General features: G+C 36.3%; 1 protein-coding gene and 1 pseudogene across 2 annotated transcripts; both read left to right on the top strand.

The window, feature by feature from the left end:
* Positions 1-16,781: 16,781 nt before the first annotated feature.
* On the top strand, positions 16,782-42,063 carry LOC123848926 (sulfotransferase 1 family member D1-like; annotated as a pseudogene).
* An 18,147-nt stretch (positions 42,064-60,210) lies between these two features.
* Positions 60,211-94,770, top strand: LOC123848527 (sulfotransferase 1B1). Of its 2 annotated transcripts, XM_054508903.2 has the most exons (9): positions 60,211-60,498; positions 60,709-60,762; positions 66,551-66,737; positions 67,022-67,150; positions 77,199-77,296; positions 79,446-79,572; positions 80,469-80,563; positions 84,508-84,688; positions 94,546-94,770. In XM_054508903.2, exons 3-9 carry the CDS (start codon positions 66,590-66,592, stop codon positions 94,656-94,658), a joined length of 891 nt encoding a protein of 296 aa, XP_054364878.1. In that variant the 5' UTR covers positions 60,211-60,498; positions 60,709-60,762; positions 66,551-66,589; the 3' UTR covers positions 94,659-94,770. The 2 variants fall into 2 exon arrangements, with proteins under 2 accessions (XP_054364878.1, XP_045737018.1); XM_045881062.3 differs by lacking the exon at positions 60,709-60,762.
* The last annotated feature ends 20,768 nt before the right edge of the window (positions 94,771-115,538 follow it).

Below are 115,538 nucleotides of genomic sequence, written 5' to 3'. Positions count from 1 at the left end.
TCAAGTAGATTAATGAAACACTGAGGTCAGTTTTACAGGTTTCTGATATTCAATTTGTAAGGTGAGATATAGTTTGAGTGACAGCTTTCACTTTTGTAGGACAGTTGCAGATTCGAGTTTAGTGGCTATTTAAATATTTATAAAATATTTAAAAATCAATAAGAAAAAAACAAAATCCATTAACCCACAACCCCAAAATAACCAATCATTAGTAAAAAAAAAAAATGTGGAGTATGTTTTTGGCTATATATATGAGTGTTGTATATAGTAAATTCCATTGATTTTATAAACTGTTTTTTCCACCTTTTCTTATATCATCATTTTCTCACACTGCCTTAGATTTATAGGTTATATTATAATATTTAACACATTTTAAGCAATTGATCCTGTTCTTCAAAGTTCAAAACCTAAATTAGGTAAATGTGAATTTGTTTGGTTGGAATAGTTCCCCACCTGATGGAATATTCTCCTTTTCTTTCCCAGGAACTCTTTTATTTATTTTATTTTATTTTTTTCAGATTTTACTTATTTGACAGAGAGAGAGAGAGTGAGAGCAGGAACACAAGCAGGGGGAGTGGGAGACGGAGAAGCAGGCTTCCTACCAAGGTGCCCGATGCAGGGCTTGATCCCAGGAGCCTGAGATCATGACCTGAGCCGAAGGCAGAGGCTTAACGACTGAGCCACCCAGGCACCCCTCCCTGGGACTCTTTTACACTCTATAGACCTCAGATAGAAAAACCATAGTTCTATGTAATCTTCTATAATGGCTCCACAGTATTTCATCTTATTGAGACGTTACAATTTATTTAGCTACCCTTAAAGGGGCATTTATATTTTCAGAGTTTAGTTTTTGCTTTCTGCTATGATATGAACATATGGTTGTAACATGCATACCATGTCTACTCATTTGAATTATCTCATATTCTTTGTCCTTCCCTTCAAGAATGCTTTTATATTTTTGTAGATTTTTAATCTACAAAATTTTTCTTTTCGTCATTAATTTTGTGGACATATTTTCACAAATGTAGTTTGCCCTTTCATGTTATGATGGGTTTGATGTTGAGGAGTTTTCAATGTTTAGATAATCAAACAAATCAAAATTTTTTTTTCTGTATTATGTCCCTCTCCCTCTGCTCCTCGCCCCCACTTTCTCTCAAATAAATAAATAAATAAAATATTTAAGGAAAAAATGAGGAAAAGTCATGGAACGCCTGGGTGGCTCAGGTGGTGAAGGGTGCGACTCTTGATTTCGGCTCAGGTCATGATCTCAGGGTTGTGTTAGATTGAGCCCCGCATCCCTCTGCCCCTCCCCTCCTCTTAAAAAAAAAAAAAGAGGAAAATATCTAGTCTATCTTCCTAGAAGATTGAGTAACAGTCCCCCATGGATCTCTTATTTTTCTGAATGTCTTGCAAGTAGAGACACTGGCCGCCTTTGTTCTATCTTATCAAGAATGTTTTTGTAGCAAAAATCCTAGGAAGATAGTCTTCCTTCAGAATAAAGGGCAGGCTTGTTTGCTGTTATAATAAAGATAATGGCTCTCTCCAGAGTAAATATCAGGTAAGCTTACTTGCTCATTATGAAAAAACTGAGATCCTGAAGTTTGTGGGGTTCCTCCCCTGTAACACCACCTGCTGTGTATGCAGGTATCACCTGCCCCTCTTCACGGTAAAAACGGGGAGGAAGAACCAGTGCAGATCTGAGACTCTATGGTGATTGCTGTGTGTAATAAAGTTTTTTGTCTTGTGTTCAGGAGTCTAGTGTCTTCTGCAGTGTCTCTGTGGCAAGCTGTCTCCTTATCTTACAAGGAGGATAAAATCACAGGCCCTTTGAAGTTTCTGAAACTGAAGTTCGGAGACATTTTGAAGTACGCAAGAGTCCACTTGATGGGAATCTTTTGAAGCAAGCTAAGTTTGCAGATCTTGTTTTGGGCTCTTGATTTGGGGAAAGAAGAAACTAAGGAAGGAGACGAATACCAGAAAGACCATCAAAAATGAGGTCAAGCTTTTCTCTGATGGATGACTCTGGAAAAAAAATAATAAAAGGAAAATGATGAGAGAGGTAGCAAAACACAAGACTGAAGGTGCCACCTGAATAGAATGCCAAAACTCTTTGTCATTGACTAAAGTCAAGTTACCTTGCAAAATGATAATTGTCATATAAATAATTTCTCTGTTTTGGAATATTATTGATATGACAGCACCAAATCAATAAACCCAGTAAAGGGGTTTTTCAGTATGACTCAAGAAATTGTCAATCTTTTGGCATCTAGAAAATAATATGGTAAATGTGACAGTTTAACATTTAATAAAATTTTAAATAGGAAATCACTCAAAAAAGTTATCAGAACTATTCAAAAAGTTGTGAATCGAGGCTTCAAGTTTTATTCATAATTTTTAAAAAATTTTTTATTTTTAATGATTTCTTTTTTTTAAAGATTTTATTTATTTATTTGAGAGAGAATGAGAGACAGAGAGCACGAGAGGGAAGAGAGTCAGAGGGAGAAGCAGACCCCCCAGCTGAGCAGGGAGCCCGATGTGGGACTCGATCCTGGGACTCCAGGATCATGACCTGAGCCGAAGGCAGTTGCTTAATCACTTGAGCCACCCAGGCGCCCAGTTTTATTCATAATTTTATCACATTTTGGTCAATTAGAGTTAAGTTTTAGGGACCACATGACTTTGTTTTGTACATTAATATGAACAGAAATGAGAAAGGAAAAGTCTTAAAATGAAAGCTAGAAAGAAGCAATAAAAAAAAAAGGGGTAGAAATACCCAAAGAAGAATTTTTAAAAGGATTAAATGGGCTATGAACTTATATTTGTGAAAAGGCTTTCCTTCTTTTTATCTTCTTTGTTGTGTTTTTTTTCCCTCCTATTCTATCATTGGTTAAGCTATAGTCCTTGCTTTTTTGCATTACTTTCAGTTACTTTCTTTAATTTTATGACTTTACTCTCTTTCATCCAAAATTCTGGATGAAGGGACCTATAAATATAGAAATGTTAGGATTAGTACTGAAAACATACAAAAATACCAAATTTATTAAACAAACAAAAGACATATAATAAATAAGCAAGCCCTATATAGCTATAATAATGTAGTATAATAACGGACTCCCCCCCCTTACAACTTTACCTATTTTAAATTCTGAATTTTGGTAAAGGTAGTATCTTTCAACTAATCACTCCTATTAAGATATAGATTAATTTTCTATATGCAGTAAACTTAGTTTTTTGATCAATGGCTTAGGTAATGGGAAAAAAGACACTTGCATTTTGAAAATATAAAGTGATATTTATATTTAATATTCATAAAACAAATGTGGTTGTTAAATATGGTTGAAATTTCTAATTAGCAACCATACATCATACCTAACCAGTAAATATCAAACCAGTAAATGGCTAGCATGGAACCACAGTAGCTACTGAGGCCCCTGGCAGTCTCAATCAGAAATTAGTTTCACCGAGTTTTTGATTTTGGACTTAGTTCTTCTTTTTTTTCCCTCTTTTATTTATTTATTTGAGAGAAAGAGCTCGAGAGAGAGCACGAGCAGGGCGGAGGGGTAGAGGGAGAGGGAGAGGCAGACTCCCGGCTGAGCAGAGAGACCCATGCAGGGCTCTCTCCCAGGGCCCTGGGACCATGACCGGAGCCAAAGGTAGATGCTTAGCTGACTGAACCATCCAGGCGCCAGTTAGTTCTTCATTCTTAAAATGTATTTTGTCCTGATCGCATTGTTTGGTCCGTGGGGTTCAAACCTATCCTTTCCCCTTACTAACCAGATGAAATTTGTACTATGCTTCATCCCCCCAATTCAACTGATGAGCCCAAGTCTTCCTTGATCCCTTGAGACTTCATCCTCAAATTACCCTTTTGTAACCACCTCTTTGCATCAGGTATTTGATTTTATGAGTGGCTAAATGGTCATAATGATCCTAAATAGGCTTACCTATGCATTTGGGCTCAAATTCAGAAAATATCAAAGATGGGAATAGAAGGGAATTTAATGTTAGAGGATGTGGTAATTTAGAAGAAAAGAACATCAGAAATAGGAGTCATGGGGGGAAAGCAGAAGGAGAGGAAATAGGGAGGATAAATTTTCGAACCTCTGCCTTACTCAGCATACTTTACAGTATCTAATATGGCTATCTAGTATCCCAAAGGCCAAATATTTCCTTTCACCTGAAACATTTAAATGTTTGCAACATCAAAAAACTTTCATACATAATTCAGTAATTGTAGCCCCTCTAGATTACAGCAGATAACTTGACAAAACTGGGTCTACATTCCTACAGGGCTAAACTGACAGAGCTTGGGTTGTGAGTGTGTGCTTTATAGAGGGTATGCACTTTCATTTAACGCACTTACTACTAGACCCTCGTAAGTTATACGCAGCCTGCTTCATTCATTTCCTTTTGTTGTTAACTGCCTAGACCCATAGAAATTTGAGTCTGCACAAAGTCCGACTAAAGTGCTAGTTATTTACTTATGTATTCAAAAATACTTATTAAGGATCTAGACTGCAAATTTTTGTACAAATTATACAAAGATATTTTAAAATATGGACCTTATTTTTGTAGAGACTAGAGTATAGGAAGGGAGATAAATGAGCACAACATCAGCTATAATAAAAGTAGAAGATAAGCATTCCAAGAGATCTTATCACCATATAGAATAGGGATAATGTATTTCCAGTTAGAATATTCAGGAAAGCTTGATGAACAGAATAGAATCAGAACAGAAACTTGATACATAAATGGTAGGTAGATATTATGGAGTTAAGTTGAGAAGGTAAATCTTGTTATGTCTCTATAGGACTGTCAGTATTAGACATTAGATGAAAGTAATTTAGGTTTATTTATATGATATATATATGTATATGCATATGTATGTAATTTATGTGTGTGTGTTATATTTAATGACACATTTGTATGGTCTATGTAGATATAGAGATTATATTGATATTAGTCACTTGTGTTTGTGTGTCTGTATGTGTGTGTATTGTAAATTTTACTGGAAAATCTCCAAAGTTTTAATGATTATATTGTATTCTCTTCCATGCACCTAAAATAAAAAAAAACACCATTAGATTGTTTATTAAAATAATACATGTTTGTTGAATAATTAAAGTTCCAAGTATTTTACATAAATTATGCCTCTTAATCCTTATAACAACCTATGAAATTATGTCTAGTTTGTGGATGTGGAGTCTGAGTCTAAGAGAGGTTGAACAATTTGTCCATGGCAAGATAGAAAGTGGCAAAGCCAGGATTTGAACCTAGATATGCAGCCTCAGAGCTAACAGTACCATGATATATAATGACTATATTTGCAATAGCAACTTCTTTTGTCAGTGGAAAAGAGAAAACATTCAAATACAAGGCCATCACAATTCAACAACTCAAGGACACATACTTTTCTCATCTGGTTTGTTAATATATCTTGAGCCTTCTTCTTAGAAATGAATAGCACCCTCACACTCCCCTGAATTCTCCAGATGAGTGTGATTAAAAAAGAAAAACACCAAAACAAAACAAAACAAAAAACATAAAACATACAAGAGTTTGAAATATTCTGGAACCTATCCTGTTAAACATTAAATTATTCGCTTGAAATAAGAGGAATTACATCTTAATACAACATAATATGACATGTTAAATAAATAGAAATTTAAGGAAGAAAATCATGTATTTTATTAGTCAGCTGGGTTAGTAAAACTGTATCCTTTATGGTACTATTTTTTTTAAATTTTATTTATTTAAAGTAATCTTTACACCCAATGTGGGACTTGAACTTCCCTGAGAGTTCAAGACTCTTGAACCCGAGATCAAGAATCACATGCTCCTCCAACTGAGCCAGCCAGGCACCCTCTTTTGATACTATTCTTAACAATGAATGTCCTCAGGAGGCCAAGGGATCTTTGAATCATCACTTTTCAGTCACCCCTACATTCAGTTAAATACAAATTTATCAGAGCTACCCGGTTAGTCTCTTGCAAATCAGCCTCTTTTCCATTCTCTTCAATGTAATCCCCACCTTCACACAGCCTCCATCTCTCTCCATTTGCTGGAGTAACCTCCTGACTGGACTTGACTTTTTCATCCTGCAGCTTCTGTAATGTATCTAAAGCTTAAATATGAAAATGTCACTCTCCTGCCTAAACTCCCAAACCTTCAATAATCCCTAAAGCTATTTACGTGCCTCTCCTCTGTACTCTTAACCTCTCATGCTTATTCTTATCACAACACGTATCTCACTATATTGTCTATTTACTTATTTTTCCAGGACTGTGAATTTCTTTGGAAGAAACAATAACAACAAAGGTTTCTTTAATCCCATATCCTACTGCTAGGGTTCCAAAAGTTTCTTGGAATAATGTCCTACACTTACACTGCTTATATTCTTCCTCCCATTCCTTATGTACTATAAATTTGCCCTTTGCCTCATTATCCCCAGAAACTGCCTCTTCTGGAGTCACTAATGACCTCCTTCTGGTTGGTTCCCAATGCATACTCCTAGACTCTCCTGCTAAATTTCTGTGCAGTATTTGTGTCACTCATTCTCCTACTTTCAAAGAACACTCTCTTCATATGTCGTCCCTAAGAACACATCCTTCTAATTTTCCTCTTCTCTCCCTAGTTTCCTTAGCTGGCTCTATTTCCTTAACCATCTCTTATATATTGATATTTTCAGGGTTGTTTTCTTTTTTTTTTTTTTTTTATGAGCCATTGTAGGAGATATTTCTTATGTGTGAGTGATACTCAACTTCTTTGGAATGCTATCTATATATTTTGCTAATTTCTCATCTTATGACTCCTCATCTTCTCATGGTGGAAACCTAAAAGTTTACTTTGTGAGCCTCTTTAGCTACTGCAAGGCATGTGACCTAGGTCCTGCCCATCAGATTCACTCTCAAGGTACTACAGGTGGAAATTCAGTGAACACGAAGAAGCAGCTATCTGGGGAATTAACCTCTTAGTGAGGATGATGACTGAGGGCTCTAGCTCTTTGCTGGCTGGGGTGGCAGACCTTCTGGTGTTTATTCTCCAGTATTGCCTAAATGAACTATAAGTCCTCAAGGGGCTGGCATATGCTGTGTGAGCTTCAGTGTTTTCCCTAGAAATGCCATGTTTGAGGTTTTAGCACTGCTCCTGTCTAGTGCTAGACCTGGATCTCTGAACCAAATTCTGTAAACTACTAAAAATCTTTCAATACATTCTTTTCCTTGCTTAAACATGTAATAGGTTTTTATGTCAGCAACAGAGAATAGTGATCAATACAGCCTTGATTTTCTTCCTTCTTCCCTCCCTTCCTATCTTTCTTTCTTTCTTTTCCACTCTGCGTGCATTTCTTGAGTGATCGGATTTACTTCCATGACTGTGATTATTATTTTTATTTTAAAGACACCTGAATCATATGACCCATGCAGACTTGTTTCTTAAGCTTCACATCTGTATATGAAGTATGCTCTGTACCTCGCTGGTTCATTTCTCCATTCAACAAGTAAGAAGTGTGTGTTCACCATCTGCCAACATCAGACTAAGTTCTAGAAACCCAAAGATGAGTTAAAGTCAGATTCAGTCTTGTCCTCATGAAAGCTGACACTTAGTGGGTCAGGAGACATGATCAGCATAAACATATGCAAAAGAGCAATTTTGACCTGTTCAGCAAAGGAGAGGTGCGTGGGGCTCTGGGAGCTGTGAAAGAGGTGCTTGATCTAGACAGGTCAGTAAAAGCGTCTTTCCTGAGGAACTGGCTTTAACAGCTGCAGTCAATAGAATGAGAGAATTGAAATGAGTATTGAAGAGCATTTCTGGCAAAAACAGAGCGTGACCTGCAAAGCCTGTTGAGGGAAGATCAAGAGGCAGCTGATGACTGACAGGACCGGCTGTTTATTGGAGTGGAGGCGAATGGGGGAATGGGAAGCAGAAACGTGATGTATGATATATGAGCTTGGCCATTCAGGGATTTGTAGGCCAATTTAAGGATTTGGCCTTAATTCTGAGAACAACAGGAAGCTACTGAAAGGTTTTAAGTAGGATTATGGCAGGAGGCGACAAGATTTTAGCTCAGTCTGTTACACGCAAACAATGAATCATGGGACACTACATCAAAAACTAATGATGTACTGTATGGTGATTAACATAATAAAATAAATTAAAAAAAAAAAAGCTCACTCTGGCTTCAGAGAGGAGTGAAAACAGGTAGACCAGTTCAGAGCCTTTTGAAGTTATCCAAATAAGAGATGGTAATGCTTAAATAAGAAGGTTGGTGGGGATGGAAAGAACTGGACGGATTAAAGAGACCAAAGAAAGGAATATGTATATTGAACTTTGCAGCAATGTTATGGAGGGTAAGGGAAATAACACACGCATGGATGTTAGAGTCTTTCACTCACATAGCCAACTCTGAGGTAAAGATCAGGGAAGCCTTATAGGCATGTCAAACTCAGGGTCTCAAAGGAACATACCACCTTCTGCCCAAGCCTAACTCTTGTTTCTCTAGATCCTTCCCTCGATTGCTCAGTTCAGACACCTCTATCTCTTTCCCCAACTGCCAATCTATCTCTAAATGGTTTTGGGTCTACCTACCAAATGTCCCAGGTCTCGGTGAGCGTCATGAGCGTGCTATGAAGGTGCACACACAACTTGTGTCTTTCCACAATGTCAGCTTTATTCAGTCATAAAGCAAAGTTAATCACAATTACAAAGCATGTTCAGGATTCCAAGCTCTATAACATTTTACCATGTGCTTAAACTTGGCTTCCTACACAGCACACAGAGCAGGGCATAAGATAAACCACACAACCATCGAGATAACAGGAGGATGCAGGAAGTTAACGAAGTGAAGGTGGACTCAGTCTGTGGGCACACAGTTGAGAGAAGGCCTCTGTCATCTTGGTCCAGGTCAGCTCTCAGCACTTACTGCTTCTTATGTTCAAGCAGTGAAGGATCTCGGTTCTGTTCAGAGAGCAAGGGGGCAGAGCCTGGGGTGGCAGCTGCCTTTTTTAAGTGGTCAGACATAGAGAGGTCACGTCTGACAGTTCGCTGCCAAAATCATCCCTGTTTTAAAGGGATTTAATGGGTTTCAGGCCCCTACAGACCTCCTCTGGTTCTGCCTGGGTGTCAGCTGATGCTGGCCCCAGCAATGTCTTGTAGCTGCAGAACCTTTAACTGCTTGCGTCATTGCTTGACACGGGACCCTACTTGACATGAGAGACTCCATTTTGCTCTCTATAGTAAGCCACCATCAACTCACTGGACCTCTCGTCTCTTCACTCCTCTCACTGTCTCTAATATTGTTCCTATCTGATCTGCGTTCCACGCCTGAGCAACAACGAGTCTCTCAAAATGCAAAGCTGACCATGGTACCTGTTTTTCCACTGTCTCCCCATTGCTTATAGGATAATCGTTCGTCACCTAAACTCACCTATAAATCCCTGCATGATATGAGCTAAAGAAAGCTCCACCTCTCACCAACCAGCACACTCATCTTTTCTGAAGGACACATCCACAACAAACTTCTTTTGGTTTCAAAAATGCATGAAGCTCTTACTCCTCCATCCCTATGCATGTTATTTCCTTCACGTGGAATGTTTCCGTGTTCTATTACTGCACTACATCCCTGCTCTTCCTCGCCTACCCCAGCTTTGTCACCACTTCCCCTCCACTGCGTAAGTGACCCTTCTTTGAGGTCTTTTGGACAGTGTTTAATTTCCACGTGATCAGCATATTCTATCAGCACCATATTTTAATTGCTTACTTACACTTTTGTCTTCCCCTTCTTATTTGTGAAATCTTTGAGAGCAGTGACAGACATCACTGTTTTATCAGCAACTTACAGCACTTGAAATATAAATTGAACTGAAATTGAATTAGCTACTCATCCCTAACCCCATAGCCTTGACATAAACTCAAGGAAACAAATAAGGACATGCATGAAGGTAACAAATTCATTTGTGTATTTTGATGTCTAGTACACCTAATGATTTTAAATATCTAGGACCTGATCCATTGATAATAGAAATATCTAGACAAATTCAAATTAGTAATGCTTATTTTCTAGCAAAGAAAAAATAATTCACATGATTTGTAGAATTTTTAACTGAAGTATTCTGCTATGATCTTTAGTGATTGACAGGTCATATTTCAGGAAATTTTAATAAATCTGTTTAATATTATTTCAATCCAGTCCTGCCTGCCTAATTAAAGATAATTGATTGCAGGACCCGTTCCGCTTTTCTCTGACTTTACATTTATCTGAGTATATTATGTTGCTCTTTGGTGCCACCTAATGATCAAAGGGGGGAATCAAAATAAAAATAAATTCATTGTCCCTTCTCAAATCTGGAGGGTAGAGGGGAGTATGTCTCCTGGGGGTCTGTGTGTGTGTGTGTGTGTGTGTGAGAGAGAGAGAGAGAGAGAGAGAGAGAGAGACTGAGAGAGGGAGAGAGAGAGAAGGTGAGGAGAAGGAAGTGGAAGGGAGGAGAGGTAGTACTTGGTAGTTTCCCTTAGTCCATTCACGTAACATTGCTTTACCACCACACTTCCCCAGACACAAAACTCAAACATCTTCATTTAGAATGGTCAGAAAGCACCTAACCTAGAAAGCAAAACTCGGCACTGCCTCAAGACTTGTATGTTTCACAAAGGTGTGTGGAATTAAATCTTGAAGTCTGGGTTTCCCCTTAGCTTTCAATGTTTCTTCTCTGATGCTTCCATTTAAAATCCTTAGGTTTTACCTCCTCCTACCGGAACTAAAGAGAATATCACTTGCAACACCATCAGAATTTGAAGTATCAACAATTATTTTTTCTTTGAATATTTAATAGACCTCTCCTGTGAAACTGTCAAATCTGATACTTGTTTTCTGTAAAGTACTAAATTGCTTATTAAGTTTCTTTAAAGGCTATAGTACTATTTAATTGCTTATTAAATTATTAAATTTCTTAATGTTGTAATATCGTATTCAATAATCATTAAAGAAATGTGATCAAAACAATGTTTTTGATGTTTTCTTTGTATTTGTTGCTGATTAGAATCATATTTTGTCATCTATTTTTTTTAATTTACTGACAAAAAGATGTTCATAGATGTCTTCATCACTTTCATGTTATAAATCACTTGTTCTCATTTCCAGTATTGCTTATACATGTGATATTTTTATCTTTGTCCATTTTGCTTTGATTTCTTCCATTTTAATCTTTATCTTAAAGAGAAAGATTGTGTGCCTTTGTTTCTCCTCCCTAAGTACTCTTTCATTTTCTACTCTTGTTTGTAATTGGGTTCTGCATATTGAAGTTTTTTCTGATATATTATTCTTTTTTCTGACTTTTAAGTTGAATTATTATCTCATTACTTGTTTATGTTAATAGTCTTTTAATTTTAGAGCAATTTCATATTTATAGAAAAATTGTGAAAATAGTAGATTTCTCACATAACCCAACCCAATTTTCTCTTCTGGTAACATCTTGCATTACTATTGTGCATTTGTTACAGTGAATAAACTAGCATTGATACCTTATTATTAACTGAAGTTCATATTTGATTCAGATTTTCTTAGTTTTTACTCAATATCTTTTTTTCTGTCCAGGATCCAATCTAGGATACCAGATTACATTTAGCTCTTATGTCTCATAGGCTCCTCTTGGCTATAACTGTTTTTCTTGTTTTTGATGACCTTGATAATTTTGAAGAATAATTGTCAGTAGAATGTAGAATGTGGGATTTGTCTGATGTTTTCTCATCGTTAGACTGGAGTCGTGAGTTTTGGGGAGGAGCACCACAGGTTAAGTACTATTTTCATTTCAGCATATCAAGGATATACACTATTAACATGATTTATTACTGTTGATGTTAAGTTTAGCAAATATGACACATGCTTTGTGTTTTGGATCTCATCTCCTCCTGAGTTTCTGATTCAGTAAGACTGGGGTAGACTAACAAGTTTCCAAATGATGCTGACACTGCTAGTCTGGGGACCAAACTTTGAGAACCACTGTTGTAAAGGAAAAGGATGAATTATGGGTAGTGACTGGACCATAAAAGATGGTGAATTTCACTGTCTATACATTATGCCTCACTAAGCCTGATTTAAACAAACAAAACAAACAAAAATGAATTTTAAATCTTATTTAGAAAAACCACTACTATGGATTCTGGAACAATCATCCTGGCTCTCTTACCTTCTAGGTAAAGAATTTTGCATGCATTCCTTATCACTTCTGTGCCTCTATATCCTTATATACAAAATGTAGATGATAATTCTGTTGACTTTATAGAGTTTTCCGAGGATTGAAATAGTACGTGGCACATGATAACACTCAATCTATATTAGATAGTAATATAATACAGTGGTAATGTCTCATTAAAATGAAAGGGAAAACTATTAGGTGAGTATGTTTTCCTAGTAAACCCCAGAAAAAGAATAAATCTGATTTCTTTTTATTTTTCAAAGACAACCAGGGTTAATAAAGTGATAGAGCAGATTACTAACCATGATTTTATTCTTAATAAAATAGATGTGGAAAAATGTAAATAAGATTCTATTTATAACCGAGTTGTATTCATGGAATTGATTATGCCTGAAATTGCAAATGACAAGTTTTACTCATTTGTCCTTACCAGAGCTGTTTGACGTCATATAATTTGACTTAATATATGATATAGACATTCACAAATAACTCCAATTGTGACACTGCTGAAAAAATATTATCATAATGTCTTGAGTGGATTGATACTAGTTCCTGTACTTAATTTACCTGTTAATGTGATCTTTGGAATGAGTTAGACCGGTGGTTTTTAAATTTAACATGCTTTAGAATCATCTTGAGGAATTAATTAACCTCGAGGGCTAATTAAAACACAAATTATGGACCCCACTTTCAGAGTTTATGATTCACTGGGTTTGCGGCTGGGTCCGAGAATTTGCATTTCTCAAATCGGTTGATGATATTGAGGCTGCTGGTCCAGGGATATCACATTTTGAGAACTGTTTGGTTAAAACTCTGTGGGAAGACTATTAGAAATGTGTGGCATCTTACAATCCTGTAACAATTCATGGATGCCTTTTTAGGTATGGGGTCTTTGAATAAAATGTCATATCAGAGAGTTGTAAAGATGTTTCTTATTCACCTACTTCCACAACCCTCAGGGAGAAAAACTGCAAGGTAACCATCCTGACATGTTGTTACTGTAATGGGTGTGTTCTCTGTGTTCTCACTTACTCTTCAAGCTTTGCTCTTGCCATTGCTCCAAGGAAAGCCCTCTATCAAAGGCAGCCAGTGTTCTCAGCCCTCTTTCCCTGAACCCACAGTCACATCACAAATGAGTAAGGGTCAAGCCTTTTGCCTCCTACCTCAAACTTCTCTATTCTATCTAGAAATTGGTCCCAGAGTCACTTAAAATGTCAATCTGAACATTCAACTTCTTGCTTAAAAACCATAAAACCATCCTGAATCTCCTGCCTATAGATATACGCAGACAACTTCACATTTTTGTCTTTGCCCATAAGACTTGCTAGCCTTGTCTTGCATTATATTGATCCAAGTTGTGTGAAGTTCCCTTTATGCCCTGGTCTATTTTCCTCACTGCTCCTTATTCACATTGCTTCATGGCCTGGGATGCTGTTTCTCTCCCATTCTCCATCCGATTGGTGAGGGCCTTGGATGCCGATTCTTGGCTCGGACCTCATCTACTGCATGATTCTCAATTCACCAGGTCGAAGTCACCTGACCTTGTGCGTAGTTTGATCTTAGATCTATAACACTATTTTATTTACGTATGTACATGTCCCGAATATCTCTTCTGAAAGAAACGTGGACACCAGGTAACAGCTGCAAAGAGGACTTCTTTCAGATAATAAACACGTATTTGTCCACATTTACAATTTTGTGAGCCTGGGTATCTTACTAATGGAGCATTTATGTAACTTTGGATATGTTGAATGTTTTTGTTTCTTTTTTCAAATGCCAAAATTTAAGCTGAGCTGGGAGAATCTTTTCTTGTTCTTCCAGTCTGGATCCTTCAGCAGACTGAATTCTAGAATCACTTACCTATCCTGGGCTGTCATTGCAGCTCTGTCAGTCAATCTGCCTGAGGAAGAACTCCAACACCACCATTCCCCAAAGTTTTAGTTAAGTTATCCTAGCACCAAGTCTTACATTACAGTGTTGTGCATGGGGCTTTACCCTTTACTCTGATGCCTACAGGGCTCTCTGCTCTGAATTTTTCTCCTTGATTACCTTCAGATGCCCTACATCTGTATCCATGTTTATAATTCTTCCATATGCATTGCTTTTTTTTTTTTAATTTCACTATGGAAAAAACATTTCTGTCAGTGTGCTAAATGTGCATATGCAGAAAGCACTTAACTTTCTACCTGGCCATTAGAGGTAGTTGAACAGCCCTCTGCCTTTGGATGTCACAGAGTCTACAAAGTGACTTATAATTTGCCCTTCTGATTTCTTTATACCTATGTCTCACGTGGAGAGAAAGGTCAGACTCAACAAAAGATGCTTACTTATCAGCAAAAAGAGAGGTGAAAGTCCTTGTGAACAATCTAATCAGTTTGTTTCTAAATATATTCATGAAAGTTTCTTGCTTAGCAAGATGTAGATAAGTTCTGTTTTGTTCTGCTTGTTTTTTTCATTTTTACTTCTTGTCACTATAATGGTTCGTTCAAAGAAACCTATTTTGTCCTGGTTTATTTTTCTATTTCCTTTGCATTGCATTTTCTCATGTCTAGCTTTCTGGAATACTTATTAAACAGGTTTTTGAATATCTAGATACATATTCAGTTTAATTATTCTCCTACATTTTATGTCCTCTTGACCTTTGCACTAATCCATGCAAAAAAATTTCTCTTTCATCTCCTAGGTGGCTGATTTGATATTTTATTTTAATATATAGAGAATTTATTTCAATAATCATGTGATTAAGTTCTAGAAGTAATAATTTTTCCTTTTTCAAAGCACTTGATTTTAAAATAGGTATAACATCCTACTGAATAATGATGGGCATACCAATTATTCATTTTCTAAAGTTTTTTTGAGTTTTCTGCATAAACCAGTTTCCTCAGGTATTAATGCTTCTTTTTGTAACTTGGGGGCCTCTCCACCATGCTTTTGGTTGTCTGTTTATACTAGAACACGGTTCACTATATTGCGTATCATTAGTCTCTATATTTAACAGTATTCTTGAGGTATATCACACAATTAACAGCTAGAAAGAGTAAGACATGTATTCAGTGTGCTTTTCTTTACAGTGTACATTTAACTTCTGTTTGACAAAGTCAGTTTGTTTTCCTTAGTGGTCTTAAGTTACCAGGGTTGTACTTCTCCATCTATAGTATATGTTCTAGAAATTTCTGTTACCAACTAAAATTTGATTATTGTAAATTCTGTTGTCAATTGAAATTTGTGTTGGAAAATCCCATTTTAGATAGCTTCACTCCCAGCTTCTGTCCGGGAGAAATATCCAGAATCAGAAGCAGAGCATTAGGACAGCTATTTGGCTACCCATAGATTAAATGCACAGCTGTGTCCACAGGCATCTCCTTCTGTGGGCTTCTGCCGTCTCTGATCTTGAGGTTGTCCTCTTCTGCTGAGATAACTCAGTATCTTTGAAGACTCTTTCTTGTCTCCAGGGGGTTGTAATTCTACTGACAATACAATCTCACTTGTTTTATATATTCCAGATAGTTGTCCCTATTTTGGTCATTTGGTGCTTATCAGAGTTTGGGGGGATGTGTGCTTATAGTTTTTCTATGATTTCAATATTCTTTAGGGAAAGTGAATATGTAAAGATATATTTTCAATCAGCCTTCTTGACCCAACGACTGTTCATTCTTTTCCAGATGTTTGAATATTTTAACATTCTGGACATAAGACATACAAAGGCTTACAGGACTGATTTTTTTTCTTTCTGCTTAAATACACTATTCAATGGCTTTGGGACATAATGCATGCCCCTTGCCAACTGGAGCTGCTACAAAGGAATTGGGTTGTAATAGTAATCATCCAATTTTATTTCTAAAAGCATTTGCCTTCCAGGTAATCTCTAGAAAGCTTAATCTAGAAGTTAGTTGTTTCACCATTTAACAAACATCTTTATTACTATCTAGCTAAATACTGTGTTCTTTTTCTCTTTTTAAAATATGAGATCTTTTCCCCCTTACACACCACACCACAAATCATCATAAATATGTTCCTGTCCTTCCTCCTTCCCATTTCAAATCTCATGTTAGTTTAATGCTTTGACTATGCTTTTTTTTGTTCTGATTCTACACTTTGTTCCTCAGTCTCCCCTAAACAAAAAACAAAACAAAACAAAACAACTCATAATATTTTTCTTCTTTTACATTCATACCTGGAAATAAATAAAATTACAAGTGCCTCACATTGAGTATAAAAACAGTCTCAGTATCAATCTTGAGAAACAGTCTCCCATTGGTTGCAAATTCTTTCATTTGGGACTGAATATATAATAGCATATCCTCAAGAGCTTTTCGATACTTGCAGATAATGTATTGTTATTCAGAATGTAAAGGATGTGATCTTTTCTTACCATTATTTCTACTGAAGGGCAAAGAATCCCTGATTCAAGCATCTGAGATGACTTTCTAGACAAACTTAGTACTGGGAAGGGTAAGGCTTACATATCAAGTTGATTTCAGAGTTCTGGGAAAAATGTTTAAGGAGGTTTGGTTACACCTTCTGAATTAATAACTTTGTTAACAGATAACTGTCAGTGCAGTGGACTCCTGAGGCTCCAACACAAGCCTAAACATGACCTATGAAGATGTTCCAGAACATATAAAAATCTCAAACATAAGTATAGAATCAGGTTTGTGTAAAATTAAGAACATACCAGAAAAATGGAGTTTTTGTAAAGTGCATTGGAAGTAAAGCTGAAGCAATGACTAAAACATATTACAGAAAGAAAGAATGTGTTTACACCAAAGATTTTTTAAAGTATTTAATATGAAAAGTTTAAATCATACTCAAAAGTAAAGATACAACAAGATCCATCTACCCATCACCCAGATTCAACATCATTTTTCAAAGCTTGTTTCACCTACCCCATCCTCAGTTTGATTTTTCTTGGAGTATTTTATTCTTTTTAAAGATTTATTTATTTATTTTAGAGAGAGAGAGAGAGAGAGAGAGTGTGTGTGTGTGTGTGTGTGTGCAGGGAGAGGGACAAAGGGAGATGAATCCAAGCAGCTTTCCTGCTGAGCTCGGAACAGGTTGCTGGGCTTGATGTGGGGCGCGATCTCAGGACCCTGAGATCACAACCCTGAGATCATGACCTGAGCTGAAACCAAGAGTCAGACACTTAACTGACTGAACCACCCAGGCGCCCCAGTTTTTCTTTGAGTGTTTTATTTTATTTTATTTTATTTTAGATTTTATTTATTTGCGAGAGAGAATGAGAGACAGAGAGCATGAGAGGAAGGAGGGTCAGAGGGAGAAAGAGACTCCCTGCTGAGCAGGGAGCCCGATGTGGGACTTGATCCCGGGACTCCAGGATCATGACCTGAGCCGAAGGCAGTCGCTTAACCAACTGAGCCACCCAGGCGCCCTCTTTGAGTATTTTAAAGCAAATCTCAGATATCATACCATTTTGCCCCTAAACATTGTAGTGTGAATCTCTAAAAAGTATTTTCAAAAATATAACCACTGCTATAGACTGAATGTTTATATACATCCAAAATTTATATGTTGAAATTTTATTTCCTAACATGATGGTATTTGGGAATACCAAATACCTAACATAATTACCTTTGGGAAGTGATTAGGTCATGAGGGGGAAGCCCTTGTGAATGGGATTAGAGCTTTATAAAAGAGGCCCCAGGAGAGCTTTCTTGCTCCTTCTGCCACAGGAGGACACAGGAGGACACAGCTATCTATGACAAGGAAGAGGGTTCTCGCCAGACATGGAATCTGCCAGCACCTTGATCTCGGACTTCCCAACCTCTAGAACTGTGAGAAATAAATTTCTGTTGTTTATTAGCCACCCAGTCTATGGAAGTTCATTATAGCTGCCAAAATGGACTAAGACAGCCACAGTACCATTTTTATACCCAAGAAAATTAACAATATTTTATTAATGCCATTTAATGTCAAGTACTTACTCAAATGTTTCTGATAACCTTTAAAAAGTCATTTTTTGAATCTATTTTTCAAATCAGGATTCAAATAAGTTCCATTTTTAGTATCTCAGTTTTTTCTTGAGTCCTTTTTTAAATCTAGGACAGTATCAACTATTTTCATCATTGTTATTGAAACATGGAAAAATATTTTTAATTATTCTATGTATTTTATTATATAGAATACAAATTTTTTCTTAAAAAATACTCTTGAGTTCTCTGTCACTGATAACATGATTGAGATACTTATTTTATATATTCAAGTCTTCTTGTGATCTGGTACTATTTTGTTATAATGCATCCCAGAAATGAAAATAAAATAGTTTTAGGAACTCATGTATTTCCATCCACTAGTATATTTAGAAATCATACGAGATACATATCTTCAATGAAATCAGTTCATGACATTTTTACTAAGGTAAAATGGCAAGAAAGATTTTATGGAAAAATAAAAATTGAAGGAGAAAAATTACTTCAACTTAGATTTCTAATGTCTTAAAATAACATCAACTCTACAAATCACATTGTTCCCCTTCCAATCAGTCATGTTAATAATAAGACATAGAAATGGCTCTGAATATGATAAATGGATTTAAACCATTTTCTTAAAATAAAGCATAATTTAAATCCTATTTTACATCTCTACTTAAGTTAATATTGCATTAAAATGATTTACATGAAAGACTAGTTCTATCATGGTGGTAGTATGTCTAAGAAACATTCTTTAGCATTCACATAACTATGTTATGGGTATTTCAAAATTCACTTATGTCTTCTAGCATATACCAAACCTTCCAGTAACAAGGATAAAATTTGACAATGCTAATCTCTATCTTGAAAGCAAAGATATTTAATATTTATTATTACTGCCTTTGGAAAATACACTGACTTCCAAAAACATATGTAAATCACCCATAGTAACTGGTAATAAATTTGAGTAATACTCAAAAATTTATCACTTGTGGTTGAATCTCTACAAAGCTACTTTTTGTTTGTTTAATGGACAATTTTCAAAGAGAATTCCTAGGTGTCCAGAAAAATTGCACAGAAAGTACATAGAGTTCCAATAAGTCCTCATATAGTTGGAATCATACAGGTTGCATCCATTTCAGACTGGTTTCTTTCAATTAGCAAAATGAATTTAAGGTGCCTCCATGTCTTTTCATGGATTGATAGCTCGTTTCTTTTATTGCTGAACAATATTTAATGGTATGGATGTGCCACAGTTTGTTTATCTGGTCACCTATTGAAGGACATCTTGACTGCTGCCAACTTTTACTGATTATTAATAAAGCTGCATAAACATTCATGGGTACATTTTTGTATGCACATGTTTTTTAATTCATTTGAGTAAATACCTAGCATTGTGACTGTTGGCTCAAATGGTAAGATTATGTAGAGTTTTGTAAAAAATTGCCGACCTGTCTTCCAAAATGACCACATTATTTTGCACTCCACTGGCAATGAACAAGAGTCCCTAATGCTCCACATCCTCACCAGCACTTGGTATTGTCATTGTTTTGGATTTTTGCTACTCTAATAGGTGTATAGTAGTATATCTCACCATGGTTGTAATTTGTAATTTCCTAATGTCATGGAATGCTGAACATCTTTTCATATGCTTATTTGCCATCTATATGTCTTGCTTGTGGAGATGTCTGTTCAGATCTGTTATCCATTTTTTTTTATTTTGAGTTTCGAGAGATTTTTGTACATTTTGCATAATAATTATTTATATGGCTACCTTTTATTTTATTTTTTTAAGGATTTTATTTATTTATTTATTTATTTATTTATTTATTTATTTATTTATTTATTTATTTGATAAAGAGAGAGAGCAAGCTCAGGAGCATGAGTAGGGGAAGGAGCAGAAGGGAAAAGAGAGGGAGAGGGAGAGAGAGAATCCCAGGCAGACTCTGCACTGAGCTGTGGGGCTTCCTGGCTGGATCTCGTTACCCTGATCGTGACCCTGAGATCATGACCTGAGCTGAAACCAAGAGCTTGGTGCTCAACCAACTGAGCCACCCAGGCACCCCTATACAGCTACCTTTTTTTTTTCTTAAAGCAATATTTACTTCTGTTAAAAATGTTAAAAATATGTTTTTTAAAAAGGTGTTCTTTTATCTAGTGAAGTACAATTATGAGAACTAAGAACAGTATTTCAATGTTGGTTTCTAAACTATGTTTTACTGAACTTAAAAAATCAGCTCTCACATTTTCTTGTTGATCAGCGCTCATATTTCTGCTGCAACATAACCAAACCTATTTATTTTCATATTAACACACAACATTAGAATGTTTTAAAAATTGTAACTATAATGAAAATCTAAGAATAACATTATTGGCTAACAGCAACATTTTGAAATTCTACTTCCACATAGCACTTTAAAACCTTTTTCTTAAGAAAAAAAAGGACAAAACCCCTAATTATCTGGTATCAGCTTAAGGATTTTTCAATATCCTAAACTGCAATTTATGGAATCAAAAAAAGTTTAGGAAATATGATTTGTGGGGAACAAAGAAAGGAAGAATAATAATGAAAAAGAAGAAAAAGAAAGAACTAAAATAGCAGTGGTTCCTACAGCCTGGTAAATATCCAACTAAATGTTTTATCTAAATAACATCTTATAAAGTAACATCTTATCTCTCTCTCCAACAGTTTATTAACTTATTAACGGGGTGTGGGGGTGGGAGGCAGGATATTGTTTTTAGTCATGGTGAAAAAATCTGCTTCATAAGTTCATATGTTATAAAAGCCAAGCTTACGAGGGAATGCCATGAATGTAATTAAGAGATAAACCAGGATATAATCTTTTTGGAATTCCACTATCTCCACAGACATAGTCCATTTGTTTCTCTCGTGGTAAAACACTTCAGATTCTGCCAAACAGTTCCCAATTGCCTTCGCCCACGTTTACATCAAATGCATAGAACACTGTCTGTGTTATTACTCCAGCAACACCACAGCAAATCGTTCCTATTCTGGGGTGTTCCTCTTCCACTTGGGTTGCTAGGTACCCTGACCGTGGAAAGAAGATAAGTGTCATATCTCAGTGGATCCAGTTACATATCTGTGCCCACAACCAGAAACTCCCAGCTTTGTAGTAGTTAATGTTTTATAATGTTCGGACACCAGAAATTGGATTGAGCTGTGGGGAAAGATTAGAATCATAACGGCTTCCTTCCCTTCATATGATGTCAGGTCCTGCCTTTTGGGGAACAGCTCACAATGCAGAAAATGCCAGGAGTGGCATCATGGGAGGGGGTCAGCCACTGCCTGGGCTGCTGCCCGACAGGGAACTGCAGTGGCCAAGGCACGACCCAAGGCCATGGTTACAGGCTGCCTACTGCCTGAGGCTCTAGACAACCCACTTACCATCCCCAAATCCCATTAGCCCTAGGGTCACTTCTTAGCAAATCCCTCACTTTAATTTTTGTCTAAGTAACTGAACCATGGCCTGGATAATTGCAAAATCTCCAACTATTCTTTCTGCTATTCTCTCATCCCACTTCCAAGCTCATCTTTGTTTTCGACTCTCTTTTAAAACAATTTGGATCTCTTAGTCCTCTACTTAGATTCCTGTGATGAGTTCTCTCAGAGGAGCCGAAGAAGTTGCCCTGGGCTACAAAACTCTGCATCTGTCTTCCCATCTGTCTGACCTCGTGTCCTCCTTTCTCTCCCTTTTTCTCCTGCATCCATAGTAATTGGTTGCTCTTCCCCAAACATACTGACCATGTCCTTGACTTGGCACATCTGTATTAGCTGTGACCTCTTCTCTGGAAATGCTCTTCCCCAAAATATCTGCAGGGCTCACTCAATTTATTCGGATCTCTGTTCGAATTCGACCTCCTCAGAAAGGACCTTATTTAAAATAAATATTTAAAATATTTAAATATTTAAAATAAATTCTTATCCTACTATCCTGCCTTAGTTTAAAAATTAAAGCTATTTGACTTTCTAAATGTTTGCTGGTTTATCTATTGTCTGCCTCATCCCAAAAGATTTAGATTTAGATTTAAGCCTGTTTTTTGGTGCTTACTAAGCCCTTAATAGATACATGTGAAATAAATCAAGTGAAAATAATGTCTTTTCATCTCTGTACTGAAAATGATGAGATTTAAAAAACCAGCTGGGAGACAGCCACCTTCAACCCTGCCACAAAAGTTTCACTCTTCAATGGAATGAATACTAGTGCTGTGGTAAGTTTTTGATCCCTATACTTGTTTGTGTTGTCTGAAAGTAAACATGAAATTCTTGGTGCAGGGATCAGAGGTACTATTACAGTGACAATCTTACCAGTCCCCCATGCCTGTTCTCTCTGCCTTTCTCCTGAAGCAAAGTGACAGACTGCGAGTGCAAAGGCAATTTTAGCACTATAGGAGAGGAACACCAAAAAGGATACATTTGGGAGTTTATATACGTGTCATCCTTCTCTGGTGCTGAGAGATAGAAGGAAGCTTAATCTCCCCAATCTAAACAAATGATAACTGGGACATGAATAAGAGGGTTTCAAGGTACTTATCCTTTGGAATGTAAAGGATTTCTAGGGGGAAAATAGGCCAAGTCCTGCAGTTTTGCAAACCCAGGAAAGTTTTCTGATTTCAGACTTTACTCCCCTTTGAAATGTAAACACCTAAGTCCAAGGGAGAGTGAATCTCAGTTCTCATTCTCTATTTAGCCATTTTTTAACTTCCAAGCCTTGTTTGTTAACTTAGTCCTAGATTTATTTGTTCAGAAAGCCTTAACCACACAAAAATATAAAAGTATTTTCTCTACCATCCTGCCATCCAGTCATCTTTTTATCTATGCTCTTTTCTTCTACTGAGTATGTTTCTTCTTCTCTACAAGTTGTTCTTAATTTCCCAAGGAATACACTAATACATACACACCCACACACATAATTCTATTTTATCACAAAATATAAATTCAAACAATTAGATAAAGCAAAGTCACTATTCGATCCCACCCAATTTCACATCTTTTTTTGGAGGTCCTTGAAGATCAATTTGCAAACCTTTCCTTGTATGTATACATACACTAAGACACAGATACATATATTAAGAAATACGTAGTATTTTGTTTATTTTACCTTAAGGAGAATACACTCTATGAATTGTTTTTCCCCCAGTTTTTGTCACTCAAGAATATCTTGGGGAGAATTTATTTCAATAGATACACATCATTACTTTTAAGTACTAAGTCATTAGATGTTTTGTGTCTGCTCTTCTCCCTCATTGGAATGCTATTTCTCACTTTCCTCTTTGCCCTTTTAAGAGATCTGAGTGTCAGAATCTCTTCTGGTTAATCTGAAGTTCAGCACAGAATACCAGTTCCACTATAAGGATTATGGAAGAAGTAGTTTCTTGTGGATAAACACACTTTTGAGGTTAATGGAAAAGGTTGCAGGAACCGCAGTGAATAAAAAAAAAAAAAACTTTTCTGAGTGTTAAAAAGCAAAGATTTATTAATTGATTAAATTTGATGATGAAATTGGCTTTATTCAACAATTCATGAATCTAGCAGCATCCCATCTAGCAATGAGCTGTAGAAAACTGAGCTGTAGAAAAGGAAAGACTGGGCGCCTGGGTGGCTCAGTCGTTAAGTGTCTGCCTTCCGCTCAGGTCATGATCCCAGGGTCCTGGGATTGAGTCCCGCATCAGGCTCCCTGCTTGGCGGGAAGCCTGCTTCTCCCTCTCCCACTCTCCCTGCTTGTGTTCCTGCTCTCGCTGTCTCTCTCTCTGTCAGATAAATAAATAAAATCTTTAAAAAAATAAATAAATAAATAAATAAATAAGAAAAAAGAAAAGGAGAGACTTTCAAAGGTGGAAAAGGGGCAGAAAAAGGAAATTAGTTGCAAAGAATGCATTGTTTCAGGCAAGGTTGCCTTCCTAAGGAGAATGGAGGGCCTCTGGCATGGGTGACCTTACTAGTACTAATAAGGTAATCCCAGGTTAACTGGTTAAAGTTACATTCCTGCCTGGGTGGGTGGGGGGATTGAAAGTGCAATTAGCGGGCACCTGGGTGGCTCAGTTGGTTAAGCGACTGCCTTCGGCTCAGGTCATGATCCTGGAGTCCCGGGATCGAGTCCCACATCGGGCTCCCTGCTCAGCAGGGAGTCTGCTTCTCCCTCCGACCCTCCCCCCTTTCATGCTCTCTCTCTCTCAGTCTCTCTCTCTCAAATAAATAAATAAAATCTTTAAAAAAAAAAAAAAGAAAGTGCAATTAGCTTCGGTAGTTAAGTCTTAGTTTGCTGAGGTGGCTTTTAGTACAGGCGACTCCATTCTGAACCTGATAACTCCTTTTCAACATGAGAAAGAACCTAAAATGAGAAAAATAATTAAAACCCTCTTTTCCTCTACCAAGCTCTAGCAGATCTGGTTCAAAAACTAGTTTTTTTTATTCAATCTGATAGCCTGTGTCTTTTGATTGGGGCATTTAGCCTATTTACATTCAGGGTAACTATTGAAAGATATGAATTTAGTGCCATGGTATTGCCTGTAAGGAGACTGTTACTGTATATTGTCTGTGTTCCTTTCTGGTCTGTGTTACTTTTAGGCTCTCTCTTTGCTTAGAGGACCCCTTTCAATATTTCTTGTAGGGCTGGTTTGGTGTTGCAAATTCTTTTAGTTTTGTTTGTCCTGGAAGCTTTTTATCGCTCCTTCTATTTTCAATGACAGCCTAGCTGGATACAGTATTCTTGGCTGCTTATTTTTCTCATTCAGTGCTCTGAATATATCCTGCCAGTCCTTTCTGGCCTGCCAGGTCTTTGTGGATAGGTCTGCTACCAATCTAATGTTTCTACCATTGTAGGTTACAGACCTCTAGTCCCAAGCTGCTTTCAGGATTTTCTTTTTGTCTCTGAGAATTGTGAGTTTTACTATTAGATGTCAGGGTGTTGACCTATTTTTATTGATTTTGAGGGGGGTTCTCTGTGCCTCCTGGATTTTGATGCCTGTTTCCTTCCCCAAATTAGGGAAGTTCTCTGCTATAATTTGCTTCAATATACCTTCTGCCCCTCTCTCTCTTTCTTCTTCTGGGATCCCAATTATTCTAATGTTTCACTTTATGGTATCACTTACCTCTCGAATTCTCCCCTCGTGATCCAGTAGTTGTTTATCTCTCTTTTTCTCAGCTTCTTTATTTTCCATCATTTGGTCTTCTATATCACTAATTCTCTTTTCTGCTTCATTTATCCTCACAGTTAGAGCCTCCACTTTTTATTGAACCTCACTAACAGCCTTTTTGATTTCGACTTGGTTAGATTTTAGTTCTTTTATTTCTCCAGAAAGGGATTCTCTAGTATCTTCTATACTTTTTTCAAAAGTATTTTTGTCTGTTATAAGAAATTGCCTCCCAAAATTTTAAAGAAAGAAAAATTATATATATACAAAAATAAGGGTAAATATGATGAAGGTATGGAATATGACTGTAAAGATGAAAATTAAAAAAGATTTTAAAAAAGGAATTGATAAGACGTTGGTTGAAAAAAGAATGAGAAAAATGTAAAGATATCTTCCATGCTTTTTTCAAGCCCAGCTAGTATCTTTATAATCATCATTCTGAACTCTAGTTCTGACATCTTACTAAGGTCTGTATTGATTAGGTCCCTGGCAGTTGGTACTGCCTCTTGTTCTTTTTTTTTTTTTTTTGAGGTGAGTTTTTCCGTCTTGTCATTTTGTCCAGAGGAGAATAGATGAATGAGAGAATAAAATGCTAAAAAACATGCTAAAGGGTAAGAACGACCCCAGAAAAATATACACTAAACAAATCAGAAGAGACCCAAAACCAGGGGGGAAAGGAAGGGAGAAAAAAAAAAAAAGAATATGATCAGGCTGGTGAATACAACAGAGCCACACACTAGATTTTGGGTGTATTTTTGTCTGTTATAAGAAATTAGCTCCCAAAATTTTAAAGAAAGAAAAATTATATATATATACAAAAATAAGGGTAAATATGATGAAGGTATGGAATATGACTGTAAAGATGAAAATTAAAAAAGATTTTAAAAAAGGAATTGATAAGACGTTGGTTGAAAAAAGAATGAGAAAAATGTAAAAATTAAAATTAAAAATTAAAAAAAAAGAAAGTGATCAGGCAGGAGACTAGGACAATGTCATACACTAGATTTAGGGTATATTTTGGTCTGTTAGAAGAAACTGTATCCCAAAATTTTAAAGAAAGAACAACTTATATATATATACAAAAAATAAGGTTAATTACAATGAAGAGATAGAATATGACTGTAAAAATGAAAATTAAAAAAGATTTTAAAAAAGGAATTGTAAGATGTTGGTTGAAAAAGGAAAGAAGAAAAATTCAACTAAAAAAATAGAAAAAGAAAAAATAAAGAAAATTTTAAAAATTAACTTTGAAAGTCTAAAGACTATGTGCTGTTTTCCCCTAGCACTGGGGTTTTGCCATTCTCATTGATTGGTAAACTTGGTCTTGGCTGGCTATTCTTGCTGATCTTCTGGGGGAGGGGCTGTCGCAGTGGTTCTCAAATGTCTTTGCCAGAGGTGGAATTGCCCCGCCCTTGCCAGTCGGGCTAAGTAATCTGCTCAGGTTTGCTCTCAGGAGATTTTGTTCCCTGCAAGCTTTCCGAACAGCTTTGGAGCACGAGTGAAAACAGCGGCCTCCCAATCGGCCCCAGAGGAGCCGAGAGCTTAGGGCCCCACTCCTCAGTGAGCCCTCAGAGAAAAGCAGTCAATAACTCCTGTTTCCCTGGTCTCCGGCCGCACTCCCTACTCACCTGGGTTGTAACCAGCATTTCTATCTCTGGCACATGACCCCGTTTGGAGTCTCCAAACCCAGCAGATCCCTGTGGTGCGCTCCCGTGCTGCTCCTCCCAGAGGAGGAAGGAGAGTCTCCTCGGATCTGCCACTTGTTGGGTCCCTGCTGGAAGAGCAGTGGCCCAACTGTGCTGCAGATCATGGTTTATGGCAACCCACTCCTTGGCTCTGTCCCTGCAGCCAGCTTCCCCACTCTGATATCTGGGATCTCTGCCCCACTCAGGCACCCCTGGCTTTTCTGTGACCCCGAGGGTCCTGAGACCACACTGTCCCAGCGAGGGCCCCCACCCAGCTTAGCCACTGGAGCGACGTCCCTCAGTGGAGCAGACTTCTAAAATTTCCAATTTTGTGCTCCACTGCTCTATCACTTGCTGGTAGCAGCTGATGGAGGCCCCCTCCCCCCACCATCTATCTTCCCAATATGGCCTCGGATTCACTTCTCCACACATCCTACCTTCCAGAAAGTGGTCACTTTTCTGTTCAGAGAGTTGTTGCTATTCTTTTCTTTGATCTCCTGTTGAATTTGTAGGTGTTCAGAATGGTTTGATAACCATCTAGCTGAATTCCTGGGACCAGACGAAATTTAGGTCTTCTACTACTCTGCCATCTTGCTCCTCCTTCCCAGCAATCTTTGTTGTATACAATTCAATATACCAATGGAAAGTGTTGATATTTAACATATAAAGAGCATTTATGAAATAAATCCTGCAAGACCTTATTAGTTTTTATACTTTCTTCTTCCACTGATTCATAATGCACAGGAAGGTGATCTAGTGCTGTTGGATCTATAGTAATGAAATACTAATTTATTTAATAAAATATCAATTTATTTTGATTTTTTTAAGATTTTATTTATTTATTTGAGAGAGAGAGGAGAGAGAGAGAGAGCATGGGCAGGGGAGAGGGGCAGAGGGAAAAGGAGAAGCAGATTCCCCGCTGAACAGGGAGCCCTGATGTGGGCCTGGATCCCAGGACCCTGGGATCATGACCTGAGTGAAGGCAGATGCTTAACTGACTGAGCCACCCAGGCGCCCCTTTCATTGTATTTTAAATATACTATGTAAAACATTAATATTTTATTATTTTCTACACTTTATAAATGCATTTGGAAATATTTTGTTATAAAGTTAAATAGCTGCGGACCTCAGTATATGATCTCAGAAAGGAGTTAAGATGTCTCAATAAGAATCAATAATTTTAATTTCTCCAGATCTTTTTATGACAGAGTCTTCCAATTTACTCAGTGATAGAGGTAAAGGGAGATATCAGAGAATGGGTTTTCTCTTGCCTTTTATCCACTTAATTAGCTTGAGCCCATAATCAATCAACTATTCCAATTGCTAAATTCCCTAAAGTCAACTTTCCTTTATATTTCTGCTTAATTTCTTAAAAGACTTAAGGACAAGAAGTTTTCAATAAGTACTAATCTTTTTATATGATAAATATTGAAATTACTTCATAGGGATATGTAACAAAGCCTAGGAGGAAACATCTGAATTTTTGGAAATTCTAATGTCAAGATTATAACATTGTACGAAAACAAAGAGATCCTCTCAGGAAATAAACAAATGTACAATACAGACCTTTGAAGTAATAGAAAACAAGCTTGGGGGCACCTGGGCGGCTCAGTCGTTAGGTATCTGCCTTCGGTTTGGGTCGTGATCCCAGGGTCCTGGGATGGAGCCCCACATCGGGCTCCCTGCTCCACGGAAAGCCTGCTTCTCCCTTTCCCACTCCCCCTGCTTGTGTTCCCTCTCTCGCTGTTTCTCTGTCAAATAAATAAAAATCTTAAAAAAAAAGAAAAGAAAAGAAAACAAGCTTGTTTTGGCAAAAACTTATTTTTTTCTTTCTTTTCTTACTATATACATTGCTCTATGAGCAATTCACCAATCCCAAATTGTTTGGAACCAAAACTATTCTGCATCTCCTTGTTGAGATACAAGTTTATAAAAGGTAGGGCAGGGGCATCTGGGTGGCTCAGATGGTTAAGCATCTGCCTTAGGCTCAGGTCATGATCCCAGGGTCCTGGGATTGAGCCCTGCATTGGGCTCCCTGCTTGGCGGGGAGCCTGCCTCTCCCTCTCCCTCTACTGTTCCCCCTGCTTGTACTTTCTTGCTCTCTCTGTCAAATAAATAAATAAAATCTTTAAAAGAAAAAAAAAAGTTGGACAGTTACTGAAAATATATATGCTCTTTTTGTTTTTGCTATTTTAAAAAATATGTTTACAAGCAGAAAACCATTAAGATCATCTTTGGAAGGTACAATTTTACAAATAGTTTATTTATGAAAGTGCTCTTTGAAGCTGGATTTCTTCTGATATAGTAAAAGCTAGGTGGCTAGATGGCTACATAAAGTAATTATATACTCTTGGTCATTGTTTTCTTTGATATTTTCTCTTTACAAACTGTTAAGAACATGTCTTGATGTTACTAATAAAGGATCTAAGTCAACTTGCTCCATATATATGGTAAATCATGTGGGGTTTTTTTTCAAAAATTATGGAAAATAAACATTTCCAATTTGAAGCATAGCTAAAATGGTATTTCTTTCCATCAGATTTCAGTGGCCATAACTTCAACCATTCACTGACAGGAAATGAAATATGTTCTGTTGTACCTTGGAATATAGGTCTCTTTTTTCCCCATGAATCACTGCTTAAGCCTAAGCCAGATGAGGCAACAAAATCTTCAAGGATAGTATTAATTTGACTCACCTTTTTCTTAGCACTGTAATTGTCTGTGTTAGAGGGATGAGAGAGACAGTCTCATATTCATGATTTAGGGATGAAAAGGAGGAAGAATTGCCCACAAGAAAGAATTAAAAAGGAGGCCTAAAGTACTCTAATTTATGGAACCAATCCAAAGGTACATCCTTGTGCAGGTCATCGGCCAAAATCTATGCAGTGCATAGATTAATTACTTAATTTAATTTTTTAGTTTCCACCCATGATTATTCAATTTAGACATTATCATTCATTACATGTTTGATAAAGAGGAAGGGGATAGGAATAGTTAAGAAGATATTTTTCTCCTATCATTATAATTGCTTTTTCAGCCCAGCCTCAATAACCTGATCATTGAATACTGTAGACAATTAAATAGGCCATATCCTTATATACAGACTTATGATGATGTTACCTCCCTATAAACTCATCATAAGTTGAAAATGTATTTAATACTGAACATCATAGCTTAGTGTAGCCTACCTTAAATGTGCTCAGCATACTTATACTAGCCTGCAATTGGACAAAATTAATGCAAATCCTATTTTATAATAAGTGCTGAATATTTCATGTAATCTTTGAATACTGTATCGTAAGTGAAAAACAGAATGGTTGTGTGGGTACAGACTGGTTGTAAGTGTATCAGTTGTTTATCTTCATTATTGCCTGGCTGACTGGGAGCTGCCGCTTGCTGCCGCTGCCCAGCATCATGAGAGAAAGCTTCATACTGCTTATCACTAGTCCAGGAGAAGATCAAAATTTAAAATGTGAAGCTCAGTTTCTACTGAATGCCTATGAGTTTCACACAATCATAAAGTTGAAAAATTGTAAGTCAAACCCATTATAAGTAGGGGACCATCTGTACTTTAGTTCCATTTCTCAAGACAAACGAGACACAATCTCATAAAGACCAGAGTGACTCCATCCTCTCTGCTCACTTAGGATCTATGGTTTCTTGTTTGTGAGTAGCACCTACTCACCACAGATGCAATCACCAAGTTCTCTTTGTATCCTTTCTTCAGACCTCCACTGAATGTTTTTGCCTCAAGTACTCTTCAGTCCCAAAGCCTAATCATATTTTTGATATTAATAAAAACTCTACAAATTGCTAGTTAGACTCCTTGAAATTGTCTGCTTCCCTCTGCATTCCATTCAGGAGGGTTTGCTACATGACTTACACACTGTCTCTTAAATTACCCATGTCTTACTTCTCTTTTATGACTTACTTTATGATTACTTTAATCAGATTTACTCCCACTCTCTCACATACAACACATATGTATATGTTCAAGATAGATAAGGATGTTTCCTTAGAAAAGTGGGAAGAGAAAAGGGGGATGGAAAGGAAGAGCACCTTTTTTGTTTTTGGTATTATACAACTTCTCTACCTATATTGACCCTCTTATACCCTTTTTGACAGAAAAGTTTATAGTTGTTCCATTTTTTCCCCCTTAGGAACAACCTGGGTCAGTGAAATATTGGATTTGATCTATAATAATGGGGATGTGGAGAAATGTAAGCAGGACGCAATATACAAACGAGTGCCATTCATGGAATTGATTATTCCTGGACTCCAAAATGGTATTTCCCCTGAATGTTCCTTTTTACCATAAGAATAAATCCCCTTACCATTTTGTGGTGTTTCAAGGAATCATGATGGAATTTCTATAGACAGAACTTGGACAGTTGAATCCTAAGCGTCTATAATAGAAGAGTAAGAATCTGGTTTTACTAATAACCGTATTATACTACTCTTGCATCCAAACATAATAATAATATCTGCATAAGAGGAGATTTTGATGAGTATATATTTTCCTTTTTTTTTTTTAAGATTTTATTTATTTATTTGACAGAAAGAGACACAGCGAGAGAGGGAACACAAGCAGGGGGAGTGGGAGAGGGAGAAGCAGGCTTCCCGCGGAGCAGGGAGCCCGATGTGGGGCTCGATCCCAGGACCCTGGGATCATGACTTGAGCCGAAAGTAGATGCTTAACAACTGAGCCACCCAGGTGCCCGGAGTATGTATTTTTTCTTAATTGCACAGATGGAAGTCTTCAACATTTAAATGTATGATCATTATATGCAAAAAATTCAGAGTTTGATCCAATATAAAATCATGTCTACTCCTTGTTAGCTGATGCTCACAGACTCAAGAAACATAATTATGGATGGTCTTGCATTATTAAAATTTTAAAAATTAATTATGAGCTTCATGGCTTAATTGATCTTATAATTTGAATATAAGAAAGCTGGAAAGGGATTTTGAAATCTTCCAGTTCAACTTCCCCATATAGTAAATGAGAAAAAGAAAGATAAATGAAGGAAAAATTTGGATGTCTTGACATTGGCCTATTCTTGTTTCTGTCTCAGCAAGGTGTTGTATCTGAAGATTTTACAGACAGTTATTGTCTGTTCTACATAGGAAATAAAACAGCATCACTAACAAGAATTTATCATTTTTGATCTCATGGTAGATTTTATATGTATCTGAAGCTATATAGTTATTTCAAGACATATAGTGGGGTTAATGTTTACAAAGCCTTAGAGTTTATTGTAATTGACCTTTATGATTCCACATTTATAATATAGATTAACTTTTGTGCTTGTAGGTGTGGAGGAGTTGAAAAAAATGCAGCCTCCTTGATTAGTGAAAACACACCTACCTGTTCAACTTCTCCCTTCTTCATTTTGGAAAAATAACTGCAAGGTAGCAACATTTAAAGAAAAAAAATCCTTATTTGTGTTGAAATTTCTTTTATTCATCATTCAGAAATTACGATGGGATATTACAACCCCTGGGTAAATCATTGCAAAAATAGTAACGTGGTCCCTATATTCAAGGGTTGAAACAACACCAATGGACACCAGTGCTATAGATATATAGATATAGACTTAGTTCCCAAGCACTGAGAATTTCTCAGGTTTTCTGTTCTCTAAAATGCCTGTCTTTCTGTCTAAATCCCTTTAATCAGGATCCACTTTTAAATATTTCATATCTAAATATTTAAATAATGCTAGAACTGCTTCTTCATGAAATTACAAATATGGATTTATAATTATATATATCTTATATTATATATATGGGTTCATTTTAGGCTTCTTTTTAAAATAACCATTTGAATTCAAGTATAACATATATGGAGAAAAGTACGTAAATCTTAGGCATACAGCTTAATGAATTTTTACAAAATGAGCATTCCCAAGAAACCAGCACCCAGATCAAGAAATTGAACATTACTAGTACCCCAAAAGCTCTGTTTCTTTGCACTCTGGGCAGCAATCCCTATTTTCAAAGATAACCACTATCTTGAATGTTTTTATTATAAATTAGTTTGTCTGCAATAGGAAAGTATATAATCTTGAATATTTAACTTATTTCATTTAACATAATATTTATGAGATCAATTCTTATCATGCTGTCACCTTGTTTTTGTTTTGTTTTCTTTAATGTAGCCTGTGGATCACAAAATGTGGTACCCTGAGCAAAAGTAGCCATGTGAGAGAAGCAAATCTTAGGCTCAATTCAAACCCACTAAATCAAAGATTATGGGGATGAGGTCCAGAAATCTGAGCTTTAATAAAACCTCCAGGTGAATTTGAGTCATGCTACTGTTTGAGAATCACTGATATAAGGAATTCCATTAGGTCTATGTGAATATTTCACAACCAACTTACCCACAGTACTATTAATAGATAGTTGGGTGGTTTCTAGTTGTCAGTAATTAAAATAGTACTTCAATGTACGTTCTATCTACACTGAGGTAACTGGAAATAGTCCTCACTAAAGAACTTAGAGGTGATGATGATAGAGGAAAACAGTTGGCTCATTACCGTAGTCTCTTGGTATTGAAATAAGAAGTTATTAGAAATGTTTATCTCAAGAACTGTCGCAACTCTTAGAACTCTATACTCAGTCTTTCAAAAAACCTCTTTCCACCCACTCCCTTCTTATCCCAGAATATGAGAACTACTATCAGTGACTTGGGAATATAAAACTTCCCATTTCCTTTTCCCATCAATTGGAAGAGAAGAAGAAAGCTGTTTCTAATTAGAGGAAAGGAGATTTCTTCCTGAATGCATTTTCCCTTAGGGATTTATTTACTGCATGGGTGGCTGGGGCCTCAGTATTATTAGATGTACTTCAGGGGAGAAGTAAGCTTAATGGATTTCAGTGGACTTGCCTGAAAACTTAATTACCACTGAGACATACAATGTCATTTCTATTGGAAAATATGCTCAAAATTTCTGTTTCTAAGCAATCTTTAGGGCTCTATACATAAAATAAATTTTAATCTCACACCAAATCTTATAAACAGCAATGATTGTTATGTGATCGTGAACAGAATGAAGAATGCTTAATCCTTATTGATTAAATGTACCTGAATAATAATTTATTTTCAGTTAAAAATAGGACATTTTTTCAGCTTTAAAAATTTTACTTTAGAGGCGTCTGCGTGGCTCAGTTGGTTAAGCGTCCAACTTTTGATTTCAGCTCAGGTCATGATCTCAGGACTGTGAGATAGAGCCCCACATTGGGCTCTTCATTGAGCTTGGAACCTGCTTAAGATTCTCTCTTTCCCTCTCTCTCGGTCCCTCCCCGCACCTCATGCACGTGTGCACTCTCCCTCTAAAAAAAAGTAATAGTGAAAAAATAAAAAAAAATAAAAATGTTTATCTTTTTATGTTTTATAACTTTTATGCTTCTTTTTATATGTTTAATAAGTGACACAGAAAAAATATTTTAAATTTAAGAACAATATTAGCTCATTTTTGTTAATTTAACATTTACTGTAATTCTTATGATACTCATTTTTCTGTGTTTTAAGAGATGTTCTTTTCAAAGGCTAAAGAGAAACAGGGTGTGAAAGTACAAGCCTTTATGTTAAAACGATATATAGTTGTGAATATTTTATGTCAGGATATACACGTAAATGCTGAGATCAGGAAATAGAAAAGAGAAAATAAGCATTCTTGCAAGATAAAAGTTTACAAACTATTAAATAATATAAATGAAATGATGATTTCCCATATCTCCCCACAGATGGTCTATGTGGCATGAAATGCTAAGGATGTGGCTATGTTTTACTATTACTTCTCCCAGATGGCAAAATTACACCCAGAGCCTGGCACCTGGGAGGGGTTCCTGGATAAACTCATGACTGGGAAGGGTGGGTTCAACTCTTATTTTAATCAAGGAGTTCTATAGTGAAAAGTCTTTTTTCAAGGAGATAGAAAGATCAAATATAAATCTGTGTTTATTATAAACCTAATATGTGCCCAGCACTCTACTGTTTTAGGAAGACTATAGAGGAAGCAGAATACATAGTTGTCTCTTCCCTTTCAGAACTTTTGGGGAATAGGTAGCACAGATATTTCAGTTCTTAGTCTTATTATTTCATTAGTGCTTAGTGGCAACTGGTTTCTTCTCTTGCTGTGCATCCATTTTATTGTTTTGATATTAGACATATTTCTTGGACTCTCTTTTCTCTATCATTCCCTTATTTTTATTATATAAACTGAAAATTCTTGCATAAAGATTTTATCCCCAAGGCTCTGTTTCTCTACCTGTGTATTCTCTCTTTCAGGGAAACATATTTATGGCAATAGTAGCTCTACTTAAAGTTCTCATATAAATATTCTTCTATAAAAACTCTCTTTTCAAGGCAAGAACATCTCAATATCTTGCAAATTTTTACTCCTGCTGCTACCTGGACTATTCTCTGCCCATATGTCTACTCATTCTTATCATTATTAAAACCCAGTTATTCTTAGATCCAAATATACTCTTCCTTGGCAGCCCTTCCTTAACTCTCCATCCCTATGATTTTCTCTCCCTTTCTCCTTCTTCTATGATCTCCCCTGCCACTCTTTTCCAAGTAGATTGCAAAGTCAGTGAGAACAGGGGTAATTATCCTACCATCCCTCTTTCTTGAACTAATAAGTGTGTTTGTGTTGATAATGATGACTTGGATTAATATTTAACAATTCTTTATGTAAATAGTTTTAATTTTCCAAAGATTATATCTTTCAATTTAGTGGCTTATGGTTCTTGGTATGACCATGTGAAGGGCTGGTGGGAGAAGAGGAATGATTATCATATCCTTTACCTATTCTATGAAGACATGAAAGAGGTAAGAGGCAATTATAATTTCTTTTTTATTTTTTAAGGAAACCCAAGATTCATCTGTTTTTGTATCACATTTTCCTTTCTTCTTGATCTATAAATATTACTAATCCACTATCCTGCTAACTCTGCCTTGAAAATCAATCTCTTACTTAATTTACTTTTTTCTACCACTACTGACTCCTGCTCTAGTTTAGGCACCTATCTTGACTTACTTGAAGTATCTCATTTTGCTTCTACTGTCCACTCAGAGAAAATGATCTTGAAACCTAAATGAGAGTATGCCCACTGCCTTCTTCAAATATGTCAATGATTTCTGTCTCTACATGAAATACAAAATCATTAAGATAATTTAGAGTTCAACATTATTTAGTTCCTGTCTATCTCTCCAACCTCTTCTGGTGTCACTTTTCCTTTTCTTACTAAGTGAGCCTGCCTGAAATATTTTTTCCCACTATTTTCAAATTAACTTTTTCTCATCCTCCATGTCTTAATTTAAGTGTTAACTCTCCACAGAATTCTGTTCACGTCCACAATGTCAAATAATTCACCTTATTATTATCCATTAAAATCTCTTTTGCTGGGCGCCTGGGTGGCTCAGTTGGTTAAGCGACTGCCTTCGGCTCAGGTCATGATCCTGGAGTCCCTGGATCGAGTCCCGCATCGGGCTCCCTGCTCGGCAGGGAGTCTGCTTCTCCCTCTGACTCTCCTCCCTCTCATGCTGTCTCTCATTCTCTCTGTCTCAAATAAATAAATAAAAAATAAAATCTTAAAAAAAAAATCTCTTTTGCTATTGTTCTTTTCATAGCATCTACCATCACTTCTAATTATTTTATATATGTGTTTCTTACATTTTCTTGGTTCCCTCTAGTATAATGCAAGCTCCTTGGATGTAGGGATTAAAATTATCTCATTTGTGATTGCTTCCCCAAGGGGCCAGCACAGTGGGGAAAACATGTTATTTAATTTATAGAACATCTAGTTTTTATTTTTTCATCTTCTATCTGGTTATTAGCATGAAAAATAATTCACTCTCCAATTTGATCAAAAACTTATCCTGATCTGATTATTTAAATAGTCCATTTAAGAAATGTTTCACATCTCTTAAATTGTATGTGTTTCAGGAAGCTTGTCCACACCCAAATTTCTTTAGATAACTATGACTACCCTTCATCTCTTATTTGGGAAATCTGTTCTATAGCCTCTAGGGAAACCACCTTACCCAGCTAAGATGACTCCCTCTGGCAGATTCATTAGTTAAATTCCCAGCTTCTTCTACATCCTGTTTAAACCACTTTTTACCTGTCACTCTGGATTAAGGGATGACATATTACCCTAATTATGTGTCTAGGAGCAACAAGTAGGGGTTGGGGTGGATCTTGGAGAGGATAGGTGTTACCTGGAAAGAAAACTACCTACCTTAGGTATAATAAGGTCTTTAAGCAAAAGGAGTTTAGTCTCCTCAAATATGGGAGGAGAATCTACATCTGCTGGTAGAAAAGGCTCAAAACTACCCAAGGGTTCTAGAGTCTCTGTGCCATCAAATTCACCCCAAATATTCCCATTCCAAGCCTGAGCAGTGTACCTTTTCCCCATCACTCTTCCATTTAACATTCACAGGATAGACCTGACACAACTGGGACTTCATTGTGATTAAGATGTGTGTCTGATTTCCACCAAGTTCATTACTGTTTCTACAATAAATAGATTCTTTTAGAGCCACTACAAAGACTCTCTGGTTCTGTTTCCATGAATTGAGATGGGTAGCTCAATAAAGCTAAACAGATCACCTTTCTGCCTGATCTCACAATGTCACTAACATTATGGCTCTCAGCCTCAGTTTGGTTTGGACCACCAAGAAGATCACCTCTCCAATGGGTAACAGGGCACAAATTATTTGGCCTGAGTGCTACTCTTTCACTGTTCTTAGATACTCCAAGCTATCCTATGGAGTCTGAAGCATAGAGAAGTGAAATCATAAGAAATACATCAAATATATCTCCTCTTCATCATTGCCTCTTTCTCTTCTCCACCATTCCTTAGGCTGGAAATGGACAGGATTTTATTTACTTTTCTCCTCATATATTCATACTCTCAAAAATTCTACGTAGGGGTGAGAGGTAGAAAGAGTATCTTCTTTCCACTGTAGCTCTAGGTAATAGGTAATCTGTTTTTTTTTTTATTGTGACATAATTGACATATAACACAATATTAACAATATGATTTAATATATGTATATTTTATGAAAGGATCACAGTAAGTCTAGCTGATATCCAACACCACACAGTTATTTTTTTTCTTGTGATGAGAACTTTTAAGATCTACTCTTTTAGCAACTTTCAAATATACAGTGCAGTATTGTTAACTATAGTTATTGTTGACTATAGTTCTTGATCTTAGAGGACAAGCTTTCAGCTTTTCATCATTGAGTATATTAGCTATGGGCTTGTCATATATGGACTACTATTGTGGTATGTTCCCTCCATACCCACTTTAAGAGTTTTTATCATAAATGGATGTTGAATTTTTTCAAATGCTTTTTCTGCATCTTTTGAAATGATTATATGATTTTCATCCTTCATTTTGTTAATGTGGTATATCACATTGGTTGATTTGCTGATATTGAACCACTTTTATATCACTGGAATAAATCCCATTTAATCATGGTATACAAACCTTTTAATGTGCTGTTGAATTTTGTTTGCTAATATTTCATTCAGGATTTTTGCATTGATGTTCATCAGAGATGTTAGCCTGTTACTTTCTTGTGTTGTTCTTATCTGGTTTTGGTATTTGGATGATGCTGGCCTTGTAAAATGGATTTGGAATTGTTACTCCCTCTTCTACTTCTTGAAAGAGTTTGAGAAGAATGGAAATGGGTATTAATTTTTCTTTAAATGTTTGGTAGGTAGGATTGCCTGTGTGGCATCTGCCTTCTGCTCAGGTCATGATCCTGTGGTCCTGGGATTGAGCTCTGCATCTGACTCCCTGCTCAGCAGGGAGCTTGCTTCTCCCTCTCCCTCTGCACCTCTCCCCGCTACATTTGTGTTCTCTCTCTCTCTCTCTCAAATAAATAAATAAAATCTTTAAAACACATTTGGTAGGTAATCTATTCTTTATATTAAGTATGATTTAAAAATGGAGGTCAAGGGGGCACCTGGGTGGCTCAGTCGTTAAGCGTCTGCTTTCGGCTCAGGTCATGATCCCAGGGTCCTGGGATCGAGCCCCACATCGGGCTCCCTGCTCTGTGGGAAGCCTGCTTCTCCCTCTGTCAGTCCCTCTGCTTGTGTTCCTTCTCTCGCTATGTCTCTCTCTGTCAAATAAATAAATAAAATCTTAAAAAAAAAAGGAGGTCAAGGATTTTGAAAATTATACCTTATGATAATAGTAGCTTGCTTTATTACCATTCGTTATTCTACAGGTTAATTCTATTTTTGAGTGTGAAAGGTTGAATATCAACACTTTTTTTTCCATTTTTTTGAAACAAAATTATGGGTCATAAGGAGGGCACTTGCTATGATGAGCACTGGGTATTATATGTAAGAGATGCATTGCTAAATTCTACTCCTGAAACCAATATTACATTATATGTTAACTAACTAGAATTTAAATAAAAATTTGAAAACAAACAAAATTTACTCTTCCTTTTAGCAGATGATTGCCTGGCCAAGAATAGGACATGTACTTTGAAAAGCAAAATGAAAAAAGCACATAAAAATATAAAATCATTTCTTTCACCACATTGACATATGTAGAACCTTATTAAATGCATTGCCTATTTCATGACTAAATCTACCTGAAATAATTCTTTTTCTTTGTAATTTTTTTAGGATCCAAAGCATGAAATTCAGAAGTTGTTAAAAAGATCTAGACAAAGATCTGTCAGAAGAAACTGTGGATAAAATCCTCTCTCATAGCTCTTTCAATGTGATGAAGCAGAATCCAGTACAAATTATATCACTGTACCAGATTTTGATATGGATCATTCTGTATCTCCCTTCATGAGAAAGGGTGAGAAATCATATACTAGTTTCTATACAGTTCACTAATTACAGTCATGGAGAGTATAGGTGGGAAGCAAATAGCAGTATGATAGGAAATGGAAAGAGATTGAGTATGCTGGCAAGAAAAAAAAATAGGAACAACAACAACAACAAAAAAACCTTAGGGGAAATAATTAGTGGCAAATAAACTATAATTTCTGTAAGCCTGACATGTAAGACAAACCTTCTAATGAAAAATGTTTACTCAAGAGTCTATGCCTTGATAAGCATGAGTCTTGGCATCCTTTGCTGTATCAGAAGAATATCTTTCATTTGTCTGAACTCTCTAGATATTCTTCATATTCCTTTAAATTTTTGCTGTAGTGGGTAGCCGGCTTAAATGATGTTAAGCATACCAAATGAATAATGAAAAGTGTCAATTCCTTGAGGTTGTTGTTATGATATGGTAAATCACTGCATCTTCAACGCTGATTTCAATGTAATAGCTAGCATCTTGCAAAAAATAGTCCCTTAATAAAGATGTGTTGAATTGAATCGTGTGTGTGTAAGAAAGAGAGAGAAAAAGAGAGAGAAGGAGAGGTTCTGTTAGTTGTGTATGTATTAGTTTTGCTATGAAACAAACAACTCCAAATGGCACCTGGGTGGCTCAGTCAGTTAAGTGTCTGCCTTCAGCTCATGTCATGATCCCAAGGTCATGGGCTTTCTGCTTGGTGGGGAGTCTGCTTCTCCCTCTGCCTCTGACCCTCCCCATGCTTGTGCTCTCTCACTCAAATAAATAAAGTCTTAAAACAAAAACAAAAACAAAAAAACCCACAACTCCAAGAATCTCAGTGGCTTAAAACCACAAGTTTTATTTTTTCTTTAATGTTGCTGAATGTTGGCCACCAGTGGCTGCTGCAGTTTTACTTACTCTTTTTGATTCTGATCAATTTTACTTTGACTTTCATGGTCTCAGCCTCTTATGTCTTCTCTTTATGAAACATAGGCTGAAAGAGCTACCCACTTGTGGTATCCGATATGCCCAATATCATAGTAGACAGGAAGAGCAAGAGAGGCGCTGGAAACTTACAATGCCTTTAAAGTTTCTGTTTAGATGTTGTATATATTGCCCATATTCAAATTCCATTAGCCAAAGCATATCAAAAATCCAAGCCCTAAGTTAATGAGGCAGAAAGTAAGCCATGGATAAGTCTTTCTAGGACTATCTGGATCTCAGCCAGGAATGATTCTGCCTCCCAAAGAATGTTTGGCAACATCCAAAGACATTTTTGAGAGTCATGACTAAGGGTATGCTATAGGCATCTAATGTGTACAGGCCGAGGATGCTGCTAAACACATGATAATGCACAGGACAATCTCACATCTGCCCAGCCAATGGTCTGGCTTTGAATGTCAACAGTGGAAATATAAACAAATAAAATAACATGCCAAAGTTGGGAAATCCTGGGACAGATTAACAAAGTTATTTTGGCATGTTTTCTTCCCTGCTCTTTTTTTTTCCCCCCTAAACCTTGGCTTGCAAATGACTTCTGGATTATTCTTTGCAAATTAATATATGAATATATCTGTCTTTCCTTCAAGGTCTTAAGATATGGTTAGTCTTTGGAAAATTGAGAAATCCTGTGATAATACATATGTTTAATTACATTTAACCCAGTCATTTCCAAATCTTACTTGATCATAGACATTTTTTTCATAAATTATCACTTGACATTGAAAAATACAGTTTTAAAAGGACTGAAAAATTCTTTACTTTTTGTTAACAAAGCTCTTGAGGCCAAAGAATAAAGATTTTGAGACATTGGATTTTCTCCCAGTGACATTTCTTGAAATATTGAAGGGATTACTTCTTTTTATAAGATACTGGAAAAATCCATGGGATTTTTTGGAAAATTAAGAAGTCTTCTGTTATAGTTTCTATGTTAATGATCTTAAACAGCAACAAGAAAGTAATCAACAAGTTTACTGACTAGGAACTTTTCACGGTTTTCCTACTCAGTAAACTGGCAGTCCACACAAGAGTTTGGGAGTGAGGAATGGAGTTATGGAGCAGGTATGAAAAAGTTAAAGGTTTAAGAATACACGTGTGGAAATTCAAATGAAAATTGATCTAAGAAGGAAATTTTGTAGTAGTCTCAAATGTACCATTTTATCTTTCTTTTCAGGTATTTCAGGAGATTAGAAAAACCAGTTCAATGTAGCCCAGTATGAAAGATTTGAAAAAGATTATGAAAAGAAAATGAAAGGGTCTACACTGCGGTTTTATTCAGAGATTTAAAAAACCTGCTCTTTCTCTGACTCCCTTAGCTGTCACCTAAATTAAAAGAAAAACAATTCCTTCAAACATTTAGTGACAAAAATCCTGTATGTTAATATTTCTGTATTTACTAATATTTGTGCTTTGTAATAGAATATTCAAAGAATTTCAAAGTCCACATATGAAAAACCAATACTGTCTCTATGATTTTAATTACCTTCCACAATGTTCTCACCATTCTTAAAGACAAAATAATAAAATGAAGTTTAAAATCTATAAATATACCTGCTTTATTTTTTTAAATTCAAGGTCTGGGTCATTGGACTTGCAAAGAAGATATTTGCGGGGGGGGGGGGGGTTCTTCAAGATGAGTGGATTAAAACCAAAATATTCCTTTAAAAAGGCTTTATTTAGGGGCGCCTGGGTGGCCCAGTCGTTAAGCATCTGCCTTTGGCTCGGGTCATGATCCCAAGGTCCTGGGATCGAGCCCCCACTCGAGTCCTGCGTCGGGCTCCCGCGGAGCAGGCCTGCTTCTCCCTCTCCCACTCCCCCTGCTTGTGTTCCCTCTCTCACTGTGTCTCTCTCTCTCTGTCAAATAAATAAATAAAATCTTTAAAAAAATAAAGGCTTTAATTTCCTTTGTTATATGCTTAGAATGATACCAGTGTAATATAAGGTTGATGACATTTTTGTACAAGTTCACTGAAAAGTATTGCCCTAGAATGGTTTAGATCACTGAAAATCTTCTCTGATGGGGAAATAACAGATGTTCTCAAGTTCCATGCATTTTGAGACAATAAGAGAAACTGCTTTGTTTCAAAAATCTTCAATAGAACAAATAATAAGTATTCTTGGATTCTGTTTTTACTTTTTCTTGACTATGATATATACACATAGTAGAGATTTAATAATAAAAGAATCTGTATTAAATGCTACAAACTGAGTTTTCAAACTTCTTTTAATCCATATTTATTTCCTATTTTGCCTTACTTTAGATCTTGAAGTGTCCTCACTTTTCTTCACCTTGTAGATATTCTTAATAATTATGACTGAGTGCCTGGGTGGCTCAGTTGGTTAAGCACTCGAGTCTTGATTTCGGCTCAGGTCACAATCTCAGGGTTGTGAGATCGAGCCCCACATTGGGAGCCCCACATCGGGCTTGCTTCTCTCCCTCCCCACCTGCCTCTCCCCTTGCTCTCTCTCTAAAAAAAAAGTAAATAAATCTTTTTAAAAAATAATTAAAAAATAGTATTAATTATGACTATTTTAAATATCGAGAACAATCACAAAGAACTTAAATGATTTTCCCCAAATCATAAATTTAGGAAGTGTTCTCTAATACAAATAACTGACACCGTTAGGAAACAAGGTAGTTATACCTTGAGTACCTTACATTCACCTAAAACAAATGAGACAGTTGCTGTGCTACTACTCTAGACAGAGCCATGTGACACTCTTCAAAGTAAAATGAAAAAGAAAAGATACTCAAGATTAAAACTGTAGGTGGTTGCTTTTATGTTGCAATAAATGATGTGTAGTCACTTTTCTTACAATATTAATTTAGCAAACTAATAACCTACTGATACATAATTATAAATAGACCTAGTTGATTACATAATTTTAAAAAGTGTGAAAAACATTTCATAAATCCATAAATTTCATAAATTCAGTAACTATATAATATTATTATACTATTATAATATGATGTTAATAATTATATTAATTATAAAATTATAATACCATATTATTATATTACATAATGTTATAATATATGTGTACCAATCTAGGTAATATCTTGGAAGGTTTATTGCTTATACAGAGCCCAAAGAAAGAAAGGAAGAAATTGGAGCTGCTCCTAGGGAAGAAGAATATGAATAAAAATATATATGTGATTCAAATTCATGCATATTCTATTCAGAATGGCAACATTTAGAAAAATTAAAACCAAATAAATAGAATTCTTAAGGGATCATTAACAGGGACTCTTCCTCTAAACCACAATTTCCTGTACTTGGTTTTCACTGGTTTCCATCAACCAGTTAATGAACACATGGATCTATGTTTCTCTCACTACACTAGTCAACGTTAGAAACAAACAAATGCAGAGCATGTAGCTTCTTTCTTTGGGGAGCTTCCAAATAAATAAGTCAAAGAGAGATATGGGACTACATATTAAGTGTTAAATTGTCTTGTTCAGACATGAAATGTCTCTGGAATTCTGATATGATATTTCTTTCAGCTGTGAGAGACAGAGTATATAGTGCCTGTCAACATTGTTTTTGTCTCTAGGAGGAAAGAGGGGGGCATTTTTCTTTAGAATTTTATAAATTAGAACTTCCTAAACAATTAAGTATCACTGGTCTATATGCCAAAAGATAGAGACCAGGAAGATGTGGAGAGAATTATTAGAATCGAAATAATAATAGATATGGACCAGAATTTTCATACTAAATGTTAAAGAAAACAAAGGAAGAATTTGTTAAAATAGTTTTAAAGAATTAGTAAGATAGGAAGAGAAGGTGGAGGGAAAAAGGAAAGAGAGAAAGAGAGGAGAGAAGGAGAGAGAGAATTCCATTTTATATATGTGGTCTCTCTCCTATTAGACTACTGCACCCAAAGAGGGAAAGAAACTGACCTTCCATTGCTTCTAATTCTTTACAGAGAGAAAATTTTTCAATATGAAAAGTCCGTATTTCTCTCTAAATCTTTCTAGCAAGTATAGAATTACATGTGATTCTTTGAACAGTTTAAACCAAAAATAAACTAGCTTTATGAATCCTGTCCATTAGTATGCCCTGTATTTTTATTTTTCAAAGTGGAAAAAAACATATAAATACTATGCTGAAGAAAGTGGAAAAATATTAAATTTTTTATCTCAACCAAGGACTTTAAGAAAGTCCTGGTAAAAATATAAGGGTTTATAAATTTAACCAAAAGGTATGGGGGAATCCCTGAAAAATTTTAACCAATATTGTCACAGCCAGATTTATTTTTTAAGATAACTTAAAAAAATGGATTGTATTTTATATATAAACTTGGTATAATATTTACATATAAAATATATGAGACATATATAATTTATGTATATAATTATATGTAAACATGTATTAATGTATCTACCTTTCTCACACAGAATAGTTTTACTGTCCTAAAAGTCCTCTTTTGCCTATTCATCCCCTCTTCCCCACTAACTTCTGCCAAAAACCAATCTTTTTACTGTCTCGATAATTTTGCCATTTTCAGAATGTCATATAATTAGAATCATATAGTAGATAGCCTTTTCCCATTACCTTGCTTCACTTCGTAATAAGCATTTAGTTTTCCTCCATGTCCTTTTGTGGTTTGGTAGTCCATTTCTTTGGAGTGCTGAATAATACTCCATTGTCTGGAGTTTAATTATCCATTCACCTACCATAGGGATATCTTAGCAGTTTCCAACTTTTGGTCATTATGAATAAAGCTGCGATAAACATCCCTGCACACATTTTTGTGTAGACCTAAATATTCAACTGTTTTGGGAAGATGCCACAGAGTGTGATTGTTGGATCATAAGATAAGAGTGTGTTTAGCTTTAGAAGTAACTGCCAAACTGTCTTCTACAGTAGATATGCCATTTTGCATTCTCACCAGCAATGAATGCGAGTTCCTGTTGCCAGGATTTGATGTTGTCAGGATTGCAGATTTTGGTCATTCTAATAGGTTTTTTAGTGGTATCTCACTGATGTTTTAATTTGCATTTCCCTGATGACATATGATGTGGAGCATCTTTTCATATGCTTATTTGCCATCTGTATAATTTCTTTGGTGAGGTGCATGGTCTTTGGCCCCTTTTAAGTGGGTTGTTTGTTTACTTATTTTTAAGAGTTTTTTCATCCATTTTAGAGAATAGTCCTTTATCAGATATGTCTTTTGCAAATATTTTCTTCCACTCTGTGGCTTGTCTTTTCATTCTTTTGACAGTGTGTATCAACGACCAAAACATTTTTTAGTTCTAATGAATCTAGTTTATCAATTCTTTCTTGCATGGATTGTACCTTTGGTGTCATAGCTAAACAGTTGTCACCATGCCAAGGTCATCTAGATTTTCTTCCTATGTTATGTTCGAGGAGTTTATAGCTTTTCCCTTTACATTAATTTTTGTAAATGGTATAAGGTCTGTGTCCAGTAGCTTGCAGTTTTTATTTTATTTTATTTATTTATTTTTTGCAGTTTTAGAACAAAATTTATATCACTTTTCAGTGACTTGCTTTTCTTTAGAATTGGTATGTGTCTTCAAGTCTGTTTTAACTGATCTTAATGTGCCTAATAATTTTTTTCTGATTAGCATTTTGCAGGTATATCTTTAACATCCTTTTATTTTTAGTCTTACTCTTCTTTATGCTTTATGTATTTTCTTGTAAAAGACTTCTGCTGCATCTTTTTTCCTAGTCATCTGTATTGTGTGGTAAATTTAACCCCTTTTTAAAATTACATTGCAGATACATTTGGATTTATTTCTGCCATTTTATTTTATACCTATATTTATTCTCTTTCTCATCTTCCTTCTCTGTCTCCTTTCACCTTTTTTCTTACTTCTTGCTTCTTTTGGATTGATTTTTCCCTATTCATTCTTCCACTTCTACTTGTTTGGAAGTTACATGCTTTATTATAATTATTATTAGTTTAATAACTTCTCTCAAAATTTTTCCTGGGTAATTAACAAGATTTAAAAATAATCAAAATCTTGAACTTTCCCTTCTAATTAATAAAAGGAACTTAGAATCCTATGTAACAACCCATGCATCTCTTCAACCAATATGCTGATTTTGTCTTGTATTTAAGTTTTGCCATATATTATTAATCCTATAATTCCCAGGTTGTTTTAGTTTTACACAATTAAAATTTGTTTATATTTACCATCATGCTTTCTCAGCATTTATTTTTTTTTTAAGATTTTTATTTATTTATTTGTCAGAGAGAGAGAGAGAGCACAAGCAGGGGGAGCAGCAGAGGGAGAGAGAGAAGCTGGCTCCCCGCTGACCAGGGAGCCCCACATGGGGGGCTCGATCCTGGAAACGGGGATCATGACCTGAGCCAAAGGCAGACGCTTAACCAACTGAGCCACCCAGGTGTCCATCAACATTCCTTCCTGAACCTCAGAACTTTCTACCAGGATTGCTTTCTTTCTTCTTGAATTTTATTCTTTAACTTTTCTTGTAGTGAAGTTCCACTGGTGGTAAACTCTTAGCTTTTAGTTAAAGGCATAGAATGTGTTTAATTTAGCCTTGCTTTAAAAAAAATTATTTTGCTACACATAACTCAAATTGCACAGATATTTTTTCATGGCACTTCCGTATGTTATTTTACTGCCCTGGCTCTTATCATTGCTTGTGAATTTGATTGGCAGCCCAATTGTTATTCCTTTATGGTTCATCTTTTTTCCTGTTTTAAAGATATTTTCTTCATTTTGATATTTGCAGCTTCACAACTGGATTTTTTAAAAATATGTATTGTGTTTGCAACGTGTATATCTTGAGCCTAGGAAGCCACATATTTCATAATTTCTGGAAATTCTCATCCATCATTTCTTTAAATAACTTATCTCCCCTATTCTTTCTATTTTCTCCTGCTGGAACTTTGATTACACATATGTTAGGATTCCCCCTCTTATCTTATATTCTACATCTCTGTTCTCTTACTCTTTCCTTTCATATTCTCTCTTGCTGTCATTCTTTTTTAGGACTATTCAGTTTTTTAGTGTTGTTCAGTTGTACTCTTGTATGCCCATCTATTGAATTTTTTATTTCTATGATTTTAATTTTTAAAATTGTGTTCCAGTGTTTTCTTGCAGCTGCATAGTCATTTTAATAGTTTAATTTTTACTGATATCTTATTTCTTAAAATATTTTATCACAGTTAACTTAAACTCTCTATCTGATAAAACTAACACTTCACATATTGAAAGACTTAGATCCATCATCTTTGTTTCCACAATCTCTTTTTTGTAGTGGATTACTTCTTCCTATATTATGCAATTTTATTGTGAGGTAATAATTGGGTGAACTTTACATATTGGAACCCTGAGAGACCCATATTTAAGACAGTATTCTTTAGAGAATATTTGTATTTGCATTTCTCAAGCATCAGTGGCCACTACTAACCTGGAATCATTTTATTGCAGTTTTAATAGCTGGGCTTTAATTTGCAGGTCTGTGGAGACAGTACCCATTTGATCATAGACTCACATGAAGGCAGGCTTATGGTACCAAATTCTAGTTATTATCAACCCACAGTCTTATCAGAGAGAGACATCTTTCACTGTGGGGTTTCCCTGATTTCATTAGCTCTGCAATATTTGTTGTGATAAATTCTATTTTATCGTGGAGAGATTTTTTTTGAATGTTAGTCTGTCACTGTTAAAAATCCTGTTTTGTGTTTTCATTCTTTCCTTCTGATTTCTAACGACTCCTGGTGACTAGAAGTTACTACATAATGGCACAAAAGAAAAGATTTTATGCATCCTTCGCCAAAAAATTTTAAAGAAAGGGACCACACAAAAATTTAAAAATGCAATCTGAAGCAGCACTGGCTTCGGCACTGTGGAGTTTAGTGATAGACTGTGGTGGTTTTTATTGCAAGCAACGCTCCCAGAAATATGCCCATGAAAGGCACCTGGGTGGCTCAGTTGGTTAAACATCCGCCTTTGGCTCAGGTCGTGATCCTGGGAGTGCCACTTGGAGCTCCCTGCTCAGTGGAGAGTCTGCTTCCCCCTCTCCCGCTTCCCCTCCCTTCCCCTCCACTCCTGCTCTCTCTCTTTCTCACAGATAAATAAAATCTTTAAAAAAAAAAAGTGCCCATGAAACCAGACTCTATTAGTATTCAGCTGGAGTGAAATTGGGAAAAGAAAAGAAACAGTTTTGTATTAAACAAGCTTTAATAATTGTGAATTCTTGCTAATAAATATGAAGCCATATGTTCTGTTTCACTCTCAGACTACAAACGCTCCTCATTTAAGGCAATGTTAAGAAAAGAGTAGCATCTGTGCCAATATGGTTCTGACAGTCCAATAATTTGCACTGATATGCATGCTCCACTTAGATTACCTTGTTAGAGATCTGCTAAAGATTTGAACATGAGGCCTGATCAATCAAAACCATAACTCAACTCAATAATCCATGGTCTGCTTTGCTTTGGAAAGCAAATAAAACTTCTGGAAAACAGATGTTACAATTTTTATCGCTGTGTCTGTAATAAGAGTTTCTATGTCCAAAGCACTACGAGCGCTTCAAAATTCCTGAGAGCAAATGTGAACAGTGTAGGGAGCAGTGGATGCCTATGGTGTCTGAGTTCTGGGGGTTGGGTTGTTAAAAAAAAAGAAGTAAGAAAACTGGAGAGGGGTAAGAATGCAGACATGCATTGACACTTTGTTGTTTGTTTGGTTTTTTTTTTAAAGATTTTATTTATTTATTTGAGACAGAGAGAATGAGAGAGAGAGAGAGCATGAGAGGGGGGAGGGTCAGAGGCAGAAGCAGGCTCCCTGCCGAGCAGGGAGCCTGATGCAGGACTCGATCCCGGGACTCCAGGATCATGACCTGAGCCGAAGGCAGTCGCCCAACCAACTGAGCCACCCAGGCGCCCTGCATTGACACTTTGATGACACATATCGATACATAGTAGCAATGCTGGGTGTCCTGATGGAGCTTCCTGAGACAATGGAATGGAAAACCCTAAACATAATTTCTTGTAGTTTTAGCAGAGTTGAGAGGGAAGCCAGCTGTGGATGGCAGTTCTATGGGAATAAAGTTACTCCTGTTGTGGACAAAACTCTGAGCAGAACTGCATCTGGCTTATTAAAAATTCAGTGAAATAGCTTATTTCTGCTCATAAACCATATCCATTGATCCAGCCTATCCTGCTATTGAATTAGAAAATGAATACATGAAGAATAATGATAAAAAGTTCATACTTGCTTAGTGCTGCCTACCACTGGAGCATGGTAAAAGCGCTTCACAAGCACTTTTTGAAATTTGCCCATTGTCTTTATGAATTTAGTAGAGTATTATCCCCTTTTTTATATAAGACATGACTGAAATATAGAATAGTATGTAGCTTCCCTAATGTCCAACAGAACTGGTATTTGAATCTAGGCAGCTCTGCTTTGCTACACAATCCTACTTCATTCTAACCAAAGTTATTGCTTTATAACTTAGAAAATTGGCACTGGACAAATTAAGGAATATTTCCCAGGCTATCTTGATAGCAAAGTGACAGAGACCAGGTTAGAAAGTATCTTCAGTTCTGACCTTCAGCCCTACACCTCTAACATAATTGACTGAAAATGGTGCAGACCCGATAGTGAAGTGGATTTATTTATTTTTTAAAAAAGATTTATTTTATTTATTTGAGAAAGAGAGAAGGGGGGAGGGGCAGACAGAGAACTCTCAAGCAGACTCCCCACTGAGCACAGAGCCTGACATGGGGCCTGATCCCACAACCCTGAGATCATGACCTGAACTGAAATTGCGAGTCCAACACTTAACCAATTGTGCCACCCAGGCGCCCCAGTGAAGAGGATTTAAAAATGAAGTCATGACACAACAATTTAGATTATATCCTGGACAAAAGAGACACAGGCAATGTGAATGAGGTAAGGGTGTGAGTTGTAATACACATTCTACACTTTCTATGCCTTTACCCCTTACAGATTTTCTGTGTAGAGCTACAGTTCTTCAGGAAAAGTTAAAAATGATACCAGGAATAGCAAATACATGAGCCATGCATATTTACAGAAGTTTGAATCACTATTCTGTGTTTACCTCCAGGTTAAATTTCTTTATTATTTTCTGAGTACATTGAGATATTTATAGGGTGTATATTCAAATTGCTACATCAATTAATATACTGTATGATCAGGTGACATGACATTAAGCTCTATTTCCTTAGAAATATACAAAACCATAAAAGGCCTCACAGATCTCAAGTGAATTTGAACTTTGGAAAGCTCAATAACTAAAAGATATAGTATCACCTTGATTTTACCAAAAGCAAAATGAAAATTTTATTATTATACCTTTTAAAGGAAAAAATATATTTTATTTCATGAAGGTAAAATAAAAGCAACCATTTGTTCTGTATTTCATATAGTCATAAAGTGAGCATCTTAGACTAGTTGCTCTTTGATGTGTTTACCTCATCGAGTTATGAAAGTTAAAATTCCTAGAAGCATTACGAATACAACTTCTTCTAAAACAGTTAATAAGGGAAATTATTTGCAAAAACAATGTGAGTAAAAATCTAGAAGGTATGTGATTAAAAGACAGCAGAAAGCTTTTCTAAGAACTTGTTCAGCTATGAAATTATAATTTCTAAAGTTATCTTTAAAATTGGTTATATAGTATTTTTGATTCAGTTACTGATGCATGTCTAAAAAACTACTACTCAATCTAAAACACAAATTATTAAATATACATTTAAAAAAAAAAAACTTATACCAAGCAATGTCTTCAATAGGGACTCTTGCCCAACCACACACTTCTGGAGGCTGAGAGTGGACAAAATTCAGATATGGGGTGGGTGTCTCCAAAGCTATAGAAATCAGAGAGACAGAAGCAATGGGGCAAAGGTTGAGATACTAAAGTGCAAATTAAATGTTAACAGAAAACATAATTTCCATGTTTTGCTGAGATAGCTATAAGGTCTCAGGCCAAAATCTCCCTTCCTGAAAGGAGCTTTTGTTGTTTCTTTTTCAGGAAATGGAAGCCACAGGCAGAAGTATGGACAGTGGAGGCAGCTTTTTCCCAGGTCTGCTAAAGGAAAGACATAGAGTCAACCTGTGTTTCTACTTGCTTCTTCCCCCACTTGGAATACGAGGAGGGAAGATCTCCAAATCAAGCCCTTTAACATTATGTTGAACAAGAGCGGGATTACGCTCCTTGTATTTTTGTGAGTCAGAGTGTGTGTTGGGCTGGTTCCCAGGAAAGCAGCTTTCTTGTCCTGTCTTTCTGCCTAGAAAGGGAATGTGTGTGTGTGTGTGTGTGTGTGTGTTGGGGTGGGGTGGGGTGGGGTGTGGATAAATGGGAAGGAGACCAGATATCAGGTAAGAGGTTTCCTTGTTTCCTTCTCCGGGGGCAAGAGAAGGCCAGGGTGATATACAAAACCACAGCTGCCAAATGGGGCTTTTCTCTTTGGCAGCTAAAAAAGTCAACACTCCTGTAACACCCAAGATTGCAACTTTTGGTGCTGAGACATCCACTGTCTATTGTTCTATAAAATCACTTTTACTAACAATGAGAAAGAAAAAAGAAATAATACATATCCATACGCACAGCCCCAAGAACCTTGTCTTGCCTAACCAAAAAACCTCCCTTTCTTGAGGAAGAAGAGAATATATGTGACTGGTGGCAGTTATATATAAGAATGTACTTCTGTGCTCATTTTGGTTTCAGTAGGGTTTACCCAATAAGCGACAAGTAAGTGGAAGAATTTGAGCTCGTTTATCTTCCAGATACATAAGTTCATGATCTCATCACTGTACTATGTTCTCAATGAAGGCTAATTACTTGGATTTGGAACAAATTAACAATTAGAGGTAAAAGTAATTATGAGATTAATTACATGCTAGTATTTAACAAACACAATTGTCTAAATAAAATCAATCTACTTCCTATATTTAGGACTAAAAACTCTTATTAGTATATCATCTAACTATAGTTATTAACATAAATCTAAAAGCCTTTCATTCATCAAAACATTTAGCAACGCATTCTAAGGGTTGGGATTAGTCCTAGTCTATAGCACCAGCAAGTACAGTTGTGTATGTTGCACACTCTGCAATTCCAGGTCATTCCTATCTCAGTGCACAACGTGGTGTCCCTAAGTGAGACCTTGAAAGTCAGTTTATGAAGAGGAATAAGCTCCAGGTTTTGCCATTATCAAAGGACTTTGAGTTAGTGTTAAACAAGTGGATGCCTTTGCTCTTGAAGACATCTAAAGAAAGAAGATCCAGATTCTGTCAAGCCCACTTTTGGATATTTTCATTTAGTTCCCAATGTCAGTAATTTTTATTTCTTGTGGATATTTCTTATCCAATAATGACCCTTCACTGCTATCATTCTTCTTGCTCATTAAAGATGACTTGACAAGGATGTCAATATTCAGATGAGGGACTTCTCCAGTTCTGAAGAGGGAAGTGAGGAGAAAGCATTTTGGTGACACATGTCAGTGTAACCTGCCTTCAGAGAGGGAAGTAGATTCATCTCCATCCTAATCCCTGCCTTCTCAGGTAGATGAGCTATGATGACACAAGGAATTTCAAGGAAGTGACTCTTACCATTATTTCTATCATGAAAAGAAAAAGATGGCCCTATGTCCAATAATTTACAGGGAAGCAAAAGTTGCACAAAAGACTGGCTTCTCCTTTGGACTCACACATTTGTAAGAATGGTAACTGAGAAAAATATACATGCAGAAACCACTAGTATAAAAACAAAGAAATTGAGGAACATAGATATTAGAATATTAAATTGTACACTCTTAGATAAGGAAAATAAAAACAAATGTGATCAGAATTTAAAAGGAAACTAGGAAAAACATAATCTGAGAAAAACTGTCGTTACCCTGAGTTAAGTGTCATGAAAATAGCATTTCTAGTTCTAACATTTCCTCTCCCTTTCCATTTTTGAACTTGCTCTTTAAAAAATTTAGAACATTTAGGATGCCTGGGTGGCTCAGTCAGTTAAGCATCTGCCTTCGGCTCAGGTCATGATCTCAGCGTCCTGGGATCCAGCCCCTTGACTCTTGGGGGGCTTCCTGCTCAGCAGGGAGTCTGCTGCTCAATCTCTCCTTCTGCCCCTCCCCCCTGCTCAAGCTTGGGCGCGCTCTCTCTCTGTCAAATAAATAAATAACATTTTTAAAAATTTTTTTAAAATTTTGAAACATTTATTCAGTATTACTAGGTTCACAATTTGAGAATATTGTCTTTTAAAATATGCAGTAAAGAATACCATGCACTGCGGTCATCATAAGCTTGTGTGGCTACAATTTAGAGGCTCTTTTCCTTACCCATGCTGATATATAAAAAGCAAGTACGTATTCAGCATTTCTTTGTAACTGTCTTGCATATGCCCTGCATATGCAATTTTTTAAAGCATAAGACACATTCTTTGTCTTCAAGGAACTTACCTTCTTATAAGATAAGTAACAAAAACCTGAAATTTATTAATAAATACTGAGATATTATGCAAAGGTAAATTGCATGCCACAATTCCTGTCAAGAAAAGAAATAATTAAAATGACAAGTTTGGGAAATATTTGTTCTATTTATGGAAGAAAAATGATTACGGTCCTTAATATATGAAGAGCTCTTAAAATGATTAGAACATAAATATTTTAATAGAAAAATGGGAAAAGATCTAAGTTTACCCACCCCCTTAAAAACAACATTAAATCAGGATAGTATAAAAAAAAAGTCAAGCTCTGATATAAGTAAGGAAATGCCACTAAAACAATGAGATGACTGACAATTTTTGCCTATAAGATTATACAATCTCATAAAGTTTTGCCATATCAAATGTTGGTCACTAGGATGGATAAAAGGTGCATTGGTATTCTGCTGATGAGTATTTAAATTGGTACAAACTTTACAAAGTACATACCTTTGATTCTGCTTCCAAAACATTTCTGAAGAAATAATTTTTCTTAATAGTAAAATTAGGGGCACCTGGGTGGCTCAGTCAGTTAAGCGTCTGACTCTTGATTTCGGCTCAGGTCATGACCTCAGGGTCCTGAGATGGAGACCCATGTCAGGTTCTGCGCTCAGCGTGAGACTGCTTAGGATTCTTTCCCTCTCCCTCTGCCCCTCCCCTCCCCACCGGACATGCACTCAGTCTCTCTTTCTCTCTTTCTAAAAAAAAAAAAAAGTAAAATTCATCTTAAACTGCTGTGTATAATATAATTTCATTGGGGGGGAATTTTTATAAGATTGAATTTATTTATTTGACACAGAGAGACACAGCAAGAGAGGGAACACAAGCAGTGGGAGTGGGAAAGGGAGAAGCAGGCTTCCTGCGGAACAGGGAACCTGATGCGGGGCTCGGTCCCAGGACCCAGGGATCATGACCTGAGCCGAAGGCAGACGCTTAACGACTGAGCCACCCAGGCGCCCCTAGAATATTCTTTAAATACCCAAATACTAATAGTGATTATTTCTGTAGGTGAATTTTAGAACAAATTTAAGTCCATATTTTCTGTATCTTCTAGAATTATTTTGCAGTATGCAAATATTATTATCCTCATAAATAGAAAAAAGCAAATTTATACAATGTTAAGCGCCTCTCAAATTTTTTCTTTCCCACCTGCCATAAACAGATTTCCTAATATTTATAACACCTCATAGAATTTATTTATTTACTTACTTATTTTATAAGGCAGTGGCACTGAAAGAATCTAAACTTCTCAAATACTTCTGTTTAGAGTGGTTGATGTATACACAGGACCAATTTCAAGGAAAAAGGAATGCATCCGCTGTAAATCTATTCCACAAATCTTTCTTAATCTCTCTTCCATCTCCATTACTTAAGCCTATATGACTTGGAAGTCACAAGTTGTTTTCTGAAGCTGATTTATTACCCAGTATTTGTAAGACTTTAGCCAAATGATTTAGAATCTCTGAACCTCATAGGTAAAATTTGAGTTACTAACAGATTTAGAATGCCCTAAATCGATAATCATTTATAAATCAGCAGGGCAAACACAATGCCTTTCTTTTTTTCCTAATATAGTGTCTAGGACATGATAGTTTTGGAAACTAAATAAATCAATGAATGGATAGATGGATTAATGAATGAATTGACCATAGAATACTAGTATCTCCTTGAAAGCAAGAGCAAATTTTTATTCATGGTTGTTAAAGTATGGTCTTCAAACCAGTAGCATCAACATCAATGGAGTTTGTTTGAATTACAAATTCTAGGCTCCACCCTGGAGACTGGGGACTGGGACCTAGTAATCTGCATTTTATCAAGCCCTCCAATATCATTCTGAAGCATGCTAAAATTTAAGAATCTCTGACTTAGGTTGCTTTTCAATTGTTAGTATGTACTGATTGGAGTTTGATGAGTTCATTGACAATGTAGCTTCTAGGCAATCCATGCACATCTAAATAGAGTGCTTCTGAAATTAACACCTAGTGCCAAAGTTTGCAAATTGCATTCTTTGTCATGTGCCATATGAAAGTGTTTATTTATTTGGGGCATGTAGTTGGTTGTCAGTACTTGAACATTTAGCATTTGGACACTTTACAAAAAGAATCTAGATCTCAAAAAAGTTGCCCTCTTTTTCTTCATGGCAAGACATGCTGGACCTTAGCTCCTCCAGCATCATCATCATATTATTCTCCCACTTCAGAGATCAAGTATTACTTTATTATCTTGCTTGAACTGTTGTTTTTCTTAATCTCAAGCTGTTTCACAAACTGTCTATGAACGCATGGGTGACTCATTTTTCCAGTTTGTCTGGGACAGACTCAGTTTATACCTTTGTCCCACCTAATTATTCATAGTCTTCCCTTTGTCTCCAAAGTATCTTGGTTTGGATGATAAATTATAGGTCACCCTATTCAAAGGTATTTGCTTTTGCAATTCCAGACTTACCGTCCCTTTTCAAAGTTAATATAGAAGATCCTCTAACAAAAGACAAAGGTAAATGTGATCCTAGGTATGGGAAGAGGAAAGAGGGCAAGTTTAGAAGCAGACCCCAAATCATGTATGCCAAGAATAAAACGTCTTTAAATATTATCATTTTGTCTTAAAATCTATGTATGTGGACGCTGGTGCAGTGTGCATGTGGTTTTGATGAAAGCTCCCACTCACAGTTTCGTTTCTGTACAAAACCTCATTACATCAGTACAAATGTACACACACTTATTGGTTTGTACACTTCTTATGAAAATAAACATACAAACAAGAATAACAAAATCCTAATTATTATGTGGAAAATTTCTTTACCAGTACTCTTTTCTTCTCATATATTTGACACAATAAACTAAGCTAATTACCACACCTTTCTCTTTGCTGTCCCACAGCGTGGCCCGTGTCTACAGCATGGATTCTAACCATTTCCTTATAATCCTATAATGCATGAACTCATAAGATAATTCTAATGTGGACTTCAAGTAATACTTAAGCAACTTTTAATTTGTTCTTTTAGAATTTGTTTTCTCTTGTATTGATACTAAGCCTGAATTCTCTTTCACATTACAAAAAATTCAGGTGATTTTTTTTTCCTTTAAGCTTCATATGATTGGATTTTATATGCTGCTGGTAGTATGATTATATTAGGTATTATTTAGAAATTTCTCACAGGACAGATACCAAGGTTTCAACTCATTTGTATCTCTGTAATAACAAATGCTGAATTTTTAACAAGCATGTTAACAATAATAAAGTTTTTTGGAAAGATGTCATTGCCAGGATTGATTCTAAGCATGTTGATTGTGTTAACTCATTTAATAATCAGAAGAACTATGTAGAGAAATTAGCACCCTTGTGCATTGTTAGTGGAAACGTAAAATGGTATAGATGTTACTGAAAATAGTCTGGTGGCTCTTCAAAAACTTTTAAATATTTATTACCATATGATACAGCAATTCTATTTCTGGGTATAGATCCAAAAGAGTTGAAAGCAGAATTTCAAAGAAAAATTTGCACACCCATGTTCATAGCAGCATTATTCATGGTAAGCAAAAGACAAAAGCAGACCAAGTGTTCATCAATGGATAACTTGATGTGGATATGGATAACAAAATGTGATTTATACATACAATAGAATATTATTCAGCTTTAACAAGGAAGAGAATTCTGACACATGCTACAATATAAATGAATTTTGAGCACATTATACTAAGTGAATTAAGTCAACCACAAAAAGACAACTATTGTATGATTCCACTCACATGAAGTATCTAGAGTAGTCAAATTCATAGAAACAGATTGAAGAGTAGGCCAGAGCCTTAGGAAGGGGGAAATGGAGAACTGTTTTTTCGTGGGTATAGAGTTTCAGTTTTGTAAGATAAAAAAATTCTGGACATTGGTTACACTGCAATGTGAATATACTTAATACTCCTGAACTGTACATTTTAAAATGGTTAAGGGGTGTGTAGGTGGCTCAGTCGTTCAAGCATCAGACTCTTCGTTTACATTCAGATCATGGTCTCAGGGTCATGAGATTAAGCACCATGTTGGACTCTGCCCTGGACATGGAGCCTGCTTGAGATTCTCTCTCTCTCTCTCCTTCTGCCCCTCCTCTCTCTCATAAATAAATAAATAAATAAATAATCAATAAGTTAAGACAGTAACTTTTATATGATGTGTCTTTTCCTACAATTAAAGCTAAAAAAGATGGCATTCTCCATCCCAATGGAACAATGGAGGCACAGAGAGGTTGAAATGGTGGCCTTATTCACAAAACTGGTACATTACCGAGCTGGAGATTTAAAGCCCAGGGAGTCTGGGTCTGTAGAGCATCCTCTTGCTCCTCCCACTGCTTCCCATGTGCCTGATGTTGTTTTCCACAGCTTCACTAATTGCAGCTGGGATAGTGCTATCATCCATTTCACCTATAAGTTCATTTAAGAAATGAAGGTGTAATTCCTGTAATTCCCCAGCTCTCTGAGTTTTGCCTGATTCCAGACAGTCTAGATATCCATTATTATCTTGCCTATGTAGTTGGTTTTTAACTAGCAGCAAAAATTCATTTTCAATCATGGATCTGTACACCCAATTGAAAGTACAATGACATGAGCATTTGTTTTCGGTGGTCCACCGCTGCACATGGAAGAACTGTGTTGATCCTGTATCTTTGGAACGTGTCATTTGATTACATGAAGCTTGGCAGGCAGGGAAGGTGATTTGTGGGAGTCAGTGGCTTTACGCGCATTATGTGTCATCAAAAGGATAAATAAAATCCCAACCTTAGTTTAGAGTCACAAATCATACAAAAATGGACAAACTAGCTCAGAGAACATCTCAGAAAAATCAACAGGTCAGGATCCCTAATCAAAGAGAGCCAGATTAGCATTACTATGCTCGGTCTCGATGTTCTCCAGATTTGTGAACCTGAGGCACTGTACCCCATGCACATAAACATTGTTTCTCTCTGTTCTTTCACACGCTCCTACCCTCCACACAAACCAGAAATGAAACAACACCAGCTCTCAGAGAAAACTAGGAATTCGTTGGCAACATGTGTTAAAGACACAAACACGTTTTTAAAATGTCCTTAAAGGGCGCCTGGGTGGCTCAGATGGTTAAGCGTCTGCCTTCGGCTCAGGTCATGATCCCAGGGTCCTGGGATCGAGTCCCGCATCGGGATCCCTGCTCCTTGGGAGCCTGCTTCTCTCTCTCTCTCTCTGTCTCTCATGAATAAATAAATAAAATCTTTAAAAAAAAAAATGTCCTTCAAGATCTGTAAGTAAAATGGAGGGTCTTAAAGAACATGCTAGTTTCCTTCTGGGCTTTCCTGTATTTCCCAGCTCTGCATAGGTATAATCTCCATGGCAAGGGCTGGGCAACCGCTGTGTGCAGATAGCTGTGTCTGTCTCGTTAAGGGCCCTCACCTAAAGGATTGATACTGCAACTGGACCATAAGAGAATCTCACAGAGTGGCTGAAATAACAGGGGTAGAGAACAGGAGCATATTTCTGGGGCAAAGTTTCTTCCCCTCCACACACAAGCTTGTTGTTGTTTAATCCTTCTTTGTGTATATGTGACTCAGCTTACAAAAAAAATAAAAACAACAACAACAAAAAAAAAACAACATACTGAGAGGTTGTAGAAATGATTATAGAGTGACAGAAACCATCAGTTCTACCCTGTTTCCACTTGCTGAAATGGAAATTGTTTAGTATTATCTTTAGTAAATGTTTGTATATATTTGCCCTTTCCATGACATTGGAAACTTAGGATGAACACACACACACACACACAGACACACTCACACACAATGACTTTTTATCATGATCAAAGTTATTAGAAGACACTCTTAGAAACTGCAGAGAAGCAACAGGCTTCCATACACGGATGCTTCAGATCCTTCTCCTATGCATTGCTCTCAGACCCTTGGAAACCCTGGGAAAACCTTCAAGTCCAGGCACTCTGACTGTGCTTACTTCTGGCCACCACCCTGATCCATTTCCTTCTCAGGGCTTCCTGGCTGCACCAGCTGTTGAACAGCAGTGCTGCCTCTGTGTGCATGTATGTGTGTATGGGTCAACCTTTTTATATCTTAACTGCCTGTAAAGTCACTGACTACTACATTCAGATCGAATCCGGAACTTACTTTTCTCCCGGAGACAGAAGTGAGCCTCCCCAGTCTCCCCCGGCCCTGCCCTCCTGGGACTACCACCACCAACTCCCAGGGTTCTTGTCAGCACCAGTACCACTGGCTGAAAATGAAAACTGAGAGCGGAGACTAAAGCGTGAGGTAAAATTTGCTTTTTAAAATCTCTTTTCTTGAAGTTTTTGTCTGGCATCTGCAGAGCATTTTGGGCTTCTCCAGTCATTTCCGCTTTGAACACATGCTTGCAATTTAAATACTTTTGCCTAATTCCAATTTTCCCACAGGAAACTCAGTATTGTTGTTTATGCTGTGCACAATCTATCAGGCTTTCGGTGATCACTTTTATTTTTCTAGGTTCAACTGGACTCTTCTGAAGCATGCCAGTATTGGGGGTCTTCGTATGAAACTGTAAGCCTCATAAAGGAATAAAGCTGGACCTTATTAGAGTGAAATAAATGGAAGAAATATTCTTTTCTCATTAAAAGAACCATTCAGTTTTATTTTTTAATTTATTTTTATAATTTTTAAAAAGATTTTATTTATTTATTTGAGAGAGAGGGAAAGAAAAAGAGAGAGAGAGAGAGAGCACAAGCAGGGCCAGGGGCAGAGGGAGAAACAGACTCTCCACTAAGCAGGGAGACAGACATGGGGCTCGATCCCAGGATGCTGGGATCATGACCTGAGCCAAAAGCAGACACCTAACCCACTGAGCCATCCAGGTGCCCCAACCATTAGGTTTTAATGTCAGATATCTCGGTTAGTTTCTCCTAAGAGGGGTGTTGTTTTGCATTTTTCTCTTTTTTTACCATTGATCTTTTTAGAAGCCAATTCTAGACATTGTAATTTTCAGCCTATCCTATCACTCAACTAGGATGACCTGTGGTGTCATGTAGACTATCATATATAACCACATAAAATTCTCAGTTTTTGGTAGGATTTAAAAGATTTTTATAAACTAATTTTTATGATTTTAAAAGTCACTCTTCCAGGGTATCTGGTTCAGTGACATTAGTTATGTTATGTCTTCCAGCCTTACCCCCCTGCATCCATCTTCCCGTGTGATTCTGAACTCATCATCATCCATGGGTCACAACAAGAAGTGCAATTCAGGACTACTACTCTCAGATTCCTAAATTGGTTACACCCACTTCCTAGATGTGACCAGGATGTATTCAGAATCAGCTGCCTTATTTTCATTTTGTTACTCATACCCATGCTTCTCTGACAACATTTTTGCAGCATGAAAAGCTTGAGGTGTTTGTCAGAGGAAGTTTGCTTTGTCAAAGTAAAATTTCCTTACAAATTGTGAACACCCTGATTTGGATGAGAGAAAATCACAGACACTTCGACTCTGGTGCAGGCCTACCCACAGTAGATTTACGATATGACCAAGTGCTCAGAACTGGGGAAACTATTTCTGGTTGCCACTCACTTGTCATGTGTCTTTGAGCAGACTCTCTGAACTTGTTCCTTAATCTCATCCACAAAATGAAAGTAAGACTTATCATCAGGGTGGGTAGCACAGTCAATACCATTTATTTTCCAGAAGACGTTAATTCATTTTGATAAATCATTTATATACACCCTATAGAGAGTAGATGAAAAGTGGCTTAAAGTCATACATCCCATTTTTCTTGAGCATGCCAATTACTTGGGGACTTTGTTAAAATATAAATTCTGATTCTGGTTTGGGGCCTGAGATGTTGCATTTCTAACAAGCTCTCAGGTAATGCCAATAGCACATGGTGCTTGTACATGAACTGTATTTGAATAGCAATAGTGAATTGATTATATAAATATAAAACAATAGTACAAATAAATCAAAATTAATAAAGAAATGAAAAAGGATGAGTGAAGACATGAATGGACCCAGGAATGATGTTATAAATGTATAAAATAATGTTAACCCCCCACTAAGTGGGGAACAAACTTGTCCACATGATTTGTAGCAGACAGTATAAAAATGGGAACTGTGTCCTCAATATTTATTTGCTTTCCCCTAATAATCTGTATGTATAATAAGAATTGGTTAGTGCAATTATACCACTACTAAATTTTATATTCTGGAGCCAAAGAAGAAAAAGAGAGCCTCACTTATTTTCCTCAATTAAAAAAAAAAAAAGCATCCAAATGATATTTGGGATCAATATTTACCCTTATATAATCTGGGAAGAAGCAATTAGCTAAGAAATTAGTAGAACAAAATGTTTCAAGGAAAACTGTTTCATTTATTGTATGTAACTCAGGTCTAATACCCAAATATACTATGTTGACTTCTGCTGTCACTCATTCCTATATATGTATATTCAAACTGGGAAGTAACACTATCCCCAAGATCTTAGAAGATTCTGAGTGGGACATGCAGGTTCAATCATTCACTCTTTCAGTTCATTCAACATCTGCTTCATTCCAAATACAGAGCTTACAGACTTAATTTCACTTCTTTCCACTTCCTGCTTCTGCTGGGTTCCTGACCAACCATATTATTTATTCCTTTCCTGAGGCTGCTGACATATTCCACAGTAACTCATGCTGGAGAATTTCTTCTACTGGACTCTGCCCCTTCACTAACAAGGGACTGCGAAGGCAACCAGACATTTACTACAAAATAGAAGATAATTAAGAAGCTTACAGAAGGCAACAATTTAATATGGAATACTTAATATAATTTTCCTAAAATGCCCTGGCCACTCAGCTTTCATCAGCATTTCACCTCAGGATCTTGCCTTCTCTAAATTTATGCGTGTCTACCCATGCATCTGCTTTTCCATCAATATACTCTTCTTCAGGTCTCTGAAGGACCCAGCTCTTTTACTTTATGAGGAGTAATAAAGATGCAAAATTCTAACTATTTTTACTGTTTTTCTAGCATAAGATGACATATGTTTAAAGACAAACCCATGATTTAATAACAACTTTTCCTGGGGAAACAAAAAGACATATTTTTGTGTGCATACCTATTAACTATAAGATATAAAATTATGATATATAATGCATGCCTTACAATGTAAAATGAAGAAATCTTTGTCCAGATTTCTCTCTTCTAGACTGTTTTTTAGGGGGTGTGTGGAAGAGTTACCTCTAAAACATCAGGCTGTTGTATTAACAAGGTTTTCCTAATAAAAAACATACCTCTTTCTATACAAACTTATTCTAGGGATAACAGTTTAAGCAGCAGCTAGCTTTTAAATTAGGGATTTTGTTTGTAGCTCCCATTATACAAGTAAATATTGAGAGCTTAGTAAGTACAGTCACTGTTTAAAGTACCATCAAGGAATTTTGGAATCACCAAATTACTTACAAAATATTTACGTGATAAAACCTCTGGTTGGCAATCTTTGAAGTCCAGTTATAGTTATTTTACTAGCAGCAATAAGAGTTCATCTAAGATATTATATAATTCAGATGGTTATTAATTAAAATGCTATTCATATGTAGTATATATTACGTATTATTGTTGATTGACAGATTCTCTGAAATAAATGGAACAATAGATTATGAAGGATCTTATAACTTCTACATTTTACATTTCCATCTATTTCTAGGATGTTTACATTCTGTGTGTGTGGAGCGAGAGTTGTAAAATGGAAACAGTGGTTAAAGCAGTTAGAGTTTCACTTACAAAGTTCAGTGGAGATGAAGTGGAAAAAATAAACAATGAATAGCCCTCCGTGATGGCCAATTTTATGTGTCAACTTGATTGGGCCACAGAGAACCCAGATATTTGGTCAAACATTATTCTAGGTTTGTGAGGGTATTTCTGGATGAAATTAACATTTAAATTAGTAGACTGAATAAAGCAGATTGCCTTTTCTAATGAGAATGGGCCTTATCCAATCAGTTGAAAGCCTGAATAGAACAAAAAGGCTGACCTTCCTGGGAATGGGGGAGAATTCATCCTGTCTGACTGTCTTAGATGAGACATCAGTTTTTTTCTGCCTTCACACTCAAACTGAAGAGTTGGTTGTTCTTGGGTCTCAAACTTGCTGGCCTTCAGATTAGAACTAAACATTAGCAATCCTGGGTTTCCAGTTTGCCATCTACAGATCCGGGGAATTTTCAGTCTTCATAATTGCATGAGTCAATTCTTCATAATAATTTCTCTCCAAACATATATATAATATTGGTTCTGTTTCTCTAAAGAACAGAGAATAATAATGTAGTCTCCTCCCAGGATTCAAAAATTTTGGAAGATTTAGAAGAGCAATGAGATTCTAATTCAGAGTTAGTATTATTAGTATGCTTAAGATTAGAATAGTTACTAATCAAAGAGTTTGCAAAGCAATTTTTATTATATATACATATGTACATTATAATATAATGTATATAATGTACATCTGTACATATATAAAGAGATTTATATATAAAGAGATTTATTATACTTAATTGGTTTATGTAGTTTTACAGGCAGGCAAACTGGAGATCCAGCAAGATAAGTTGGCAAGTTGGAGACCCAGCACAGCTGATGATTTAGTTCCAGTCTGAGACTAAAGGCCTAAGAACCAGGAGAGCTGATGGTGTTTTAGTTTGAAAGCTGTCAGGTACAAGACTCAGGAAAAGTCAGTGTTTTAGTACCACTGTGAAGACAGGAAAAAGCCTGATGTCAATTCAAAAATTGTTAGGCAAGAAACATTCTCTCTTATTTGGGGGATGGTCAGCCTTTTTGTTCTATTCATGCCTTTAACTTTAAGAAGGGCAATCTGCTTTAGTCAGTATACCAATTTAAATATTAATGTCATCCAAAAAACACTCTCACAGAAATACTCAGAATAATATTTAAGCAAATATCTGGGCATCTCATGGTGCAGTCAAGTCTATCCATAAAATTAACCATTGTAGTTTCTAAGCGAGATGGAGTAACAGGAACTAGATTTACTGTTTTGCATGAAGCAACCAAATGAAAGATAGTGGATAGGAAACAAACAAACAAAAATTGAACCATATGATTTCCCCAGATTACTGCCTTGAAGGAACTCCCAGGCCACACTTCAAGGAGATGATAGCAGACACCCAAATATCAAGCATGCAAAGAGGCAGAAAAAAAGAAACCATAATTTAAAAAAATTATTCAATTGAAAGCAACCTAGAACTAACATGATGTTAGAATTAGCAAATAAAGGCCTTAAAACAGTCACTATAACTGTATTTAATATGCATCAAAAGTTGAGACAATAAAAATATAATCATTTCCAAAATGATATTCTAGAGGTGGAAACTACATCTGAGGTAAAAATGCAATAGGTGGGATTAACATCAGATTACACATTGCAGAAGGAAAGGTTAGTGAACATGAAGGCATAGCAATCGATGTTACTCAAAATGAAACATAAAGGGAGAAAAAGATTGTTAAAAATGAATAGAGCATCAGTGAGCTATGAATAACTGTATGTGACCTGGGGTCTCAGAAGGAAAGACAGAAAAATTATTTGAAGAAATGATTGTAAACCCACAATTCCAAGAAGCTCAATAAATCTGAAACATACACACACACACAAAACTTGTGAAAATGACCACACCAAGGCACATCATAATTCCATTGCTCAAAATCAGTGATACAGAAAAAAAGAAAATCTTAGTCACAAGAATATAAGGCCCAGCATAGAGAATATAATCAGTGATATTATAATAATGTTGTACAGTGACAGATCGTAGCTACACCTCTGAGGAACATAGCTAAGTATAGAGAAGTTGAATCACTATGTTGTACACCTGAAATAATGCAACATTGTGTGTCAACTACACTAAAAAAAAATTTTTTTAAAGAAAATCTTAGAAGCAGACAGATAAAATACATGTGTTATGTACAGAAGAACAAAGGTAAGAAAGAATGGATTTCCTAAAAAGAAAAATGAGGTACAACTAAAGTGTAAAGATGAGTGGAAGTTTTATTTTGCTTTAAGTCCGGATAATTCTTAGCATATTTCTGTAAAATCTGATTTTCAATTCTAAGATGTGTAGTTTCATTTCCGTAAAAAGCTTCCAGTAAAGACCTTTGTACTGCTTGTCACTGAGCCAGTTGCTGCACTTGCAATCTACAACTTCATAAACACAAAAATGCCCTTTGTATTTAGATCTCTGCATGCTGAGTGTTAAAGGTCAATTTCACTTTATATCAAGTAACAGTGTCTTAAGAATAGCATTAGTTATTCAGCTTCTGATTTTGATCTTCTTTATTTTCCCATGATTGGATTGTCAGAAAATATTCTATTAAGTATTTGTACAACCTGGTACAAAAATGATTTCCCCAAAAGATCTCCTGAGAAAAAATCTGAAGATCATTCATGGCTATCCCATGACCTACGCTTTTGCAAACAACTGGGAAAGGATTGAAGAGTTCCACAGCAGGCCAGATGACATTGTGATAGCCACTTACCCCAAATCAGGTGAGTTTTGTTGACTGACAAATGCAGATCTGGCTTCAGTCTTTGTTCCTTGAAAATCAGCTTCTCTCTCTAAAATCATTTTCATCCTATATAAAGTTAATATTCCTATCAGTCAGTCTAGCCGTGTACTTTTGAGATAATTTAAAATGAGCATTTGGGGCACAGAAAGGGAAATTGCAGAATTAAGTTTCTAATAGAATGTATTAAGATGGCAGACTACCTGTAGGGACTTTTGCCCCCAGATTCAAGTGATGGTTACAAAAAAATGTTGTCTTTCACTACAGGTACCACTTGGGTTAGTGAAATTGTGGACATGGTTCTAAATAATGGAGATGTTGAGAAATGTAAGCGGGATGTTATAACAGTTAAAGTTCCAATGTTGGAAATGGCCATCCCTGGACTAAGAACTTCAGGTAATTTTAAACTACTTGAGAATTATAATTTTTAATATTATTATTTTTTAAATTTTTATTATTTTTTTAAATTCAAAACCAGATTTTCTTTTTAATTTAATTTCAGTTAGCCAACTTTAGTTCTCGATGTAGTGTTCAATGATTCATTAGTTGCTTATAACACCCGGTGCTCATCACATCACATGCCCTTCTTAACACCCATCACCTAATTCCCCCAACCCACACACACCTCCCCTCCAGCAGTCCTGTTTGTTTCCCTGAGTCAAGAGTCTCTCATGGTTTGTCTCTCTCTCTGATTTCCTCCCATTCAGTTTTCCCTCCCTTCCCCTATCATTCTCTGCACTACTTCTTATATTCAACGTATGAGTGAAACCATACAATATTTGTCTTTCTCTGATTGACTTATTTCACTTAGCATAATACCCTCCAGGTTCATCCATGTCAATGTAAATGATAGGTATTCATCCTCTCTGACGGCTGAGTAATATTCCATTGTATATATGAACCACATCTTCTTTATCCATTCATCTGTTGAAGGACATCTTGGCTACTTCCACAGTTTGGCTATTGTGGACATTGCTGCTATGAACATTGGGGTGCATATGGCCCGTCTTTTCACTACATCTGTATCTTTGGGGTAAATATCTAGTAGTGCAATTGCTGGGTTGTAGAGTAGCTCTATTTTCAACTTCTTGAGTTGTCTCAAGAAGATTGCCTAATTTGTTGGCGTAGACTTGCTCACCATATGTTCTTAAAATTGTATTTCCTTGGTGTTGGTTATGATCTCTCCCCTTTCATTCATGATTTTACTAATTTGGGTCCTTTCTCTTTTCTTTTGGATAAGTCTGGCCAGAGGTTTATCGATCTGTTTTCCAGAGTGGCTGCACCAGCTTGCATTCCCACCAACAGTGTAAGGGGGTTCCCCTTTCTCCACATCCTTGCTAACATTTGTCCCTGTCTTATTAATTTTAGCTGTTCTAAATGGTGTAAGGTGGTATCTCATTGTGGTTTTGATTTGTATTTCCCTGATGACAAGTGATGTGGAGCATTTTTTCAAGTGTCTTTTGGTCATTTGGATGTCTTCTTTGGAGAAGTATCTGTTCATGTCTTCTGCCTGTTTCTTGACTGGATTATTTGTTTTGTGGATGTTGAGTTTGATAAGTTCTTTATAGATCTTGGATACCAGACCTTTACCTGTAATGTCATTTGCAAATATCTCCTCCCATTCCATAGGTTGCCTTTTAGTTTATTGACTGTTTCCTTTGCCATGCAGAAGTGTTTAATCTTAAGTCCCAATAGTTCATTTTTGCCCTTGCTTTCCTTGCCTTTGATGATGTTTCTAGGAAGAAGTTGCTGTGGCTGAGGTCGAAGAGGTTGTTGCCTGTGTTCTCCTCAAGGATTTTGATGGATTCCTGTCTCACATTTAGGTCTTTCATCCATTTTGAGTCTATTTTTGTGTGTGGTATAAGGAAGTGGTTCAGTTTCATTCTTCTGCATATGGCTGTCCAATTTTCCCAGCATCATTTATTGAAGAAACTGTCTTTTTTCCATTGGATATTCTTTCCTGCTTTGTCAAAGATTAGTTGACCATAGAGTTGAGTGTGTAGATTGTTCTGGGCAGCACAGACATTTTCACAATGTTTATTCTTCCAATCCATGATCATGGAATGTTTTTCCATCTTTTTGTGTCTTCCTCAATTTCTTTCATAAGTGTTCTGTAGTTTCTAGAGTACAGATGCTTTCCCTCTTTGGTTAGGTTTATTCCTAGGTATCTTATGGTTTTTGGTGCAATTGTAAATGGGATCGATTCCTTAATTTTTCTTTCTTCAGTCACTTTGTTAGTGTATAAAAATGCAACTGATTTCTGTGCATTGATTTTTTTTATCCTGCCATGTTGCTGAGTTCCTGTATGAGTTCTAGCAATTTTGGAGTGAAGTGTTTTGGGTTTTCCAAATAAAGTATCATGAAATCATCAAAGAGCGAGAGTTTGACTTCTTCTTTGCAAATTTGAATGCCTTTTATTTCTTTTTGTTAGATGATTGCTGAGGTCAGGACTTCTAGTACTATGTTGAACAAAAGTGGTGAGAGTGGGCATCCCTGTCATGTTCCTGACCTTAAGGGAAAAGCTATCAGTTTTTCCCCACTGAGAATGACATTTGCTGTGGGCTTCTCATAGATGGTTTTTATGATATTGAGGTGTGTTCCCTTTATCCCTATGCTTTGAAGAGTTTTAATCAAGAAAGGATGCCGTATTTTGTCAAATGCTTTTTCTGTATCAGTTGAGAGGATCATATGGTTCTTGTCTTTTCTTTTATTAATGTGATCTATCATGTTGATTGATTTGTGCATGTTGAACCACCTTTGCAGTCCAGGAATAAATCCCACTTGGTCATGATGAATAATCCTGTTAATTGGATTGGATCCCCTTGGCTAGTATCTTGGTGAGAATTTTTGCATCCATCAGGGATATTGGTCTGTAATTCTCCTTTTTGTTGGGGGTATTTGTCTGGTTTGGGGATCAAGGTAATGCTGGCCTCATAGAACAAGTTTGAAAGTTTTCCTTCCATTTCTATTTTTTTGAAACAGCTTCAGTGGAATAGGTATTAGTTCTTCCTTAAATGTTTGGTAGAGTTCCCCTGGGAAGCCATTTGGCCCTGGACTCTTGTTTTTTGGGAGGTTTTTGATTACTGCTTCAATTTCCTTGCTGGTTATTGGTCTGTCAGTTTTTCTACCTCTTCCTGTTTCAGTCTTGGTAGTTTACAAATTTCTAGGAATGCATCCATTTCTTCCAGATTGCCTAATTTGTTGGCATATACTTGCTCATAATATCTTCTTAAAATTGTATTTCCTTGGTGTTGGTTATGATCTCTCCCCTTTCATTCATGATTTTACTAATTTGGGTCCTTTCTCTTTTCTTTTGGATAAGTCTGGCCAGAGGTTTATTGATCTTATTAATTCTTTCAAAGAACCAGCTTCTAGTTGTGTTGATCTGTTCTACTATTTTTCTGGTTTCTATTTCATTGATTTCTGCTCTAATCTTCATTATTTCTCTTCTCCTGCTGGGTTTAGGCTTTATTTCCTGCTCTTTCTCAGAGTCCTTTAGGTGTAAGGGTAGCTTGTGTTTTGGGATTTTTTTAAGTTTTCAGAGTGGCTTGTATTGCAATGTCCTTCCCTTAGGACTGCCTTTGCTGTATCCCAGAGATTTTGAACTGATGTGTTTTCATTCTCATTAGTTTCCATGAATTTTTTAAGTTCTTCTTTAATTTCCTGGTTGACCCATTCATTCTTTAGTAGGATGATCTTTAACCTCCAAGTGCTGGAGTTCCTTCCAAATTTCTTCTTATGATTGAATCCAAGTTTCAAAGCATTGTGGTCTGAAAATATGCAGGGAATAATCTCAGTCTTTTGGTATTGGTTGAGAAGAGTCACTGATTTGTGAACCAGTATGTGATCTATTCTGGAGAAAGTTCCATGTGCACTGGAGAAGAATGAGTATTCTGTTGTTTTAGGATGGAGTGTTCTGTATATCTATCTCTGCGAAGTCCATCTGGTCCAGCATGTCATTCAAAGCCCTTGTTTCTTTGTTAATCTGCTTAGATGATCTGTCCATTGCTGTGAGTGGGATGTTGAAGTCCCTACTATTAATGTATTATTATCAAAGTGTTTCTTTATTTTGGTTATTAATTGGTTTATATGATTGGCTTCTCCCATGTTGGGGGCATAAATATTTACAATTGTTAGATCTTCGTGTTGGATAGACCCTTTAAAGATGATATAGTGTAACTCTACATCTCTTACTACAGGGTTTGGTTTAAAGTCTAATTTGTCTGATATGAGGATTGCTACCCCAGCTTTCTTTTGAGGTCCATTAGTGTGGTAAATAGTTCTCCACCACCTCACTTTCAGTCTGGAGGTGACTTTATATCTAAAATGAGTCTCTTGTAGACTGCATATGGATGGATCTTGCTTTTTTATCCAACCTGATACCCCGTGTCTTTTGATTGGAGCACTTAGCCTATTTACATTCAGAGTAACCATTGAAAGATATGAATTTAGTGCCATTGTATTGCTTGTAAAGTCCCTGTTTTGTAGTTTGTCTCTGTTTCTTTCTGGTCTATGTTACTCTCGGGGTCCATCTTCACTTACAGTATCCCCCTTAATATTTCTTGTATGGCTGGATTGGTGGTCACATCTTCTTTCAGTTTCTGTCTGTCTTGGAAGCTCTTTGTCTCTCCTTCCATTCTGAATGGCAGCCTTGCTGGATAAAGTATTCTTGGCTTCATGTTCTTCTCATTTAGTATCCTGACTATATCAACCCATCTCTTTCTGGCCTGCCAAGTTTCTGTGTATAAGTCTGATGTTATTCTGATGTTCCTGCCTCCATATATAAGGAACCTCCTCTCCCAAGTGGCTCTCAGGATAGCTTCTTTTTCTCTAAAATTTGCAAGCTTCACTATTATATATCAGGGTATTGATCTATTTTTATTGATTTTGGGAGGGGTCCTCTGCCTCTTGGACATAAATGCTTGTTTCCTTCCCCAGATTAGGGAAATTCTCAGCTATGAGAATTATATATACTACATACATACCTATGAGAATCAAATATGCCTTCTGGCACCCCACCCCCTCAGGCACCCCAATAATTCTAACTTTTTTTTCTTTTCAGGTCATCAAATTCTTGAAGACTTCCTTCATGAGCTCTGAGTTTTCTCTCTCTTTTTCCTCAACTTTCTTCCTTTCCATCAGCCTGTCCTCTGGAACACTTATTCTCTCTTCTGCCTCATTTACTCTAGGTGTTAGAGCATCCAATTTAGATTGCATCTCAGTTATAGCATTTTTAAGTTTGGCCTGATTAGATCTCATTTCTGCCCTTAGAGATTCTCTACTGTCATTTATGCTTTTTTCAATCCTCGCTATTAACTGTATAATGGCTATCCTGAATTCCATCTCTGACATCTTACTTATATCCATATCTATTATCTCTATGCCAGAGAACATTGCCTCTGGTTCTTTCTTTTGTTGTGAATTTCTCCTTCTAGTCATTTTGCCCATGCCTAGGATGAGTGAGCAAAGTCCAAAATAACCATGACCCAAGCAAAATATACCCTAGACAAATCTGAAGTGGTTGGAAACCACAACAGAAAAGCAAACTAAACCAAACCAAACCAAAACAAAACAAAACAAAAAAAAGGAAGTGGGGAGAGAGACTATAATCTCATAGGGTGGACAAAGCAGGGTGATCCACTTGTTCCTTATTGAATATTGATCTGTGTGTTAGACACTACATCCCAAAATTGCAAAGAAAGCAAAACTTATATATATACAAATAAAATTGAATAGAGTGGGAAAAAAAGACTAAAATGAAGCATGTATCTATAAAATGTAGATGTAAAAGATAAAAGTTAAAAAGTGACTTACAAACATAAGTTGGTAAAATAAGAATCTAGTTGAAATGGGAAAAAGGTAAAACAAAAGAAATGGAAAATTTTAGACTGAAAGATAAACAAATTGTGAGAAAACACGGGGAAATTAATATACTATTTTCCCCGGGTACTGGAATTTTACAGTCTTGTGGGATCCATAAACTTGTCCACCTTTCTTCCAGTCTGTTTTTCTGGGGGAGGGGCCTGCTGTGCTGCTCTTCAGGTGTCTTTGCCTCTGCAGAGTTGCCCCACCCCTTGCCAGGGGGCTGGGCTCAGTGTAAGCTGGTCCTCTGTGTGGCTTTTGTCCCTGGAGGCTTTCTGCCCCTCTTTAGAAGATCAGAGTAAAAATGGCCATGCCCAGATCTCTGGCTCAGAGCTGAAAGATCGCGTTCCCACTTCTTCAATAAACCCTCTGGGACAAACAGTTCTCACTTTTGTGTGTGCCAAACTCTGCAGACTCTTGTGGTACAAGCCCACTGTAATCCACCCTGCCACACCGGAGGGAGTCCCAGGGACCTGCGAGCATCACTACCTTTTGGGACTGTGAGCGGTTGCAGGCTTGTACATGTACCCTGTCCCTGTTCCCAGGCCATGGCTGGGTGTCGCCTACTGTCCTTTCTGGGGCCACCGCCACCCTGAGAGCTGTTGCCCAGTTGTGGGCGCAGCCATTTCACCCCTCCCAGGAAATGGTAAATGGCCTGTGAGTCCCAGTCCTTTTCAGAGTGTGCAGGCAGAGAGCGGTCACCTGACTGGCCCTGCTCAGGGCTTATGGCGACCTGAGCTGAAAGTCCCCTCCTGGGCTCACTGACCATAACCAGTTTCCCTGCTCCACTGCTTGGGCCATCTACTGGTTCAGACACCCCTGTTTGTTCTGTCATCTGGAATTTTGAGACCACAATGACCTACCTAGAATTCTGCCCTTTTCATCCCTTGAGCCCCTTTCAGAAAGGGATGTCTCTCACTAGAGCAGATTTCTAAGGGTTCGATTTTGTGGTCCAGTATTATATCACTTTCCTGTAACCAGCTTATGGAGGCTCCCTTCCTGCTCCATTTATCTTCCAATATCTCCCCATAGATTCATGACTCCATACCTCCTACCTTGCAAAAAGCAGTTGCTTTTCTACTTGTAGAGTTCTAGATATATTTTCTTACATCTCAGGCTGAATTTGTGGGTGTTCAGAATGGTTTGATAGATATCCAACTAAATTCAAGGGACCAGATGAAACGATGTCCCCTACTCTTCTGCTATCTTGCCTCCGCCTTATATTATTTATATAGCACATTAATTATTGTATTTGTGATTTACATTCAAAGAAAATGGAGTGAACTTGGTAACATAAAATGGAAGTTTGTAAGCAGTACAATCACCAAGACGTATAGAGAAATTGTAGTTTAATTCATTGTACATCCAAGTATGATGACCTAAGATGAAAGAGTTTTGTTGTAGAAAATAACTAAAAATTTGGTTAATAACTTAAAAAATGTTCTTTATTTTTTATTGACTTTTGTTGTATAGAATGTGGTAGATTAGATTAATAAGTTCCTAGTTTAGGACATTGCTGTAGTTAAGTAAGTAAGGAAGTACCAATACCTCTCAAACATAAAATTTATTATTAATACAATTCATATTTCATTCCACAAATATTTATTGAGTGCTTCCAAAGAATTATGCACTGTGCTATGGGCTAGATATAAAATGATTAGTAAATTCAGTGATTAATAAATTCAAGGAGTTTACAGTAATATCATGCCATTAAATAAGTAAATAAACTAATAATATTTTTAGGCTCATGTACCCAAAGAATAGGGAACAACAAGAGAGTTTACTTTAGATTGGATATTTAGGGATATCTACTCTGAATTGAGATGTAGAGCTATGCACATAGTGGGAGAAAACATATTTCATGAAGGTGAGTATTAGGTATGAAGGCTTAGATACAGAAAGACCCTGGTGTGGTCTAGGAACCGAACAACAACAATGAAAGGGGAAAAGTGAGATAAAACCACTGGAGACTAGACAGGGACAGATCATGTAGGGCGTGTAGTTTTCAAGAACTATTCAGTGATCTAAAAGAGAATCAGGAGTATGGTGTCTGGTAGGCAAGTGAGAAGGGCTCAAGAAGTGAGACCTAGCCTTCAAATGCTGCTGGAAACCTGGGATAAGAAGACAGAAGTATGGTGGTGAATGTTATTTCAATTTAAAGAGCAGAATCTAAATTCCCTTCCCTACCAGAGCTATTTACTTCCATAGGCAGAGAAGAACCAGCTGAGAGGGTGTCATTCCTTCCATGTGGTTGCCTGAAGTCAGAGCAAATGATGAATCTTGGAGCTAAAATAATTATTCTGGGATAAGCAAACAAAGTGAGTGCAAGAATGAGATAAGACTCCAGAGCCATTAAAAAAGTAGGAAATGAAAAAGTGATAGAATCAAGGTAATTGGGGTGGGGGAGTCAGGGATGACTGGTGGGAAATGGGGGTTAAAGGTGCAGAGTGAGGCTGTGTAGCATCACCATAGAGTGAGTAAGTGAGAGTCAGCAGGTAAAAGAGGGTAAATTGTCACTGAGATTTACTCTGGAGCCTGAATATGAATGTGTGTAATGTTATTACATATTCCTAACATTCATATTTGTGCAATAAAGGATTGATTTAAAGACCTTACATGGCAAAACAATTACAACCTAGAGTTTGGGAAATCTTTCAGTGAAGTTGAGGGAATGAAGAGGAGTAACAGATAAGGGGAAAACGTCATTAAAAAAATGTAAAAGTTCATGTCATGGGCATTGAGGAATAGTGGGTTGTGGAAGATGATTTCTCATTTCTATGCTGGATAAAGTGGCTGTAGTTACCAGGTTAGTAGTAGCATAATAAAATACTTGGTGGAATTTTATAGGTGTATAATTAATGTTTCCAGATAAAACTGAAGATACCCAATTAAATTTGAAATTCAGATAAATAGCTATTTTACTTAGCGTAAGTATATCCCAAATATTACATGGAAGATACACTGAAAGCTATCTGTTGTTATCTGAAATTCAAATTTAACTAGGATTTTTTTTCCCAAAGATTTTATTTATTTGATATATATAGAGAGACAACTAGAGAGGGAACACAAGCAGGGGGAGTGGGAGAGGGAGAAGCAGGCTCCCGGCTGAGCAAGGGGCCTGATGTGGGGCTCAATCCCAGGACCCAGGCGCCCCTTAACTAGGATTCTTGATCTTTATTTCCTAAGTCAGTCAACCCTATCCCCATTAAAATTAAGAGGTTCTTCCTAATAAAACTACATACTAATATAACTATGTGCTATGTATTGTTCTCTACAGAACATTCAAATTGAGCTACATCCTGGCTCTTGGGGAATCTCCATTCTAGTGTGTGTGTTTGGGGGTGCGGATGAGGAAGAAGCATGGGAGCTGACAACAAACAAATAAAGAAGTAAATAGACTGAAACAAAAATAAGCATTACATAGAATATTTTAATAAAAGGATGTTTTAATAGAGATTGAGTGGCTTTTTAGCATATGTAATAACTTTTTGTAAATGAATGAAGCTTAAGATTGTTTTAAAAGAGTGAGTCAGATGCAATTTTGAGCAGGTGTGCCTTTGTATGCAAAAGGTGGGAAGGTAATGTAGGATTAACAGGTAATCTAGAGGTTAGACTGGATATAAGTAATATTGCGAAAAAATGCGTAGGACTCTAAGATTTATTGGGTATGAAATCTGAAGGAGATTTTAGGTGTTGATGACTCTATAGGATATGACATCTTTAAAAGATATATCTGGGATATGATAAAGGCCACTGAATGCATTAAAAGAATAGTTAAATTAAAAGGGTTTGCCCCACTCTTCCTAGTCTATGTCAGGAATTCTGAGTGTGCCTTTATCCCAGAAGTGCCTTCAGACTGACCAAGCCACTTATTTGTGAGATCCAAGCCCCTGGGATCATCCTAGCTCTGACTAGACAAAATAAATGGATATTTTCTGTTTCAGGGAAGTTGACAAACCCCTTATCCAATGACTTGATTTGAAACCAAATTCTCCCACATATTAGTTGTGTGTCTTTGGTGAGTTCAGCTAACACCTAAAAATTACACAACATTTTCATTTTGCATGTATGTACATTTGACACATAGAGGAAATAATGAAAAAATGCAGGTGCAACAGCTGATGCTCTCCAAATGTAACACATCTATACCATAACAGCAGATGCAAAACAATAGCTGATATGAGAATTGGGAGTTATCCATATCGCTTGAGAAACAGAAACTATTTTCATAATGATTTATAATAATGCAAGGTATGATAAAATTCCAAATTGCTAAAGTTGATATTATTACCCTTCATTTTGGAGGTAGAAAAAGTGAAACACAGAGACTAGCATACTTTCAAATGTCTCACAATGAGTAAGTGACAGACTTAGGATTTGAACCCAAGGAGGCTAAACTCACAACTATGCCCTTAACCATTATGCAATATTGCCTCTGAGAATCCAGATAATACCTGTGATTTGTTCAAAATTTAGCAGCATTATATTCTGCTCAAAAATATTTTAAACGGTCAGAGAAAATCAGGAAATGCAAGCTCCTTGAAAGCTCTAATGTACTAAAATAAAACTAAAATTTTCCCAGGAATAGAACAATTAGAGAAGAATCCATCACCACGACTTGTGAAGACGCATCTACCAATTGATCTCCTTCCTAAGTCTTTCTGGGAGAACAACTGCAAGGTATACTCTACACTGCAAGTCATTTTTTTTAAAGATTTTATTTATTTATTTATTTATTTATTTATTTATTTATTTATTTATTTGACAGAAAGAGACACAGTGAGAGAGGGAACACAAGCAGGGGGAGTGGGAGAGGGAGAAGCAGGCTTCCCACGGAGCAGGGAGCCTGATGCGGGGCTCAATCTCAGGACCCTGAGATCATGACCTGAGCCAAACGCAGACGCTTAATGACTGAGCCACCCAGTCGCCCCTGCAAGTCATTTTTTAATGTGACCCTATCCCTTTAGTCATGCACATAGTAAATGTTTGCTCAAATGTTTTGTTTGATACCATGAGAAATGAGCTACATAAGAAAGTGCTTCAATTAAAAATATATATTTCAGTCTAAACCTACATAATCAAGTTTGCCAAAGGTATGTAGCAACAGGATCCCCATGTCAGCACAATATTGCTACTATTATTCCCCAGCTATCCCTAGATATTCTGTCCTTCTCTGAAAACTCAACATAAGGATGTCAGTTCTTATTTGATTATTTGGTAATATTCTCCAGTGAAATATTTGTGCCTGGATATTTGCTTCTGGGGAAATTTGAAATTTGAAATTCAATTTCTTCAATCTTTGTGGGACTATTCTGATTGTTTATTTCAACTTAACTGACTTTTGCTAGTTTGTGATTGTGAGGAATTCTAAGTTTTGGAATTTTGTAATGAAAAGTATTTCATAATTCTCTTCATTTTTTAAAGATTTTATTTATTTATTTGAGTGAGAGACAGCAAGGGGGGAGGGGCAAAGGGAGAGGGAGAAGCAAACTCCCCACTGAACAGGGAGCTTGACGTAGGACTAGATCCCAGGACCCTGGGATCATGACCTAAGATGAAGGCAGACACTTAACTGACTGAGCCACCCAGGTGCCCCCATAATTTTCTTCTTATTCTTTCTTTGAACAGACTGTATTTTTTACAGCAATTTTATTTTTAGAGCAATTTTAGGTTCACAGCAAAATTGAGTGGAAGGCAGAGATTTCCCAAATATCCCCTGCCCCTATACACACATAGTTACCTATCATCAACATCCCCCACCAGAGTGGTGCATTTATTACAACTGATGAACCTACTTTGACACATCATAATCACCTAAAGTTCATAGTTTACATTAGGGTTCCTCTTGGTGGTGTACATTCAATGGATTTGGACAAATGTATAATGACATATATATACCATTATAGCATCCTATAGTGTAATTTTGCTGCCCTAAAAATCTTCTGTACTCCACCTATTCACCCCCCTCGCCTCCTAACCTGGCAACCACTGATCTTTTTTATTGTCTCCATAGTTTTCATGGAGGCAATAAAAAATACATAGACCTTCTATGTATAGAAGGTCTAACTATATGACCTTCTGTCATATGGTATGTAGCTTTTTCAAATTGCATTCTTTCACTTAGCAATATGAATTTGAGGTTCTTCCATGTCTTTTCATGGCTTGACAGCTCATTTCATTTTAGTGCTGAATAATATTCCATTGTCTGGATGTATCCCAGTTTATTCATTCACCTACTGAAGGACATCTTGTTTCCTTCCACGTTTTGGCAATTATGAATAAAGCTGTTCTATACATCCACTTGCAGTTTTTTGTGTGGACCTTATTTTTCAACTTTGGATAAATACCAAGCATTGCGATTGCCAGATTGTAGGTAAAACTATGTTTAGCTTTGTAAGAAACTGCCAAAATGTCTTCCAAAGTAACAGTACCATTTTTGCAACCTCACCAGTGATGAATGAGAGCTCCTGTTGCTCAACATCCTCACCAGGATTTGGTGCCAGTTTTCTGGATATTGGTCATTCTAATAAGTACAGAGTGGTGTCTCACTGTTGCTTTAATTTTCACTTCCCTGATGACATGTGATATGGAGCATCTTTTCATATTCATTATAATTTTAATGGCTATAAGATTTGTTGTGATACTTCCTGTTTTTTTCTTGATGTTAGTTGTGTCTTCTTTTTTGTTAGTCTTGCTAGATGTTTATCAAGTTTGTTCATTTTTTTAAAAAAAGAGACAGCTTTTTGTTTCACTAATTTTCTCTAATTTTTCCTGTTTTTAATTTCATGGATTTTAAATCCATGTGGTTTTCTTCTTTTTTCCCCCGCAGATGATTTATCTGGCTCGAAATGCCAAGGATGTTGCAGTCTCATATTACCATTTTGACTTAATGAATAATTTGGAACCTGTCCCTGGTCCCTGGGAAGAGTATCTGGAGAGATTCATGACTGGAAATGGTAGGTAGCCCTGGGCTTGAAATCAATAAGTACTTTTCCTTTTTAATAATATTAATAACTATTACTGGTGTGACTTTTCCTATAAAAATATTTACTTTTCCAAGCTAGTAAAAAGTACATTTAAATAGCATTAAAAATTAGATTAACTTAATATTTTACTATGACATCAATATATAAATTTGGTATTTAACATTGGCTTGATGAGAATATTCTCAAATGTTTTTTCAGTTGCTAGAGATCTATTCTCAGTTACAATGGGAATTCTTCAACTGGCCCAAACCGAGCTGAAGGCAGACGCCCAACAACTGAGCCACCCAGGCGCCCCTGCCCAAATCTTCAGTTAGATCTGTTATACATATATTTATAGTATTTAGATAAATAGTTAATATGAGTAGTAGAATGGTTTCCTTCCATGTGAGGCCAAGTAAAACCCATACGGAGGCCAATGTATTGGAATGCTTCCTTTGTACTTTATATTGTTTTAATCTTACTGTACATCCATAAATGGCTGATTTTATATATATATATATATATATATATATATTTAAAGATTTTATCTATTTATTTGACAGAGAGAAAGAGACAGGGAGAGAGGAAACACAAGCAGGGGATGTGTAGAGGGAGAAATAGGCTTCCCGCTGAGCAGGGAGCCTGATGCAGGGTGCCTGATGCAGGGCTCGAACCCAGGACCCTGGGATCATGACCTGAGTGGAAGGCAGACACTTAATGACTGAACCACCCAGGTGCCCCAGATTATATATATTTTTAATTGGTCTTATATATTCAGTTCCCTTGGTTACTGAATTCCACAGAATATTTGTACAATTTATTTATTGTTTAGAAACAAACCTTTAATTTGATGAAAGCTTATGGTAAGACTGTTTCTCTGGTTTTAGTGGCTTATGGTTCTTGGTTTAATCATGTTAAGAGTTGGTGGAAGAAAAAGGAAGAACACCCAATACTTTTCTTGTTCTATGAAGATATGAAAGAGGTAAAATCATAGAAATTCATTCTGGATAATTCCCCCATTACATCCTGGGGTAAAGGGTTAATATATATTTTCAAATTAATCTATGGAGTTAAAAAAAAAAAAAGATGTGATTATATTGCCTCTTCTCCATGCCTGCTTACCCAAATCTTGCTAAGATCATTAGTGACTTCTAATGGTGAAATCCATGACATTTTTATCTTCTTATACTTTTTAAACATTGTGTTTATTGTGAGCACCTTCTCTTGTTGAAATTCTTTCCTACATTTAATAGGTTATCACGCTCTCTTGGCTTTCCTGTGGATCTCCGTCTGTCACTTAGCTTTCTTTATAAGCTGTTTGCTACATTTTGGTGATCATACCCCATGCCTACTGTTGCCAAAACTCTTTATGTCCTAATGATCCCCCCCAAACTTCATTTTAACTTCTACCCTAATTCAGACACATGCTTTTATTAAAATGACCCTTAAATTTAACATGTTCAAAACTAAACTCATCTTGTTTCTCTGACTCCAACATTTATTTAATCCTTTTCTTCTTTTATTCTCTCTTGGTTAATGATGTTATTTGTCCATTAATTTTCTTTTTTTTGTCTAAATTTTTATTTAAATTCCAGTTAGTTGACATGCAGTGTTATATTTGTTTCAGGTATAGAATTTAGTGACTCATCACTTACATACATGTCCATTAATTTTCAAAATTTGAAAATACATCGTCCTCATTGACTTCCATATAGTGGAAGTGGTTCCACTATATTGTGAACATCCCATTGGTTCACATGCCCTACCTATTATAACTTTCAAATCCCTCTCCTTTACTTTCTTACTATCGCCCTCTTAGTTTGGGGACTCATGAGCATTCATCTAGTTTCCTGTATGAACTAGTATCAGTTTAAATATAGCAATATTTGAATAACTGCAAAGTTCCAGGCCTAGTCTGAGGCCATTTTACTCAAATTAGGCAAACACACACACACACACACACCCTGAGAAATATGTGGAAACCAAGTTCCTCTATTTGAAGAAGATTGGACTTACAAATGAGGGTACATTTTAGACTTTCAGATTCATGATGTAAGGTACAATATCTACCATTCTTGAAACTACATTCACAGTACAGAATATAGCACCTTACACACATAGGGGCTCATCGAATCACTTGTATGAATAATTGATTGCTTGAATGAATAAATAAATGAATGAGCAATAATAACAAACATCTTAGAGACATCAATCTTCCTTTGCATAGCAAAAATCATGTTCCATGTAAAATTTCTCTTGATCCAAGTATTTCTGAAAAACCCCCAGGGTATTCTCACATCTCACACTTTTAACAAAAAGAGTCCTCTGAATTTTTCTGGTGTGCCTTGGCTGTCACCTTCCATCACACTTGTTTGCAACTCTTAGAGAATCTATCGTTAAAACTTAACTATTGCGCATTTATACAGGGCTTGAGGCAATTAATTTCCAATTTGCTGGCAATATGCAGCTGTGAAACTGAAGTGGTTTTATGAAAACACTTTTAAAAAGTGGTGATATCCCTTGAGTATTTGATTAGCCAAAGTCATGAATTCTTTATAAGGAGAAAATTGTCCTTCTGTACTCTTTCCTTACTTTCTGGACACCAGAGAAGCACTTAATAACTTTATGAAAAGAGCAATTTTAGCTTCTAAATATAGTCTCTTTTCTCCATAGGATGGGGAAATACACTTTCTGGGCCAGGCTGGTGTCCACATTCTGAGTCCAACATCATGCTGCCCCCCACAGGACACTCTTGTGTCGACCATTTCTCTCCTTATTCAGCTAAAATGCGTTATTCAAATACACTCATTCATACTGATTTACAGTCTGGCCCAATCAGCTTTATAAGCATATCTAGATCTTTTGAATCCCACTCAAACCTGTATATTCATCATACTTAATAGATGGTCTTTTTCTCCCGTCACACAGTCATTTTTAGACAATGTTATATAAAGAAGTTTAACAACAATAGAACAAAATTATAGTTACATATCAATAATAAAATTCAAATAAAAGTCTAATAATTGACATTGGTTTATGAGCTTCTGCATAAATTCTCAATCAATGAGGTGAAAGAGAAATACAACAGAAGGAGATTTGATAGGTACCAGCACTCTGCTTTCACTTCTACTGCAACATAAACTAACACTCATTGATAATTTGGAGGCGGCCAGATTATTCTCCAAACACTTTGAATCCCTAATAGAAATTGCTGTCTATTTGCCTGTCCATCTGTGGTTTTCCTACTACCATTATTAACTTCTCTTTTGGCCTTTTTCCCACTATCATCATTTCTGACCCTTTACTTATTCCAAGCACTCACACCCCTTAATTGGTCATCTCATTCTGCTCTCATCAAGGTCTGAGACATAATATATTGCCAGAACTTCCCTTGTAGGGAACTCCCTGCCAAAACATACACATGTGTATACAATGAACACACACACACACACAGTCAATGACATATTATTAAATGCTGTGGCTTCCCTACATAAGAGATAAAGTCCAAATCCTTCAGTGGGACATCCGAGGATTTTCTCATTTCTACCCCAATTTATCTTTCCAATTTTATAGCCTCTCTTATTCCTATGAACAACTCAAACCTAACTTCAACCACTTTGCTTTTTTTTCCTCCCTTCAAAACGTTATGAGACCCTATACCGCCAAGAATTTTGACTATTTTCTCTACTAGAAATTCGCTCTCCAGCACCTCAGCAGACCACACATCATGGTAAATTCTGACTCATCTTTTTCAACTCAGCTTGGATATCACCTTCTCAAAATATTTCTAGACGTATCCATATAGAGTTTAGTTTAGCTTCCTAAAAGTTATAAATATTAAATTTATGTCATTAGAATCTGGAAAATGATTCATTTCTTGGATTTTGCTCTTTGTATCCCCAATAGTTAATGAGTAACTTAATGCACCTTCATTGGAGTTTTTTTTAAGATTTTATTTATGTATTTATTTATTTATGTGTTTATGTATTTATTTACTTACTTGAGAGAGAGAGAAAGAAAGAGTGTGAGCAGAAGGATAGGCAAAGGGAAAGGGAGAGAGAGTCTCAAGCAGACTCCGCACTGAGTGTGGAGCTTGACCTGGAGCTCAATCTCATGACCCTGAGGTCATGACCTGAGTTGAAACCAAGAGTTGGATGCTCAACTGACTGCACCACCCAGGTGCCTCTGCAGTTTATTTTTAATAATTTATGTCCAAGCAAGGTCTAAGGAATAAGTACTCTAAGGCAAACATACTTGAAGTTCTTCACGAATTTATTATTTTTGTTTTTAAATATTGTAATTAAAAACAAGAAAAGAATTTTGATTGAGAACAAATAAATAAAGGCAGGAAGAATAAAAACATACTTGGTCCCTGAATATTCACTGTTCAAATCTGATTACAACTTGAGCTTAAAATAGCTGTTATTTTTTCTCCAAATATTGCTAATATTTAGCCCAAGCTTTGTTCTTATTGTACTTTTGATATAAACTAAAAATACAAAATTTAGAATAAACAAAATATTTCATCTATTTTTGCCAAACATAAATTATTGATTTTTTTCATGATTCATATGATTAATTTAAAAAAAAACATTGATGACCCAACAAAATATGGATTGAATATTCAGAACCAACATTTAAGAAAACAGATTATAGGGCGCCTGGGTGGCTCAGTTGGTTAAGCGACTGCCTTCGGCTCAGGTCATGATCCTGGAGTCCCGCATCGGGCTCCCTGCTCGGCAGGGAGTCTGCTTCTCCCTCTGGCCCTCCCCCCTCTCATGTGCTTGCTCTCTCTCATTCTCTCTCTCTCAAATAAATAAATAAAATTTAAAAAAAAAAACAGATTATAGATATTATAGTTTTCACATTATGTTAATGATATTTTGTTTACCATTTTCTTGGGTATGTCTCTTTAACCACTGATAGAATCCAAAGCAGGAAGTCAAGAAGATTGTTAGATTTCTAGAAAAGAATTTGAATGATGAGGTCTTGGATAAGATCGTCCATCACACCTCATTTGAAATAATGAAGGATAACCCTCTGGTGAATTATACACATCTACCAAGTACAGTGATGGATCATAGCAAATCCTCTTTTATGCGTAAAGGTAAATATTTTGCTGAGTTTAATTTCCCTTTTCACTTTCTTATGAATTACTCTGAAGTGAGGAGTAATGATCTCTAACAAGTTACTTAGCCAGTTTTGGCACCAATTTCTTCATCTGTGATATAAGGACACTAAAAATACCTACTACAAAAGTTGTTGAACCAGATTAGAAATTAGTGAGGAAATAATGCATTATAAACCCATTACCAGAATACCTTGGGTATTTGATGCATATTTCTTCTTCTATTTACTGTGCTACTAAATGGGAGTAGTTTTGTCAATTCTGATGTGAGTCATTCTAAAATTGTTATTCCTAATTCTTAAATCTTTGCCTAAATAAGCATAGGCCTCCCTCTTTTCCTCAGTGATAAATTAATGTCATTCAATACAAGACCATCTGCTTTAAAGACCCCATATCACTTAGAAAACAGTAGTCACTTTGTTAAGGATTCACAAAGAGAAAGGGCTTTCCTTTACCCTATGGGAAGATTTTGCTCCCTAAAAATACTGTCTGAATTATAGGAAACGTGGAATCTAAATTTAATGTAAAAAGATAACAATAGAGGAATATGGCATTTGTTATCGATTCCACTGAAGCAAATCCTGCATAGTATAGCTTATTGTTATGATTTGTGTCAAAAATGTAAATTGTTAATGATAAAAATAATACACTTAACAAAGTGCTAACTTAAATTTGAGAAGCTCTCCACCTAATAATGTCACCCTCTGTTTTCAATATTCTTTATTGAAGTAGAGATGAAGGGGTAGAATTTCAATCGGTGTGCTAGGAAGTAAACATAACCCTTAAAATGTACTGTACATATGAACATATGACTGAAAACCCTTGATTTTCAAAGAATTATATGGTTAAATTTTTTCTAAAACATTTTTCTAGATTACTTATCATAATAGCAAATAGTCCTGGTGTTTTCAAATTGTTTTTATTTTCAAAAACATTACATTTAACTTTTCAAAACTAACCTCTGGTATAAGGAGGCAAAGTAAATTTTTCATTGTAAATGGTGTCTAAACAAAGACTGATGCTCACATACACACATTTTGCTGATGGAAAAAATCAGGAAAAAAAAATCCTCCTTTACTAAACAAGGCAAATTCTCATTTTGTCAGATTATCTGAATGTAACTTCCAGGAAGGTTTTATTCCTAGTCATATGAAAATTGGTACCACCCCATGATACCTCATTAGGGTATAGAGGTAGATAACATAAGTTCAGTATCTGGGTTCTATGGTTTCTCTAACTTCAAGCAGAAAAGACTGCATGCTAGTCTCATAATAGAGACGGGCTTTACATTCCCTCTGGAAGCGATAAACAGACATACCCTTTGTGGTCAGATTGATGTAGGGTTTATCCAGGCTTTGCCACTCCCTGAATCTATGACTTTGAATACATTTAATCAATCTGCCAAAGGTCTGGTTACAATGCTGAAAATATGGAGAAAGTAACAAGATCTGTGGCATAAGTTTGGGGGGAGGATTACGGTAAATGACATGTAAGCATTTGAAATGTTTTTTCTGACTGTAAATAATACATTAAAAAGTAGCCCATCTTCTTAGTCTAAATAATTCAAGATTTGTTTACTCATTTATTCATTCATGTAGTCAATAAACATGTAAATAATACCCATTTATTTGTTCATTGTACATTTAGGAAACACTCTTCATGAACACCCGTATGCAGCACATATTCTCTAGAACATGCCAGTTTGAATGACACATGCATTTCCTTTAAGAACCTCATAATGTAATCCAAGAGGCATGCATGTAAATGGATGCTAAACAGGGTTCAAAGTGATGTATGAACAATAGGTTGAGTACACTCAGTCTTGAGGGATGCCATGTTGGCTAAATCAATGTCATAATTTTTTTTAAATTTAATTTTATTATGTTATGTTAGTCACCATACAATACATCATTAGTTTTTGATGTAGTGATCCACGATTCATTGTTTTTGTATAACACCCAGTGCTCCACACAGTACATGCCCTCCTTAATACCCATCACCGGGCTAACCAATCCATCCTACCCCCTCCCCTCTAAAACCCTCAGTTTGTTTCTCAGAGTCCATAGTCTCTTATGGTTCATCTTTCCCTTCGATTTTCCCCCTTCATTTCTCCCTTCCTTTTCCTAATATCCTCCATGCTATTCCTTAATGTTCCACAAATAAGTCAAACCATATGGTAATTGACTTTCTCTGCTTGACTTATTTCACTTAGCATAATCTCCTCCAGTCCCATCCATGTTGATGTAAAAGTTGGGTATTCATCCTTTCTGATAGCTGAGTAATATTCCATTGTATATATGGACCACATTCTTTATCCGTTCATCTGTTGAAGGGCATCTCGGCTCTTTCCACAGTTTGGCTATTGTGGACATTGCTGCTATGAACATTGGGGTACATATGGCCCTTCTTTTCACTATATCTGTGTCTTTGGGGTAAATACCAAGTAATGCAATTGCTGGGTCATAGGGTAGCTCTATTTTTAATTTTCTGAGGCACATCCACATTGTTTTCCAAAGTGGCTGTACCAACTTGCGTTCCCACCAACAGTGTAAGAGGGTTCCCCTTTCTCAACCTCTCCAACATTTGTTGTTTCTTGCCTTGTCAATTTTTGCCACTAATTTGTGTAAGGTGGTATCTCAGTGGGGTTTTGATTTGAATTTCCCTGATGGCTAATGATGATGAACATTTTTTCATGTGTCTGTTAGCCATTTGTATGTCTTCTTTGGAGAAGTGTTTGTTCATGTCTTCTGTCCATTTTTTGACTTGATTATTTGTTTTTTGGGTCTTGAGTTTGAGAAGTTCTTTATAGATATTGGATACCAGCCCTTTATCTGTAGTGTCATTTGCAAATATCTTCTCCCATTCTGTGGGTTGCCTCCTCGTTTTGTTGACTGTTTCCTTTGTTGTGCAGAAGCTTTTTATCTTGATGAAGTCCCCAAAGTTCATTTTTGCTTTTGTTTCACTAGCCTGTGGAGATGTATCTTGAAAGATGTTGCTGTGGCCAATATGAAAGAGGTGACTGCATATGTTCTCCTCTAGGATTTTGATGGATTCCTGTCTCACATTGAGGTCTTTCATCCACTTTGAGTTTATCTTTGTGAATGGTGTTAGAGAATGGTCAAGTTTCATTCTTTTGCATGTGGCTGTCCAATTTTCCCAGCACCATTTATTGAAAAGACTTTTTCCATTGCATAATTTTTCCTGCTTTGTCAAAGATTATTTGACCATAGAGTTGAGGGTCTATATCTGGGCTCTCTATTCTGTTCCATTGGTTTTTTGTCTGTTTCTGTGCCAGTATCATGCTGTCTTGGTGATCACAGCTTTGTAATATAGCTCAAAGTCAGGCAATGTGATGCCCCCAGCTTTGTTTTTCTTTTTCAACATTTCCTTGGTGATTTGGGGTCTTTTCTGATTCCATACAAATTTTAAGATTGTTTGTTCCAGCACTTTGAAAAATGTCATTGGAATTTTGATCGGGATGGCATTGAAGGTATAGATTGCTCTGGGTAGCATAGATATTTTAACAATGTTTATTCTTCCGATCCATGAGCATGGAATGTTTTTCTATCTTTCTGTGTCTTCTTCAATTTCTTTCATGAGTGTTTTGTAGTTCCTAGAGTATAGATCCTTTACCTCTTTGGTTAGGTTTATTCTGAGGTATCTTATGGTTTTTGATGCTATTGTAAATGGAATAATTTCTCTAATTTCTCTTTCTACAGTTGCATTGTTAGTGTATAAGAAAGCAACTGATCTCTGTGCATTGATTTTGTATCCTGCCACATTACTGAATTGCTATATGAGTTCTAGGAATTTGGGGGTGGAGTCTTTTGAGTTTTCCACATAAAGTATCATGTCACCTGTGAAAAGAGAGAGTCTGACTTCTTCTTTGCCAATTTGAATACCTTTCATTTCTTTTTGTTGTCTGATTGCTGTTGCTAGGACTTCTAGTACTATGTTGAACAATAGTGGCGAGAGTGGGCATCCTTGACGTGTTCCTGATCTTAAGAGAAAGGCTCTCAGCTTTTCCCCATTGAGGACGGTATTCGCTGTGGGTTTTTCATAGATGGATTTTATGAACTTGAGGAATGCTCCCTCTATCCCTATGTTCTGAAGAGTTTTAATCAGGAAAGGATGCTGTTTTTTGTCAAAGGGTTTTTCTGCCTCAATTGAGAGGACCATATGGTTCTTCTCTCTCCTCTTACTAATGTGTTCTATCACATTGATTGATTTGCAAATATCGAACCACCCTTGCATCTCAGGCTAAATCCCACTTGGTTGTGGTGGATGATCCTTTTAATGTATTGTTCAGTCCTATTAGCCAGGATTTTGTTGAGAATTTTGGACTCCATATTCATCAGGGATATCAGTCTGAAATTCTCCTTTTTGATGGGGTCTTTGCCTGGTTTGGGGATTAAGATAATGCTGGCCTCATAGAATGAGTCTGGAAGCTTTCCTTCTGTTTCTATTTTTTGAAACAGCTTCAGGAGAATAGGTATTATTTCTTCTTTGAATGTTTGGTAGAATTCCCAAGGGAATCCATCAGGCCTGGGACTCTTGTTTTTTGGGAGGTTTTTGATCACTATTTCAATCTCTTTACTGGTTATTGGCCTATTCAGGTTGTCAATTTCTTCCTGTTTCAGTCTTGGCAGTTTATAGGTTTCCAGGAGGGCATCCATTTCATCCAGGTTGCTCAGCTTCTTGGCATATATTTGTTGATAATAATTTCTAATAATTGTTTCTATTTCCTTGGTGTTAGTCATGATCTCTCCCTTTTCATTCATAATTTTATTAATTTGGGTCCTTTCTCTTTTCTTTTGGATAAGTCTGGCCAGTGGTTTATTGATCTTATTAATTCTTTCAAAGAACCAACTTCTAGTTTCGTTGATCTGATCTACTGCGTTTCTGGTTTCTAATTCATTGATCTCCGCTCTAATCTTAATTATTTCTCTTCTAATGTGTGGCTTAGGCATCGTTTGTTGATTTTTCTCTAGTTCTTTAAGGTGTAGAGTTAGATGGTGAATTTGGGATTTTTCTATTTTTTTGAGTGAGGCTTGGATGGCTATGTATTTCCCCGCCATTGCTGTATCCCATAGGTTTTGGAGCAATGTGTTTTCATTCTCACTGGTTTCCATGAATTGTTTAAGTTCTTCTTTGATTTCCTGGTCGACTCAAACATTCTTGAGCAGAGTGGTCTTTAGCTTCCAAGTGTTTGAATTTCTTCCAAATTTTTTCTTGTGATTGGGCTCCAGTTTTAAAGCATTATGGTCTGAGAATATGCAGGGAATAATCTCAATCTTTTGGTATTGGTTGAGACCTGATTTGTGGCCCAGTATGTGGTCTATTCTGGAGAAAGTTCCATGTGCACTCGAGAAGAATGAGTATTGTGTTGTTTTAGGGTGGAATGTCTGTATATATCTATGAGGTCCATCTGGTCCAGGGTGTCATTAAAAGCTCTTGTTTATTTGTTGATTTTGGGCTTAGGTGATCTCTCTATTGCTGAGAGTGGAGTATTGAGGTCTCCTACAATTAAAGTATTTTTATCAATCTGACTCTTTATTTTGGTTAACAGTTGGCTTATGTAAATGGCTGCTCCCATGTTGGGGGCTTAGATATTTACAATTGTTAGATCTTCTTGTTGGATAGACCCTTTAAGAATGATATAGTGTCCTTCTGTGTCTCCAACTACAGTCTTTAGTTTAAAATCTAATTTGTCTGATATAAGAATTACTACCCAGTTTTCTTTTGAGGTCCGCTGGCATGGAAGATGGATCTCCATCCCTTCACTTTCAGTCTGAATGTATCTTTAGGTTCAAAATGAGTCCCTTGTAGAGAGCATGTGGATGGGTCATGTCTTTTTATCTAATCTGCAACCCTGTGCCATTTTATGGGAGCATTTAGGCCGTTCACCTTGAGAGTGATTATTGAAAGATATGAACTTATTGTCATCATTTTGCCTGTGAAGACCTTGTTTTTATAGTTTGTCCCTGTAAATTTCTGTTGTATATCACTCTTGGGGTCTTTCTCCTTTTATAGAACCCCCCCTTAATATTTCTTGCAGGGCTGGCTTAGTGGTCACATATTCTTTCAGTTTCTGCTGGTCTTGGAAGCTCTGCATCTCTCCATCCATTCTAAATGAAAGCCTTGCTGGATGAAGTATTCTTGGCTGCATCTTCTTCTCATTTAGTACCCTGGATATGTCTTGCCAGGCCTTTCTGGCTTGCCAGGTCTCTGTGGATAGGTCTGACATTATTCTGATGTTCCTCCCTCTGTACATAAGGAATATCTTCCTCCTAACTGCCCTTAAGATGGTATCCTTGGTTCTAAGATTTGCTAGTTTACTATTGCATGCCGGGGTGTTGACCTGTTTTCCTTGATCTTGGGAGGGGTCCTCTCTGCCTCAAGGACACGAATATTTGTTTCATTCCCCAGTTTAGGGAAGTTCTCAGCTATGATTTTCTCAAATATATCTTCTAATCCTCTCTCTCTCTCTACCCCCTCAGGGATTCCAATAATTCTGACATTGGAACGCCTCATGGTGTCACTTATTTTTCTGATTCTATTTTCATGGATTCTGAGTTGTTTTTCCCTTGCCTCCTCTTTTCCCTTTTAATCTATTAATTGGTCTTTAGGGTCATTAATTCGTTCTTCTGCCTTGCTTACCCTAGCTGTTAGATTATCTAGATTAGATTGGATCTCATGGATATCATTTTTAAGTTCTGCCAATTCAGCTTTCATTTCTGCCCTTAGAGACTCTATGTTGCCATAATTGATTTCTCCATTCTAGCCATTGTCTTCACAATTGCTAGCCTGAATTCCATCTCTGACATCTTGGTTATATCTGAATCCATTTGTAAATCTGTGGCATAAGTCATAGTCTCTGAGTCTTTCCTATTTTGGGGGTTCCTCCTCCTAGTCATTCTGTTAAGGGGTGGTTGAGGGAATGTATAGAGTCCAAATTATTGACTAGAACCCAAGCAAGATGCACCTGTTTTCTAGGGACCTTAGGGTTGCCAGCCTCTTGTTTTCCCAGCCTGTCTTCTGGGAAGGGGCCTGCTGCACTGTTACTCAGGCAACCCTGTTTGAGCAGAGTTGCTCTGCCCCCTGTGGTGGGGGATGGGCTCAGCGGGAATCAGTTTTTGGGGCTTTTGTTCTCTGGCAGCTTTCCCTGGTGGCTTTCTGCATCTCTTCTGCGAGTCAGAGCAGAAAAGACCGTTTCCAACCCTCTGCCTCAGAGCAGAGAGATCGCAGTCTATTCTTCAGTGAGCTCTCCAGGCTACACCATCTCCATTTCTGTCTGTGCTGCTATAAACTGCAGTGTCCTGGGTTGTGCACCCCTCTGCAGCACTCCCAGTCCTCACCTCCAGGTCGGGGTACGTCTCTGCCCTTTGTGCTTCTAGAACCACCAGCCACCCCCGGTTTGCACACAGGGGCCCACTCCAGCTTTCAGTCCAGGGTGCTACCCTAAAGTTCTTTCCCCGCTGCTACTGGTCTGCGACTCTGCCCAGTCCCCAGCTCGGGAGGCTATCGCTCACCTGCGGTGTAGAATCCCCACAGCCAGGTTCCCTCCCCCTGCCATTTATCCTCCAAAATCTGCCCACGGAATCACAGCTCCCAGCTTTGTACCTCAAAACCAACTACCGGCAATATTCTGTTTGTAGAGATCCAGATCTATCTTCTTACATCTCAGGCTGATTTCGTGGGTGTTCAGAGTGGTCTGGTAGATATCCAGCTCAATTCTGGGGACTGGTTGGAATAGGGTGCCCTACTCCTCCACCATCTTTTCCCGGGCCCCCAGTCTATGTAATCTAAATCAATGTCATAATTTAATCACACAATGTAAAAGTAGTAAAAGTAGGAAGAGGACAGATAATGTCCAGTGTTTATACTTATGTCCCAGATTGCAACAAAACAGAAAAATCTGGGCTTTGGTCAGCATTTACTTTGTCAAAAAAATTTTTATACTTCCCTTACTCTTGTGAAGCAAGTGTGTTTGTGTATATTATATGATTAATACTCAAAATAGAAAATCATTAGAATACTTTATATATGACTTTTTATTGTTTAATTTGTGCTTTTTGTTTTTAATGATATCTTTACAGATGAACTATTCCAAATATACACTACTATCACATTACAAAGAGCTCTTACCTTTTGGTAAACACACAGCAAAGTATAATAACCAGGGAAACTACATTGTTTATGGGGATGTTTTTCATTAAAAGGATTTGAAATCTTCATCAAGGCATCATGGATTAATGTGGCTTGCAATTCAATAGGACATGTTTAATATTTCATAAAATAACAAAGCAAATGTTTATCTCCAAGCACATTTACAGTATATTAAGAATTTATTTTTCAGATAAATATTTATCAGCATCCAAGTATAAGAAATTAAATTCAAATTTGTTCCCAAAAGTTTTGCTTTTGTACAGATGGTTCAAGAATGTTCTACATTTGACTTTAAATGCTATTCTTCTCATCTAAAATGCAAATACAGTATAAGTCTAGTGAACTCAGGGAAAATGGTATCCTTCAAGTATCATACTATCTTCATTAATAAATTCATAGGAAATGATACTTATCAACTTTTTAGTTCATGGATTGGTTGTGTTGATGACCAGTTATTTGTGCAGTTTCCCAAACTAATTCATGAAATAAAATCTTCCCTGACCATTGATTGAGTGTTCAGTAGTAACCCTATGACCCATGACAAACAGAAACACTAAAAGAATCTCTTTCAGGAAACTATTGTATGTTCTATAAATTTAGACAGGAAAACTAACCCTTCTCAGAATGTATCCTTAAAAGTCAGTCAAAACCATAATGAGATACAACTTCACAGCTATCAGAATGGCTAGTATCAAAAAGACAAGAAATTACAAGTGTTGGCGATGGTGTGGAGAAAAGGAAACACTTGTGCACTGTTGGTGGGATGTAAGTTGGGTTGGTGCAGCCACTGTGGAAAACAATATGGAAGTTCCTCAAAAAATTAAAAGTAGAACTACTGTATAATCCAGCAATCGTAACAAAATGAAAACACTAATTCAAAAAGATATATGCACCCCTATGTTCGCTGCAGCATTATTTACAATAGGCAAAATATGGAAGCAACCCAAGTGACCATCAATAGATGAATGGGTAAAAAAGATGTGGTATATACATACAAGTGTATACTACTTGCCATAAAAAAATAATAATAATAAAACAAAATCTTGCCTCTTGCAACAACATGGATGGACTGAGAGGTTTTTATGCTAAGTGAAACAAGTCAGACAGAGAAAGACAAATATCATACAATTTCACTTATATGTGGAATCTAAAAAATAAATAAACAAAACAAAACAAAACAGAAACAGACTCATAAATACAAAGAACAAACTGATGATTGCCAGAGGGGAGGGGGGTGGAGGAATAGGTGAAATAAGTGAAGGAAATTAAGAGGAACAAACTTCTAGTTATAAAATAGATAAGTCACGAGGATACAGAGCACAACATAAGGAATATAGCAATAATATTGTAATAACAGATGACAACTCCACTTATCATGGTGATCATTTCTTAATGGATATAAGTGTTGAACCACTGTGCTGTACAATGGAAACAAATTTAATATTGTATGTCAACTATATTTCAAAAAAAAAAAAAAGTCAGGTTCTATTTAGCTCTAAACGACCTTTCTAGATGGCACAAATGACCAGTAAAGGAGAAATGGCATTTTAAAGTATTCAAATACAAGGAAAGTCTTTAACTCTTTGAACCTTTTCTTTTGGTATTCATTAGATTTCCTTCATAATGGAAATAATTATTCCTTAATATGTTTTCTTATTTATTTTTAGGGAAAGCAGGTGACTGGAAGAATTACTTCACAGTGGCCCAAAATGAGAAATTTGATGTCATTTACAAGAAGGAAATGTCTGGAACCGAGCTTCAGTTCCGCACAGAGATTTAGAGTCTATGTGACCAATCTGAAGAACAGAGCTGTAATTTGTTAAAATGGAGGCAGTTATGACCTGACTTGGGCAGTCAAATGGATTTATAAAGGAGAAAATGTGCTTTTAAAACAGATTTGTGTGCATGTCATCAATCAGGTCTCAGTTTTGCTCCTGATTCTGAGCTTCCAAATTCCCTAAATTTAGGGCCAATTATTATGTTTTTGTAGGATATTCCTGCCTTTTCCTAGACTAGTATGGACAACAGAGAAAGTACTTATCTTATTCAACCTCTGTGTGTTATGGCTTAGAATGAAGTTCCCCTCCTCCCTATTAACATGGTCCAAGAAGTGCTGTTTGCATGCTGACACTACATTTCCTAGCTCTGCCCCAATTCCCTTTGCTGAAAACTTGACCCTCTTGACACTCTGTTCCACTGCTGTCTCCTGGGTCTCAAGTTGTTCCCTGAGTCATAGCTCGTCTTCTTGCAGTGCCACTATTTGGATAACACAGCTCATGTCCCAGATGATGGGGTTCAGATCTTGGAAGGTTGTTCCTATACCTAATTTCTAAGCATCCAAATTTTTAATTGCTGAGCATCTAATTTCTGGGTCTCCATAGGTGAAAGGTCTACTTACATTGGTCTCCCTAAGGCTCTCCCATGGGAACTGTAGCTCTGCTCTGAGAGCCTGGACTGAGACCGCTACTTGCTTCCTGTGGAGAGTCCTTCCTGATCTCAACAGCCTCTTCCAAAATTTTGAGAATTGCCTATTGCCCTTGGCTGGTCTCCATTCAGGAACTTCAGTTACTTCATTTTGTGAATTTTTTTTGGTGGAATTTCCCAGAATGGTACCTGAGGGGGAATGTCTGGGCTGAATCTCCACTATGTCCTCCAGACCCCATATCCCTTCTATGTACCATCCCACACATATGCCTATCAATTTGGACTCTTTTATAAATGCTTCCTTGGAACATTTGTTTCTCAGCTCCAGCTTTGCCTTAGATGTAGTTATCTATATTCCATGTGCAGCAAGATCTTTTGCCTGCAGATACTATCAGCAAGTGCCAAGCTCCCAAACTCAAGCTTGGTTTAAGTTCCCTGGGCCTTACTTGTTCTGGAGAAAAGTTCTGATACATGATAGAACTCTGAGCCATAACTGAGAGAGCTACAATAATTTGGTTGACAGTATTTTGCCTTCACAGGTGAATCTGCAGCTGGAATTACGTGTCAAGCATGTATCTTCTGTCTTCCCTAGCCCCAGCAGGGGATTGATCTAATGCCAACTGCAAACCTCATGGGAGTGAGATATATATATGATTTTAGAGATAGTTGTTTTGATAGGTTTATTATAATATATATTATAAGTTATTTCAGAGTATGAAATTGGTTTGTATGTTCCTTAGAAATATGTTTAGTAGTAGTTAATCTTGAATACCTAAGGGTATTGTGAACTAGTTCTAGTGTTTTTTTTATTTTATTTTTTTATTATGTTATGTTAGTCACCATACAATACATCATTAGTTTTTGATGTAGTGATCCATGATTCATTGTTTTCTAGGATACTCTTGACAAGGAAGTAAAGCCAATCATGGATCTATTTGCTTTATTATCTTGATTAATATGTTAATGTGATACATACTTCTGATTATATGGTTTATTTTTGAAAAAAAAAATGCCTTTCTGAACTAGTTTTTAATCTGGTAATAGATTGGTTGCACTAATTGCCTTCACTAGCAGGATAGGATAATTTCTATTTTCCCTAGTTTTCCATTGTAGAAATAGTTTCTGTAACTGGACTTTATTCAAAAAATTTGAGTAAGCTTCAACTATGCCCCAGGTATTTTTCTAGGCACCGGAAATAGAGTGGAGAAACAAATAGAATTTAGATTTGCCTTTATCTTTCTTACAGGTTGTTGCCTCTGATCCAAATGCCAACATCCTGTTCACTCTCATCAACTCATGTTTCGCACCACATGGTAGCATTCCCACTAGAATTCCAGTTTCAGAAGTACCTGATATCCTTTAAAATCATTTTAAAAACTGCCACCAAATTAATTTTCCTAAAATAATGCTTTTATCATTATTTTTCCTATTCAACAATCATCCGTATAATTTTCAAATAAAAAAGTTAGAATAATCTCATTCTATTTTTCTCTTACCAAAGCAATACTGTAAGGATAGTAATAGCAAATATCTGGCAATGATGAGATTACTCCCATATCCATGGCCCCTCAATAATTAATTCAAAGACTGTTTTCCAAGAAGCCAAAATGTGTCTTAAAAAATTGTTTCACATCATGGCGTTCAAAACAAGTACTAGCACTTGTTCAGAGTAGGTGCCATTATTGATAAAAGGAAAAGAGCCACAGAAACTCCCAAGGGAAAAGCATTTTAATCCTGGATTTTCCTTTCATGAAATGCTTAAACTTTAGAAAACCAAGCAAATAAGATTTTAATTTTTCATCTGTAAAATAATGTAATTGGTTTGTGTTTCCTCCATATTCTAAAACTCTATGGCTATACTTGCCTCCTGCTTCCATAATCAAACTGTTTTCATCAGTCCCTGAATGTTCTTTGTGTTTCCTGTACCAGCACTTGTGCTCATATCAGGCCTTTTTCCTTCCAACCTCATTCCCACAAACACCTAGAATGCCATATTTCCACTTCCCTAGATTAAAAGTCCAGTTCTAATTTCACTTCAATGAAGAGTTCTCTTACCACCCTCTCACAAAGAAATGTCTCCTTCCATCCAAGTCTTCTGGTATTTGTCCCCTGGATAGTTTATCTGACAGTTACTAACTAAAGTGGTATTATCCTAAAGCACCATTATTTCTTTGGAGCTACCTATCAACAAATTAAGCTATGTTCATTGAAGACAAGGACTGGTTTTTACCTTTTAGTGCTTCCATAATGCTTGGTGCAAGCTTCGTAGATAGTTGGCTCCATGTTCTGAATGATGACATTTAGAATCACTTGAACTCATCTAATAAAGTTTATTTGTAAACCTTTTTTTTTTTTGAAAATTCACAATCTATTTCAATACACATTAAATGACACAGATTATATGGACCACATCTTCTTTATCCATTTGTCTGTTGAAGGGCATCTCGGCTCTTTCCACAGTTTGGCTATTGAGGACATTGCTGCTATGAACATTGGGGTGCATGTGGCACTTCTTTTCACTACATCTAGGTCTTCACACTACATCAAAAACTAATGATGTACTATATGGTGACTAACATAACATAATAAAAAATAAATAAATAAAATAAAATAAAAATAAAAGCACCCTTTTGCATGGAAAAAAAAAGGGCCTAATTAAAAAAATAAATAAATGACACAAATTAAATAAACATAGCATATATATATTGCACTAATAGATCAAGGCACTTCTCCATGCTGGATTAAATTATAGCTTCAGGTTCCTTTTTAACACAATACTATATTGATATATTCATTGAGGTTGCTATATGTGATCGTCAGTTTTATATATCAACTTGTCTAGGCTATGCTACCCAGCTATTTCACCAAACTTGAATATAGGTGTTGCTGTATAGACATTTTATAGATATGGTTAATATCTACCATTAGTTGACTTTATATAAAGGAACTTATCATTGATAATCTGTGTGGGCTTGACCCAATCAGTTGAAAGGCTTTAAGAGTAGAACTGAGATATCCCTGAAGAAGAAGAAATTCAGAAATTCCATTTAAGGAATGCAATATCATCAGCTCCTGCTTTAGACTTTCCAGTCTCAAGGTCTGCCTTACAGATTTCAGACTTGCCTAACCTAGGCCCTACAATCATACAAACCAACTCTTTGCAATAAATCTCTTGATATATACATATACATATATATATGTTCATGTATGTATATACACACATAAGTGTATAAAACACACACATATATACATGTATGTATGTCATGTGTGTGTGTGTCCCCATTGGTTCTGATTTATGTGACAAAAATCAAATACCAAAAATCATCAAAAGAATCAAAAATGTTAATAATTCATTGGATGACAACTCTCATATCATAGGTCTTCCTTCCTTGTTATTTGTTGAAAGCAAAGAATTGAAGTCTACCTGATGTTGAAAGAATTTTCTTACCAGTAATTACAATAATACTTTGTCTTAATTTCTAAGAAGGATGAAAAATTTCCATGCTGAAAACCATAATATATTGATAAAAAAAATCAAAGAGGACACAAATAAATGGAAAGGCATCCCACGTTCCTGGATTTCAAGGATTAATTTTGTTAAAATGTAAATACTACCAAAAGCCATCTATAGAGTCAATGCAATCCCTATCAATATTCCAATGGTATTTCTTACAGAAGTAGAAAAAAGCACTCACAAGATTTATATGGAATGACAAAAAATCCCAAACAGCCAAAGCAACCCTGAGAAAGAAGAACAAAGCAGGAGATATCACTCTTCTTAATTTCAAGCTATACTATAAAGCAATAGTCATCAAAACAGTATGATACTGGCATAGAAACAGACAAATAGACCAGTGGAACAGAATTGCAAGCCCAGAAATAAACCCGAGCATATATGGTCAACTAATATTTGACAAAGGAACCAAGTATATATTCCCTGGAGAAAAGATAGTCTTTTCAGCAAGTGGTGCTGGGATAAATAGATATTCACAAGTAAAAGAATGAAACCAGACCTATATTTTACACCACTCACAAAATTAACTTGAGTGAATTAAATCTTAAATGTAAGACCTGAAATCATGAAACTCTTAGAAGAAAACATAGGAACAAAGCTCCTTGCGTTGGTCTTGGTAACGATTTTTTGGAGATGACACCTAAAGCACAAGCAACAAAATAAAAATAAATAAGTAGGAATACATCAAACTAAGAAGCTTCTGCACAACAAAAGAAACCATCAACAAAGTGAACAGACAACCTACAGAATAGGAAAAAATATTTGCAAACCATATATCTGGTAGAGGATTAATATCCAAAACATATAAAGAACTCATACAACTCAACAGCAGAACAACAACAAACAAACAAATAATCCAAACAATAAATTGGCAAAGCACCTGAATAGGCATTTCTCCAAAAAAGATATACAAAAGGCCAATAGGTACATGAAAATATACTCAACATCACTAATCATTAGGGAAATGGAAATTAAAATAAGAATGAGATATCTCTTCATGTCTGTTAGCATGGCCATCATCAAAAAGATTAGAGATAACAAATGCTGGTGTAGATGTGGAGAAAAGGGAAACTTTGTGCACTGTTGGTGGGATTGTAAATTGGTACAGCCACTATGAGGAAAACAGTGTGGAAAATCCTCAAAAAATTAAAAATAGAACTACTATATGATCCAGCAATTCCACTTCTGGTAATATATCCAAAGGTAACAAAAACACTAACTTGTTAAGAAGTCTGTACCCCACAGCATTATTTACAATAGCCAAAATGTGGGAACAACCTAAGGGTCCATTGCTAGATGAATGGATAAAGTTATAGTATATATATACATATAAAGTAAAGATTTTTTACAATATTTACAATAGGCAGGACATGGAAAAAACCTAGGTGTCCATCAACAGATGACTGCATAAAGAAAATGTGATATATGTATATATATATATATATATTTCATATATATATATATATACACATATAATGGAATACTATTTAGCCATAAAATATAAGGAAATCTTACCTTTTGCAACAACATGGATGGACCTTGAAGGCATTATGCTCAGTGAAATAAGTCAGACAGAGAAAGACAAATACTGTATGATCTCACTTATATGAGGAATCTAAGGAAAAACAAACAAACAAATCCATAGTAAAAGAGATGAGACTTGTGGTTACCAGAGGCAGAGAGTGGTGGAAGAGGGAATTATAGGAAGGTGCTCAAAGGTACAAACTTCTAGTTATAAAATAACTAAGTGCTAGAGATGTAATGTGCAACATGATGACTATAGCTAACACTGCTTATGATAAATAAGAAAGTTGTTAGGAAAGTATATCCTAAGAATTCTCATCAGAGGAGAATTTTTTCCCTTTCTTTTTTTAAATTTTCCTTTCTTCTTTTCTTTCTAATGTATGTATATGAGAATATGGATCTTAACTGGACCCACCGGACTCATTTACATTATGTGTAAATCAAGCCAGCATGCTGTATGCCTTAAACTTATGCAGGAATGTATGTCAATTATTGCTAAATAAAACTGGAAGAAGATAAAGTGAGAAAACTGAAACTTTAAATTAAGATTCAATCTAAGTCTGTTTTACTCCAAAATGTCATTCTTAACTATTCTGACAATATATAGAATTATATATAAATAATCTCCTTCAGATATTAGATTAACTCTCAAAATACTATCATAAACATATTCATGTAACAATGCCCAAGCTGACAATGTAAACGTTCTAAGCTCTTTCCACTTTCAGAGACCCACTGTTGCAGGTACACTTCCTGCAAACTTGTGAAAGATTAGATTTGTGAATGCCTTTCTCTTATAAGCTATGGTATTATTGGCATTTGTTTATCACTTTTTAAAAGATGGCACAGTTCAAGCTCATCTAAATTAATGTATGTTTTGAGTGTTGATTTAAAAACTCACTAATTAGAAAGGAATGTTTCTGGTACAATGCATAGAGTCCAAATACATGACTAATAAGATAGTTTTTGTAATGCAGCCTATTCATAAGATGTGGACTAACTGTCCTGTTCTCTCCTATTCAGGGAGGAAGAGAACAAGCTGTCATAAATCTTGTTGAGAAACTTCTCATGCAAATTTGAGTAGGAGAGGAAGAGGAAGAGAAAGGACAAATATTTCCTTGCAACTTGTATCCCCTATATCTCCTCTCTTCCTCTAGTCCTATCAACAGGACTATCAAAATTCTTGAGCATATTGAAGGCATTTGTAAAGAAAGTAAAATTTTTGTGCTTCTCCTTAGAGATTCTAATGTAGCCTGGACAGTGACCTCAGGTTATGCATTTTATATAAACACAAAACTTAATTTAATGGTTATATTACCTATTGTTATTTCCAAGTGATGAAGATGAGCTATTTCTTGTTTTCCAAGTAACTACCAGATGGATAGATGATAGATAGGTAGACAGGATGATAAATAGATAGATAGATGATAGATGATAGATAGATAGATAGATAGATAGATAATAGATGATAGGTGATAGATACAGATAGATGATGAGATAGATGATAGATAGATGATAGAGATAGATAGATACATAGATAGATAGATGATAGATAGATGATAGACAGATAGATGTAAGAGTACTGACTGGATTCATATTTGGAAATGCAAAAAATTAAGTAAATAAAACTTAAAACTGGTGATTTAATATAATTTGAAAGGAGGAAGTTTAGTGAATTATACAGTTCTACCCTGGGCCAATAGCCAAATGTGTACTATGTTTCAAAATAAAAGAAATTAGTAACTTTTCCAGCACAGTTTGCTCAATGTGTGACCTATTCACTAGCTTAAACTATTTGTGCAAATTCCATTTCATTAACATTTTTGCTTATTTCCTGCATATTATTCCTTCCATTGAATAAAAGCTAAATTTCTAAATAGATTGTTATATGTGAAAACTACTCGCATTTTTTTGCCTGAATCGTTCTTATTAATATACGTTGAGGTCTTAGGCTTGAAGCATACTGGACTTCAACAAAGCCAAAACACAAGGCAAGTAAACCAGAAAAAGGCAGGAATAGATAACAAAGTCAACAGATATAAAGTAAAATTCAATGCAGCCTACTGGTGAAGGTAATGTTCAGTGTTACAGAAGTTCTATGGCAATATGTGAATTTTCAATTGTCAACACAGTTGTACATTTTGTGAAGCATAACATTCTCAGAAGAGTGTACAAAACTTAAGTATCCTGATAAATATGCCCAAATAAACACATCTGGGTAACCAGATCCATATCTCAGGAAACAGAGTATCAGCATATCAGAGCCTTCCCCTCCATTGTACTCCTTTGCAGTCAATAATCCCCACAATGAAAATCGCAATCCTGATTTCCAACACCATAGGTTAGGTTTGCTTTTTTGAAATTTATGTTATTGGAATTATATAGATGGATTCTTTGGTTTTCTGACCTTTTCCCCTCAACACTATTATTGGGTGATTTATCCGTGTTGCTTGTACTATTAGTTGTTGGTTTTTTTTTTTTTCATTTTCATTACTATACATATTTTATTGTGGGAATATACAAGTATTTATTTGTATATTGAAAGAGTTTCCAGTTTGTTTTTTATGCATACTACTGCTATGAACGTTCTTGTTCATATTTTTGGTATACATATTTTTGGTGCATTTTCCTTGAGTTCAACCTAAGGATTAAATTACTAGATATGATATGCATAGGTTTAAGACATACCACAAAAAGAGTTCTAAGTATACCTATCAATTTCCAGGCTTATCTATTTTCTTATTTATAAAATAATTTCATTCAGACAGAATATAGGCCAACCATGGCTAAAAATTAAGGTCTATAGAAGGTCTTAAGGTATTATAGAAGGTATTAAGGTCTATTTTCAGCTCTGAAATACTATGTAAGAAAATAACTAAAATATGTAAGCACAGATTCAGATGATCATGCACATGACAACTTATGAATATGTTTTTATCTGCCAAAGATATGTGGTAATAATTATTTCCTTAACTGATATAACAGAGAATATATATATATATATATATATATATATATATATATATATATATTTTATTTATTTGAGAGAGGGAGAGAGAGAGAGAGCACAAGCAGGGGGAGTGGCGGGCAGAGGGAGAAGCAGACTCACCCCTGAGCAGGGACCCCGATGCGGGGCTCAATCCCAGGACCCCGGGATCATGACCCGAGCTGAAGGCAGACGCTTAACCGACTGAACTACCCAGGCGCCCCATAACAGAGAATATATTGAGAGCATTTGAGGTCTGAAGTTATTTTCTTAACTAACACTTGCACAGTGAAAACATGACTTCTATTCCAAAGAAAACTTGGAGACCGCATACAGAAAAGGAAAACAACTTATGTACTAAACAAACTTCTATCTACCTCACCCATAGTAAATTCATGACTCTCTTTCCTCACTTACTATTTCTTTCTCTTGTAATAATAGTTCATAATCAGTCTCAGGGCTCAGAATTAGAGGAAAGTCTGAAGATGTAGAAATATCATCTCCAAAGTAAATAATTCTTCTTGAAAGAAATCTAGTAAGAGATTTTTAAAATTGTCACCATCTATTTGATACCTCATAATCTGTCTCCAATAACTGGCTACAGACTGTATCCAACATTTTCTCACTTTATTATTTTTGTTACTATTATTTGCACCTTCTCAAATCGCTATCTTAGACCCAATTTGTCTGTGCCCCTTTTAATTGATAATTAATCTAATGGGCTCACAAGAATAACAACAACAACAAAAATAATTTGAGGAATGTCATATAGTTCTTACACTTTATGCCTCAGGTCTATGAGAACTCTTTTGCCAGATGGTCCCTAAAGACCTATTTGACCCTTTATTTTATTCCAATAGAGCTCATTAACCATAGTCTTTTCTTCAGGTACTTTTTTTCAAAAAATCTATTTTCCTTTAACTATGCAGTTAGAATTAGATTATAGGTTCAAAAAGTATCCTTCCAAGGATTTAGCAGGACTAGGAACCAAGAAATATTTGAACTGCTGAACTCCTCCCAACTGTGTGATTCCCAGGACAATAGTGCTGCTCATGCTTTCCAGCTAAGCACCAGGAAACACCCTCTCAGGCTGAGCCATGCCCTCATTAGGGCTGGCTAAAATCTCAAAATGATAAAAATTAGCTGCTGGGGCAGGTGAGTGAACGGATGAGCATTGCCCAGTGATAGTGAAGACACTTCTGAGATTTCCTCAAAGTGAAGGGAGCTTGGTTGTTTTAATTTTGAGTAGCTATTTTCTCCTTGACTCACTCTGCTCCTGGAGAGGTGAAGTGTCTTATCTAACTGATAAATTTGAGAGAATGGCTGGCATGTTTTGCTCATTGCTACTCTCTTCTCCTGGGGGTGAGCCTGTACTCTTTCTTAAGAGATAAATTCTGTCTAACTCTGTGGTTTAGTAATTCTCTTTGGCTAAGACCTAAAGTCATATTTTCCAGCTTGGCCTCTGTCAATAATAATGACAATAATTTAGCTTCGTCTTTAATCATTTGTTTTATTTCTTAATATTGTACAGAAGCTGGGCCAAGAAGAGTAGTCTTTGTTGGTCTGTAAAGGACCCAGTTGTGCTGGACTGAGAACGTTGAAAAATGAAATAACAAAATTGTAGATAAAGCACACATGAGGAGAGGCTTTTGGAATGAAAAGGGCATTTGTTTCTGTTCCTTAATCTCTGGTATAAATGGAGAGATTTGTGACCTTGGTGCTTTTATAAGGATTGTTTTGGGCCAGTTTTGACCCCTGCAGCCTTGGTGAGAAGCTTTGGATCAATCTATGGCACCGTGGCCTTAGAGGTAACTGCAGCTTACATATGATTTAACCTTAAGTGAGTGGTTCTTTTTGAACAGGTCTTGGGCAACAGGTATAGCCCATGAGAGCAGCCTTGGTAAGAGCCAGAAGAGGACCCAAGCCAAAGGCAGCCGAATGAATGGCCTCAGAGAATGCACGGAGGTCTGCGAGACAGTTTGTAGATGCCAGCAGAACTTTCTGCTTTGTTTTAGGAGAGTCAAAGACTCCGTTGTAGGCACAGATACATAAGAACACCAAAGGGGTCTTAACAAAGTATGGCCCTGAGGTCCTTTAGCAAGCCCTGCTTTTCCTCAACTGTAACAGCTGAGACAAACATGTCTTATAGAGAAAAATCCCTTTAGGCTTTTTAGTCATTAGTTGGCAGAACAGTATTGACTGCTTCTTAACTGCAAAGCAATTGAGCTCCTTGTTATTATAGAAATCAGGTTCTAGAAAGCAGACATTCTAAAAATCAGGTTCTAGCAGGAATCTAGACAATGGTAGAACCACTAACTCAAATTTTATTCAGTGCTCAGGGACACAGAAGAACAGTAGAAAAGCTAACTTTGGACCCATCTGGTGCTGAACACAAACTCAAGGTTACCTTCCTCCCATGACATGATTTTAAGTTGGCTATTGACTGATTTAACAAGGGGAATCTTAGATGGGTCCCCCCCATGTACTCACCTCTCTCTAATCTTGTGTGAAAACCAACATCTTTCTGGGAATTTGTTCACAGCTTAATTAAAGTTTACAGGGAATGGTGTGATGGTTAATTTTATGTGTCAAGTTGGCTAGACTATGTTGCCCGGTTGTTTGGTCAAACACTAGTCTAAATGGTGCTGTGAAGTTATTTTGTGATGTGATTAATGTTTCTAATCAGTTGACTTGAAGTAAAGGAGATTATCTTCACAAATGTGGGTCAGCCTTTTCAATCAGTTGAAAACATTAAGAACAAAAAACTAGGTTTCCCAAAAAATGATTTTTTTTTTTTGAGAGTGAGAGAGGGGGAATGGGAGGGGCAGAGGGAGAGTGAGAGAGAGACTCTTAAGCAGGCTCCATGCTCAACATGGAGCCCAATGCAGGGCTCCATCTCATTACCCTGAGATCATGACTTGAGCCAAAATCAAGAGTCAGATGCTTAGCCCACTGAGCCACCCAGGTGCCCCCCTAAAAAAGAATTCTGCCTCAACACTGTACATAGACACCTTGCCCTAGCATTCAACCTGACACCTACAGATTTCAGACTCAGGACCGTAACATCAACTCTTGCATAATTTTTAGTCTGTGAACCTATGGGTTTTGGACTAGCTGGCCCCCAAAATTATGTGAATAAATTTCTTAAAATAAATTTCTTTCGGGGTGCCTGGATGACTCAGTCAGAAGAGAGTGTGACTCTTGATCTCGGGGTCATGGGTTCAAGCTCCACATTAGGTGCAGAGATTACTAGAAAATAAATAAATAAGCTTAAAAAAACCTCTTTACACATCCACATACCCACAGTCACTCATACTCCCCTTCCACATATCTGGATATATAGGAATATACGTGTGTATGTGTGTATATGTATGAATATAAATAAATAAACACACACATACACACACACACACACACACATTGGTTTTTGTTTCTCTGGAGAATCCTGAAAAATTCACATGGTATCTGGGTAACTGGCATAAAGTAATTGGCACCCTGAAAAGGTTAAAACAAGGAATAATTTCTCCTTTCCTTGAATATCATTGAATTTCTGCTATGGTCTTGATGAATACTAAGTATTGTGGTTCAGAAGCCCACATTTACCTGGAATAGTTGCTTTAGGGAATAATTTCTTTTCTAAATGTAGTATAGGCAGTGATGGGGTTATGATATTATTTTGTGTGCTACTAACTCTTTGAACTTCTAAATATAATGCACATCAGAAACTTGCCTTAGATTTTCTGAGACCCTGAAGAAACTAGGTCCATTCTAATGACAAAATTTAGGTTACAACTGCTGAAAGAACCCCAGGATCTATGAAATTACTAAGAATCCATCTAGCTGTGACTCTTGAGAATTACAAATTGAGAGAAATTTAGGCTTTGGCTCATGGGCGTCTATCAGAAAGGCAAGAAAATTTTATTTTGGTAGTTAGTTTCTTTGGACTTGGAGTTGCAATGGGACTTAATGTTCAGCCTTTAAATTTCTTTAGGAATTTAACAAAAGAAATGAGAATATAGTCAAATTCGGGATACCTTTATGCTGTTAGCATTTTTTAGGATTTTTTTTTGCATTTTATCCTAATTATATCATTTAATTTCATTACAGAATCTCTGACAACCTGATGATAATCAGTAGGGCTGGACTAATTTGGTTGAAAAATAGAATATGAGATAAATTATAGAATGGCCTTTCAACCGACTTAATTAATGTGCTGTTTGGGTAATTTCATAGGTCTCTAAAGGTAAAATCTAACTTCCCACCAGCAGTTCAAAGAATAGACTGGTATTAGAAGAGTGGTCTTGCAAAGGAGGCACTGGTTAATCCTGATTAAACTGCTAATCTCATTCAAGAGGAATGACCTTATCCCTAGTAAATCATAGTTCAGTGATTAAGCCAAAGGGAAAAAAGAGCAAATATTGAAAGAGTGTTAGTGGGAGTGTTCCCTCTTCTTTGTGTTTTCTTTCTGTGGAACGAATTCTGATGGTTAACTCAAAGCCTCTTTCTTGTACTTTACTAATTCTAAAACTGAAGTTAAGTCATATATCTAATTAGAAAACTTGGGGGAAATAACTGGGCAGATTTTGTTCAGCTGTACTCTTTTACCTTCTGACAGCAGTTCTGGCCACCAAGATATTCTGTTCTGCTCCTCTAGGTATAGACTACTTCCCTTTCCCCCATATAGACCTATAGACCTACCCCATTTCAGAATTACCTGCAACTAAGTCTGCATAATTTCAAGGCCAGTATAAACAAGCCCATTTGTCTGACAAACATAAAATTGAATCCACTGACTTGGTTTCAATCAATAATGAAGTTATTTTACCTTCTACCTTTACCTTTTATGTCCTTTCTCAGAACTTAGGTGGGGAACAGGGATTCTCTATATTGGGGTCTATTTAGAGATCTTAATATCTGGTTTCCATAATTGTATTATTTTTCCCAATTATGCCAGGTACAACTATTAAACAACGGTCCCAACATCCTTTACTGCTTTTTTCCCTATATGGAACTTTTAGCCACATTTCTAGTGCATGTGATTTTTCAGAGCAACGAACTAGCTAAATAGTTCTCTCAATACCACTTCATCGATCAGATCACCCTTCCCCCATTGATTTAACAACCCTATCTTTTTTATGTCACATATTATACACATACACATTTCTAGAAAGATAGAAAGAAGTGTAAAGGAAAGTCACAGTCTTAAGTATGAAAGTTTCTATATACATGTATGTATAGTGTGTTTATTATGTTATCCTTTCCTGTTGAAAAACAGAGCACATTTTTTAACCTCTTGTATTTCTTACCACTCTGGATTATGCATTGATACATAAATAATTTGTTTTAATTATCTATAAATGACAGTATATCTTATCTATTTCTATTTTTTTCCCAGTTCCTAGCACAGTAAAGTCACAAGCTAAGCATTCACTAAAGGGTTGTTGAATGTATTTAGGTAAACTGTAAACTTTTTTACAAATATAAATTGGAAAAGTGATTATGGGTATTACTGATATATTTGTTGATTCTAAAATATAAGACAATTGTCTTGTTGTTGTTGTTGTTCTGTTAAACCTTGGAGAAAATATATTTTCAAATTTTTGTTGATAAGGGTCATAAATGGGTTGGCCTATAACGTATGAGTTGGAAACTTTATCTCCTGGGTTTTATTGGTAGAGGTTTTAAGAAAAGATGACACTGGCAAATACCCTCCCCCCGCCAAAAAAAATCTTTGTACTATAATGAACCTCTATACATGGTGATACATATGGTGAGTTTAAACTTACCTGCAAGTTGCATAGTTATATCTGTAGTGGCATCAAAGATTTAAATATGCTCACCCAATAGCAAAGCGAGTCTAAGCCCAAACTTTGGTTCATAGACTGGAGGCCAGAGTATGAGGGGTGAAGTAATTCTTTGTGTTGCATGGGAACTGTCATTGGATTTCCCTGGATCCCTGTCATCCAGAATTTCACCACAAGGTCAGATACAACTGAAGAAACTCCTTCTTGGTTTCACCCATCAGCACACTGAATATGGAGACTGGCAATTACTGATAATTTCAGGAGTCATGGCCTTTAGATGGGCACTGTAAATGATTACAATGTGGACTTGGCATCAGAGGAGATATGTCTCCATGAGCTGGGATGAAAGAGAGGAAATCAGAAACTACATCAGGAGCCTGGGACTAGACCAGAGACATCCCCTGACAATTCCCAGACAAATCCTGGAGGAATTTAAAGGTAACTAAAGTTCTTGCATAGTGGATGAAATGAAAACAGAAGAGAGAGTGTTTTCATAATGTGTGTATAACCCTTTCTTTACCCCTATGTTTGTGGCCTAAGATGGGCATAATCTATACTTATAGGTTTCATTGTGGTAATTCTCACTTGAATCAAAATGGTTACCAGTTTTGAATATCATAGGAAGCAGCAGACCCTCCCTAGTTCGTAGGAGATATGAAGTTACTTTAAACAAATTGGTGTTCCTCTCACTACATTGAAGAATTTATATATAATATTTATATACGTTTATGTATAAAAAAGTCTTTTCATCTACTTGTTTTTGGATCCTTAATATAATAATTCACTTTTTAAAATGAGATGTTGGTTATTGTTTGCAATGAAGTGGAAAACTAGAATTTCAGGTCTGGAATTTTACTTTTCAAGTATTTTGTTTGGCCAGCAGAATTCTTGGTGTTGCTATTAGTGCCTGGGTTTTGTTTCTTTGATCTTTACTTTTTTAGGAATTTGAGTATCTATAGCTGGAACCTATAGTCTCCAGTTCAACACAAGCCCCCTTACTCCCTCTTGTTGCTTTACACATTTATATGACTTGTATAATCCCCAAAAATCATTTCGGCTTTTTGCTTGTCTACAAATGTCTCATCTAGATTTTTTCTCTAAGATATATGGTTCCCTTCAAAGCAATATTTTCTATTTGCACAATGTGGTATCAGATTTAATCTTTTATTTGAAGCTGAAAACTATTATTTTATTTAATTGTCCAAAGTCCTCCCTGTTATCATGAAACACACAATTATAAAACAACAGAAAATAGCAAAGTACAAACGTAAAATGATTTTAGCCTTTAGATTTTTCTGAAGAAAAATCTTAGATCAACATTTGGATGCTCCAATTACTAGCTGCATAACCTTGGCCAGTTAGTTAGTATGTCTGATTCCATTTCACCATCACTAAAAAATATGTCACATTGTTTTGAGAATAAAATAAAATAATAATGATATATGCAAAACTTCATATGTAGTGCATAAAATTTTATGCATAGTACATAAAAAGCATATGAGGAATGTTATTGCTAATATTGGTAGTACTTTATTGAAATTATTCAATAAAAAAGTATGTTAGAATTGTTAAGATTGTAAACTTTGGAGTTAAGTGCCTATGTTCAAATCATGGCCATGCCACTTATTGGCAGGATGATGTTGGTCAGGTGACTTAATCCCTCTGCCTCAGTTTCCTCCTCTGTAAAAATGAGTGTAAGTATAGTTCTTACTCATGGTGTTGAGATGAGGATAAAATTCGTAAACATGTCAAGCTCTTAGAACTGTGATTCACACATAGTAGGACTCAAAAAATTTTAGATATTCTTCTCATTAGTGAACTCATTCTCCGAGGGAATTTCATTTCAGAAAATGAATATATTACTATCTTTAGACACTGGCTTGGCAAAAACACATTTAATTCTGAAAGCAACATAATTTTTCTAAAAGCAAAGATGAGATAATATGCCTAAAACAAACATGGCAGAATGGAAAATACACACTCGCACATACACAGAGCCAGTAGATTCCCATGGAGAAAATGAGTATTAAAAGGAGTATTAATCTCCATGCTACTAATTTATACTGTGAAGGAAGGACCACATTTGAAAATAATATATTATCAAAGTTTTCTTATAGTGTCTTGCATCAGTAAATTCTTAATGGATTATAATGGACGGAATTGTGTTTTCAACTTTTAAATTTAATATGTCAGAATTCCAAAATCCTTAACAGAAAATTGTGTCCAGATGATTCAGTCTGAAAAAAGCTAGGAAAGAAAATGAATTTTAAAGAACATAGAAAGAGCAATGCCTCATAATTCTTATCAAATCCATCTGTCACAAGTATACTATGGAGGGGTGCCTCAGTGGCTCAGTCGGTTAAGCATCTGCCTTCGGCTCAGGTCATGATCCCAGGATCCTGGGATTGAGCCCCACATTGGGCTCTCTGCTGAGCAGGGAGCCTGCTTCTCCCTCTCCCACTCTCCCTGCTTGTGTTCCCTCTCTCACTGTGTCTCTCTCTGTCAAATAAATAAATAAAATCTTAAAAAAAAAAAAAACAAGTATACCATGGAAAACAAAATTAAATATGATTAATCTGGTATAAACGTACACTTAAGAACACATTCCAAACCCCCCCCCCCCAAAAAAAAGAAGAAGAAAGAAAGCAAAAAAGAAAAAGGAAAGAAAGGGGAAAACCACAGGCATGCTTGGAACTGGAAAGCATTTCTGAATTGCCTTAGGCAAGAGCTTGTTTTGTAGCTCTGTTGAATCTGCCCCATTCAACTACCAAGGTGTGTTTGCTTAAAAGCATTTCTCCAGTGAAATTTCTCAGATAGTGAGAACATTCTGACATAAGTAATAATGAGATACTTTGTGATGTGAATGCTAAAAAACAATGGTATAGCAGCCAACTTTTAAGACTCCCACATGAATCCTCTGAAGAGTAAATGAAACCTCTAAACAAGTGTCAAACTTTGTTTCACGCCTTACTTATTAGAGACAAAAGAACTCTTGGATTCTGAATGCCAATATGACAAGATTCTGAAGTGAAAATATAATACAACACTATAGAGGTATGAATGATTTTCAAACTGAATTCATGCATATTTTCTTTTTGTCTTGATAATCAAATGCCTTGTGAAATGATGTATAAAGTGATGATGCAGATGAATATGGGCTGTATGTAAAAATTCTAAAATGGAAGAAAGTTTCTTCTTTCCTTTTCAAATTTCCTTTCTCTCACAATATTAGTGCTAGTGTACTCCTGTCTCTTCCATCTCCCAACACATACATTTGACTCTATAATCTAGTTATAAATAGATTAATTACTTATTGTAATAGTTGACATATATTCATACATATGCAGAACACACACACACTGAGGCAATTGTTGTCTATTATCTATTTTTATGTAACAAACTATTAAAGAATGTACTGGTGGAAAACAGGACTATATGATCCTCAAAGTTGCTGTGGATCAGGGATCCAGACAAAATGAAGAGACTATAGCTTCTTTCTGCTCTGTGATGTTAGGGCATTCAACCAGGAAGACTCAAATCTCAAGTGCCTGGGTGCCAAAATTTCCTTGGGACATTTTTAACCTCAGGTTGGGAGCCTAGGTTGTGTTGACTTGAAGACTACACTCAACGTGTAAGGGAAACCAGGGAGCTACATGTTCTTTCCTTGTGGCTTGGGCTTCCTCACAGAATGACAGCCTCATTGTAGCTTGACTACTTACATGATAGTGAAGGGCTCTAAGAACAAATATTCTGGTAAATAAGGTAGCAGTTACATATCATTTTATGGTTTGGCATCAGAAGTTAAATAGTGTTGGGTGCCTCGCTGGGTCAGTCAGTTAAGTATCTGCCTTTGGCTGAGGTCATGATCCCAGGGTCCTGGGATCCAGCCCTACATCAGGCTCCCTGCTCAATGGGAAGCATGCTCTTCCCTCTCCTGATTCCCCTGCTTGTGTACTCCCTCCCTCCCTCTCTCTCTTTCTCTGTCAAATAAATAGATAGATAGATAGATAGATAGATAGATAGATAGATAGATAGATAGATAGATAACCTTTTTTAAAAAAGTTAAACAGTGTCATTTCCAATGTCTTTTTTTTGGTTAAAGTAGTCACAAGCCTACCCATACTCAAGGGGAGGTAAAGAATACCACTCTTACTGAGATGAGTATTAAAAATTTACATCCATTTTTTCTAAAACCACTACAATAGTGTCAAAGATAAATATCGAAACAAAACTTCCTATTATAGCTGAAATCTTGATTTCCCTTTATTTCATTCATTGGAATAAAAAAAAATCCTTAGATTTTAATTATGACTGTATTTTCCTATTGATTCTAAGTAAAAGAACAATGGAATCTTTAGGAAGGATTATTGATTACTCCCCCTATATTTTCTATCCAGTATTGAAATAACAGCAAACAGTGCTATGAGCTCTCCTTAGGGATAAAAATTTACAGGTAAGTTGTAAGACAGCTGATTTTTACAGTGGGCAAAGGAAGAGCAAAGTTCTGCCCTACTAGATTGGGATTTCATGGAGCTACAGTTCTTTTCCTTTCATCTTCTCACATGTTTCATCCTCTGGAATCTTCATCATTTTAGTCAGTCATACTTTAGTTGGAAGAAATATATTCTTGGCCATTACTTGCTCACAAGCTTTAAGGAGCCGTACTCTTGGCCTTTTTCTGGCTGCACCTTTCTCTATGCAGCAAGGAGTCTGGGGAGCCAAGGAATTTTTCCTCCTTCTAGACCATGTCTTAGGGGTCCTGGAATTCCCTGCCCATATAGTCTCTGCTTACTCTCAGATCTCTAAAAGTTCTTCCCAGGTCAGTCCTCCCCAGGGCAGACCTCTGCTGCAGGCAGGTACACCCCTAGGCTTAAAAGATGGTCAAGTGGTGGCTTTCTGCTAAGAAGGAGGGGTGTGGACAGAGCTTGAACTTGTGGCTTAGTTGGTCCAAATACATTTATATGAGGCCTTTTGGGTGGTAAATGAAGCTAGGTGGGGCTGTGGCCAGGGATCCCATTTGGGCTCTTGTTCTGGCCTCACAAATGTTAGCAGTGGGCCAGTTCCAGGCTGTTTTTTTATTTGGTAAAAAATCAGAAATAGCAATTTATAAAATGGCTCTTCTTTTCTAACTTGTTGTCCCACTGGTGTATTAATTTATTTTCCTGACATATGAGTCAGTAGAGATGGAAATGTTAATATATCTCAGCCTGTGTTGTTTTTTGTCTGAATAAAAGGTACCGGGTGTACAGCCACCAACAGGGACATCTACCATGCTTGGCACTTCCAAGTTGGAACTCTGAGCACACAACCCAGAGAGTTATTGCTGCACAGAGATTAAGACATATCGAATCATTTGTCACATATGATATTTCATTAAGTTAATCATTCCTAGGAAAAAGCATTTTGTTTAGGCTGGGTGAGAACTATACAACAGGTAAGACCAGAAAAATATGTTCTAAATATGTGATTTACAAATGAATTTTTTGGCTACAATTGATTCATACATGGTCACTTATACTGAAATAGATAGCAAAACAAGTTTACCACTTAAAATTTTTCTGATTAAAATAGTACAATTTAACTTGAATTCATCTACATATAGAAACTTCTCAGAAGACTACAGTACAAAACTGGAGAAAACAGTGATATTCAGGTTAAACCAGCCAGTTTAGGTCTGGTTCCAGATGTCTCTGAGCTCTGTGGGGGTCCTCTATCTGAGTCAGAATCCTGAAGGCTGAATATTTGAGGCTTTCAAAATTTTTGTTGCCATTGGTGACTTGTTTTTATTAAATTGTTGAAAGACTTATCTTTGTGTCATCCTAAATCATATACTTCTTGCAAAATGCTAAAGTTAAATTTGAGAAATAAAAGCTTAGTGATAAAATAGAGTGCCCCCTTGATTAAAGAAGAAAAAAGAAGGATGGCATCTTCATACCTTGGAAGTTTGCTGATCTGTTGGGCTAATTACTTTTCAGAACAATGTTCACTTGAAAAAAAGAAAGTGCTTTCTCCTTATCTACACTGAAAGCAATGAGAAGTATGCACTTCCATTGTTGTTACAGGGCGTATGATGTAAATTTTCACTCTTATAATGATTTTATTTTAACTAATTCTCTCCAGGACTCTGGAATTTATGCAAGGGCATGGGGCTTGAGATCTAACTAAGGACGGCAAAAATAAGTTCTCCTCTACAGTCCCCTGAGAATCCTTAGTAAACTGGTGTGTTAAAGGTATTTTGGGTCCCTAATGGATAAGAAGTCTTACTTAAAGTGTTGACAAACAGCCCCAATGTGTACAATCATTTTACATCACCATGAAGCCCTCACAAAATTGAACCTGGGTAGACTTGCTATAAAATGATTTTATATGTCCTAATCACTGTGCACTGTGTAAATGTATTTGCCACAT

Source organism: Mirounga angustirostris, unplaced genomic scaffold, assembly GCF_029215605.1.
Source record: "Mirounga angustirostris isolate CCGP_5_RB_7025 unplaced genomic scaffold, mMirAng1.0.hap1 SCAF_2, whole genome shotgun sequence".
Taxonomy (NCBI): domain Eukaryota; kingdom Metazoa; phylum Chordata; class Mammalia; order Carnivora; family Phocidae; genus Mirounga; species Mirounga angustirostris.
Note: the sequence above shows the minus strand (reverse complement) of the source record. Positions and strands in the feature narration are given on the sequence as shown.

Bases quoted from the DNA above. Each gene is read 5' to 3' on its own strand.
- LOC123848527 (XM_045881062.3), top strand. From the start codon at position 66,590: ATGATTTCCCCAAAAGATCTCCTGAGAAAAAATCTGAAGATCATTCAT. The intron at 67,151-77,198 runs GTAATTTTAAAC...AAATTTTCCCAG, and splicing joins CCCTGGACTAAGAACTTCAG to GAATAGAACAATTAGAGAAG. The intron at 77,297-79,445 runs GTATACTCTACA...TTTCCCCCGCAG, and splicing joins TCTGGGAGAACAACTGCAAG to ATGATTTATCTGGCTCGAAA.